This window comes from Dipteris shenzhenensis, chromosome 9 (genome assembly GCF_047967505.1).
Source record: "Dipteris shenzhenensis isolate YYH24624 ecotype China chromosome 9, Dip_SZ_1.0, whole genome shotgun sequence".
Taxonomy (NCBI): Eukaryota; Viridiplantae; Streptophyta; class Polypodiopsida; order Gleicheniales; family Dipteridaceae; genus Dipteris; species Dipteris shenzhenensis.
Genome location: NC_141604.1, coordinates 26,836,523 through 26,980,701, shown reverse-complemented (window position 1 = coordinate 26,980,701; position 144,179 = coordinate 26,836,523). Strand labels below are relative to the sequence as shown.

At 42.6% G+C, this 144,179-nt stretch overlaps 4 protein-coding genes across 7 annotated transcripts; 2 read left to right on the top strand and 2 right to left on the bottom strand.

The window, feature by feature from the left end:
- Positions 1–3,727: 3,727 nt before the first annotated feature.
- On the bottom strand, positions 3,728–5,217 carry LOC147898451 (aspartic proteinase nepenthesin-2-like). The gene has a single exon (XM_087379753.1). It carries the CDS (start codon positions 5,200–5,202, stop codon positions 3,811–3,813), a length of 1,392 nt encoding a protein of 463 aa, XP_087235879.1. The 5' UTR covers positions 5,203–5,217; the 3' UTR covers positions 3,728–3,810.
- A 25,018-nt stretch (positions 5,218–30,235) lies between these two features.
- LOC147898450 (aspartic proteinase nepenthesin-1-like) lies at positions 30,236–30,709 on the top strand. Its single transcript, XM_087379170.1, has one exon. It carries the CDS (start codon positions 30,236–30,238, stop codon positions 30,707–30,709), a length of 474 nt encoding a protein of 157 aa, XP_087235296.1.
- Positions 30,710–67,550: 36,841 nt separating this feature from the next.
- On the bottom strand, positions 67,551–68,945 carry LOC147898449 (aspartic proteinase nepenthesin-1-like). The gene has a single exon (XM_087379838.1). The coding sequence runs from the start codon at positions 68,846–68,848 to the stop codon at positions 67,589–67,591; it is 1,260 nt and encodes a 419-aa protein (XP_087235964.1). The 5' UTR covers positions 68,849–68,945; the 3' UTR covers positions 67,551–67,588.
- A 16,085-nt stretch (positions 68,946–85,030) lies between these two features.
- On the top strand, positions 85,031–142,832 carry LOC147898448 (TATA box-binding protein associated factor RNA polymerase I subunit C). Of its 4 annotated transcripts, XR_015541563.1 has the most exons (15): positions 85,031–85,214; positions 85,299–85,492; positions 85,580–85,683; positions 86,077–86,223; positions 86,312–86,491; positions 99,401–99,505; positions 108,961–109,020; positions 109,158–109,661; positions 128,897–129,002; positions 138,637–139,014; positions 140,840–140,923; positions 141,086–141,260; positions 141,535–142,145; positions 142,357–142,448; positions 142,560–142,698. XR_015541563.1 is itself a non-coding variant. In XM_087379461.1 (14 exons), exons 2-14 carry the CDS (start codon positions 85,408–85,410, stop codon positions 142,688–142,690), a joined length of 2,973 nt encoding a protein of 990 aa, XP_087235587.1. In that variant the 5' UTR covers positions 85,031–85,214; positions 85,299–85,407; the 3' UTR covers positions 142,691–142,832. The 4 variants fall into 4 exon arrangements, 3 of the variants coding, with proteins under 3 accessions (XP_087235587.1, XP_087235589.1, XP_087235590.1); XM_087379461.1 differs by having other exon boundaries at positions 141,535–142,448; positions 142,560–142,832; XM_087379463.1 differs by lacking the exon at positions 85,580–85,683 and having other exon boundaries at positions 141,535–142,448; positions 142,560–142,832.
- Positions 142,833–144,179: the final 1,347 nt, after the last annotated feature.

Here is a 144,179-nt window from a genome sequence, read left to right as displayed (position 1 = left end):
TCCCTCTGCTACTCCTCGCTCCGTAAGCGCTCGCAGTACCACCTGTCGCTCTAGCTCTGCTACTACCACTCCCATGACTCTCCTTTCTCGCTCGAGGACCTATACTATGAAGTCACTAGGGGTGGAGAGATAATAGAAAATAAAAAGGGCTCAGAAGTGTTGGCCACCATGAGGCGGTTGATGAGCCACTACTTTAAGAGTAGCATAGCTACTGACTAGCAGTACCAGGATGACGAAAAGAAGAAGGCAATCATTGAGGGATTGAAAATACAATACCCTAACCCCCCAAATTGGGAGTTCAATGAGGATTACATGCAAGAGGGCATGTTGCTATCTTGAAGCATCATAGGTCGATCTTGCGAACTTCCATCACAAAGGGGAAGACTAAACACAACTGGGCAAACAAAGCTAACTGGAAGTTTTTGAAGAAGGAGTACAAGGATCAACCCCAAAAGCTCGACAGTCAAAGGAGGGCTATGAGGAGACGGTTGGACACCCATAGGTGCTTCACACCTCGGCAATGGCAGATGGTTGGTGTTTGATGCATGGGTGGTAAGTCTACTTCTTCTCATTTAATTATTGTTCTATTTGTTTTATTACAAATTGCATGCACTTTATCTAAATCTCGTAATTTGGGCCCACAGCAAGCTGCAATGGGTTGCCTTCCCACAAACAAAAAGACGAGACATGCATTCGCATAGGAGCAAAGCCATGGTTTATTGAGATGGAGGCGCTAGGAGCGACAGTCAATTGGGTTGAGGTGGCCACTCACTTGGTATAAGTCTACTCCTACTATTGTAATCCCACTTTTGAAATTGTTTTATTCTTTAAGTTCCAATCTAATTTCCAATTAATATGGTTTCACTCTTAGGGTGCAAGCTCGAATGTCCCATCAGTAGAGATGAGCGGTGATACAAGGAGGTAGGTCTCGAGGGATTTGGTTTACACGGCTTCAACAAGGGCCAGGGATCAGACATAGCTCATGAGGGCTAGGGATCAAGCCAATGCAACCACGATGACCACAACACTGATTCAGATGAGCAGTATTAGTAGTAGTTTGTATACACTTCGGCATGTATATACTTTTGTATGTGGGCTCATTTGAGTAATTTTGTATTACCCTTTTCGAAAGGGAAAATTTTATAACAAACAATATTGTATATACTTCGACATGTATATTCTTCTGTCTCTCAGCTCGTTTCAGCAATCATGCATCACCCCTTTCACAAGGGAAATTTTGTAATAAACAAGATTTGAGAGTTTTATCTCGCCTATGTCTTGTAAACATTCTTTTATAATGCAAAAATATATATTAGTGGAACAAAACAGGGCTTGTTGTGGCCTTGTTTAGCTCCAGTAATTTTTATTTTTATTTTGTTAAGGGTCACTATATAGCAATGCTTATCTAGCGACATATCTTTTCCAATGTTAATAGCAACGTAAATAGAGACTTTTGCATCCGTTTATAAAAAACTTTTTAGTGTAAAAAAGGTCGATTATTTCATCAAAAAACAGCCTGTGCCTTATAATGATGGCTACCATTTGGCACATCTCCGTGTAGGCATTCTCGATATCTAAACGTTGGCTGGTTTGTGATAGCATTAATGCATGCAATCATTGATTGTCACTTTCCACCTGCTTGTTCTCCTAAGCATCGTCGATGCTCGCTAACAGCATCTCGCAATGTCATGGCAGGGAATGTAAAATCCCATGTAGCACGTTCGCCCTAGGGCTCTTCTACTCCAGCATGCTCTTCAATGCCCATGTAAAGATCACTTGAAGTCAATCACCAAGACTACACGATAATTTAAGTCACATAAGAACTCGCCCTAAATCTTAGACCAAATGTTGAACTCGAATTGTTTTCAAAAAAAGAAATGCAATAATTGACGAGGAGTATTCTTGATTTTTTTTATGATTACCTAAAATGGGACTACTAATGTTTGTAGCAGGTCAAGTACTACCGGCACAGTGCCTGACACTTATTGCTACTTGTGTACTTGAGAATATGATGCAAAGTCCACCTTGCGGCCCAACACGAACTTTGCATAAAACATGTGGGTAAAGTAAAGGGGCATACACCCGCTATGAAGTTTATGTGCATTGATGAACTCCAAGATGATGGATGCATTCTCCTTAATGGCTAGATTGTGATAGCATGCAATGAGCCATAGTTTGTGGTTAGTGCAACCTCCCTTCCATATAGCCATGACGGCATCATTCGTGATCATGTGCTTGATTTGTGAGTACTTCAAGCCATCAACATTAAATGGACTGACAAGGGCAATTTCTTGGTCGTCTCCTATCTTGGTTGGTTGTGTGGTAGCATTAGCCACATCCATCGAGAATTTCATGGCTTGACAAGCTCATGTGTGTGCATCTTGTGCTTGGTACTCAGCTTGTGTAGATGTTCGATGGTTTGTTCTTGCTAATGATGCCATTGCTATGATAATAAAGACCTAAGCCTAATTGCAAAGATACATACAATGATCAAAATTTCAACGATGGTATGCACAAAATTAAACATTTAGTTTCATTCGCAACATCATTTGAGATTTTATAAAAACCTTCCTCATATATTTATGCTTTGGTGGGGGTATGATGTTGTACCCCTCCTTTGTTAATACATCCTCCTTTACACATTCATGTAAATTATTATTAGTATCCTCGTTTCAAGGGGTTTTTAATAATACTCTTGCTCACACATTTATGCAATAGAATATGACTTTGTATCCTTTTATGAAATATATCTCATGTGATAAGTTATTAAAGACTTCTTAAAGTTATTAACATTGACAACTAGAGATAATGTCCTTTTATGCTCTGAAAATTTTATGAAACACTTTTGCTATAGGTAATCAAGTTTAGCACATTTTTGTGAAGCACATGGTCTTTGCATAACATGATATGAAAAATAGCAACCGAGGATGAGTGATCATAGATATTAATGGACTTTTGAGAGATTTCTTTTGTATTGCGGTGCTACTAAGGCCTAGCCAGGGGTTGAACTCATGCACACTCACACACACCCACTAGCCTTAACCACCAGGCTAGGACACCAGCCTTAACCAATAGGTTAGGACACCTTTGGCAACTTTTGAGAGATTTCTAAAATACAAATAGGAAAACCAATGATGAAAGTAATGCAAGGAAATCATCTTCACCCTTGCTTTTTGGGTTGCATACAAAGGTGAACACGAATAACTTTGATAAAATGGTAGAGTGCCTCATGGGATAATTTCCCATATGACTACTTTCAAGAACTTATGTATTGACAAGAGTTACAAAACTCAAAGGGGTTTTTGTAATACAAGAGTTAGGTGTTTTCTAATAGTTCCTTTAACACACATGAAAGAGATATTTCTACATCTAGATTGGGATTAAAAAGGCACATTGCATCATAAAAGAAGATACTTTGTATGAATCCAACCACTTTGATAGGGATGATCAACTATATGACACTATGTGGCCTACAAAGAAACGATTGTGTAATGTACGATCTAAATTGCATGCCGCATGATTGAGTCTTGTACATGTGAGTTACATCTTGTAAGGTAGAACAAAGCTCAATAAATGCTACAATTTACCTCATTGTACTTCAATAAATGGGACATTGTGCAAAGTGAAAGCTTTATAGAGATGCACTCAATGATGATAAAATGAAAGATTCATTTAATCGATAGGCTTTATAGGAATCCTTAATCTGGACTAGGAATCTCGTGTCTCCCTCCCTTTCTTTTACTAAAGCTAGGCAAATAGTGTGCATAGCGGCCCTGCACTTTATTAGCTCTTGTTCATGACAACAAGAACTTACATTTTGGCACATAGAGTAGGCTTCAGTGAGAGGGAGCTAGCTTTAAGGTCATAGCCAACTGCGAAGTTTTGCTGCAAAATGTTGCCCAGTATGGAGAAACCCTGGTTGCTCCCCATTGCAAGACACAGGAGCCCATCAATTACAATGAAGTAGTTCTCAGGTGGTAGAGTGAGATCAGCATCCTTGAAATGTAACGTGAGTCCAGGGAGGGTATAATTGCCTTTTGGCAATGTGTAACATAAGTCAAACCCTTCGTTGTTAGCGACTGGCTTCATTTTAATCTGATTAGTGAAGGCTTTGAGAATGAGCTGATAGCCAGCATCCTCCAAATAAGTGATGGTCGTCCCTGAATCGACAATCACTCCACCACTGCCATCTAATTGGATATCAAAAGTGCCCTTTGGGATGTTGAGGAGCTTTCCTCCGACGCTAGCATCCTTAAGACTCGTGTAATAAAAACTCTCATATATCCCAGACGCTTTGGTGTTATGGAGTATTTTTGTAGATACAGTTCCATTGCCTGAAACTGTGGCTGCATCTCCCATGACTAGGGAGCCAATTATGGAGGGAGGACTGTCCCATGGAACCAAACAATAGGCAAACTTGTAATCAATGGCACTACCGAGCTGACTGTCGATCGAAACAAGGCCTTGGCCCAAACCCACAATCCCGCTCGAATTAGAGAAACTAGTGTTATCCGGCCCTTGATCTTGGCCACAGCCAAACACGATGTTCGACAATCCCATAGGATTTCCTGCGGTGTCCATAAACGTCAAAGTCTCGGTGGCGAGGACACCGATTGTGTATGAACCGTCACCATAGTTGTATTGATATGCACATATGGACTGATTGTTGCAAGAGGAGCCCCCACCATTGGTAGTAAGAAAGTCACAATATTTGTTATGCTTGCAAGGGAGCTCTTTGAAGGTGGAGGACTTCTGGGAGTTGTAGATGGCTTCAGGTTGCGCGATGCAAGTGTCACAGGGCTGGCATTGCGTCCATATGAGATCACTCCCTGTATCCACGATCATAGTGATCTCCTGCGGGGGGGTTCCTATCTGAAAAGTGGCGTCGAACTCGAATTCCAGGGGATTTAAGGAAGAGTTGTAAGAAGTAGAAGAGTTAGCAGCAACGGCGACTGAATGGGAGGAGGCAAAAACTTGAGAAAGCGCAGCAACGCGGCGTTGGCTACGAGCGAGAGCGCCACGGAGGAAGGCGGCAGGGGAGGGAGCAGTGGCATGGGCGGGGCGGTGGAGGGAGGTGCGAAAACCAAAGGAGGAGGAGGAGTGGGAGGTGATGGTGTGGTGGGAAGGGGAGGGGTGGGAGGAAGAGGGGAGGGGGAGGGAAGAGAGGGCGAGGGAGAAGGCGAGGAGGAGGAGGGGCGTCATAGCTGCCAGTGCAGGCAAGCGAGAAGAGAGGAGGAGAGGTAAGTGAGAAAGAAGGTGGTGAGGAGGAAGACTCAAATAGTTTTTTGGTGGAGTGGCGATCGAGGTTGGCGACGATTTGATGGAGTGGCGATAGAGGTGGGCGACGATTTGATCGACGTTGGAATTGTTGGAGTGGCGATCGAGGTTGGCGACGATTTGATCGACGTTAGAGTTCTTTGGCTTTGACTCCGGTGTCCCATGCACACGACGCTTTTTCATCGTCCCCCTTGGCTTGACGTCCCTGGACGCCGATTCACACGACGCTTTTTCATCGTCCCCCTTGGCTTGACGTCCCTGGACGCCGATTCCAAATTTTCCTTCTCCTTTCTCGAAGTTCGTTACCATCGATGTTGATCTCCCATCCACACTGGCACCAGCCCACTACACCTTCCTCCAAATTATGTTCATGCATTACCTCCCTTACCTACTCCCTCATTCTCCCTCTCATGATCTACACTCCAATCTCAAACTACCACTCAACACTGAAAGTTGATCTACTCCCAGCCCAATCTAGCCTTCAACGCTCTAATCACCGCCTCTCACCCAAGAGATGATGGAATTAAGCTCGTCTTGCATATTGCACAGGTTCTCAAACGACTATATATGACGTGAATGATCAGTTAGTTGTCTTGCTATTGAAGGCCACGGGCGATGCCGTGAAACTTGTCATTGTGCCTCATGACAATCGTCGCATAGCTTATTGCGAGCTCGGGAGTCGGTTGCCTCGACGGAACCGCAACAAGGTCCCTCTCAGGAGGTTTCATGGTTTGATGGCCTGCCGACTCTGCGCAATGCCGGGTACCGATCGCACTCAAGAAACTTAACTCTCAATCATGAAGGGCGGATTTGGAGCTGTTTAGATGTTTTATGTCTTGCCTGATGATGTGCAGGAGTCATCGAGGAGACTCGTTTCATCAATTAATTAATTAGTTACTCCCTCAATTCCCGATTAACCTAAGTGTTTTTGTGTCCGATTAGTTTCCTCACTCTCCGCTCTCACTCTTCCTCCCACCGCTCTCTACTCTCCTACCCTCTCCCTGTCCCTCAGCCGGCCTCCGCTCAGACCTCCCCTCTCCCGTTGAGGGCGGGTACGTCGAATTTTGAAAGTTCTGGAATCGGGGGGCCGTCGAAGCTTCTCGATCACACATTCAACCGCACCTCCCAGCGTGCATTAATCCACGCACCACCTTTGATCGCTCCTCCCAGCTTACTTTATTCAAACACATGCGATTAACATGGGCCAGGGTACCTATTTCACCGAGGAGACTTTGAATGCGTTTGGTGTCAGGCGACAGACCTGGATATGGACAAAGTGATCCGAATTTCTTGCAAACCTTTCAATCAACCTTCAAGGATATAGAAGTTGTTATAGATGCATTGGATCTTGGCAAGAAGTTTTGGCTGTTGGGTTTTTCGATGGGGGTTGCCTTCTGCTGGGCTGCAGCACGCTACATGCCGGAACAGATCGCCGGCATCGCCTTGTGGTCCCTCGTCATTCTAGATAGAAGGTGCGTATTGTGCAAGCTTCGTCTGAAGTGCGTTGAAAAGGTATCTGCAGGGAATCTCCATAAAAAATCGCGCTGTGATGACGGCTAATATTTCGTGGGCAGAGCGGGCCCTGTTGTCGATTGCGGGCTGATCCCGTTCTGATGGTATGCAAGGCGGATGAGCAAGAACAGCATACTCAAGGGTCCGGCAACACTAGAGGAGCAATACTGCAGAGGCGTGGAGTCGGGTCAAGCCGATCTTTGGATCCCGATAGGGGACCAACCCGGGGAGCAAAGGAAAAGCGAAAAATTTTTAGGTGTGAACTTTGCCCTCGTGAGAGAGGAGAGGACGAGGGACAAGGCAAGGATGAGAAGGAGGCTGCTGCTGCAGGCGGAGGTTGGCAAGGAGAGAGGGTCGCCAGGATGATGGCTAATTTTATCACTTGATCCTACGGCCGTTTCTCGACGGCACATCCTGGCTTAATATAGAATTGTTTTGGCGGAGGAGAGGCCGGCCAACATAGCTTTAATTTTTGCGACGACCTACGTTATCTCTCATACAATACACCTTATCACCGTCGTTCTTCATCCTCGCTTCCTTCGCCCACGGCCGCTTCACTAGTGCCATTCTCTCTTTGTTGGCCTGGCGAAGAGGGAAAGAACCTACTCATATCATTTTCTCCTCAAAAGAATTTCATCTATTGCTTGAGGTGTGAAATAGGGTGTTCACGGTGTTGAATTGGAAGCTATGGAGCAAGGTGCTCAGATACTCGATCGTGGTGGCTATGGAGCTATAAGTGAAAGTAACAGATCTAGGAATCGCTCCATCATTCTGGGCAATTCTTGGAAAGGGGTCTTAGGGGAGAGGCCTAGAGGCTAGGCAAATGTTAGTTTAGGCTTGGTAAGCGTCCCCCAGGTGGGAACGATTCCGGTGGGCAAGCATCCAAACCGCTTGGAAGCAACTCGAGTGGGCGAGCACCCAAACAGTATGAGGTGCCTCTACTCGACGAGTATTCTTCCAACAATAGATAGGTGAGCACCCAAACCCCATGATGTGCCTCTGCTCCGCTAGTGTTCTTCCTGTCCGTGGGGAAGAGGGTGGAGATGAGAAGAGTCCCCGAGGAACTCATGGAGGTGTACAATGGCGGGCAGCTGCTGCTTCACCCACTACTATATCCGCAGAGGCACCAGCTTGTCTCGATCGCCCTGCCATGTATGCACATTCACATTTGCGTCTAGCAGTGTGACTAAGTTTTGGGATGAGCTGCTAAGTGGAACTCCACCTCAGTGAATGTCCTTCACCCTCACAAAGGTTAACTGACCAACAAACGCTTAGAAGAATGGACTGGAATTCCTTCCATGAGCTACGAGCTATGAAGAAGCTCTCCGTCCCAGCTTGTTGGAGCGTCGTGTAGCAAAAGGAATGCTTGCCTTCCTTCTCAAGCGACTCAAGACACGTGGCAAAACACACTGTGAAGTCAAATTTCAAAACCCCCAACTCCGACTAGTTATGACTAGAACTGGCTAGCTCAGACTAAACTGGCAGAAAGGCCAAAAAAACTGGCGAGGAGGGAAAGATCCTACTCATATCATTTTCTCCTCAAAAGAATTTCATCTATTGCTTGAGGTGTGAAATAGGGTGTTGTGACATGAAGTTGGGGGTAATAAACTTCACGCACCTCTTCACTTCCTGCTGCTTTCGAACTCAGTGACAAAGATATTTATCATTGAGAATGGGACATTAGAAAGAAGCACCACACCATACTTTCCTCCCTTAGATGAGAATGAAGATGGTAACATCCCAAGTGATGTTGTAATCAAGCATAGGGAGAAGGAAAGGATCAGCAGAGGCCATAATCTTAGCGAGTCGGTCTATGCCAAAGAGAAGAGTGATACGTTGTTGAAAGAAGATCTTGCGGCTCAACATCATATGAACTGATATATATCGAGGAGTTTGAAGGGGCTGATTAGGTCGGATGGGTAGATTCCGAGGAAACATTGCACCTCCTTCATAGACACCTTTACACTTAACTCAAAACACTCTACAAACTGTCATTAGACACAGAGGCCTATAACTTTCAGTAGAGACATGATATCAGAGAATCAAGCACAGAAGGAGATGCGCCTTAATATGGGCTTCGCGTTGATATAAGTTTCATTGAAAACAAACAGACAGTTGAAGAGATATGGACAGTTTACTGGAAGGGGGTAAAAACTGTCATAAAAATAGACTATCAGACACAGAGACTCATAACATTTTGCAGCAGTATCTGATTCAAGATCTAAGCACCTACAGACATGCGCCTTAAAGAGAGCTTAGTGCTGGTATAAATTTCATTAAAATCGGACTATCGAGCAGAAAGTTATGAGCAAAATACTAACAGGGGTTCAAACTGTCATGAAAACTGTCCTCCACCTATGCTAATTTCACCTGAGCAGGATGCTCCCTCAAGACTCCACCTTCATCAACGATCCAACCCTCATAGATTTTGCCTAGAAGAGAGGAAGTATTTTTCATGGTGGCTCGAGAAACAGATGGACCATGTGTGCACAGTGAGCAGCCGAATAGAAAGAACTTTTAAGGCTTTGAAAGAAAGAAAAGGGAAGAGACACTCTAGAGAGAGAGAACCTGAAGTGACCTTCATTACCAATAAAGTGAGAATCCACTCCAACACTACAAACACAAGGGAGAAGAAGAGATTTCATACATACAAGAGGGAGCGGAAGCTCCAAGACTACTCATAGAGAGAGAGAGAGAATAAACTAGAGAGAGATGGACTCAAGAGTCTACATAAGAGAATATCTACAAGAGGGAGAGAAGGCTCATGGAAGAGGCTTGGGGAGACTAGAGCTATAGCAACATGAGGCCTAATGGTGGAAGAGATTGATGAACAAGGGAGAGAAGGGCTCCTTTTATAGAGATTTTGTCACCCTCCTTCACCCATTTACAATTGCTGCCTGTAGATTCTTTTCCCCATCAATTACATAAGCACGTATATCACCATCCATGTCCTTTTTGGCTACTCTTGCCATGTGTCCCATCACAAGATGCTCAAGACTCTTAAAATATTGAGAAAGTCAGGAGTCTCCTCACATGGAGCCCATAGGGACCCTCTCTTTTCCACATGTCCACATCCTCCTTATTCCACATAGGAGTTCTAGAAGGATTTCTCTTGACTTCACACTCCTCCACATGCCTTCCACACGCTTGGCATGTGGCCTCTCTTATATTATTGGAACACATGGACATGAGCCCACCTCTTTATATGACTCACTCTTCTTATTTTCTAAAAACTCCATAATATCCAATACACAAATAACTCTCACCCCATACCAAGGTATTTATAATTCATACCTATGGTATTTACAATGAGCCATTCCACTCATCCTCTCAATCCCATACAATATCATAGAAAAATAGAAATAAGTGAGAGCCGCTAGGCTATCACTTGATACTCAAACTCTTATCAAACATAGAGAAAAACAATACCAATGCCAAATTAAAAATATCAATTTTTGACGTCACATCTTTCCCCCCCTAGCAGATCCTCTCTAGTATAGAGAGGGCCTGCTGGCCCTCAAGGTGGTCGAGCATAGAAGAATTTAAGGCGATACTCTTTGGTGCGTCTGGGTATCACCATGACATCAACATCCTCAAGCTGATAGGTTCCATTCGTGAACTTCTTTTTGACTCGATATGGTCCCTCCCATCGACCGGTAAACTTTTTGTCTAGCCGCTTGTCCAGACAGCTATCAAATCTCATTACCAAATCTCCTTCTGCAATATCTTTCTTCTTGCGTAATTTGGTGTCAAAATGGGCCTTGCGCCTTTTTTGAGAAGATTCCAAGTTTTGTAAGGCCTATAATTTGCATTCATCCAAGGCTTCTAGCTGTACCAAGCATTGAGCATAGGCATCCTCCTGTCCTTCTATTCTTGCAACAGTTGTGCGAAGACTATGTATCTCCAATTCAATGGGTAAAATGGCTTCTATTCCATACACTAGTTGGAATGGTGTAAACCCAATAGCTAGCTTGTGTGTGGTTCTGTAAGCCCATAAAACTTCTGCCAAGTGCCTATCCCAATGCCTTTTCTTGGTGTCAACAAGCTTTTCCATTGAATTGCACAACAATCCATTTGTTTTCTCAACCAAGCCATTACATTAGGGATAGTATGGTGTGGTCATGCTATGATTTATCTTTAGCTTATGCACCACATCTTTAATTAGTTCATTTCTAAAAGAGGTTCCTCCATCAATGAGAATTTCCAAAGGACAACCAAAGTGTGAACAAATTTGATCAAAGAGAAATTTTGCAATTGTGCTTGCCTTGCTATTGACTATGGCCTTGGCCTCTGCTCACCGTGTTGCATAATTTGTGTCCACTAATAAATAATGCTTGCCCTAAGATGAGCGAGGGAGTGGTCCCACAAAATCCAACCCCCACCTCTCAAATGGTCCATATGCTAGAATAGGCTTCAAGGGCCCAGGAATCAACTGTCGCTGTGGAGTTGACCCTCGAGGAAATATGCCTTCTTCCACATATTGCTGAACATCTTGCAGTTCTGGCTATCCAGTGTCTACCAAAGAAACCACCCCCCGGTCTTGGACTATAATGGCTTGAGTAGGTAACTCATCTGCCCTTTGATTTTCTTTTCTGTTTATATGAACAAACTTGCAAAAATCAAATTGACTACATAGTGCCATAGCCTTTTGATTAAGCTCCTTCAAATGAGGACTTCTTGTCTTGTAATTCCCTTGCATTTGCTTTATAATAAGTTGAGAATCTCCTCTTACTTCCAATTCTTTAACTGAAGACAACCCTCCAAACCAAGAATCAAAGCATTATACTCAGCTGCATTGTTAGTTGTGATACCTGGAAGCTCTTGTCCTCTTGCCCATACCTCTTGACCTTCCAAGACTATCCCCCCGGCTCCTTGTTGGCATGAAGGACTAAAAGCCCCATCAAAATACAAAACAAAAGCTGTTGGTGGTGTATCCCTTTCATGTTTAATGTTTTCCTTACATTTCTTCTCTTCTCCTAGATCCTCATGTCCTATGAGCAAATCTGCCATAGTGGACCTAGTGGTATTTTTAGTGACAAAAGAGAAAGAGAACTCTTGAAGCTTTGACAACCATTTTGCAAATCTCCCCCCAGGATTAGGCTTGCGAACTAGATATGCTAATACAAACTGAGAGGTAAGGAAGAAAAATGGTCGAGGTAATAAATAGGAGCAAAACTTTCTGACTGAAAACACCAAAGAGAGAGCTTGCTACTCCATTTCTTCATACCTTGTTTCCACATCTGTAAGCTGTCGGTTGGCATAATAGATGGGTTGCATTCTACTTGCCTCTCCTTTTTGTAGCAATACAGCACCAACTGAATGCAAAAATACACTTGGATTTACATAAAAGTCTTGAGACCAATCAGGGGGCTTCAATATTGGGCCCTTACTCATAGCCTCCTTAAGTTGCTGGAAAGACTCTTGTTGCTCCACACCCCATTGGAAAGAAACTCCTTTTCTTGTCAACAAGTTCATGGGATGCACTATCTTTGTGAAATCATCACAAAAGCTTTGATAGTACTTGCTCTTTCCTAGAATTCTGTGAACACCAGTGACATTCTCAGGACTTGGCAATGCCATGATTGCTTGAACCTTGTCAAGATCCATTTGCAGGCCTTCTTCAAACACAATATGCCCCACCAAGACTACTTTTGTTTGAGCCAAATGACACTTGCTAGGATTTAGACACCCTTTTGCTTCATCAATCCTAGCTAAGGCCATCTTTAACTTCTCCATGTGATCTATGCACCGAGAATAAATGCAAAAATCATCCAAAAACACCCTTATGAACTTTCCTAAGTAAGGCTCCAAGACTTGACTCATGAACCTTTGAAATGTAGCTGGTGCATTGGTCAACCCAAAAGGCATCACTCTGTAAGCAAAAACTCCCCAAGGTGTGACAAATGATGTTTTCTTTTGATCTTCCTCCCGAATACGAATTTCAAAGTACCCAGAATACCCATCACATATAGAATACATCTCATGCCCTACTATTTGGTCTAGTATTTCATCTTGGAATGGCAAAGGAAAATGATCTCTCTTAGTGCATGCATTCAAAGGACGAAAGTCCACACAAACTTGCCACTTATTTCCTTTCTTTGGTGTGACAACTACAGGAGATATCCATTCTGAATCATCAATAGGAAAGATGAATCCCGACTCAAGTAGTTGTGTTACCTCTTTCTTTAGTGCCTCAGCTTGGATCACCCCCAATCACCTTAAGCGTTGCACAATTGGCTTGCTTTCTAGCTTCAACTCAATCTTGTGTTCCACAAGAGACACTAGTCGAACCTGTGAATAGCTTGTTGCAAAGAGACATGGAAAATCATCTAACATATCCAAGTATTGGAGCTTCTCACTACCTGATAGAGAATCACCAAGAAGCTCTTCATTGCATTGGCGTCGTTTAGTGTGCTCCACATCCTCCACATGAAGTGTCTCTACAGGATCTTCTTGCACCACCACCTTGTTCCTTCGTGACTCATCCCGATCAGCACCAAGACAAAGACCAAAGGCCACTCCTTCCACCTCACCCTCTGAGCTGGACTCCTCAGAGCTACACCCTGTCTCTTCTTCTTCATCGGTTAAGTCAGAGCTTGAACTCTCTGATGTTGAAGACTCCTCCTTGACAACTTCATTTTTGAAGCTTCTGATGTTGTAGCGCACCTTCTTATCATTTCCCTGCAAAATCAATTCTCCAGTATCCCACTTTTGAATAGCCTTCACCTTGCATAGCCAAGGCCTTCCCAAAATCAATGGATAGGCACGTACATCTGGCTTGGTAGGGATCACTTGAAAAGTAGTCGGCATAGAAATTCCACATACATCCACTTCTAGATTCTTCACAACTCCAAGGTCTTAACCCAAGTGTTGTCAGCCAATTTGATGCGATAAGGAGAGGTAGTACTAGAGTATTTTAAATCAGCATCTATCATGGTCTTCTCACTCATGACATTAATCGATGCTCCTCCATCAATGTACACATTAGAAATCACTTGACCATCAATGATCACATCAACCATAGGTACATCATCACCAACATCTATATCTACCTTTTGAACAATAGGAATGGAAACTTTTATTCTTTTTCTTCTTTGACACTCTTGTGCTTGCTAGTTTTCCCCATTCCTTCTGTAGTTTTGGACACAAAGCAAGTAATTGACCAAAGGTGATATGAGCTTCCTTTTCTTTAAGGTCGGACAACAAGTCATAGCTTCCAATTCCTTGTCCTAAAGGAAAGTCTGACTGGCTAATTCTCCTTCTAGATGCCTTCTTTTTCTTACTACGGTGTTCCTCTCCCTGATCTTCCTCATCTACTTCTTCCTTACTCTCTTCTTCTTCTTTTGCTCTACCACGCCCCTGTTTAGCCATCATTACCTCTCTTTCCTCATCCCCTGAATAAGCTTCTAACAAGGATACTTGTTTTTCTTCTTTCTTTCTCAATCTAGGACACTCGGGGCGATAGTGACCTTTTTCATTACATTCATAGCAAGTGACCCCACTCTTATATCGAGGCCTATCTTCACTCTTTGGTGCTCTAGGTTGTCGTGCATTAACCAAATGCAATTTCAAATCAGCAAACTCTGCCATCAATTGGGAGATATTATGATCTAACTCAGAGGACTTTGGTACCTAAGGAGTGCCCATTACCTCCACCTTAGAAGTTGAAGTTGTTGAAGACACAAAAGAGGATTCGATCTTTAGAGAAGCTTCTTTCTTGGTCGCAATGCAAAGTTCCTCCACGTATGTTGTTGGATCTTTACTCATTACTTTTGAATGAAGACGAGGCTCCAAAGCCATAACAAATTTGCTCATCTTTAAGTGCTCCATCCCTGAGAGACTTTGAGGGGCCGATGATGTAGATGCCACAGCTCGCAAAGCTGCCCTTTCATACTTTGTCCATAAAGTTTCATATTGGATTGCCAACGCAGAGACCAACTCACCTTCTCCTTGATAGAACCAATCCAACTGCAACATCAAAGCATTTGGCGACTCCACTGCCCCAAATCTCTGCTTCATTGCTACCACCACTTGGTCCCAATCCTCCTTGGTAGAGTCTGACAAGGTCTCATGCCCACTCAAGGCTACACCTTCAAGAAAATCAGGCAAAATCTCCGCCCGATCCTTCATGGACCATCCAAAAAGTTGGCATTTTCGAAAAAAATCTCGAAGATAAGACTCCGGGTCTTCCCCTTGGGTCCCTCGAAACACTGGAATCTTCACCATGATGAAACACAAAAAGGAAACACCAAGATCCAAATAATATCCCAAACAAGATCCAAACAAGGTCCCACAGAGCCTTAGTATACCAAGACCAACTTATTATGCATAACCACTTGTTGAAAACCCTCCACAATGTGATCCTCAACAAAATCTTCAAAAATAAGTGACCAACCAGCACCATGAAAAGATTATGTATACATGCATTCTAGAATCACCCTTCTCACAATAGGAAGTGCACATAAAAGCTTTAAGATATTGTACTCTTCATCATTTGCATAGCAAAAGAAGTTGAAAGCACTAAGAATCACCACTCCACTGTTATAGTTGAAAACTACCCAAAGACTCAACTCTTCTTCACACCAAGCTGCCAGTGCATGGAACAATCCCCAATCTATCATTGTGCCTGCTACCGGTGTTGTCGATTCACCAACATATTCAACAGGGCAAACATAAAGGATATGATCATGGTGACTGTGCGAATAGCTTGAGCATCACCTTCACAATCTTCAAGTTCTCTTAAACGAATTGCAATCTCTTCTAACGGAGTTCTTCTAGGCATCTTCTTTATCTCATCAAAACACATGCCTCTTCTAGGCATAACATGCAATCAAGTACACCCCAAACCATTTAGTAAGGTGAGATGAATACAATACCAAACATACCCAGAGTCTCCACCAAAAGATGTGACATGAAGTTGGGGGTAATAAACTTCACGCACCTCTTTACTTCCTGCTGCTTTTGAACTGACTGACAAAGATATTTATCATTGAGGATGGGACATTAGAAAGAAGCTTTTACATCAAGATACCACACCATACTTTCCTCCCTCAGATGAGAATGAAGATGGTAACATCCCAAGTGATGTTGTAATCAAGCATAGAGAGAAGGAAAGGATCAGCAGAGGCCATAATCCCAGCGAGCCGGTCTGTGCCAAAGAGAAGAGTGATACATTGTTAAAAGAAGATCTTGCGGCTCAACATGACATGAACTGATATATATCGAGGAGTTTGAAGGGGCTGATTAGGTTAGATGGGTAGATTCCGAGGAAACATTGCACCTCCTTCATAGACACCTTTACACAGCTCAAAACACTCTACAAACTGTCATTAGACACAGAGGCATATAACTTTCAGTAGAGACATGATATCAAATATTAAAGCACACAAAGAGATGTTTAATATGGCTTCGCGCTAATATAAGTTTCATTGAAAACAGACAGACGATTGAAGAGATATGGACAGTTTATTGGAAGGGGGTAAAAACTATCATGAAAACAGACTGTCAGACACAGAGACTCATAACATTTTGTAGCAGCATCTCATTCAAGATCTAAGTACCTAGAGACATGCCCTTGAAGAGAGCTTCACGTGATATAAATTTCATTAAAATCGGACTATCGAACAGAAAGTTATGAGCAAAATACTAATAGGGGGTCAAACTGTCATGAAAACTATCCTCCACCTATGCTAATTTCGCCGAAGCAGGATGCTCCCTCAAGACTCCACCTTCATCAATGATCCACCCCTCATAGATTTTGCCTAGAAGAGGGGAAGAAGTTTGCTTGGTGGCTCGAGAAATAGATGGACCATGTGTGCACAGTGAGCAGCCAAATAGAAAGAACTTTTAAGGCTTTGAAAGAAAGAAAAGGGTAGAGACACTCAAGAGATAGAGAACCTAAAGTGACCTTCATTACCAATAGAGTGATAATCCACTCCAACACTACAAACACAAGGGAGAAGAAGAGGTTTCATACATACAAGAGGGAGCGGAAGCTCCAAGACTACTCATAGAGAGAGAGAATAGAGAGAGATGGACTCAAGAATCTACATAAGAGCATATCTACAAGAGGGAGAGAAGGCTCATGGAAGAGGCTTGGGGAGACTAGAGCTACAACAACATGAGGCCTAATGGTGGAAGAGATTGATGAACAAGGGAGAGGAGGGCTCCTTTTATAGAGATTTTGTCACCCTCCTTCATCCATTTACAATTACTGCCTGTAGATTCTTTTCCCCATCAATCACATAAGCAGGTATGTCACCATCCATGTTCTTTTTGGCTACTCTTACCATGTGTCCCATCACAAGATGCTTAAGACTCTTAAAATATTGAGAAAGTCAAGAGTCTCCTCACATGGAGCCCATAGGGACCCTCTCTTTTTCACATGTCCACAACCTCCTTATTCCACATAGGAGTTCTAGAAGGATTCCTCTTGACTTCACACTCCTCCACATGCCTTCCACACGCTTGGCATGTGGCCTCTCTTATATTATTGGAATACATGGACATGAGCCCACCTCTTTATATGACTCACTCTTCCTATTTTCTAAAAACTCCATAATATCCAATACACAAATAACTCTCACCCCATACCAAGGTATTTATAATTCATACCTATGGTATTTACAATGAGCCATTCCACTCATCCTCTCAATCCCATACAATATCATAGAAAAATAGAAATAACTGAGAGCCACTAGGCTATCACTTGATACTCAAACTCTTATCAAACATAGAGAAAAACAATACCAATGCCAAATTAAAAATATCAATTTTTGGCATCACAGTGTTCACAGTGTTGAGTTGGAAGCTATGGAGCAAGGTGCTCAGATACTCGATAGTGGTGGCTATGGAGCTATAAGTGAAAGTAACAGATCTAGGAATCGCTCCATCATTCTGGGCAATTCTTGGAAAGGGGTCCTAGGGGAGAGGCCAAGTAACAAATCTAGGAATCGCTCCATCATTCTAGGCAATTCTTAGAAAGGGGTCCTAGGGGAGAGGCCTAGAGGCTAGGCAAATGTTAGTTTGGTCTTGGTAAGCATCCCCCCAGGTGGGAACGATTCCGGTGGGCAAGCATCCAGACCACTTGGAAGCAGCTCGAGTGGGCGAGCACCCAAATAGTATGAGGTGCCTCTACTCGGCCAGTTTTCTTCCAACAATAGATAGGCGAGCACCCAAATCCCATGATGTGCCTCTGCTCCACTATTGTTCTTCCTGTCCGTGGGGAAGAGGGTGGAGATGAGAAGAGTCCCCGAGGAACTCGTGGAGGTGTACAATGGCAGGTAGTTGCTGCTTCACCCACTACTATATCCGCAGAGGCACCAACTTGTCCCGATCGCCCTACCATGTATGCACCTTCACATTTGCATCTTGCAATGTGACTAAGTTTTGGGATGAGCTGCTAAGTGGAACTCCACCTCACTGAATGTCCTTCACCCTCACAAAGGTTAACTAACCAACAGATGCTCAGAATAATGGACTGGAACTCCTTTCGTGAGCTGCGGGCTATGAAGAAGCTCTTCGTCCCAGCTTGCCGAAGTGCCATGTAGCAAAAGGAATGCTTGCCTTCCTTCTCAAGTGACTCAAGACACACGATGAAACATGCCCATGAAGTCAAATTTCAAAGGCCCCAACTCCAGCTAGTTATGACTAGAACTAGCTAGCTGGGACTAAACTGGCAGAATGGCCAAAAGGAGATAGCGGTCTGTGCCAAAATAGTGCACCAACCACGACGAGGATTGAGAACTCAGAACCTCCTGGTTCAAAAACGAACAACCACTGGGCTAGCCAAAGGGCTCAAGTCTTGGTTAATGCAACCAAGACGAGCCACTTTGTTGTCCCCACCCGAACGTGGGCGTCCTTAAAAGAAACTCTGCACACCGCCGCGCTGGATCGAACTCAGGACCTCTTCCTTCGAACGTGAAGCGCCAACTGCCAGGCTAATCCTTGGTTGATTTAACCAAGAGGTACCACTAGGATATAACATGTACTAGTTGGGGAAACAAAAGGGGGGTCTGCCCCCTCGTCTCATGCCCTATCTCTGCTTCTGAGAATCGAACCCGTGACCTCTGTACAATGACCCACGATACCTCATGGCCCGGCTAACCACCAGGGCCATGGCCTTGCTTGATACCCTTTTTGCTCCATATGTATTTAACCTATAGTATGGGTCTCAAGGCTACGACAGCCTTCCGCCCTCCATGCACACGTCTAAGACGGGATCCTGCTTGTCACAATGCTTCTGTGCGTGGAAGGGAACTCGTAGACGATCGGGTGCTAACAATGAACCACTCAAATGATCGAAGGGATCAACGAAAGCTCTATTGCATATCTTCGTCTGATTCCATTGGTGGATTTTCGTCGGTCGTTGAACTCTACATCGATGCCGTTCTCTTAATCTGGGGCAATGCTGATATCACGGGCTCGGCCCTGTGATCATGAGGGTTGGGTGCTTGAGGCGTAGAGCTTTAAAGCTCCACCACAAATCTTTGCTAGCTTAGGTTGGATGGACTGCAGGTTCCGTTGGGCAAACTTATGTCGACACGCGGTCTCCGACGGATCGTTCTCCTCCGTCCGGTTGAAGTGGGCTCTGTGCCTTTGTAGAGGGGCTTCTCAAAGGGGCCTTTAGACCTCCACCAAGTGCTAGGACGAATTCTTTCGAGTTTAGCACACACAGCTCTCTGCATCGACGAGAAGACCTCCTGAGCCCTCACCTTTACGATCACCGTGCCTCCCATAAGTTTTCGGTCGTGTTGCCAACTGAGAGCTCCTTCTTCAGTCCCAAAGGAAGCCCGCATCATGGCATCCTCTTCCATGTCTGAAAAGAAGTTTTTCAACATTAAAAAGTTTGATGGGACAAACTTTTCTTTGTGGAAAGAATAGATAAGGGATGTGCTTATTCAAAAGAAGCAGATTAAACCCTTGGTAGGGATTGTGAAGCTAAGCCTAGAAATATGTCTAAGGATGATTGGAATGAGTTGGATGCATTAGCAAAATCTACTATTAGACTTCATCTTGCAGAGTCAGTTTATTTCACAGTAGTAAATGAGCAGACTACGGAAGATTTGTGGAAGAAACTGTGTGCCACTTATGAGAAGGAAACTGCCTTTAATAAAGTTTACCTCATGAAGAGGTTGTTTGAGCTACAAATGAAGGAAGGGGTCTCCATTGCTTCTCACTTGAATGAATTCAATATTATTTTCAGCCAACTTCAGGCTCAGAAGATGAATTTTGATGCAGAGACTAGGGCAATATTTCTCTTATGTTCATTGTCATCCTCATGGGATACCTTTTGAAAGCTGTCAGTAACTCTGCACCTAGTGGAGTACTGAAATTTGATGATGTTGTGGGTAGCTTGTTGGCTGAGGAGATTAGATGGAAGTCTATGGATGGCAACAAGTAGGATGCAACCTTAAATGTGCAAAGGAGCAAATCACAGTTCAGGGGGAAGTTCCAAGAAAGAGGGAAGTCTCGTAGCAAATCCAGGGCACAAAACATTGAGTGTTACCACTATGGCAAGAAGGGCCATATGAAAAAGGATTGCTACAAGCTGAAAAGAGAGCAAAAGGATAAGAAAATGAATGCGAATTGGGGTGCAAATTAAAAGGAAGAGAGTCCAAGGGAGAATAAAGGAAAAGTGAAGATCGAGGAGATCAATGCAGTCACACATGATAGTGACAATGACGTTCTCTTCATGCATAGTTTATCTGCAAAGTTGCTTACCACTTTAGATGATGCATATTCCCAAGATTGGATTTTGGATTCTGGTGCTTCATTCCATGTTACTCCCCATAGGGAATGGTTCTCCACTTATGACAGTGGAAAGATAGGTTGTGTGCATCTTGGAAATGAGTATGCATGTGACATAGTGGGAGTAGGTGACATAAAATTTTCTTTTGCAAATGGGTCTGCATTTATTTTGAAACATGTGAGACATGTGCCTAAGTTGACCAAGAGTCTTATTTCAGTGGGTCAGCTAGATGGATCTGGTTTTCACACCACTTTTGGCTTTCAGACTTGGAAAATTCAAAAGGGCTCTATGCTTTTGACTAGGGGTGCCAAGTGTGGGACTTTGTATCCCTTACATGTATCAGGGGTGTTTGATCATGTTGTTGCAATAACCGAGCAGCCAAGCACGTCTTTATGGCATTGCCGGTTGGGCCATATGAGCTAAAATGGGATGAAACTCTTATGCCGTTTGGGTTATGTACCGCATTGGAGTTTCTCTGATTTTGAATTTTGTGAGCACTGTCTCTATGGGAAGCAAACTAAATCAGCCCATAAAAGAAGGGGAAAGAAAGGGTTTGAAAATCTTGATTTGGTGCATTTAGACATATGTGGTCCCATGCCTACACGGTCATTAGGCAGGGCTGAATACTATGTGACATTCATTGATGATGCAACTAGGAAAGTGTGGGCTTATGCTATAGCTCGGAAGAGTGATGTGTTCCAAGTATTTCAAAAATGGCTGGCCTTGGTTGAGAATCAGTCAAGTAAAACGCTTAAATGCCTACGGACTGACAATGGTGGAGAGTATCTCTCTCATGACTTTCAGCATTTCTATGATACACGTGGGATTAAGAGGGAGCTCACATCCCCTCGTACTCCAGAGCAAAATCCAGTTACAGAAAAGATGAACCGTACCATTCAAGAAAGGTTGCAATGCATGCTTTCCAATGCAAGTCTTTCTGGTGGTTTTTGGGCTGAGGCAATGAAGACTGCAATGCATGTGATCAATAGATCACCTAGTAAAAGTTTGGATGGTGGTATTCCTAAAGAGGCATGGAGTGGCAAGAAGCCCTCTTACTCTCACTACTCACCCTGCAATAGGTAACATTGATGCTTCCCCTAGAGCCAAAGGTTTGTATCCATAGGCCAACTCGAAGGGGGAAAACCTAGTGGAAGAATGCTGCCAACTGTTGTAGCAGAATTCTGTTGCAGCTAGATGAACATACCAGCCAGTTTTATCTCCCTGGACATAGTGCTTGAGAAAATCCTCCATGAACTGATTTGTCTTCTCAGTTTTGCCATCAGACTGAGGGTGATATGAGCTACTAAACGTGAGCTTTGTCCCACACATTGCAAACAAAGTGCTCTTGAAAGTGCCAGTGAATCTCCCATCTTTGTCAGACACAATCTCCTTCGGTAGCCCATGGTGTTTGACTACAAACTTAAAGAAGAGCCTTGCTATTGCTTGGGCATCCAAAGTACCCTTATATGGAATGAAGTGTGCATACTTTGTGAGTCTACAAACCACCACAAAGATGCCCATATATCCTTCACTGTTCGGTAGACAGGTTATGAAGTCCATGGAGACACTCTCCCATGGTTTGGATGGGATGTCTAAGGGTTGAAGCAGCCCTGCTGGTTTCATCCTTTCCACCTTGTCTTGCCCACAAATGTTACAAGTCCTCACATAGGCATCTGCATCCCTCTCCATTAGTGGCTACCAAAAGTTTCTTGAGAGGAGCTCAAGAGTCTTTTCCTGTCCTAGATGGCCTGCCCACTGTGGATCATGGTGTTCCTTGATCAATCTCTTTCTCAAGCCTCCCACACATGGAACATATACTCTAACTTGCTTGAAATAGATGACCCCATCACGTACCTCGATGTGTGCCTGCTTTGCTTCAGTCCCAAGTATCTTCTTGGCAAATTCATCCTCCCCATACCTTGTTTTGATCTCTTCCAAAACTATTGACCCATGCAGAATTTGGACTGCAGCCAAGTAGGGGATTCGAGAGAGGGCATCTGCCACTACATTCTCTTTGCTGGGCTTGTACTTGATCTCGAAGTCGAAATTGTCTAGAAAATCCTTCCACCTTGCTTGCTTGGGAGACAACTTGGGTTGTGTCACAAAATAGGATGTAGGAGGGATGATGTAGGAGGGATGTAGTAACATTATCTGTAAAAACAGAGAAGTGGTTGCCCAAGAGATAATGCTTCCAAGTCCTTAAGCAATGCACCACCACGGTCATCTCCTTGTCATTAACGGGTCTCCCTATCAATCAGCTTCCAACTCTCGAAGGCTATAGGATGCCCGTCTTGTAAGAGGACACCTCCTATGGCAAAATCTGAGGCATCTGTCTGCACTTCAAAGGGCTTCTCAAATTTAGGCTAGGACTGGTTGACTGCTCACAGCCTCCTTTAACTTCTAAAAAGCACTCTCATGCTTAGGGCCCCACTTCCATGGTGTATCTTTTCGTGTAAGATTGGTGAGAGGGGCTGTGATTTCACTGTACATGTCAATGAATGTCCTATAGAAAGAGACCAGCCCATTGAATGCCCATACATCATGAACACTCCTTGGGGTAGGCCACTCCACTATGGCTTTCACTGTACTCTCGTCCATCATGAGCTTCCCTTGGCTCACCTCGAAACCTAGAAAATGGACTGTTTCCCTTGCAAAATCACACTTGCTTTCCTTCAAGAACAATCGATTTGTTCTCACCCTGTCAAACACCTCCCTCAAGTGCTTGATGTACTCCTTTAAAGTCTTGGAATAGATGAGGATATCATCTAAATAAACGACTACATACTCATCTAGTAGGTCACAAAAAATACCATTCATGAGTGTTGAAAAGGTTGCCGGGGCATTGGTTAACCCAAAAGTCAACACCTTCCAATCATATGAGCCATACTTGGTCCTCATAGTTGTCATTTCCACATCAGCCTCAGAAATTCTAATTTGATGATACCTGGACCTTAGGTCTATCTTCGTGAAGTATCGAGCATGCAGTAGAGAATCAAATAACTCTCTCATGTTGGGAAGGGGGTATTGATTCTTAACAATAATCTTGTTGAGAGCCCCTCCCTTCTTTTTGACAAAGAGAACGGGGGCTCCGTATGGAGACTTTGAGGGCTGGATAAATCCTACCGAGCAACTCTTGCAACTGAGCTTTTAGCTCCTTGTTCTCATCTTGAGACAAACAGTAGGGTGCTTTGGTTGGAGGATCTAAACCAGGATACACTTCTATCCTATGATCAATCTCCCACTTTGGAGGAAGCTCCCTTGGAAGCTTCTCGGGTAGGATATCTGCATATTCTATCAGCAAGGCCTGAACCTCATGTGGTACATGTCTTTTGGCTGAAACGGAGTCCTCCTCATCCTCCTTGATGACCACTAGGTAGACTTGATTCCCCTTCCTTACTGCTTTCTTTAACTGCATGGCTGAGAGGAGTTGGGGTAAAGGGCATCCCTTTTGCTTGGAAGCTTTCACCATCTCCCAACCTCCTTCTTTGCAGAAAACTAACTGGTCACCATGGCTATTGATGAGTACTTTGTTTGCTCTCAGCCACATTTGCCCAAACACGATCTCAAAGTTTTCCATTTGGACTATTGAAAACTTAGATCTATTGGAACACCCTCCTACTTGCACACTTAACCCCTTTGCCACCTTTGCCACTACTTGGCTTGGGGTGTTCACTATCTTCATGACTTTTCCCTTGCTGATTTCTGCCTTCAGCCCAATCTCCTTTGCCTTCATGGGAGTGATGAAGTTGTGGTTGGCCCCACTATCCACCATAGCCCGTACTAGGTGTCCATTTACTGTTGCAATAATAAACAGTAAATCAAAGGCTACCTTGTCCTCACTCATTGCTACTAGAAGTTGAAGGGGTGTCATGGTTTGAGTGGGCTCTCATTCTCTATTTCTTGGATGGTATGCAGTGATTTTCTCATAGGGCAATTCCCAGCAAAGTGTGCTCCTGTGCAAATGTAGCATCCGCTTCCCTTTGGGGCTAAATGGCTCGATGATGACTTCACCGATCCCACACTGCTCTTGGGCTGAGTAGTGTTCACTTTGCCTTTGCCTTTTTGAGCTGTAGTAAACTTAGGTTTGGCTTGCTCAACTAAAACCTCTGCCATTGGGTGGTACTTTTTCTTATTCTTGGAGCCAACGCACTTGAATTTCTTCTTCTTGAATGGGGGAATCCCTTGTCCACTTGGCTTGGTGGCTTAAGCTTGTCTCTCACCACCATGGTTCTTCTCTTGCCAATCGGTAAGGCGGTCATCCACCTCATAAGCTTCAGCCACCATCTTGACATGCTCCCTCATGAGCTTGTCATGTGCCCAAGGCCTCAGCCTTTTGATGAAGTAGTACAACCTGTCAGCCTCACTCATCTCCTTGATCTGTAGCATAAGGGAGGAGTGAGCCTTGATGAAATCCCTCAGGGTTCCGATCTATTTGAGACTATTCAAGGCATCCCAAGCCTTCCATTCAATGTCAGAGGGCAGAAACTACACCCTCAGCCTTTGTGAGACCTCCTCCCATGTCGAAATGGTGTAGGTGTTGCGGTTGGTCCTCTCATCCTCCTTGTAATTCTCCCACCATAGCTTTGCATCATCCGTCAAGTAGGTTGAGGCATGAAGTACTTGCTCTTGGGCCTCGACTATCTTGGCAAGGGCAAGGTATTGTTGCATGTTGTAGATGAAGTTCTCCAATACCTTTACCTCTCATGCGCCCTTGTAGGGTTCGGGCTCCTTGAGCTTGACCCGATGCCTTCCAGATGGTCCGATCCCATCATCTTTGATTAGCTTGCTCATCACATGAGCGAGCTCGATCTTTGCTTCTAAAAGTTGCTCTTGTAATAGCCGCTAGCTGGTCTGCAACTCACTAAGAGCAAGCTCTATGGCCTCAAGCCTTGCATCATGTTCCCGGAACTTGATTTTGGTCTGACTCCTAGTATTGCTTGGTTCAGCACCATTGACCTCATTTGAGTCACCCATCATAGAGAAGATGATCTCCAATTAGCTAGACTATCTGTTTGAGAAAACACAGACTATAGGAAAAAACTGTCAACTCACTTGTCTCCCCAAAAAAACTGATCAAGCTAAAACCTTGGGTGAATAGACTCTGCTCAATTCTTTCAACTCTAATATCACTGTCACGAGGGTAAAAATTACACCTAAAAATGTTTCACTTTTCCTTTGCTCCCTGAGTTGGTCCCATACCAAGATCCAAAGATCGGCTTGACTGAGTTTTGGGATGAGCTGTTGAGTGGAACTCCACCTCACTGAATGTCCTTCATCTTCACAAAGGTTAACTGACCAACAAACGCTGAGAAGAATGGACTGGAACTCCTTCCATGAGCTACGGGCTATGAAGAAGCTCTCCATCCTCTAAAGCTTGCCGGAGCACTGTGTAGCTAAAGGAATGCCTCCCTTCCTTCTCAAGTGACTCAAGACATGCAGGGAAACACGCCCATGAAGTCAGATTTCAAAACCCCCAACCCCAGCTTGTTATGACTAGAACTGGCTAGCTAAAGTGGTAGAACGACCAAAAGGAGATAGCGGTCTATGCCAAAATGGTGCACCAACTACGACGAGTATTGAACTCAAAACCTCCTCTCTACTGGTTCACCCACAAATGACCAAACACTGGGCTAGCCAAAGGGCTCTAGTCTTGGTTAATGTAACCCAGATGAGCCGCTTTGTTATATTATGTCCCCACTTGAACGCGGGTGTCCTTAAAAGAAACTCTACGTACCGTCGCAACGGATCGAACTCAGGACCTCTTCCTTCGAATGCGAAACACCAACCGCCATTCTAATCCTTGGTTGATGTAACCATGAGGTACCACTAGGATATAACGTGTACTAGTTGGGGAAACAAAAGGGGGGTCTGCCCCCTCGTCGTCTCGTGCCCTGTCTCCACTCCTGAGAATCGAACCCCTGACCTCTGTACAATGACCCGCGATACCTCACGACCCAACTAACCACCGAGGCTGTAGCCTTGCTTGATACGCTTTTTGCTCCATATGCTTTTAACCTATACTATGGGTCTCAAGGCTACGACGGCCTTCTGCCCTCCATCCACACATCCAAGATGGGATCCGGCTTGTTGCAACGCTTCTATGTGTGGAAGGGAACTCGTAGACGATTGGGTGCTAACAATGAACCACTCAAATGATCGAAGGGATCAATGAAAGCTCTACTGCATATTTTCGTCCAGTTTCATTGATGGTTCATCAAGTACATCGATGTTGCACATGCTTTTGCCCCCATCAAGGACAAGGTATTTTCTTCTCATTGAGCATGCATTTGTATGACTTTCCAATAACTCCCGTCTTTATTTCTATAATTCCATTTTGTTGGGGAGTATACCTACAATTCAGTTACCAATTCAGTTACCATTTGATGCTATGGTGTCTATACCTACCATTGAATTACCATTTGATGCTATGGCCCTAGATTCAGATTCTCATCCATTTTTAGATTGGAGGATCTTGTTGTGTTTTCCAAGTTACTTTCCACAAGAGCTTTGATCTATTAAATGCATCTATATATTTTTTTAAACTAGATCCGTCTTTATGGAATAATCATTAATGAATGAAGTGGAATATGAATCATTGTTGAGGGAATTTTTGAGGCATATCCCCAAATATATTAATGGATGATTTGGAGAATTTTGGGACTCTTAGACCACTATGTAAGAAATGATTGTCAATGTTGTCTACCCATGTAGCATGCATGATTCATACATATGTTTTCAAAAATAAACCTATAGAAGGTCTTGTACCACGTTTGACTTCTTGAGAGAAACCAAGATTTTGTCCAAATGTCTTATTCCATACCAACTAATAAGAGCCATTGTAGGCATGACAATGCATCATCAATACTCCTATAGAATGATTGATGCTTTGGAGTGGGATAGTCCTAATTAGTTCAATTCTATGAGGCATACCTCACCAACAAAAAGATATCTTTGGCATTTCTAAGTGGATGCACTTTTGAGAGCTAGTATATCTTTCATGATACAATTGTTGGAACCAGAATCAAACCATCAATGATTGGATGGATTAGGATTTTGGATGGTTTATGCTAAGCAAGAAGGATTTGATGTTGAATGTGATATTTCGAGATGGATGCAAATCTTGCACATAATATGCTAGTTGTTCATTATGATTGCCAATTATAAGGTAGACAATAAGAAATATCTCTTTGTTTCTTCCTCTATTTAGGCTCATAATAACCTTGTGTACCACAATAATTGCATGTGTCAATTGTTCTTTTTGATGCATCATTCTATAGCCACATCTATCATCGATAACTCTTCCTCTTGGATTCCATGTGTTACGAGAATTGGAATTATCCCATTAATTTAATCCTTTAGTATTTAGTTTAGTGAGATCCATCATTTTTGTCGCACAGCTGATGCATGTGTGCTCGCTGTTCCATAGTGATGCATGTGTGCTCCTACCCATCCACATAAAGGACAAGTTAGAACAAGGACATTTCAATGTGGGACTACATGCCTCCATGCTGGCACACAATTGTCATCCATGTCACATAACATGGTTAGCAATAATCCATATAATGGCACATGGTACTCTAAAAATAATCAATGAATGGTAATGAAAACTGGTCAAGGTATGTTCCTTAGCATTTCTCATTTGTTATTTTTCTTAGTATTGTGTATGCAATATCATGTATTTAGCTCAATAACATCTCTCAAACATATATAATCATGACTATCCAAATATAAAAGGGACTGATGTCATTCCTATATCTAAATTATAACATCACAGTTTCATTCAGAGTACAGATCACTAAATAAGCCGATTCTCTCTTCCTAGCATTTGCTAGGAAGAGAGTTTGAAATGACAGATGCATTTCTATTTAGGGCTTGAAGCATACGGATCGTTCTCCTCCATCCAATTGAAGTGGGCTCTGTGCCTTTGTAGAGGGGCCTTTAGACCTCCACCAAGTCCTGGGACCGAACGGTTTCAAGTTTAGTGCACACAACTCTCTACATCGATGAGAAGACCTCTTGAGCCCTCACCTGTATGATCATTGTGCCTCCCACAAGTCTCCGGTCGTGCTGCCAACTGAGAGGCTCCTTCTTCAATCCTAGAGGAAGCCCTGGCTCCAAGGAGAACTTCCAGAAGTCCCTACACAGCTAGAACATGACGAAGGAAAGTGGAGCGCTGATCTAAATCCTCTCTATGTTAACACTCAGAAAGTCCACAAGCCATTGAGAGAGACAGCATGAGGCTTGTATATTAATCCACAAGAAAGAGGCCCTATGGGCAAAATGCCACAGGGTGAATATTACAAGAGAAGCATTGCTCAGATGCAATGAAAACTCTCACACTCTCTTAGGGTCTCTTTTTCCTGGAGCTCTCAGCTCTCAGTCTCTCTTCTCCAGCTGCTCTTCCTTGTCAGGTCTGAGTGGAGTCGATTCCCTTTTTGATTGAGTGAGAAAATGGAGGGAACTAGCCCTCTAGACTTCAAACGATCAGCCGCCTTCATCAAAGCAGCCTTTCCTCCTTTGGTCCTTTTCCCCAATAGCCACTTGTGAGGGCCAATAGACTCAAACTTGCCCGTTTGACTTGAGCCCCCTCAAAAGCCATGGTGGGGATGCATACATACCATGGGCTGCTCCCCTTGGATGGATCACATGGTCATGTCAAAGGGCTACTCCCCCTTGACCCAAATGGAGCACAAGGATTTCTCCTTGCGGTCGATGTCGAAGCCAGTCCTCATAGAGCTGCTCCCCTAGAGGTCTAAGAGCTTTATCCCTTAGTCGATGCCAAGGATGGTGAATGAGGAGGGGTGGACTGAGACCTTCAGTCCCTTGTCAACGGGCCACCCGTTACATCCTCCCTCCCTCTCCCCTCTTCCTCCCACCCCTCCCCTTCCCACCACACCATCACCTCCCACCACCATCCCTTCTCCTCCTCCTTTGGCCACTCCATCGCCCATCCCCCCACTTTCTACTCCTTCTCTAGATTCCGCACCTCCCTCTGTTGCCCCGCCCTTGCCCTCGCCCCTTCCCCTACTGGCTTCCTTCGTGGAGCTCTTGCTCATAGCCAACATCGTCTTGTTGCCCTTCCCCGACTTTTTGATTCCTCCCATCCAACTGCCACCGTCGCTACTAACACTTCCGCTTCCCTCAACACTTCTGTAAGTGCCATGGACTTTGAGTTTGACACCACTTTGAACCCCCCCGCAAGAGATCACTATGATCATGGATATTGGGAGTAAGCTCGTTTGGACACAGTGCCAGCCTTGTCAAACCTGCATCAAGTAGCCTCAACACATCTACAACTCCAAGAAGTCCTCCACCTTCAAAGAGCTTCCCTGCAAGCATAACAAATACTGTAACTTTCTCAACACTAGCGGCGCGGGCTCCTCTTGCACCAATGACTCCAAATACACGCATCAATACAACTACGATGGTGGCTCATACACAACTGGTATCCTCGCCATTGAGACTTTGATGTTCATAGACACCACAAGAAATGCTATGGCTTTGTCGAACATTGTGTTTGGCTATGGAGTAGACCAAGGGCCAAATGACACTAGTCTTGCTAATTCGAGTGAGATTATGAGTCTCGGCCAAGGGCTTGTTTCAATTGACAGTCAGCTCGGTAGCATCATTGATTACAAGTTTGCCTATTGTTTGGTATCATAGGATGATCCTCCCTCCATACTTGGCTCCCTAGTCATGGGAGATGCAACCACGGTTTCAATCAACGAAACTGTATCTACAAAAATACTCCATAATAACTACTCCACTATATATGATACTTTCTATTATATATCTCTTGAGGATGCTAGCATCGGAGGAAAGCTCCTCAAGATCCCAAAAGGCACTTTTGATATCCAATTAGATGGCACTAGTGGAGTGGTCATCGATTCAGGAACAACCATCACTTTTTTGGAGGACACTGGCTATCAGCTCATTCTCAAAGGCTTCAAGGATCAGATCCAAATGAATGCAATCACTAGCAACGAAGGGTTTGATATGTGCTATGCATTGCTAAAAGATAATTACACCCTCCCCGGACTTACATTACATTTCAAGGATGCTGATCTCACTCTGCCCCCTGAGAACTACTTCGCAGTATTTGACGGGCTTCTCTGTCTTGCAATGGGGAGCTCCCAGGGTATCTCCATTCTGGGCAACATTATGCAATAGAACTTCTTGGTTGGCTATGACCTTAAAGCCAGCTCCATGTCGTTGAAGCCTACTCCATGTGCCAAAATATAAGTCGTTCTTGTCATGAGTAAGAGTTGATAAAGTGCACGCTCGCTGTTTACAAAATGCCTAGCTTTAGAAAAGCAAGGGAGGAAGACACGAGATTGCCATCCCATTAGGATATGCAAGTGCTCTAGAAATAGTTCTTTCATTTTATCATCATGAAGGGCATCTATATGAAACGTTCACTTAGCACAATGCCCCATTGTTGTGATATAAATTTCAGTATTTATGGAATTTTTTTCTACAAGATGTAACTCGTATAGTACATTATACAATTGTTTCTTTACATGCATAAGTGCCTTACTGTTTAAAAGTCAAAGCTTAATAGTTGGATGAATACAAAGTATCTTCTACGCTTTTTTTTCAATCACAATTTAGAGCACTTCGAAATATCTCTTTCTTGTGCATTAAAGGTGCTATTAGAAAACACTATAACTCTTATATTACAAAGATCCCATTGAGGATTTTGTAAGTCCTTTTGTTATCAATACATAAGTTTTTGAAACTAAGCACATTGGAAGTAATCACATTGTAAGTCCTTTGTTGTGAGTACATAAGTTATTGAAAGTAATCACATGGAAAATTACCAATAAGGCATTCTACCACTTTATCATACAATATACAAAAGCATATTGCTACATGAATTCATATGGGAGGATGTATTACAAGGAAACCCTTTAAATGAGAATAAAAAGTCATACCCCTTTCCAAAAGAGGAAGACCAAGAAATGGTGAAATGAACTGGATTATCATTTAAGTGTAACTCTAACTTCTCATTGTATCTCTTTTGTCACTCTTGCTATGAGCCTCTACGTCAATTATAGATGGAATATGCTATATATAGTAATATTGCACAAGGGATACACCCATATATATTTAGTGTGTGGGGTTTAACATATTGGATTTTTTTCCTAATAAATTCATAAAAACATATACTGACAAAAGGGGGCTTTTTCATTGTTATTTAAATCCACAAATTTGTTAAATTTAAGCTTTATAGAGGGGAAGAAATGTAACACCCATATGTAAATAGGGATAGCATGATCAAGTGTAACCAATCACAAAACTATTTGCATTGTGCTGGGATTTTATGGGTGGAATTACAAATTGATGGCGGGACCATGATGACATGTACAACAACATTGATAGTTGTTGGTATTGGTATCTAGTTTCACCCTAAAATGGAATAAGTTAGAAAAGTGTAATTTTTGCATGTGAAGATATTTTAATAAATCCAAGAGTATTTATAATTTTGAATTGTTTATTTATCCATGTACTTTCTTGCTACATGGCTCATAATTAAGCATGCCAAAGGCCATTACATTTAATAATACATAGCATCAAACTCGATGGTGTGCCCTTTGGCCTATTTCTGTTTTGAAGCATTTTAGGCTGTTGGAGTTGCAAAAAGGATTCAGCAAGTGAGGCAAAAGAGAGTTTATTCAAGAGAGATAGACCCAATATATAGGCTCCAATTACATCCAGTAGTGACATCACATGTGAGCTCAGTAGAGCATCTAGATCCACAAATCTCTCAATCAGTTCCATGATTCTCTCAATCACACACCACACACCTAGATTCACTCAATCGCACCTACTGACACCTATCTAGGCACACCATGTGTTCACACACTCACAACCTTAGACCTTAGAACTCTAGATCCCATTACATCAATTTTTCCTTCATCCCCCCCCACAAATTGATGACCTCAACCCTAACAATAGCCCATGGGAAACTTCATGGCTTGCCCACCTCTAGTGGTAACACACATGATCCACAATGTGGTACTCACTCTAGTTGCATCAATAGTAGACTCATTTGGGTATCCTCACCCCAAAATGATCTCACTTTGACTTTGGTTTGTTGGTTTACAATTGGGAGATAGACAATGCCTACATGGGAATACCCTTATATCCAACAAGGTAATGTGCATAAGACTAACAATCATTTGAGGGGGACATCCCAAGGTAGAGTACCCTTATTGACCACACACACATAAATATTCCTAATTTGAAGATGGGGGAAATACCCTCCTTTGATGGCATATCTTGTCCTTTTCCTCCTTCTCTTCCAAGCTACCATAATTTGGGTTACCTTCATTAGAGAGGTTCTTGGTGTAGCCTTGGAAAGGCCTTGGCTACACAAGGTGAAGGCTGTTCAAAAGTGGGATACTGGAGAATTGATTTTGCAGGGAAATGATAAGAAGGTGCGCTACAACATCAGAAGCCGCAAAAAGGAAGTTGTCAAGGAGGAGTCTTCAACATCAGAGAGTTCAAGCTCTGACTTAACTGATGAAGAAGAAGAGACAGGGTGTAGCTCCAAGGAGTCCAACTCAGAGGGTGAGGTGGAAGGAGTGGCATTTGGTCTTTGTCTTGGTGTTGATCGGGATGAGTCAGGAAGGAACAAGGTGGTGGTGCAAGAAGATCCTGTAGAGACACTTCATGTGGAGGATGTGGAGCACACTAAATGATGCCAATGCAATGAAGAGCTTCTTGGTGATTCTCTATCAGGTCGTGAGAAGCTCCAGTAGTTGGATATGCTAGATGATTTTCCATGTCTCTTTGCAACAAGCTATTCACAGGTTCGACCAGTCTCTCTTGTGGAGCACAAGATCGAGTTGAAGCCAGAAAGCAAGCCAGTTGTGCAACGCTTAAGGCGATTGGGGGTGATCCAAGCTGAGGCACTAAAGAAAGAGGTAACACAACTACTTGAGGCAGGATTCATCTTTCTTGTTGATGATTCAGAATGGATATCTCCTGTAGTTGTCACACCAAAGAAAGGAAATAAGTGGCGAGTTTGTGTGGACTTTTGTCCTTTGAATGCATGCACTAAGAGGGATCATTTTCCTTTGCCATTCGAAGATGCAATACTAGACCAAGTAGTAGGGCATGAGATGTATTCTGTATGTGATGGGTATTCTGGGTACTTTCAAATTCGTATTCGGGAGGAAGATCAAAAGAAAACATCATTTGTCACACCTTGGGGAGTTTTTGCTTACAGAGTGATGCCTTTTGGGTTGACCAATGCACCAGCTACATTTCAAAGGTTCATGAGTCATGTTCTTGAGCCTTACTTGGGAAAGTTCATAAGGGTATTTTTGGATGATTTTTGCATTTATTCTCGGTGCATAGATCACATGGAGAAGTTAAAGATGGCCTTAGCTAGGATTGATGAAGCAAAAGGGTGTCTAAATCCTAGCAAGTGTCATTTGGCTCAAACAAAAGTAGTCTTGTTGGGGCATATTGTGTCTGAAGAAGGCTTGCAAATGGATCTTGACAAGGTTCAAGCAATCATGGCATTGCCAAGTCCTGAGAGTGTCACTGGTGTTCGCAGAATTCTAGGAAAGAGCAAGTATTATCAACGCTTTTGTCATGATTTCATAGAGATAGTGCATCCCATGAACTTGTTGACAAGAAAAGGAGTTTCTTTCCAATGGGGTGTGGAGCAACAAGAGTCTTTCTAGCAACTTAAGGAGGCCATGAGTAAGGGCCTAATATTAAAGCCCCCTAATTGGTCTCAAGACTTTTATGTAAATCCAAGTGTATCTTTGCATTCAGTTGGTGCCGTATTGCTACAAAAAGGAGAGGCAGGTAAAATGCAACCCATCTATTATGCCAGCCGACAGCTTATAGATATGGAAATAAGGTATGAAGAAATGAAGAAGCAAGCTCTCTCCTTGGTGTTTTCCGTCAGAAAGTTTCGCTCCTATTTATTACCTCGACCATTTTTCTTCCTTAACTCTCAGTCTTTATTAGCATATCTATTCCACAAGCCTTATCCTGGGGGGAGATTTGCAAAATGGTTGTCAGAGCTTCAAGAGTTCTTTTTCTCTTTTGTCACTAAAAATACCACTAGGTCCACTATGGCAGATTTGCTCATAGGACGGGAGGATCTAGGAGAAGAAAAGAAATGTAAGGAGAACATTAAAGATGAAAGCGATACACCACCAACAGCTTTTGTTTTGTATTTTGATGGGGCTTTTAATCCTTCATGCGAACAAGGAGCCGGGGGGATAGTCTTGATGAATCCTGAAGGTCAAGAAGTATGGGCAAGAGAACAAGAGCTTCCAGGTATCAAAATTAACAATGCAGCTGAGTATAATGCTTTGATTCTTTGTTTGGAGGGTTGTCTTCAAAGTCAAGTTAAAGAATTGGAAGTAAAAGGATATTCTCAGCTTATTATAAAGCAAATGCAAGGGCATTACAAGACAAGAAGTCCTCATTTGAAGGAGCTTAATGAAAAGGCTATGGCACAATGTAGTCGCTTTGATTTTTGCAAATTTGTTCATATAAACAGAAAAGAAAATCAAAGGGCAGATGAGTTAGCTAAAGCCATTGTAGTGCCAGACCGGGGGGTGGTTTCTTGGGTAGACACTGGATGGCCAAAACTACAAGATGTTCAGCAATATGTGGAAGAAGGCATGTTTCCTCGAGGGTTAACTCCACAACAGAAGCAGAGATTGGTTACTTTTGGCCATGCCTCCATAAGGATGTATATGAATGTCACGAATGGAACCTATCAGCTTGAGGATGTTAATGGCATGGTGACACCCGGACACACCAATGAGTATCGCCTTAAATTCTTCTATGCTCGACCACCTTAAGAGCCAGCAGACTCTCTCTGTACTAGAGAGGATCTGCTGGGGGGGGAAAGATGTGATGCCAAAAATTGATATTTTTAATTTGGCATTGGTATTGTTTTTCTCTATGTTTGATAAGAGTTTGAGTATCAAGTGATAGCCTAGCGGCTCTCACTTATTTCTATTTTCTATGATATTGTATGGGATGGAGAGGATGAGTGGAATGGCTCATTGTAAATACCATAGGTATGAATTATAAATACCTTGGTATGGGGTGAGAGTTATTCGTGTATGGGATATTATGAGTTTTTAGAAAATACGAAGGGTGAGTCATATAAAGAGGTGGGCTCATGTCCATGTGTTCCAATAATATAAGAGAGGCCACATGCTAAGAGTGTGGAAGGCATGTGGAGGAGTGTGAAGTCAAGAGGAATCCTTCTAGAACTCCTATGTGGAATAAGGAGGATGTGGACATGTGGAAAAGAGAGGGTCCCTATGGGCTCCATGTGAGGAGACTCTTGACTTTCTCAATATTTTAAGAGTCTTGAGCATCTTGTGACGGGACACATGGCAAGAGTAGCCAAAAAGGACATGGATGGTGACATATGTGCTTATGGGATTGATGGGGAAAGGAATCTACAGGCAGCAATTGTAAATGGGTGAAAGAGGGTAACAAAATCTCTATAAAAGGAGCCCTCCTCTCCCTTGTTCATCAATCTCTTCCACCATTAGGCCTCATGTTACTATAGCTCTAGTCTCCCCAAGCCTCTTCCATGAGCCTTCTCTCCCTCTTGTAGATATTCTCTTATGTAGACCCTTGAGTCCATCTCTCTCTAGTTTATTCTCTCTCTATGAGTAGTCTTAGAGTTTTCGCTCCCTCTTGTATGTATGAAACCTCTTCTTCTCCCTTGTGTTTGTAGTGTTGGAGTGGATTCTCACTCTATTTGTAACGAAGGTCACTTCAGGTTCTCTCTCTCTTGAGTGTCTCTTCCCTTTTCTTTCTTTCAAAGCCTTAAAAGTTATTTCTATTCAGCTACTCACTGTGCACACATGGTCCATCTATTTCCCAAGCCACCATGCAAGCTTCTTACCCTCTTCTAGGCGAAATCCATGAGGGGTGGATCTTTGATGAAGGTGGAATCTTGAGGGAGCATCCTGCTCAGGCGAAATTAGCCTGGGTGGAGGGTAGTTTGATAGTTTGACCCCCTGTTAGTGTTTTGCTCATAACTTTCTGCTCGATAGTCCGATTGTAATAAAATTTATATCACCATGAAGCTTTTTCAAGGCACATGTTTATATGTGATCAGATCTTGAATTAGATCCAGCTACAAAAAGTTATGAGTCTCTGTGTCTGACAGTCTACTTTTATGACAGTTTTTACCCCCATCTAGTAAATTGTCCATAACTTTTTGGCCGCTTCTCTGTTTCTTACGAGACATATATCAGCGTGAAGCCTTCTTTAAGCGCATATCTCTAGATGCTTAGATCTTGAATCAGATACTGCTACAAAAAGTTATGAGTCTCTGTGTCTAACAGTCTGTTTTCATTACAGTTTTTACCCCCTTCCAATAAACTGCCCATATCTCTTCAACCGTCTGTCTGTTTTCAATGAAACTTATATCAGCACGAAACCCATCTCAAGAGCATCTCTTTGTGTACTTGAATCTCTTATGTCATGTGTACTTAAAGTTATAGGCCTCTGTGTCTTATGACAGTTTGTAGAGTGTTTTGAGCTAAGTGTAAAGGTGTCTATGAAGGAGGTGCAATGTTTCCTCGGAATCTACCCATCCGACCCAATCAGCCCCTTCAAACTCCTCGATGTATATCAGTTCATGTCATGTTGAGCTGTAAGATCTTCTTTCAACATCGTATCGCTCTTCTCTTTGGTGCAGACCGACTCGCTGAGATTATGGCCTCTGCTGATCCTTTCCTTCTCCCTATGCTTGATTACAACATCACTTGGGATGTTACCATCTTCATTCTCATCTGAGGGAGGAAAGTATGGTGTGGTATCTTGGCATTAAAGCTTCTTTCTAATGTCCCATTCTCAATGATAAATATCTTTGGCTGTCAGTTCGAAAGAAGCAGGAAGTGAAGTGGTGCGTGAAGTTTATTACCCCCAACTTCATGTCACATCTTTCGGTGGAGATGCCGGGTATGTTTGGTATTGGATTCATCCCACCTTACTAAATGGTCTCGGGTGTACTTGATTGCATGTTATGCCTAGAAGAGGCATGTGTTTTGATGAGATAAAGAAGATGCCTGGAAGAACTCTGTTAGAAGAGATTGCAACCCATTTAAGAGAACTTGAAGATTGTGAAGGTGATGCTCAAGCTATTCGCACCTTCACCATGATCATATCTTTTATGTTTGCCTGTTGAATATGTTGGTGAATCGGCAAGCCGGCAGCAGGCACAATGATAGATTGGGGATTGTTCCATGCACTGGCAGCTTGGTGTGAAGAAGAGTTGAGTCTTTGAGTAGTTTTTGACTATAATAGTGGAGTGGTGATTCTTAATGCTTTCAACTTCTTTTGCTATGCAAATGATGAAGAGTATAATGTCTTGAAGCTTTTATGTGCACTCCCTATTGTGAGAAGGGTGATTCTAGAATGCATGTATACACAATGTTTTCATGGTGCTGGTTGGTCACTTATTTTTGAAGATTTTGTTGAGGATCACATTGTGGAGGGTTTTCAACAAGTGGTTATGCATAATAAGTTGGACTTGGTATACTAAGGCTCTGTGGGATCTTGTTCGGATCTTGTTTGGGATATTATTTGGATCTTGGTGTCTCCTTTTTGTGTTTCATCATGGTGAAGATTCCAGTGTTTCGAGGGACCCAAGGGGAAGACCTGGAGTCTTATCTTCGGGATTTTGTTCGAGGATGCCGGCTTTTTGGATGGTCCATGAAGGATTGGGCAGAGATTTTGCCTGATTTTCTTGAAGTGTAGCCTTGAGTTGGCATGAGACCTTGCTGGACTCTACCAAGGAGGATTGGGACCAAGTGGTGGCAACAATGAAGCAGAGATTTGGGGCAGTGGAGTCGCCGAATGCTTTGATGTTGCAGTTGGACCGGTTCTGTCAAGGAGAGGGTGAGTTGGTCTCTGTGTTGGCAATCCAATATGAAACTTTATGGACAAAGTATGAAAGGGCAGCTTTGCGAGCTATGGCATCTGCATCATCGGCCCCTCAAAGTCTCTCAAGGATGGAGCACTTAAAGATGAGCAAATTTGTTATGGCTTTGGAGCCTTGTCTTCGCTCAAAAGTAATGAGTAAAGATCCAACAACATACGTGGAGGCGCTTCGCATTGCGACCAAGAAAGAAGCTTCTCTAAAGATCGAATCCTCTTTTGTGTCTTCAACAACTTCAACTTCTAAGGTGGAGGTAATGGGCACTCCTCAGGTACCAAAGTCCTCTGAGTTAGATCATAATATCTCCCAATTGATGGCAGAGTTTGCTGATTTGAAATTGCATTTGGTTAATGCACGACAACCTAGAGCACTAAAGAGTGAAGATAGGCCTCGAGATAGGAATGGGGTCACTTGCTATGAATGTAATGAAAAAGGTCACTATCGCCCCGAGTGTCCTAGATTGAGAAAGAAAGAAGAAAAACAAGTATCATTGTTAGAAGCTTCTTCAGGGGATGAGGAAAAAGAAGTAATGATGGCTAAACAGGGGCGTGGTAAAGCAAAAGAAGAAGAAGAAAGCAAGGAAGAAGTAGATGAGGAACATCAGGAAGAGGAACACCGTAGTAAGAAAAAGAAGGCATCTAGAAGGACAATTAGCCAGTCAGACTTTCCTATAGGACAAGGAATTGGAAGCTATGACTTGTTGTCCGACCTTAAAGAAAAGGAAGCTCATATCACCTTTGGTCAATTACTTGCTTTGTCTCCAAAACTACGAAAGGAATGGGGAAAACTAGCAAGCACAAGAGTGTCAAAGAAGAAAAAGAAGAAAAGTGCTATTCCTGTTGTTCAAAAGGTAGATATAGATGTTGGTGATGATGTACCTGTGGTTGATGTGATCATTGATGGTCAAGTGATTTCTAAAGTGTACATTGATGGAGATTAATGTCATGAGTGAGAAGACCATGACAGATGCTGATTTAAAATACTCTAGTACTACCTCTCCTTATTGCATCAAATTGGCTGACAACACTAGGGTTAAGACCTTGGGAGTTGTGAATAATCTAGAAGTGGATGTATGTGGAATTTCTGTGCCGACTACTTTTCAGGTGATCCCTACCAAGCCAGATGCACGTGCCTATCCATTGATTTTGGGAAGGCCTTGGCTACGCAAGGTGAAGGCTGTTCAAAAGTGGGATACTGGAGAATTGATTTTGCAGGGAAATGATAAGAAGGTGCGCTACAACATCAAAAGCCGCAAAAAGGAAGTTGTCAAGGAGGAGTCTTCAACGTCAGAGAGTTCAAGCTCTGACTTAACCGATGAAGAAGAAGAGATAGGGTTCTGATCAGGAGTCGCCGAATGCTTTAATGTTGCAGTTGGACCGGTTCTGTCAAGGAGAGGGTGAGTTGGTCTCTGTGTTGGCAATCCAATATGAAACTTTATGGACAAAGTATGAAAGGGCAGCTTTGCGAGCTGTGGCATCTGCATCATCGGCCCCTCAAAGTCTCTCAGGGATGGAGCACTTAAAGATGAGCAAATTTGTTATGGCTTTGCAGCCTCGTCTTCGCGCAAAAGTAATGAGTAAAGATCCAACAACATACGTGGAGGCGCTTCGCATTGCAACCAAGAAAGAAGCTTCTCTAAAGATCGAATCCTCTTTTGTTTCTTCAACAACTTCAACTTCTAAGGTCATCATACACTTGCTTGATACAACATAGGTCAGTGGTTGCCTAAACCATCCTAGTGGTTGACTGAGCTTTGGGATAGTTTACTTGTTTCATTTCTTGATATAACACAAGTCAATGGTTGCCTAAACCATCCCGATGGTTGCCTAAACCATCCCGATGGTTGTTTATGATTGAGCTTTGGGAAAGTTTACTAGGCTGGCCTGGACTGAATGTGATTGTCCTAAACCATCCCGGTGGTTGGAATATCATGCAACCGTGTGGTTGGTTCAGCTCAAACACCAGAACTAGGCTGGCTGGACTTGATGTGATTGTCCTAAACTAGCTCGGTGGTTGGAACATCATGCAATCGTGGTTGAGCCAGCTCAAACTCCAGTTATGTGATTGTCTTGAACCAGTGTGATTGAACAAAAAGTAACAACAATATATTTTGCAACAGAACAACAATATATTATTATTTTACTAAACCAAACCGATAATTGGAACATCATGCAACTGTGGCTAGTTTAGCTCAAACACCAATGTGGTTGAACAAACATTCGTTGTTGACCAGCTCAAAGGTTGAGATTATTGTGTTTCTTAGAACTTAATTTAGTTAGGTTTAATTTGCACATACTGTATTTTATTTTTGCACAGATAGTATTTTGTTTTGTTTTCCTCATATTGCAAAAAGGGGGCCTGAATGTTGGGTCAACAAATGGATTGTATCTTAATTTTATAGATCAAAATCCTAACATTTGAATTGTGTAGAGGAGCTTTGAGCATTGGAAAGCCCTGATACATCAGGAAACTCAAAGACAAGAATCTTTATTGTTGCCAATTTGCCGAACAGACATAGGCTTTGACTTGTGCAAGCAAGCTGTGAAGGACTTGAGATCTAGTCATATTAGAGCATTGCTCCATGGAGATCGATGCCCATGTCTTCTCGATGAGTGTGCAGTTTGTAGGCCACCTAGATCCTCATGATGTGTTGCAAGAAAGGCCAACTACATCCTCACCATATGTCCCAAAAGACCACCGCGCTTGTTTTTGTAAATCCCAAACGATAGATTAATCCCACGCCTGTTTTTAGTATATGTCAAACAACCATCGTGCTTGTTTTTAATTATCTAATGGGACATCATGGTATGCAATTGCATTTTCCTTAGTTGCACACAAGGAAAATAGCTCCCATAAACAGGTTGGTTCTTCGTAACTATTGTTAGATTTCAACCATCGGGCTGGTGAAATATTAGAAAATCCATTTGTCTATGGCGTTCCCTTTAGGCTGGTTCTCTTTAACTATTGTCAAATTTCAACCACCAAGCTGTGACCACAAATCCTAAATGAATGAATTCCATGCCATTGATCTTGTAATAATAGAAGCAAACCACCGTGCTGGTGGCAATTAATATTCTAGTGTGCAACCAACCACTGCACTGGTGCGAACACTTATCCTGGCCACTTATCCTGCACTACCGCCTTGCTATCCTAAAATGGATCTATGTTCCTCCTCCAATCGATCAATCTCATTCACGACAATCTTGGGTTGTCAAGGGACCCCTTGCAAAATGGCTTCATCAAGCTCAGGACAAGTAGCAAGAAAAATGTCATTGCCTCGGTGGCTTTCAATCTCTGTTCCTCCACTATTCTTTCACTTGAGACCTGTCGCATTTTTAAACTAGTTCGCTCTCCTACTATCCAAGCTGTAATCGTTTACATATTCTAATATCTCAAATCAAGCCATCTTGACATGCTCAATGATGTAATCGAGTGAGATCTTTGCCATCTTTGAAGACCCGTGTACCGATAGATTCCCCACACATTACATTGATGAATATGACAAGTTAGTTGTATGATAGTTAAGGCTAGAGGAGGTATGCACTAGCTAGAGGAGGTAGGCACTGGCAACGAAATGCACTTTTGTTGGTTTAGGATTAACTGCAACCCCCATAAAATATAACCTTTAGTAAATCCCAACAACCACCGTGCTTGTTTCAATAAATCCCAATCAATAAGTCCCAAACAAGGGAAAATGTAAATCCCAAACAGTATACTAATCCCAAACAACCACCAAGCTTGTTTTAGTGATAATGACTGTGCATGAGGGACCATCTAATTCATAGGTTCAAATTAGCATTCAGTCAAAATCAGACTATAATAACAATGTTTGTGCATGAGGGACCATCTAATTCATAGGCTCAGATTAGCATTGTGCAAAAATTAGACTGTAATAACAATGACTTTGCATGGAGGGCCATCTAGTTCACAAGCTTAGATTAGCATTCAGTTGGTTTATTAGGTTGTAATAACAATAGTTTAGAATGAGAAATATTGTTATTACAGCCTGATGAACTGACTAAATGCTAATCAAATTTCCAATTTTGATCTTGCCTTTCTTCAGTTGACTATAATAACAATGACTTTGCATGAGGGGCCATTTAGTTTACAGGCCCAAATTAGCATTGATTCCGAATCAGATTGTAATAACAATGACTTTTCATGAGGGACCATCTAATTTGCACACTCGAATTAGCATTAAGCTAGAGATAGACTGTAAGAACATATCAGACTGTTAGAATTTTCCAATGATCGAGAAACCATCTAATCGCATGTCATGGCTAGAGATGATGTATATGATCACCTAAACTAGGTTAGGCTACCAGCAAAGCTAGGTGTATGTGCCACCGCTCCTCCCCCCTTATCCCATTGAATTATTATGATCTTGGCTCCGATGACCAAGAAATTATCCCATGGCAACCATCTAATTTCTCGTAATGGCTAGATGATGATATACATGACTACCTAGGCTAGGCTACTAGTAAGCTAGGTGCATGTGCCATCGCTCCTCCCTCCTCATTCCATTGAATTATCATGATCTTGGCTTCGATGACCAAGAAAGTCTAGCATGGCAACTATCGAATATCGCACGTTGGATGGACAAAAGCAGTAGAACCTAATTCGTCTTCACAGCCACCCTCATCCACGTTTAAAAACAACTGAACAACACCATCAGAAGGCAAAAGGCATTCATTAAAACTCCTTATCTCTACACATTCAATTCATACACTGGCCACATTTCCTCCAAAAGCCTAACAACCTCAAAAAGACCCAGTGGACTACGCAGACAAACACAAGCCCTTACTAACTGAGCTCAAGCTCACAAAGCATTCAAATTCATAAAGCATCCAATCCCACAACTCACCGGACAACCACGCACAAAGTGACCATGGTCAGAAATCTTATTATATCTTTCCCAAAGATCATCAACAAGCACTAAAATAATGCAGCCCATATTTTTTAGGTGATCATCCATAACTGCAGTTTCCCTTCCACTCACACACCATGCCTTAGTAGAGGTGCCACCCCTACCATCTATAGCTTATTTCCTGCTGCATTTCCATCACCTGATATTAGTCTTCATGTCATCATCATAACCTCCTGCTCATGGAAATCACCACTAATCTATAGCCCAAGATAATCTTCAGCTCATACAAGAAGCTCTCCTAGCCTCTTGCTATTAGGTCCTCTTCTCTGTCGCCCAAGCTTACATAGTGTAGCCATGTAACTTCTCCTCTACAGCATAGTGCTCTCGGTTCTACTGCCCAAACTCCCATAGCATAAGTAATGCCCACCCTCTTCACGAAACTCATCGCCTTTCTCTTTCATGGGATGATCACAAGTATTACCACTCTTCTCTTGCTCACAAGGCTCATGAAGTGCATGGTCTCTCCGCCCAACTCCTCCCAGCATGCAATCGTGTACTCTGCTAAAATTTCCTCTCTCCAAAACTCCTCGGCCTCTGCTCCTTCTCCAGTCTCACGTCTCGGCCACTCTTGGTTGCTGTTCACTTGCTCACAAGCTCCTATCAATGAGGGGCTCCCTGTCCCCGAGCTCACGTATCCTCTGGCTTGCCATGAACTGCATAGCGTGCTTTTGCTCACGGAGCTCCCCTCCTCTGTATCACTATAGCTTCTCCCTCCTTCTAGATCTCATGAAGCTCCCCGGTGTCCTCTCTCTCCCTGTAATCTCGCCCCTTGGCCATCCAAAAGCTCCCCATCTCGTCTTCATGTAGCCACCTTTGCATGGATACTTTTTTTATATGTGCCACGTCATCTTTTGCCTTTTCACCACTCTCCCACTCTCCACCAAACTTTATACCATGGCTATCAGTGCCTATATTCCAACCTTAGGCATACCAATGCACATAACCTCCTAACCAGCATTTAATGCTCAGTTCCCCATAGACTATCACACAACCATGAAGCCAATCCTAACACACTAGAAGCAAGGCATTCTCAACAAAAAAAACTCATGCTTTCATGCACATATGGCATAGGATAACCATGAAGAACACATGTCATTCCTCAGCAAAACACCATCACACTCTGATACCATGCTCTGAATTGCCTGTTGCAACCACACTGCTTTCCATCATCTCCCAAAAGTCCTTGTAGAAGTATACCATCTCAAGACAATATATCATTAGTGTGGAGTCCGTCACAAGGGTGTCCACAGCCCAAAGCCACCACTAACTAGCTATGTACATAGCTATGCACCTACCCATTAGCATGCAACAAGTGAGAAACTTTTTTACATTTTTATCCACACAACGTCATGGCTAGACAATGATGTAGATGTCTACCTATGCTAGGCTGGGCTACCAGCAAAATCCAATGGGTGGATTGTGTGCTCTTAATAGCGATAGGCACCCAAAGTTGCATGAACTACCATAAGAAACAAAGGGGAAAAGAGTGGGAGGGCGGAAAGTCTAGCTATATAAATACCTTAAGGATAGAGAAATAATTCACCACACCCAGGAAAATTTCTCTCCTACCCCCTTCCATGCTCTCTCCAAGCCCCCTTCTACCCCTATGATGAATCTTTTGCTACAACCTCGATGCCCCTTCATAATGCTACCCAATTCATGGGATCCATTATTTTCCTTGGCTCTCCATCTTACAACACTCCACCAGCCATAGCCATGACCAAGGGAGTTGCAGGATGGGGAGCCAAGAGAAATGGATCGTCATTGTTCTGTCAAGCACTGGCAGAGAACTCAACTTGGTGATGAGACTCTCATAATTGAACACAACCTTCGGCACTGAGGAAGGAGAACTCAACTTGGTGATAAGCTATAACACACTGAGAGCATGTGTCAATGTGCTGGAGCTCACCACCAGATTGAGTTCCTTGTCCACTTTTGAATGTTGTGCTCAATTGAGCTAACTGCCAAGTTGAGTTCTCTCTACCAGTGCCTTGAAAGAAGTTGTTATGACAAAGGCAATTCCTTAAAAGACTTGAAAGAAAACCTCATGACCAACCATGTTGTAGGATGGGGAGCCAAGGGTCATCATTATTGCATTAAGCACTAGGAGAGAACTCAACTTGTGATGAGCCTCTCGTAATTGAGCACAACCTTCGGCACTGATGAAGGAGAAATCAACTTGGTGATCAACTCTAACACATTGAGATCATGTATGAGTGTGCTGGAACTCACCACCATATTGACTTCCTTGTCTGATGTCGAATGTTGTGCTCGATTGAGCTCACCCCCAAGTTGAGTTCCCTCTTCCAGTGCCTTGAAGAAGTTGCTATGAAAAAGTTTATTTAATTATGAGGTGCTCATATTGTCCCCTACATACAAGGAGTTTCAGGTCAAAATCATAAGAAAGTCCTACCTACGATAGCACTACAAGGTGCTTGTATTGTCCCCTACATGCCAAGTCAAAAGTGTAAAAAAGTGCTAACAAGGGCAAAAAGTGACACCCAATCCTGCCACAGTGGTGGTGTTGACAAGTGCTAGAAGTGTTTAAAGAAGTGACAAAAAGAAAAAGTGCTAGCATCTTTATATGTAATCTGTTTGGTAAATGTTTGCTTCGGATGTAATTTATTTTGTTTCAATCTACACACGGGCCTTGCTCTGACAATTAAGAGCCGATGTTTAGTGCATGCAGTGCACTAATCATTGGTATGTACAGTGGGATTAAAAAGCTCAGTACATACCGACCTTTGACAGACTTCTCAATGGTCGGTATATATCGACTCATAAGGTCAGTATATACCAACCATTGACAGAAGTGTAATGGTCGATATATCTTGACCTCCGACAGAAGTGTAAAGGTCGATATATACCTACTCTGAGATGCTTTCCTATACCAACCTTTAACAAAGAGTGTTTTTCCCTATACCGACCTTTAACCGGCAGTGTTTCCCAATGACCAAAAAAAATTCTTTTCATACATGTTTGATCCTTTGAAAGAATAGAAATAGAAGAGCATGTACATCGAGTTTGAAGCTCATATACTCATGTCCAAGTTTGAAATGAAAAAAATCAATCAAGAGCATTTACATCAGTGGATTCATCCTGTGCACCAAACAAGTCTATCTCCAAATCTATACCGAGTTGATCTCCTATCATCATCATACTCTGGCATCGTATGTTCACCTAAGACTTGATCTTGTAATTCCCCTTCTTCAATAAAGTCGGGTGATTCTTGATCATCATCTTCTTCCTCAATATCGTAATCTCCATCTTCCTCCCATATGATATCATTATGTGAATCTTCTTCTTGGCTCATATTGTGATCTTCATCTTCTTCGCTAGATCCATCTGGTTCAATTGGATCCGACATTGGTAGTGGCATCTCCATATCCACATCTCTATCTTCAAAAATTTGTTTACTTCGTGGTGCAACTTGAATCATGTAGCACCATCTTGGATTAGAACGATCTGGATGAAAAACCACCTATATTGAAGATGGTGTCAAATGCCATCAATTATATCAATTTATGCTTAAGTAGATATGAACATGTACCAATTGATATTTAAAAACAAAAGCATTCAATTAATTAAATCATTAGTATGCACTTGCTTACAACGCTCGGGAAGAACAAAAGTATCACTTTCATCAAAATATCGGTAAAACTTTTGGTGTAGACGCTAAATCTTCTAACCATTATAGCTCCCACCACTCTACCATTTCTACCTTTCTTCACCTTGTCCTTTGCTCAACTGGTCCTTAATCCTTTTTCTTGGTGTTTGCTACCTACCCTTCTTTGTTTAGTCCTTGCAATTTTTTTTGCTTGTGCTAGGCCTTAGTTGTATCCTCAACATGTCTATTTGGGGGTTCAACAAATGATCTAGGATCCATGAAGAAGTATACCTATTTACCAAACAGGGATGTTTTTATCATAGCTGTACTTATATATTAATATAAAAGTTTTGGGTAAAGTTTACTGAGCTAGCTTTTAACTTTCATAATTTTGATAGAATATATTACAAAATTTATAGATTCTTTTGAATTTTGAATGTAAATCTTGGTGAAACTTTAAATTTTCTCTCATAAAGGTTTCAAATCTTGGCAAATGTTTTAAACCTTTATTTTCATTAAGGCTACTTTCAACACCAATATAAAGTTTCACCTCTTAATGAAACACTTAGGAAAAAATCATCCATGTTACCAAATGGCTTAAACGCTACAAGGTATAGGTCGTTTTCCAACACAAATACCAACCTTTTTTACACAAGTTTTTTTTTAAAGGGCAAAAGAGTCGATAATTACGTTGTTATTAGCGTCAAAAAATGTGTGTCGATATGTAAGCATCGGTATATACTGACACTAGTAAAGGTCGGTATATACCGACACTAGTAAAGGGTCAGTATATATCGACCTTTAATAGAACACACACAAAAATTTTGTGGTGCAAAATAAGGCTTGTTGTGGCTCCATTTTTCTCTACTAATGTTTCTTTTTTGCATTACAAAAGAATGTTTACAAGCAAATAAGTGAGATAAAACCCTCAAACCTTGTTTGTTACAAAATTTCCCTTTCAAAAAGGGTGATACAAAATGGCTCAAACGAGTCAACAGACAAACACATATACATGCCGAAGTATATATGACCTTGTTTGTTATAAAATTTCCCTTTCAAGAAGGGTGATACAAAATTGCTCAAACGAGCTGACAGACAAAAGCATGTACATGCCGAAGTATATACAAACTACTACTAATACTACTGCTGCTCATCCAACTTGTCAGAGTCGTCATCACCATCATCATCATCATCCTCACCCTCGTGACCTCTGCCTGTGATCCCTAGCCCTCATTGACATCTAAGCCAAATCCCTTGAGAACGGTCTCCTCATCATAACCACTCCCCTCCACTGATGGGACATTCGAGCTTGCACCCTAAGAGTGAAACCATTTTCATTTGAAATTATATTAGAACTTATAGAATAAAACAATTTAAAAAGTGAGATTACAATTTGGAGTAGAGTTATACCGAGCAAGCAGCCACCACAACCTAATCGATTGCCACTCCTTGTGCCTTCATCTCAATAAACCACTTCTTCGCTCCTATATGGAATGCGTGTTTCCTCTCTTCGTCTATGGGATAGCGACCAATCGCAGATTGTTGTGGACACAAATTATGAGAGCTAGATAAAGTGCATGCAATATGTAATAAAACAAATAGAACAATAAATTAAATGAGAAGTAGACTGACCACCCATGCCTCGAACATGGCCCGTCCACCATTTTCGAGGTGCGAAACACTTGCAGTGTCGAGCCATCTCCTCGTAGCCCTCCTCTGATTGTCAACTTTGTGGGTGTGTCCCTCAACTCCTTCTTCAAAAAATTCTAGTCACCTTTATCTGCCCAATTGGGTTAATGCAGAAGATGTTCCAGGAAAACCCAATGTTGCATAACCTCCAGGAGGAAGGAGACCTATACGGATTCAAGGACATGTTGTCCATGGAGGAAGAAGCTTTGCAAGAGCCTTGTGATAGTGCTGGGTTGGCTACCTTCCTATTGACAAAGGTGAAAATGCCGATTGCTTCGTGAAAATGCTGATCGCTTCTCTGCTAAGAGAAAATCCCATCCTATGGCATGATCTATCTAATTGGATGAATAGACCGTTCTCACCTCCAACCCCTACCAACCCTAAGACCAACCAATCGATGCTAAAAAAGGAGCAGAGCCTACCTAAGGTTCCCATCAACAAGCTAGGCCAGTACTTCGATGGTGATGACACGAACGCCTCTATCCCCATAGTCTATCAAAACCAAAAGGTTGAAGCCATCTTGGATGGGGGAGCAGGAGTGAATGTCTTCACAAAGGAATGCTGGGTGAAATGGGGAAGACCCACACTTGACCAGACCCATCTGGTAGTAAAGTTAGCCAATGGGGGCTTCTATCTCTATCAAATTATCCTCTCTCATGTGTTTCTTCCATTCTCATTGTTCTCTCTTTTTTTGGGCCTCATATTGCCTAATGAGGTCATGTGATTGAAGGTCATTCCCCCATAGAGCAAGATTGCTTGAATTTTCTTCTGTTCCAAATCGTGCAATATAATGACAATGAGATTGTTTTGCTAGAGGACTCTTGATTTTTGAGTGGAAAGGATTTTTTCCCATGCCACTTCTTTCTTATGCCTTGTTATGATTAAGATTGGTTGTGATTCCACACTTTGTGTAGCCACACTGTGATTTCCCACACTAATTATCCCTAGGGGTACATCAGGTTTCACTTCATTGGTTGGGTGAGGCTTTGTTCTAAGCGGGCAGTCCATGCATGCATGCCCAACTCTACATTTTTTGCACACAGGTTGAAATGTAATGGGGTTACCCTTGTCCATGGCATTCCACTATGTGATGGTTTTCCCCACAACGGAAACACTTAATAGGTGTTCGATATGTGGTTGGCCTTACTTAATAAGCATACACTAGAATGAGTCCTTTAGCACCATCCATGTAGTACATAGGGTATTATGTTTCATACTCATAGTGAGATTCCAGCTCTTCAAGTTGGAGTTGTTGCAGTGGAACTACTCGAGCAAGATTGGGAGCTCAAGGATATTGTGAAGGATTGGGATTCCTCAATAGTTGAGGCACTTGTGTCCTCACCAAGATGTGGCACTTGTGCATTAGGTGCTAGTGTTCGCTACCTATATACTGGGATTGGCAGCTCTTGGTACTATTGGGGTTGGCATATTGAAGAAATAGGTATTTACATCATGGCCTAGAACATTGCAAATGGATGATGGTTGAGCCACTTCTGGTGGAATGAGCCTATTCCTCAGGATTGGGCACTCATTGTCCATGTGGTTGGCCATACAATGTGAGCACCAGACATTCTCTCTTTGTGGGTACTATGGTGGCTAAGAGACATGTAACTTTTGCTCTATGGACTACATCTTTTCATCCCTTACTCTTAGGGACATGGCTTCCACTCTGTCCCCGGTGGTGCGATCTTTGGTGGAAGTGTTTCCCTTCTTCGAAGATTTTTTCATAGCGATGACTTGATTTATAGTCATCACTATTGCTATCACAATTGGTCATGCCATCCTCAATGTCAATTGTAGCTTCATGAGCATTGTTGAAATGCACATAGCTGCTCACTATTTTCATGTCCTTGTAAATGTATTTTTTCAGTCCAGAGATGAACCACACTATGAGGTACTTGTCATTCAGACGGGGAACATACTTTGCTATTAATCTTTTCATTCTTCCTAAGTATGTTCTGACCTTTTCTTTCTTGCGCATTTTTATATTTTCTAGTGTGGGGGTTAAAGGTCACTGTGCCTTAACCCCAATTATGTACAATACTCAAACACACACATATATATATGGATATATATATATATATATATATATATATATATGGATGACGTAGAAGATTAGGGTGTTTTACACCCACCAAAACTTGTGTGGCTCTCTTTTGGCTCTCTCTCTCTCTCACCCTCTTCCATTCTACTTCTATTGAGAGTACTCTCAACTCAGAGCCCAAGTGGTCTATCTGATGCTTGTGGGCAGCAGTCTAGCTAATTGTGTGCCTGAAGCCTAAAGTCTGCTACTGTAGCTCTATGGGAGGATGGATCATGCCTATTGGTGCTTGTTTGAGTTGCCCAAGTGGTATTGGAACCTTATAGAATCCTGTAAGTGGTTTTTGGAAGTCTCTAAGCAGTTTTTTACAAGCTTGCAGGTGGCTTTGGAGAAAACAAATGTTTTTTGATGATTCCCTTGTTCCTTTCAATGATTGAGAGTCCGAAGTGACTTGTAGAGGCAACCATTGCTTGCTTTTGGTGGCCATTGCACTTTGGGAGTTTGAAAACCCCTTCATTCTTGAATTTGGGATCATTTCATTGGATTTTTTACTCATTATCTATGCTTCAGCGTTTTTTTGCCAATGTGTTGGAACTTAACTTTGAAGCAACCATTCGTAGATCTGTCAAATCCGATCAAGGATGATTTTTTTGCGTTAGTTTCATTAATAAGCGAAAGTTTTATATGGCTTGTGAAAGTTTGTATGTTTTTATAAAAATACAAGCTTAGTATATTCGCTAGAATTTGAAACTAAAATTAAAAAAAGAGCTAGGTTTAGCCTTTAAAATTATAAAATTATAAATAAAGTCCATGAAAATTCGCCAAAGTTTTATATAATAAATAAATATATTTGGAAACTTTCACCTACATATTATACATACAATTTAAAAACTTGGCTAGATCTATAGAATTAAGCACCAAAAGAAGACTTGTGCAATCAAGTACAATCTAGTGTTAACATTTAATGCTTGCTAGAATGATAATAATGTGGAGGTTTTATCTATTTGAACATGAAGCCGTTTGATATTGCATAAAATGTAAATGCAATGTACTATTGTTGCCAATATATCTGAGACAGTACAAATTGAATTCAATACTCAATCAATACCTTAACTAGACCAATGCATGGCCTTATATCCAATGTACATTTGGCTAACTTAAGCCTATGGTAGGCCCATCACCAGCACTATGTCTACCCCTCATCAAGTCATATAGTAGGGATATATTTCTCCATGCTTCTATCTTCAACAAGGACATGGAAGGACACTACATACATAGGTAAATATAAGCAACAAGTAGATTCTTAGCAAGAAGAATCAAATGATTAAAATGACACAAAATTAAAGAATGAAATTTTCTATAATGACCTGGTAGAAGGTGTCTTGTTAGATATTTTGAGTATTTCTTTAGTCGCAGTTTATGATTCCGAAAAGTAGGTAAAAATTCAACTAAATTAATGAATAGAGCTAGAGTAGTGAATATGCAGTAAGTCATGTATTTAGTTGTGTGTGTGTGTGTGTGTGAAAATCTAACTTTAATTTCATCATCTACTTCTAAACATTTATATATTTAGAAATTTATCACAATGCAAAGAACTTGCCAGTCAATAGAGGCTTTAAATATAAATCTACCCTTCAAGCATTCTCATATATTTAGTACACTTAAGCCATCTATCCAGTCTCACAATCTTGTATAATGGAAGATTCTACAGATTTATGACAAGAAATAAGAAGAAATGAACTAAACTAAAATGCCACATGCAAATACTTAAATATATGTATCAATGCATAGGGGGACATACTCTCCTTCTATTTTCACACAAACACACACACACACACACACATCATTGGTCTTGGCATTGAAGTCCCATATGAGCAAGACCTCTCCTAGCTACATGCACGTCTAGATGTCCCCGTGGAGTGCTAAGGAAGGTAAGATATGTCCCTAGAGATTTTCCTAATATAATTCAATGTCTATGGGGATACATAACATGTTGTTATCCCCTCTCTCTCCCAACTCGCTTTAGGGATGCACATTGATGAATGAGTAAAGGGTGACAGTGGAAGAAAGGAAGAATTAAGAAACCTCATCTTTTTCCATGTCTATATTAGCCCACCCACGTTCCCAACCCAATCCCATACCCACATTAGCCATCCAGCCCCGCGTGGGCATCATTTTGTCCTATTAAGATGCGTGCTCTTGCTTTTTATTAGCCTTTCTATCTTGATCTCTATATCTGTAATCTTCATGGAAATGCCACCCTTTTGAACCCTTTAGATCATCAGTCATTGCTTAATCAGACGACAATGTCCCCAACATGATGGGCGAGGAAGCCTTTGCTAATGTGCTAATGCACGTCTTTTTTGTTCAATAGCTTTTGTAGTAGGTTAATTGACAATATTGATGCACAATGGGCAAAGGATATTGCGTAATCTCTTACAATATTGGCCAACAATTGGCCAACAATGCATGTTGTTTTTGTTCCTAGGTTTGTAGTAGGTTTGAGTCACAAAATTGATGTACAATTTGCAAAGGGTATTAACTTTGTCTTTAAACATTCCTCTATCTAATGTATGCCAAGTGGCCATGTGCAAGCACTTGAGTTTAGGGGCCAACTCATGTTTGAGCTTTCTCCTTTGTCTCTGGCTTAGCTTGCAGCTTGCATACGTGTGTGTGTGTGTGTGTGTGTGTGTGTGTGTGTGTGTGTGTGTGTGTGTGTGTGTGTGTGTGTGTGTGTGTGTGTGTGTGTGTGTGTGTGTGTGTGTGTGTGTGTGTGTGTGTGTGTGTGTGTGTCCCTGATTGATTGTCTTAAATTAGACAAAGGTACTATTATTTGTCCCTAGCTCAACACTTAATCATACCATTCGGTTGCATGTGTTGTTCACCAATGTTAGAAGGGTAATAGGATTCAACACTTGGTCATTTATTCAGCTTGTGGTGTTGTTTTCTTAGGTACATATTTTGTGAAATAACTAGTCTTCGATACTTGGTCGTTCATTTGGCTTTCGGTGTCGCACCTTTCGTTTGGCTTTCGGTGTCATTGGAAATTGGTTTGGCATGCTTTATGTAGTGTAGTATTATGATTTCAAACATAAAAGAAGGGCTTGGATCAAGAAGTGGTGTCTGGTTCCTGTGCTCACAAGGTAGGGGGCTAAAAGGCACCATGACCTAGGACCAAGTTTCTTATATCTATTTGACAAGCTGAAGAAATGTATGCTTATTTATTTTTTAAAAGATCGGTGCATTGTATAGAGTAAGTTAAAATTGGTTTGGCATGCTTTATGTAGTGTAGTATTATGATTTCAAACATGAAATAAGGGCTTGGTTCAGGAAGTGGTGTATGGTTCCTGTGCTCACAAGGCAGGGGGCTAAGAGACACCACGACCTAGGACCAAGTTTCTTAGATCTAGTTGACAAGCTGAAGAAATGTATGCTTATTTATTTTTTAAAAGTTTCTATTGTGATGTGCTCTTTCTTTGTTAATGTATTTATTGGTGCATTGTATAGAGTAAGTTGAAATGGGTTTGGCATGCTTTATATAGTGTAGTGTTATGATTTCAAACATGAAAGAAGGGCTTGGTTCAGGAAGTGGTGTCTGGTTCCTACACTCACAAGGTAGGGGGCTAAGAGGCACCATGACCTAGGACCAAGTTTCTTAGATCTAGTTGACAAGCTGAAGAAATGTATGCTTATCTATTTTTTTAAAGTTTCTGTTGTGAATATGCATATGCATCATTGTCTATGATGTGCTCTTTCTTTTTTAATGTATTTATTTGTGCATTGTATAGAGTAAGTTGAAATTGGTTTGGCATGCTTTATGTAGTGTAGTATTATGATTTCAAACATGAAAGAAGGGCTTTGTTTAAGAAGTGGTGTCTGGTTCCTGCACTCACAAGGCAGGGGGCTAAGAGGCACCACGACCTAGGACCAAGTTCCTTAGTTCTAGCTGACAACCTGAAGAAATATATGCTTATTTATTTCTTTAAAGTTTATGTTATGAATATGCGTATGCATAATTGTTTGGTATGCATGATGTGATGTGATCCTTCTTTTTTTAATAAGTTGATACCAATTTCATGTATGTTGGGCTATGATAAAGTTGTTCCATTTCCTAGATTTAGAACTATTTTTTAATGCTCTTTTGTTTTGATCCTTCATATGGTTTAGGGATGGAAGGATCTAAGTGTAAGGCTATTGATTTTGAGTTATCTAAAGGACAATGGAAGTATGTCAATTAGGTCCTTCGAGATGAGCTTCTTGCAGAGATAAATAACATGAGTACAAAGGAGATGGAGATGAGCATAGAAAGCACTTCTAGATTGCATACTCTAAAGAGCAAAGTTGTTTTGAATACAAGGCATCAAGTAGAACTGGATCCTAACAGGAAACACCTTGTAGGGATCACAAAATGGGACACTGATGTTATGCTATGGGTAGAGAGCAACATTGGCCTTGGCTCAGTTTAATGAAGCAGAGGTTATAAGGTCGAATGTGAAAACCATACTAGCTATAAGTTGGGAGAAAAAGTCAGCAATTGCTTTTGGAAGGGCGGAGGAAGTAGCAAAAGGAGAAGAAAGTGCAAGGATTTTGAATGGAAAAATGCGAGAAGTGCAAGGTAGTGATTCTTAAAAGCTACAGATCAGGGCAAGTCATATAAGCAATGTGTTCTTCATGATGTACATAACTGAAAATGAGATCCAAGTTGGTGAAAAGATAGGTTCTGCACATATGTATTTGTCTACAAAGTACAACTCATAGGTGCTCCAGGATTATTACAGCATATATGTTATGCTGGAAAGCAATAAAAGGGTGACATAGGGGATCGTACATGAGAGGCAAGGAAGGAGGAACAAATGCAAATTTGGCATCCTGTGCTTGTTCATGTTATTGCAGCAACTCTAAAAGAGCCCTTGTGGACTATCACACCATATTTTAACGGTGGTAGCTTGATGCACTTCATGAAAACTTTACCATATGATCAAGGTAGGTTTAGGCGCTATGGTCACATAGTCCTAAAAAGAGGCAAAGAAATGAAGGCAAGGGCACAAGGAACATTGGAAGATGTTTGCACAAGGGAGCAAATAGAGCAAATTAACTACTTTAGTTCAAATGTGCACCACATTATACATGCACTCATTGCTGGATTAGCAATGTTACATAAGGGTCAATGGATTCATATAGACTTATGTCCTGGTAACATTCTGTTAGATTTCATAGCAAATGGTGCATGTAGAGTTGGCATAATTGATTGGGGGATGGCACTAGTTTCTTCAGAGACTAGAAAAGCTTTTAAGGATATGAAGAAGACATCTCTAGAGACTGACCAACAATTTACACAAAGGAAGCATAAGAAAGAGCAAGAGCATCATGAAAGAAGTGGTTTGCACCTGAGCTTCAATGTTTTTCTAGGAGAGGTGTGTATAGCCCTCAGTCAGACATATATGCATTAGGATGGATAATTACATAGATTATACAGTTTTGGGAAGATGCAGTTGGGTATTTTGAACAGTCTCGCCACATGCCTGATAGTGCACTATTAAAGTGTATTAAAAAACATGCCTTTGAAAAGATGATGACTGAGAATTCTATAGAGAGAATAGCACTTATGGATATCTATAGTATCCTATCAACATTTGGATGTAATGCAAGTCTAGCAATGTGGCCCCTTGATGAGATGAATGTTGCTTTGAAGCTAGCAACATAGAAAATATACTCAGTCTACCTTTGAATGTTGCTTTGGATGTAATGCAAGTCTAGCAATGCGGCCCCTTTATGAGATGAATGTTGCTTTGTAGCTAGCAATATCTTGTTGTTGTATTCATGTGGTGGACTTGTATTCATTTTGTATTCATATAATAGATTTGTATGAAAATAAATTAAAGTATTTCTTCTCTTGGAAGATGTGTTATACTTGATTTGCAACACACTTGAAGTGCACATAATTTTATGAGGATAAGAATTATTATGCTATTTTTTCAGCATGTGTTTAGAGAAAAGAAATTATGTTCTATTTTATGCTCAACTAATAAAGACATAATTTTTTAAACAGGTACTTATCATGGGAAGAAAGAAGTTCAAGCTCTGGAGAAAAATACAAAAATGACATCTGTCTTATTACCTTCTACATCATTGGGCACTAATATAAACATGTTTACAACATCAAGTACACCAGAGAATTTACTCTCAAGTTCATCATCCATGAATCATGAAGCAATTTATGGGACTCCTGAACATGCTTTGGGCACAATGCATCATGCTAGAAATCAATGTTCTAGATCACTACTTAACGATGATAGTTTTAACAAGGATTTGAGTTTTCAAGTCTTGGAAGCAAGGAAGACAGGATCACAAAACTGTAATCAAGGGAATGCAATTGGAATTCAAAATTCATAAGCTAGCACTTCATTGACAAATAATGAGGTAGTGGATTTAACTGGATTGGAAAGTGGAAAAATGTCAGAAGCAGTATCATCAATGTCAACACCAACTGAAGAAGCCATTGAGAATGCATCACAAAATTGCAACTCTTCAAGTAAGTAGAAGAGAAAGAGAGCTTGGGATATTCGTAGGAATTTTCAAGAAGATTGGGTAGCCAAATATCCTTGGTTAGACGTAGAACAAGTGGACACTGGGGATGCACTAAAGTGGGCCATTTGTAAAATATGCACATGGGCAAGGAAAAAGGAGGCACATTTACAATTGAAGATTGATACGATTGAGAAGCATTGTGGGAAGTTTTACAAGACTATAGAAGGTACAAGTAATGAAAAGAAAGTGATCAAAGAATGGGACAAGGAAAATAACCACCACTTAAAAAATGACATTGAGTACAATAAGTTCTTGCTTGCACAAGAGTCTAGCAAAAATAAAAGTGAAGGATCATTGAAAAAGCATTGGGAATGTATCAATGATCAGGTTGATAGAGAAAAGATAGTGCAATTCTCAACTATCATGCAAATATTGAAGCAAGGCCACTCACTGATAGACTTCTCGAGTTACCAATCATATCTTCAATTTTTGGATGTTCCTAATTTGGCAAGCATGCATTGGTCAAGGAGTAGTGCAATAGATATGGCTAACCATATGAACCAAGTCATAATTGATGATTTAAAGGAGACTTTAAAACTTGCAAACTTTTTTTCTATGTCATTGGATGAGTACACAACTGTGGATACTACATCGTGGTTGGGAATGCATTTGTACATGGTAGAAAACAATAAGAGAAAACCATATTTTTTACATGTACACAAACTTAATTCAGAATCCAATGCTAATAACTTAGTGCAAGTTTTAATCCAAGCTTTAAAAGAGTATGGAGGCATGACAGATTTTGAGATGGTCAAGAAACTTGTTTGTTTTGCATGTGATGGTGCTTCAGTCTTGCAAGGTTGTCGGAATGGTGTCTCTATAAAAATAGAAACAAAATATGCTCCTTACTATATTGGGATACATTGTATGGCTCATCGCACAAATCTAGCTTACAAAGTTGTGTCCACATTTCCATCAATACAACGAATCGAGACGTTGGTTAAAAAAAGCTACTCTTACTTTTGCAAGAGTCCAAAAAGATACAATCAATTTAGAGTTATTGCAGAAGCAGTGGGTACAAAAGGGAGGAAGATTTTGAAGAATGTGGATACTAGATCGATATCTTTGGTTTAGCCAGTGAAAAGATTATGGGATGAATACAAGACTTTGGTCTATTTAATGCACATGGAGGCAGAAGAAGAGGTTGAAAAGGCAGATATTTTGTATCATAAACTGACCAACATAGATTCGATATTGGAATTGTGTGGAATTATTCCACTTTTAGACAAAATGAATATGTTAAGAAAAATGTCGCAATCGAAGGATATTTATATCAGTGAATATGTCAAGGCAATAAAACTCACTAATTTGAGTATAACAATAGCATACGATAAGAAGTCAAGCTCCGGTTTTCAAGATGAGAAATTATACAAAGATTGGAAAAGTTTAATAGACCTAGATGGGGATTCCTCACTTTTAACATGTGACCAGGAAGGATATGTTTGCCTTCGTGCAAACAATCAGGTTTTCAGGATGATGAGAGAAAACAAATGACACAAAAGACTACAATCCATTAAAAAAGAGGCTTTTTTAAAGAAAGTACAAACACTGAAAAATACCCTTAGTGAAGTTGCAAGTGCAGTGGTAGATGAGATCAGAAGTAGGTTTCCACGAAATGACCTAATAGAAGCATTTACCATCATATTTCCACATTTTTGGGTCAATAGATCTTATGAAAGTATCAAAGCAGGTCTAAAGAATCATTTGGATGCTCTCAAAAAACACTTTGGATGGGACATTAACATGGACAACATAAAGTACAATGGTTTGTTGGATTTTGGAAAGCTTTATTCACAGTCTTCCCTTTTTGGAGAAGTCATGCACCAGCAAAGTAATTTAATGGAAAATGTTCAAATGCAAGATTCGATGGTTTGGCTTTGGAACGAGCTCTCTCACAGTACATTCCTACAAGATAACATTTCTGAGTACTTCAAGCTTGCAAATTTATGTCAAACCTTTATTCTTGGCTCAGTTGAGGATGAAAGGTGTTTTAGTACTCTCGGTTACTTGAAGTATAAGCTTCGTAATAAGCTAGATGATAACTTAGATCTTAGCTTGAGATTATACTCTTGTTCTTATGATGTTAGTAGCTTTCTGTACGATAGAGCATTAGCACTCTAGAAGTCAGGCTGTAAAAGAAAAGGCTATAATTAGCTTTTTTGGACTATTTAAACTAGACTTTGAGAATTTTCTTCCCCCATTGGATTTGAAGGATATTCATTATCCTTAAACAATTTTATGTTTTGCATACTCTATAGTATCCTAAATGCTAGCTATTTTATGTATTTTGAAATTATGTAAAATGGAAAAGACAAAGTCTTCAATATAACTAGTTTTTAGTATATTTGTGAAAATTGAAAGTTTTTTAAATGCCCTAGAATATTTAGCCAAGCTTTGGAACAAAAATTATAACAAAAGATATAATTCGCTAATTCTTTGAAACTTTTAAAAATAATTTATGAAAAATTTTGCCAGTATATTATAATACGATATTTCTATACCTTCGATAAAAACATCTTTGGATCCGATGGACTCGGGAGGTCCTAAAACTTATGTGTTACTCATCATTCACACTCTCGTGGTATTTACAAACAAATCAATTTTCTAAAACGTTTTTCAATCCGTGTGTTGAACCCGGTGATTGAGACCACAGTTTCTGGAAACCGTCTATTCCATTGCATTCCAAAGTCCTAAAAACCCCTATCTGTCAACTCTTGCATGTTTCCTATGGAGACTTGGAGAAGTTTCGTCTCTCTCAGACGTTGAATCGTCTGTTTCTCTATCAAAAATCCATTCAAAGGTTAAAACCTTTGACTTTTTGAAACGTGGAATTTTTTATTGAACCTCAGGCTTCTAAGTTTCATTTACAAGTTGATTGCAAGCTTTGACTTGGGTTTACTTCACATCTAGAGTGATTTTTTGAAGTCTTCTTTGAGTCGCGAAAAGCGTCGATCATGTCATTGATGTCGTGTATGCAAAAATTATAGTGGTTTTGAGACATCTCAGGTTTTACTTTTAGTAGTAGCGGTCATTGCCTTGAGGCCATGATTTTGAGCATACCTTATGCAAATCACTCTGGTTTCAGTTTGAGCTGTGTGTACTCATTTGTAGTGTACATTGGGTTGCAGTGGATGCTTTTGCAAGCCATTTGGATGCATTGCGATCCTTGTTGGATGTGATAGTCCCAGAATGCCTTGTGAGATGCTTTATTGATGGAAGTTTCGCACATAGATGCTATTTTATGTTGAGGGACAGCTTTGACCATTGTAGTTGATGCACTGATAGTGCCATGCTCTCTTGGATGAGACATTATTAGTAAAGCGATAACAAACTAGGGGATACATGCATTACCTGTCTACCCGAATTCAACTTCATTGTTCTAACAATTGGTTCGTTTGGATGGTGGCAGGTAAGTGGACCCTGACCTCGGTGCTTGGACTACCTGACGGATTCGACATTTTTGTACTAATTCTAGTCAGCAAACTCAATATATGCGAGCTCGCCTATTTTCTTTTTTATAAAAATTTTGGATTGCAATATTGTCTCAAGGTACTTCAATCTAGTTTTATTTATTTATATTTTCCAACCAGTGCTTTTTTATCCAAATGATTGAATTAATTGTATGGTTCATTTATTGATGGGATTGTTAAATCTAAACACACACACACACATACAGACACAAGCCAAGATCAAAATTGAAAAGACATACCAGGATATTACTAACTTCAAAATGGTATGTAGAAAAGACATGGAGAGAACAATGCAAATACAAAATATCTTATTGAGTGTGTGTCATGGGGTGTGATGAATCACAGAATGCTACCATGAATACTAGGTATATGATTGCATATGCATCAAATGGTTACAAAACAATAAAAAAATTCATTTATCAAAATAGGCATACGTGCATGTGTGTGTGTGTGTGTGTGCACGCATGTGTGCATGCGTGTCTATGAATTCCCTATTGAGATACCACTTCAACCATTTCTTTCATCAGTAGTCTATTAATATTTGCACATAGAATAGTAAATGTAACCATGTATCCTAAGAATCATCGGCCTTACAAATATCATATACCAAGATCCCCCTACCTTAGTAAGGTCAATCTTAAGGACACCCAAATATTCATCAAACTTCTAATTATTCTTTCCAAGTTTACAATCTCCAAGAAACCTTTCCAAAATAATATTCTAATCAAAGGTGGATCGCCCAAGGCAACATAGCCATATCTATCTTTTATCCATAAAATAAACAACAAATATAATATTCGCTACTTACGGCAAATTTTAACCCCAATAAGTTGAAGTTATCCCATTTGGAAGCACCAATATTCTTATCATCCCCATTATACAGGTGCGAAATTACATACTGTCTTAGTGTTTTCATCTTAAGTGTTCACAAAAGCTGTCCAGTCCCATTTTGTGTCCTCCCTATATTAAAGGTTCACTTGGCACCCATCACCAACAAGATGAATGTTAGTTGGGCTTCAATACCAACTTATGGTTTTTATCCCTCTCATAAATACATAGAAAACAATAGATGACACTTAAAGGAATCAACTTTTACATAAGAGTGAATTGAATATAGTTTAAAAGCAATACTTCATGAGGTGGCTAGGGAGCAACAGTTAACTTAGGGAGATGAAGATGGCTAAAACACAACCAGAAGACATGATACTTATGATGAAAATTTACCCAAGACGGGGAGGTTATGCCACTTAGAGCTATACGATCTGAATGCCACAACAAACACTAAGAGATGAGAGAACCATAAATGAACTGGCTAGAGAAGCTCCATTAGAAAGAGAACGACCACTGCCTGCTTAAAGATCAAACGTGAATGCAATAGACAGATCACCTGCACCATTCAGAGCTGAAGGGCACATAAAAAACACTAGGGAAGCAAATTCCTCACGAGGCCAACTTCCTAGTCCAACTTTCAAAGGGGTAAAAGATCTCCTAAGACAAGCATAGAGACCTCAAACCAAGGCTTCACTGCAGCCTCGCACCAGAAGCAATCAGGGGGCTTGGCATTTTACGAGTAAGTTTTTGTGACTTTTGCGAGTTTTTATTGAATTCTTTCTATAGCTCATGGCATGCCATTAAAGATCGTATGGTGTAGAACTCTTACAACCACCTTGATCTAGCTTGCTTAGATAGCCAAGAATGCTATCAAAGTAACCTTTGCTAGTAATATCGTCCTGAGCCTTGCTACAAATTGATGAATCTCTCGTGTTCATCACCATCCTCATGGGATACCTTTAGTACAACTGTCATAGTAACTTTGCACCTGGTGGAGTATTGAATTTCGATGATATTATGGGTAGATTGTTGGCTGAGGAGATTAGATGGAAGGCTATGGATGGCAACAAGATGTAGCCTTAAATGTGCAAAGGGATAGATCACAATTCAGGGGGAAGTCCCAAGAAGAGGAAAGTCTCGTAGCAAATCCAGCGTATGGAACATTGAGTGTTACCATTGTGGCAAGAAGGGCCACATGAAAAAGGACTACTAGAAGCTGAAAAGAGACAAAAGGAGAAGAAAAATAATGCAAATTGAGGTGCAAATAATAAGGAAGAGAGTCCATGGGAGGACAAAGGAAAAGTGAAGATCAAGGAGATCAAATGCAATTATTGATGATAGTGACAATGGCATTCTCTTCATGTCTAGTCTACCTGTAGAGTTGCTTAACACTTTAGATAATGCATATTCCTAGGATTGGATTTTGGATTCTAGTGCTCATTCCATGCTACTCCCCATAGGGAATGGTTCTCCACTTATGACAGTGGAAAGACAGGTTGTGTGCATCTTGGAAATAACTATGCATGTGACATAGTGGGAGCACATAAAATAAAGTTTTCTTTTGCAAATGGGTCTACATTTGTTTTGAAAAATGTGAGACATGTGCCTAACCTTACCAAGAGTCTCATTTTAGCGGGTCATCTAGATGATGCTAGTTATCAGACCACCTTTGGTTTTGGGAGTTTGAAAATTCAGTGGGACTCTATGGTTTTGGCAAGGGGTGCCAAGTGTGGGACTCTGTATCCCCTACATGTATCACGGATGTTTGATCATGTTGTTACAATAACCAAGCAACCAAGTACTTCTTTGTGGCATTGTTAGTTGGTCCATATGAGCCAAAATGGAATGAAACTCTTATGCCATTTGGGTTATGTACCGCATTTGAGTTTTTTTTACTTTGAATTTTGTGAGCATTGTCTCTATGAGAAGTAGAATAAATCAGCCCATAAAAGAAGGGGAAAGAAAGAGCTTGAAAAAATTAATTTGGTGCATTCATATCCATGCCTACACAGTCATTCGGTGGGGCTGAATACTATGTGATTCATTGATGATGCAACTAGGAAAGTTTGGGCTTATGCTATGGCGCAGAAGAGTAATGTGTTCTAGGTATTTCAAAAATGGCTAGCTTTGGTTGTTGAAAATCGGTCAGGTAGAACGCTTAAATGCCTACGGAGACTAACAATGGTGTAGAGCATCTCTCTCATGACTTTCAACATTCTGTGATACACATGGGATCAAGAGGGAGCTCACATCCCTTAGTACTCCAAAGTTAAATCCCAGTTGCATAAAAGATGAACCACACCATTCAAGAAAGGTGTCACAATCTTGCAATCCATTTCATCTATAATTTGAGTTTTCAAGCATTGGTAAATGTGCCATGAGAGCCTCACAATGTTGTGGGCCACTTCATCTATAATTTGGTTTTTCAAGCATTGGTCCTCCTCAAAATGAGCTTCATTTTGCTCACAAAGTATCGCATCTACTCTTTCGTAGGATCTCATGCTCCCACCCATGCATCTAAGAGAATTGCTTGTGTAGCGACATCTGTTCAAGGCCTCACACATTTGTTGTTGTAGGAAGAGAAGTTAATAGGCAATCCTTCACAAAGTGCCAATATAACATCTTTGCAAAGTATAATGAGACATTCCATGGTGAGGCTCTTTGCTATACACATCAATGTAATCGACACACACTCGAGCTCAGACCTTTAGATTCCTATAATCGATTATATTATATCTTCCATGATGCATAATAGGTTGAGAATCCAATGTTGAGCACCTTCACCTTATCTAGCTACCCTTACCTTCCTATTCATCCCCCTCTTCTTGTGTTGATAGATGAAGAAATATGAGTTCAAACCAGGTTCAATTTGGGTCCCAAATGGTCCAATTATGGAGGGTTAATTTCATGCCGAAATTGGGCCTTTGGGGGGTCTTGACCTTAATTTTGGTTGAATGTGCTTTAAATCTAAATATACTAAACCTAACTTAGTTTGTCTAACTAGTCAATCTAACTATCTGGTTAACCTAACTATCTAGTTAGTTTAACTAACTTGTTATCTCAACTAACCAAACCTAATCTTGAAGGGGTTGTTGCCATGAAAGCGTGCCACCTTGAGGCGTAGTTGGTTTCTCGCAGAGCCATCGACATACTCTTGTGCAGTCGAGACTCGGTTCTCTAGCTACGAGTGGTCCACATAGTCCCGTGCAGTCTCCAGCTACAAGTGGCCAGCATACTATCTCGACATGACACGGTAGCAGGCGTAGTAGCAGGGAGAGTGATGGGGCATGCATGGCACAGTGCTTTGGGAGGGGTGGTGGTGGAGACAATGATGATTCAGATGATTTGGACGTGCCTCCGAGTGATGGTACAATCTTCTATGACATCACTCAGACAGCAGGCATCTTGATGGATGCACGGGGGAAGGACATCATGGCCTTCATGCACTCTATAATTGCTAACAATTACAGAGATTGCTTTATCTACTACAAAGACTAGCCAAAGAGGTTGGCTGATGAGACCCTTGCTACTGTTCGCTCTAGGTATCCTAACCCCCCCAATCGTCAGTTCATAGATAAATGGATTGTTATGATACTTGGCAATAAAAGATCTTCACTTAAGAGGCAGGCACTAGCGAAGCTTGCCAGGCTCGAGGGAGGTCAATCACCAAGGGTCTTGTCCCACACCACTCATAAGCATGAGTGAAAGAAAGCAATGAAGTTAGCAAGGGAGGACCCCAGTCTGTAGCACATGGAGGCATGAAGGATCCAGATGGAGCAATATGGAAGCATGCATTTTGGAGCAAGGGGTGTTGAATCATGGGAGGCCTAATTTGTAAGTATCGATCTCAAATTATATTGCTTATGTAGTTTATTAGGAGGTTGTTTCTTTGTACTAACCCCTCCGTAAATTGTGTCATCTTGCAGCTTGAGATCATGGGCAGATACCCTACTCCTGTCAAGACAGCCTACCATCGCCACCATCACAGAGGAGATACATGGAAGCACTTCTATCATGACGGGTTGATTACTGAGGAGCAGTATATCTGGGCTACTGGAGCGGCCCCTGAGGTATTTAAAAGTAATTAAATAATGTCAATATTATAAGTAAAGATTTGATTTTTCATACATTGATATATGTTGTCCCTTGTTTACAGGTCCCTGCATAAGAAGACGAGGAAGAAGACGAGGAAGGAGGCGGAGAAGGGAGCACAAAAGGGAGCGCAGAAGGGAGCATGAAAGGAAGCGAGGACATGGAGAACATAGATTAGTCGTAGAAGTAGTGCTAGCTACTTTTTTTTGTACTTAAAGCCACTGACTTGGCTTCTGCCTCTTGTATATACACTCGTCTTATTTTTTGTACTTGAAGCCATATGACGTGGCTTAGCTTCGTGCTATATATACATACAAGCACTTTTTAAGATTTTAATTTTATTGCATTTTGGAGTTGTAATGTTTTATTTAGAATTGTAATTAAAATGCGATTAGCTGTAAGAATTAAATTACACAATGTAGAAATGGGATTCCTGTAATTATATAGCATACACAACATACACAGCATTCTGTAAATTTTAAAAAAAATATTATGTGGCATGTCTATCAGTGCATCTATAAACGCATCTATATACGCATTTGTCTATTCGAGAAGCGTCTATTTGCGCATCTATAAGACCGTTTATAAATACGTCTATACACGCGTTTAACGATGCGTCTATCTGTTTTTTAAATTTTTTAGTAGAGCGTCTATTTAGGCGTCTAGATGTGCATCTATACGTGCGTCTGTCTGTTATATAGACGCACTGTTAGATACGGGTCTCTAGACACACAAATAGACACGCAAATAAATGCGCTCGTAAGTTTTTTTTAAAGTTCAGTAAATGCATCTGTGTGCGCGTCTGTGGGCACTTTGTTTTGTTGTGGTGGATAAAATGTTATAAATTTAATCCTAGGACATAAAATATTCTATTATATAATTAATTATACTAGAATTTTATAATATTCTATGGTATAATTAATTATACTATAATTTTAAAATATTCTATGGTATAATCAATTATACCATAAAATATTTTTATTATTTTATGGTATAATTGATTCTACCATAGTATATTTTTTTGATATAATTTGCATGCTGGCATATGGAAGAAAAGAAAACATTAATGAGGTGAGCTCCCATTTCAATAGGCACCTAATAGGCATGATGGGTGATGGAAAAGGGAAAATAAAAAGACAACCCAACAAAAGTGTAAGCTCTCTATAAGCTATGCCAAGGAGAACATAGAGGAAGGCCAACTCAACAAAAAAGAGAAGATGCAAGCTATATGCTAAGGTAGAAAAGGGGAAATGGAAAAAACACCCAACAAAAAAGAGGTGTAAGGTATGCCAAGAGGTTGCCATGCCACGATCCCTAGACTAAGATTTTACATTGATACTCATTTCGGGTACAAGCACATAGAAATGTGTAGTTACTGGCTACATATAGAGCTACAACTTATAATTTGTTTGTTATTTCCCTCTTTGTCACATTGGCTACATATAGAGCTACAACTTATAATTTGTTTGTTATTTCCCTCTTTGTCACATAGATCTTGTTGGGTCTCCATTCGACATCTTCTTGGGACTCCATTGGACATTAATCATCTCTCTCTCTCTCTCTCATATACATGCACATGTAAGAACCAATTACGCTAGGTGATAAATGTTTTTTTTCTATTGGGCATATTGGGAGGGGAGAAGAGAATATAAGGAATTACTTGGGAAGATTACAAAGATGAAGTGAGAAGAGCATATACGTTCAAATGTGTGCGAGCGAGAGCGAGAGAGAGAGAGAGAAGACACACACATTTGACGTAACGCTAATACCATTTAAAATCGTGTGCTATATCATAGAATTAAAATCAACGTGTCTGCAAGCTATATCTTGCATCTTCATCTCCGTGATGTAGAACTATCATATGCCTTCTGGAAGCAGTCCATTGCAAGTTGTCTGGGCGAAGGAGACTTTGCTACTCCCTTGATCAAACAGGAAGTGATAATTCTGCTGCTGTATATTACCCAGAATAGATACGCCGGTTGAGCTTCCCATCGCGAGGCAATAGAGGCCACCCAAGCTAACGAAAAGATTCTCCGACGGCAGTTCCATATCTGCACCATCGAAGTGTAAGGTCAGAGAGGGCACTTCCCCTGCTGTGTAGTAGCAGAGGTCCAGCCCAAAGATAGATCCGCTCACTTTGGGGAGCTTCACCGCCGAGTCGATGGCCTTCAGCACGATTTGGTAGCCGGAGTTTTCCAGATATGTGATGGTAGTGCCGGAATCGATGATCAGGCCACCACTTCCATCGGATTGGAGAGCAAAAGTGTCGGATGGAATATCGAGTCGGGTGCCATCCAAGCTAATTCCCTGCAGGTCGAGGTAATAGAAGGAAGGGAGTTGGCTATTAGTAATCAGAGGCGTCACCTGCACATGCTCGGAACCCTCCTCCATGGTGGCCGCTTCTCCCAAGAACAAGGGGCTTGCATCAGAGGACATGAATGCCCCTAGGCAGTAGGAAAATTTATTGGTAGAGATCTGCGATGTAAGAGAAAGTGGACCTTGACCCAAGCCCAACACTCCATCTGAATTGGCGAAACTTTCGCCCTCGTTATCTTGGCCGCATCCAAATGCGAAATCCTGGATTTTAGTATCATGGCCTGCTTGATCCTTGAGCGTGAGCGTATCATACCCCAATTCCCCGCTTGTGGCTGAATTGTCTCCATACAGATATGAATATCGACAAGTGCTATCACAGCTCATCTGTGGAAGAGCCTCGCAGAGCTTATCGTTGCAGCTGGCCGCTCTGTAAGTAGTAGACATAGATGGATCGAAGAGTGCATCCGGTTGGCTGAAGCAAGCTTCACAGGGCTTGCACTGCTGCCACACAAGGTCGCTGCCGGTATCCATAATGAGAGTGACCTTCGCTGCAGGCGTTCCCAAGTAGAAACCCGTAAGGAAGGCCCCGTCTCCTGCTACGACGCGGGCTTCAAATCCACTTCGGGACGCCTTCACGCCGTCCTTTCTCTTGCTATCTCTACGGAAGTGACTCAGACGGCGTCTGCTTCTTTCGAGTGCCGATTCCATGCTTTGAGCGAACGTAGAGTTGGTGGAGCTGATGAAGTCCCTGTGTTTGAGACCGAGGACGAACCCCTTCGACTCCGACACGCTCCTTTGCATCAAGCTAAGCCCATGATGCAAAAGTCGATGATGAGCGGCATGGCACGAGTAGGAGCAGAGGGACAGGGAAGCCCACAAGGCGATCAAGATGGTTGAGCTCAGCGTCCTTCCAAGGGAGGCGCAGGTTGCCATGATGAAGGTCGAAGGGCTGGAAACTTTGAGCTTTACGTACGCGAACGAGATGGAGACTGGATGGGGATTAACTCCGAAAGCACGGGGCCCTTCCTGCTGTGCTGCAAAGAAGCTGAGGATGGGAAGCAAGCGAGAGTAATGGCGACTGCAGAGAGAACTGACCAGCTAGGTAAGTAAGCTCAATGAAAAGCTTGAGCAAACGGACGACGACCAAACTTAGCTGATACATTCGAAAGAGAAAAAGCAAGAGCTCGTGCGTAATATAAGAGAGCTCACAAGGACAACAACAAGGAGGTGCGCTCCTTGATGAATTCTGTGAAGGACGATCTATATTTAAGTGTGATGATCATGCAGATGGGGTTGTCAATCTGAAGCAAAACGCGTGTGGGCGGTTATGAGCAGCAGCAGTTTCTGCATGCAGCTGCGCCTTTCGCTTTTTATCGCCTTAACTGCAGCATCAATTCCCTTGTGAGTCAAGCTGGTCCCCGTGCACACAACTTCCACTCTAAGGTGAAAAAGCAATCTTTCGCCTCTTCAAACCACTTGTCACAATTGTAATTTTTGAGCCCTCATCAAACCACTTGTCACAATTGTAGACCTTGATTTTGAAAACCTGTTATCAAGATCCAACGCTAGAGGGAAGTTCTCATTCTTTGAGCTGTCATGAAATCAAGTGTCACAATTGTAAATGTTGAATTGAAAAGCTTAAGAGCGAGGCCACATGGAAAGCAGATGATTTTGGACGTTTGGCTGTGTGGATTCTGGCCACATCAAGAGATTGTCGTCTACCAAAAACAGAGCAAAAGAGCAGTGGTGGATGGAGGTGGAAAGTCCACACAAAGCCTACAAGTTGGAGAATAGCAGCATGGAGGTTGAACAGAGGTCGGTAAAACCCTCGCTGTGAGACCTCCAAAGCTCCATTCTCTGGAGATAGAACGTACCATCAGTGCACCCTGCAGCACCCGTTCCTCCCACACGCATCTGTTTGTTGCTGATCCATGTGGTTAGGAGCTCAGATTTTCCTGAAATCTGAAAACAGAGGTGTAACAACGACGAATGGAGCTTTGGAGGTTTCAGAGGGTGGCATGTGGCGGCACTCTAAGATCCACCGGTTCTGATCAAAGAGATTGATTTCTCCCAGTCATGGTGGTGCCCAAGAAAATTGGGAAGCTCTGAGTATGCATTGACTATAGGAAGCTCAATGCCACATGATTCTACCATTTTAGATTCCTTTCATCAAGAGCGTTCTAGACTAGGTTCCCACTAGGTCAGAAGTCATGAGATGTACTTATTCATAAAAGGGTATAGTGGGTATAATCAAATATTTTGGGTACCTATAGACCAATAGAAAATCATGATTTTCACTGAGTGGGGTGCATATTCTTGCAAGGTTATGCCATTAGATCTACATAATCCACCATCAACATTCCAAAGATTCATGGTTGAGACTTTTGGGAGTATCTAATTGAGTTCATTGCATCTCTTTGGATGATTTTTGCATTTACTCGGCAACCTTCAATTGCCTAGCTTGCCTTGGGTAGGCCTCAAGAAAGTCTTTACCAAGTGTAGGAAACATGAATTTTTTGCTTGAATCCGGCCAAGTGTGCCTTTTGTGTTGGGGTTGATATACTATTTAGCGATATCATTTCCAAGGGATCATGACCGAGCTAAGTAAGATGCACACATGCAATCAAGCAAATTCTAGAACCCAAGAACCTAACACAACCATGATCATTCACTCAACTTCTTCGCTTCTACATGAGATTGGTGGAGGACTTTTGCCTAAATTACAGCACCTCTTTATGAGCTCGCTAAGTAAGGCACCAAGGTACATTGAGATAAGGAATGATCAACGACTTCAAGACACTAAAAGAATGAGCAATTATGACACTCATTTTATGGGACAACCCAAATTGGGTGTAATCCTTCATGTTCGTGTTGATGCATTGGCAATTGATCGATATCATTTTGGCACAATCAGATGGTAGACTCGATTGCTCAGTTCATTATGCTAGCCATCTCACCACCCAACCCCCCCCCCTCCCCCCACAAAAAAAAAGCAACTATAGTACTATTGAGTGAGAAGCTCTTGAATGGTTTATGGTATCCACAAATTTTGACACTATTTGCCTTTTTAAGGTGTTTACCAACATTATTGTATTTAATTAACAAAGCAATCATCCCCAGGATGGCTAGTCTATTGGATGTTATTGTCATAGGAATTCAATCTCAAGATTATCCACAAACTACAAAAATCTTATGTCGGTGTAAACTACCTTTTGCATCTACCTACACTAGAACAAACACAAGGAGTCACTATCAAGCTTCCAAATACTCAACTATTTATAGTTAACATCTCCAAAACCAAGGATGATGAGGTGCGCTAGTACCTATCGTAGCTCACATTTCTTGAGAATATTCTATGAGACAAGTGGAAATAAATTGCCTTAAGATCTTTGAGGTATAACTTAATCAGTATAGCCAACTTTATTGCCAAGGAGCAGATGGAGTCCTACATAGATTGGTTCTTCCTCATGAACAAGCTAGTGTACTCAATGAAGCACATATAAGATGCACTAGAGGTCACTTTAGTGAAAAACTCATAGCTCAAAAAGTACTCCAAGTAGATTTTGGTGGAGCACCTTGTTTTGATATGCTTGTATTGTTCCTTGGAGTGTGAGATGCTATCGATGGGCCGCTTATTACTATAGCATCATATGCCCCTCCACCTGAGTCATCCTTGGGAAGCATTCCAATGATGGGGCTTCGATTTCATAGGTCCATTCACAAACTTGGCTCAGTACACATATAACAAGTATATCCTCATTGCCATGGATTATACCATTAAGTGGAAAATATATCAAGGCATTGTGGGATAAATTGGCTCAAAGCATGGCTAGGTTCACCTATGAGCATATCATTTGCAAGTAGGTTGCTCTATCAAGTTTGTAGAATTGCATCGTCCTCTATCATATGAACAAAAAGTTTCTAGGTAACAAAAAAATGATTCAAATTGTCTCCACCCCAAAAAACTGATTCACCAACTCTAGAAGAGTTTTTTTGGAGAGAGTTGTGGTTGATGGGGACACACATGTTGTGGTTTATGTCGAGACCCAAGACCACTATGTGAACAAAATGCATATGCTTGCAAGCTATGAACTTCCCTTTCTCAAACCTCTGGACAAAGTCCGCACATGTGCATTGTGGAGTATCACTTATAGTCACATTGTAAGTACTACCAAAAGGAGTTGTTGCATAGCTTTTAGTTTGAAAGACAACCAGGTCTTGTTCTATTTAATGATTTCTTCCCGCATGACCACTACTTTCAAGTTGATTGCCTTCTTGATCTTGTCATTTGTTGCAATAGAAATCATTCTTCTTTGTCTTCTTATTCCCCTTATTGCAACCTCATGTGTGTTGGGAGCACTATCTGACACAACATTATTGGCTTGCACATGGTTGGTTTGCAACATGTACCCTCCTTTGTTCAATGCATCCACTTCATCTTGGCTCATGTTAGTTCCATTGTCAATTGGCCATTGTTGTAGTGGCACTATGGGTGGATTCATAATGTTCTTGTTTAGATGCCACATATGAGTCACATCATCAGGGCAAAACCACATGAATTGCATTGCCCGCTTTCCAAGGAATCTTGGGCCACAATGTGGCAACAAAAAGTTATTTAACATCATCAAAATAGTTAATTTTCAAATGAAACAAAAGGCACTCAATTTGCATACCTCAGGTCATACACGGGTGCTGCCATTATAGACCAAACACGCACCCTTCGCACATGATCAAAGCACACCCACGAATGTTGCAAATTCCCTTCTTTTTGCATCCTCCTCACCAAATCAACACCCGCTAGTGGTAGACATTTTAAAAATGCGACATCTCTCATTGGTAGTATCCATCAGTTGCCCAATAAACAGGGAAGCATGGAAGTATTCATATTGACACTTTGCTTTTAGCTTCATCAAAGGGCAATGCAAAAGTGGGCCCATTGGGTTTCCATATATGCGATGTCACTAGAGGATCATTAGTGATATGCATATAGAAGAATGGTTTCCACATGAAGTCCAATTACCCCAACCACCCTTAATCAATGTAACAACCACCACACGAGGGGAGCTTGGTGAGTATTATGATGCCCTTGCACGTGCAGTCTAGCAACCTTTTATGCCATGTGAAAGAGAACATCATGCCACTATGGGTTACCAAATGCAAGCTGAGAAAATTATAAGAGAAGAACAAAATTATATGAAAACATGCATATCCCTTGAAGAGGACTATAAGCAATAGTAAGGCAAAATTACAAAGGCCATGGAGGAGTGAGCGGCCACCTTCCATAAAGGTCAAGCAAATGAAACAATAGAGCAAGAACTATGGGACGCATGGACACTATGGGAAGAGCTCAAACAAATGAAACAATAGAGCAAGAACTAGAAGACCCAAGCAAAGGAAGCCCAAGGCCACAACAATCAGGTAGACAGGGAAAGTATCAAGATGAGGACCCCAATCAACATGCTTAAGGCATGATTCAAACCAGTCATGGACAAAGCTCCATCTTAAAGGTAAAGCTTACAAAAGTATAGGCTAGTTTAATAACTAAGGGGAGCACCATCTTTGGCGACAAAGGCAATCTCAAGTTAAAACCCAACCAAGGAGCCAAAGAATCCAAAAAACAAAAGGACTAAGAGTCCAAGCATGAAGGAGGCATAGGTACATTAGGAGTGTTAGCCTCAACAATGCGAAGACCTTCCACAAAGGCAATCCAAACCAAGAAGACACCAAGTATTAAACTAAATGAACGTGGTGTGCAAGACCAACAAAGTGAATGAAGGTGGGAGCCAAAGAATCCAAAAAACAAAAGGACTAAGAGTCCAAGAGTGAAGGAGGCATAGGTACATTAGGAGTGTTAGCCTCAACAATGCGAAGACCTTCCACAAAGGCAATCCCAACCAAGAAGACACCAAGTATTAAACTAAATGAAGGTGGTGTGCAAGACCAACAAAGTGAATGAAGGTGGTATGCAAGACCAACAAAGTGAACAACCAACAAAGTGAACAACCAACAAAGTGAACAGGAAGCCAAAAAAAAAAGCTACTCAAGAAGACAAGCTACAAATGGAGCAGTATCAAATCAAGGAGCTCCATCTACTAGTAAGAAGAAGCACAAGTATCCCCCAAGAAGAAAGCCATCGAACTGGATCCAAAGTTCCAACCGCTCTACTGATGCCCACCACACCAAGGACTTGCCAAGAGACACTGCTTGCTATGCATCAACCAAGAAAGAGTGAATTTCAAATAAGGAAGCTCATCTCTGTAGACTATCAAACTATGGGTGTGATGGGTGTTCACCTACAAACCAAAAAATGCACTTCTTACTTGAGTTAGAGGATGTATATTCCCCCAAACTAATTTTGTGCTTGGCAAGCACACCAATTGATGATGTGTATGCTATGGGTGTACTTTAGGGCACACAAACCTAGGCAAATATGTACATTGCACTTTTAGCTTCAAAAGATATGCAGATATGTTGTTGTACTTTTAGCTTCAAAAAGATCGGTAGATGTGTATGTTGTACTTTTAGCTTTGAGGATCTTCAAACAATCTTTACCTTCAATACTGCCATGTACTTTGCTCCTTCATTCTCCACAATTGGTATCAAAGCTCATGGTCTTTGACTATTTTTAATTCATTTTTTAATTCAAATTAAATCATCCTCCCTTTGGAAGAGAATTAGATGCTTTGAATCTTGCTATTTTGGTGGCTTATAGGCATGATTTGGAAAAGATTCAAATGCTTTGAGTCTTCTTGATCATTTTGGTCATTTTAGAAGAGGTTCAGATTCTCTTAATCTTGTTTGTAATTTTGGTGGCAAAGAGACACAATTTTGGATTAGATTTGGTCACCCCCTATCGCATCATCATATTTAGCTAAAAATCATTGAATTGAAGTACCCACATTGTGCTCCTACATTTTGTAGATGTCTTGCTACTATTGGCCCACATCTTTCTAAAAATCTCTGCCATATTTCTACTCATTTAGTGCTCTACATTGTTGGCTATTTTTTCGGTTTACACTATGGCATATGGAGAGAGTTTTGATCTATTCTTAAAGCTATTATTGATCCAGTTTTTAGCTCTTGTAAGAGGATCAATCAAGGAAAACCATAGTAGACTGATGGCCAAAGATCATGCCTTTGATGTAGGCTATAAGGGCAAAGGAAAACCCGATGTAGGTATTAGAAGAAAGTTAGATGGCACCAATACTTTTAACAAGGATGCTGAGAAAAGGGAAACCCAATCTAGGTATTAGAAGAAAGTTAGATGGCACCAATACTTTTAACAACAATAAAAGGCAAGTATACAATAGAAAATTGGAGACAATAAACAATTTTGCTATACCAGAACTACTAGCACAAGTGATTGCTATTATTGTTTGCACATGCGCTTTCATGAGAGCATTTAGATAGTGATCTAGATAGATGTTGGATAGAGGTTGGATAGAGGACTATAAGTACTAAAGATTGGGACAATGGGGGTGATTGTTATATATTTTCTACCATGCAAGTTGGTTAGGGATGGCTGCTGACTATAGATCCTTTAGATGATGGCTAATGCCCCCCAAATCCCCCCTCAATGCTAGTATCAAGATCTATCCCATTCAACTAAATGGTCAAGTCCACATAGGCCATCCCACTCAACTAAATGGTCAAGTCCACTCTATCCGACTCTCCTACCGACATTGACCAAAACCACTCCCTTGGGTCCCATTGCAAATCATGAAGAGGTCGACCCTCCCAGAGCCAAAGTTGTCACACTGCTCCCTCTGGTCCCGAGAATACTATATCCAGGTCAATGTGCCAGGCCTTGCCTAGATGGCCTACCACTCCAATCCCCACAAATCACCCACACTTCTGCCACCGTTGCTCTTTGACTACGCTTGTAACTAGCCACTTGGTCCCACCCTACAGAAGCAACAGTGGAAAGAGAGGAGAGTGTCCTTGTAGAAGCAAACTCTAAAGGGTACCCCATTCCTTGAGAATTGCCCATCCCATCAATGTGGAGTCCACGGCAAATGCATGCCCTCCCACCAAGAGGCCAGTATCGCTACCTTGATCTCTGTGATCCTGGTGCCTACCCTCTTGGATAAGAGAGCACTTGTATCTTGGCTATCTCAGCACGAGGAAGCCGTCTCTAGGCTGGTAGTGGCTCTCCAACACACTTATTCGGGCCAGCCCATCATGTAGGGAGGAGTTTGAGCATAAGCGTTCGACACGACTTGGACTGATATGATGTCGAAGCTTGCGAATCAGGATGTCAATATTGCATCAAGCTCTAGTGAAAGAGCTTTCACTGCACACTCTCTAGCATAGGGTGATCTGCTGCTCTACTAAAATATCAATCCCAACCTGGAGCCAAGGTATCTTGCAGTCTTCCTACACAGGATCCACTAAAAGCCAATAGCCAAACCCCAATCCCAAACTTCCTGGACCTCCTCTGCACCTGTGAACAAACCAATTGATTTGGTCAAGTTGATTCGATCCTTCAAAGCCTCATAGTAGATGGCTAGAGCTCCCCTAACTGCCTCTCGGATTGCTATGGCCCTCAACAAACAAGGATGTGTTGTCAACAAACTCTGAGTCTAGCAGCTCCTCCTCCTGTCTGATGGGAAGCCACATCCCTGTAAGCCCAGCTAACCGAGAGCAAAGGAAGTAGCGTAAAGCGTTTGCTACAAAGAGGAAGATAAAGGGGGCAAGGGGATAGCCCTAGCAAACATGCGTGAAAGAGAAAAGGTTGCATCTATATGTCCGCCAATGATCACTTGACTAGAGCTCCCCGCATATGGAGTCGACACTCCTCTAATCCATATGTCCATGAAGCCTAGTAGCCTCCGCATCGTGCCCTTTAGAGAGGACGACTCAACACTATCATAGGCCTTCTCAAAATCCAAGAGAAGACTTGCGAGAGGCTGTGAATCCTCCCTAACCCAATCCACCGCCTCCCAAAAAGTGAAAGTGTTGTCCAAGATGATCTTCTCTTGCACGAAACCTATATGTGTGCCATTAATGATGTCTAAAAGGTGTGGCCACAACCAGACCTTGGCAAGATCTTGTATGCAGTATCCAAAAGCATGATTGTTCTCCATTGATGAATGTCCAATCTATCTCCCCTTTTTGGGATCAGGCATATCTAGCCTCGCCTCAAGGATAGTGGGAGTGAACCAAAGTCAAATATCTCCTGAGAGGTAAGACAAAAGGGCCTATTAATGAGATCCCAAAAGCTTAAGAAGAAAATTGGAGTCAGGGCATCTTGCCCCGCGCACTTATGAGGAAGGGGGGCCTTGAGGGCCTCCCTAAGCTCCTGGTCCATGAACGGAGTCTCTAGGGACCTACTCGAACTTGGTGTGACCATTGTAGGAATGTGGTCTACATCACATGCTATAAGTGCCTCAGGGGATACCATCTCTCCCTGAAACAATTGTCAATTGAAAGATGTGGTCATCTTAAGGATCTCTTAATGGTATGAGTGCATCTGTCCCTAGGCATCCTGCAACCTCTGCAACTGCATCCCTATTGAACATGGCCCAGTAGTCTAAAAAGATGTTTGGTTATCCTATCCCAATAATGCACCCATCTAGGGCCCAAGACGAGTGAATAGGAGTCTAGAATCTTAAGGTACTTCCAAGGCCCCAACCTCTAGAACTCCCTTGGAAGAGGGCGCCCAGGCTGGAGCATGTGGAGTTGAGGATTAGGGAATGAGCCCCAGTTCCCCCTAAGTCCCGTCTAGAAGTTGAGGGGTCAGAAGGGGGGGGGGAGTTGCTTGATGAAGCGGAGCCATGTTCTGGGAAACCACTCCGCTAGGCTCCTAAGAGGATGAAGAAGCCCCCCCTTGCGGGGTCCCAACCTTGCCTGTGGGCTGAGGATCGAGCACGGCGGTCTGAGAAGGAGCTCGAGATGCTAAGGAAGTGGGGAGGGGAGTGTCAGGTCTAAGGGGGGGGACGGGGATTGCCGGGACTAAGGGGGGAGGGGAGGGTAATATGGCACCACAACCTTGGTGGTGGATTTGCTTGTGCAATGATCCTGGCTCTTAGGACCAGGCACTCATTTGCTGTATGATTGGCCATACAGTGTGGAGACTAAACATTTTCTCGCCGTGGATATGTTTGAGTTGGCAGCTGAGACAAGTGAAGTTTTTGTTCCATGGCCTGCATCATGTCTTCTTTCAGCTTCATGGTCATGGCCTCTAGGCGATCTTCATTTGATGTTTTGGCAGTGGACTTTGATTTGCCCTTTTTTGAGCGCTTATCTCGTGCACTAGATCTACCGTCATCATTGCTAGTGTCTGAGTCGGTCATGCCATCCTCGATGTCAATGGCTGCCGCATGAGCAGCACTAAACGTTTCATAGTTGCTTTTTTTTTTTTTATCCTTTTGGATTTTCTTTCTTAGTCTTGCAATGAACCATGCCGTGAGGTACTTTGCATCTGGGCATGGGTCACATTTGGCGATTAATCTTTTCATCTTACCCAAGTACATGTGTACAGCTTCTTGTTGGCCTTGTTCGATCTTGCTTAGTTGGAGAGCGGGATCATCTTGTAGCCTCTCCGTTTGAAAGCGTCGTTTAAATTCTGTTTGAAGTAGGTCCCATGTGGCACACTCTTCCACTAGAAGGTCTAGGTACCATTCAGACGCTTCATCAGTTAAGGCCATGGGAAACCAAGCCACCTTGGTTTCATGGGATTGACCTCCACCTGCTCGGCATGCAGCATCAAAATGCTGGTATGTGCGTACATCTTCTCGCCGGCCTTGCTTGGTTGGAGAGCGGGATCATCTTGTAGCCTCTCCATTTGAAAGCATCGTTTAAATTCTGTTTGAAGTAGGTCCCATGTGGCACGCTCTTCCATTAGAAGGTCTAGGTACCATTCAGACACTTCATCAGTTAAGGCCATGGAAAACCAAGCCACCTTGGTTTCATGGGATTGATCTCCACCTGCTCAGCATGTGGCATCAAAATGCTGGAGGAATCGGGCTGGATCTCCCCTACCATTATATTTGGGAAGTTCCAGTTTTCCCAAGGGGTGTCTGCCTTGAGTGTTATTATTTCTTCAATTAAAGAAATTGTCAACCTCTGCATCGAGGTCGATATCCCCATCATTATCGTGACGACGGCGTCCAGCCATGTTGTGGCGTGGAGAAGTTAAAGGGAGTGATTGAATCTCGTGGGGGATTCGGGGTAGAGGATTGTCAGGGGTGGTGGTTGTAGTGAAATTGTATGCAGATTTGGCGAGCGTCGGAGTCGGAGGTATTGGCCGGAATGTAGCTGCATGCAGTTTGGGCGAGATTTGCAAAGGGTGTCTCTGCTGCAAGTGCGGGTGTTGATGTAGTTTTGTTGGGAGGGTTAAAGTGGTGTTAGTTTGTGTAGGGACTGTGGTGTTAATAATGTGCCTAAGATTGTCTTACGTGTGTAGGCAAATGTGCTGGTGCGAACGGATTGTCAATCAGAGGTCGCGGCGTAAAGATACGAGCGAATTTGTGCGAAACGAGGCCCGCACGGTTCCACGAATGAGCGAGTGCTAGGGATGCCGAAATGGTGTGCAATGGGCTGGAAAAATACCTCGTAGTGTGGTGTTTTCGTGTGTGAAATCTTGGTTCAAACGGGGTCCAGTTTGGGTTCCAAACGGATGAGTTACGAGGGGTTAAAGTAGGGGTAAATTTGGCTTTTTGGGGGTGGTCTTAAGGGTGGTGTGAATGGACTTTAAGTCCAACTGAGGGGTTTGAACCAAGTTAATTCCAGTTAGATTAACTAACCTATATCCTCCTCAGTTACTGGAACTGGGAGGTTAATCTAACTGGTTTCACTAACTACAGTTAGTTACTAACTGAAGGTTAGTTAAACTAACCTAACTGTTAATAACTAACCTAGGGTAAACCTAACTAGGTTAGACTAACCTACCTAGGTTAAACTAACCTAGGGTAGAATCAGGGTTAGGTTAGGGCTTTTTTTTAATAAGAAAAAAAAATCGGGGGGGGGGGGGGATTCTTCGTACGGCAGCGGCCGGGGGGTTCAAACAGAAGGGCGGGGAGGGAGGTGGAGGGTGGAGGGGCAGGTGAGGGGTACTGGCGGGTGAGGGGTGGGTGAGGGGCAGGTGAGGGGTTGGCATGAGGTGGGCGGGCGAGGGGCGGGGCGGAGGGGGGTGGGGTGGAGGGGGACGTTGCGGAGCACGACGAGCAGGAGGGAGTTATGGAGGGGCATGGGGCGGGCGTCACCTTAGGCTGGCGCTGCGTGGTCGACGGGTGCCACTACGGGCGCTAGCCCTTAGCAAGCAAGGGCTCTAAGCCCTTGCTATTAGAATAGTTTTTAGTTAGTTTATGGTTTAGTTAGATAGATGTGGAGCAACTGGCGAGGGGGGGGTAGAGAGAGAGAGAGAGAGAGAGAGAGAGGGGGGGAAGAGAGACACAGAGAGAGAGAGAGAGAGAGAGAGAGGGGGGGGGAAGAGAGAGAGAGAGGGGAAAGAGAGAGAGAGAGAGAGAGAGAGAGAGAGAGAGAGAGAGAGAAGGGAAAGAGAGAGGAGAAAGAGAGAGGGGGAAAGAGAGAGAGAGAGAGAGATAAAGAGAGAGAGAGAGAGAGAGAGAGAGAGAGAGAGGGTGGTGGTGGAGGGGGGGGGGGTGGAGAGGGAGGGGGGTGGGGGGGAAATGGAGGGAGGGAGGGGGTGGGGTGGGGGGAGGGGGGGGGGATGGAGGGAGGGGGGGGGGGGGGGGGAATGGAGGGAGGGAGGGGGGAAAAGGGGTGGTGGAGATGGAGGGGGAGATGGAGGAGGGGGGGTTGGTGGAGGAGATGGAGGGGGGTGGAGGGGAAGATGAAGAAAGGGGGTGGTGGTGGAGGGGGGTGGAGGAGATGGAAGGAGGAGTGGGGGGGGGAATGGAGGGAGGGAGGGGGAAAAGGGGTGGTGAAGATGGAGGGGAGGGTGGAGGTGGAGATGGAGGAGGGAGAGGGGAAAAAAGAAAAAAGAAAAAACTTGATGGACGGAAAACTTTGACGGAAAACTAAAAACTTTGACGAAAATCCAAAGGGAGGAAGAGATGGTCACCTGAACGCTCTCCCAGTCTTTCTCGATGTAACGGGAGTGTTGAGGACCAATGGACGGTGGGTGGATGGCTAGGTTATCGCTGCAAGATGGGCTCAAAGTAACTCACCATGTGAGGATGGGAGTAGGGTGGTGGTCAATGGAGAGGGAGGAGTGTCTTGCGTAGGGCTCGAATGGGGAAGAGGATGGAGGCAAGATGTGAAAGAAAAAGTATGAAAGGGATGGGTGCTCTTTTATAGGGGAGGAGGGGGAGCTGTGGATTTAGTCAAACACATGTGCACCTTTGAATTTGTCCAAGTTTGACTAGGGAGGTGGTTTTAATTTTTCTTTTGGATTATGGCATTTAGCACCTTTAATCATCTATTGCCCATAACTTTTGGTGGTTGTGTCGGATTGTGCTTCCGTAAAAAGAAGAAATGTTCAGAATTTCAAGCTCTACACTTTGACAACATCACCTGGTCTAATTTATTCCTTAAGGTGTTGTTTTTCCAGAAAACATGCATATTTTTAAACCGATAACGAAGAGTTTCAACTAGGAATTATTTTATTTATTTTTTGCTTGAGTTGGAAAAATTTTAGCTCTCCTAGCTCTTGAGTGATATGTTCATGAAAGTTCAAAGTAGTTTGTTTTTTACACATACCTACATATGTTTATCTGTTACTTGAGATGCTAGTCTCCCTGGCAATGACGCCAAATGTTGGCTCTTTCCCACGACTTCCGTGGGAAGAGCAGGGTATTCTCAGTATGCAGGGTTCCGAGGCTTTTTGTCACCTATAGATATATCGGGGTTGTCGTTTGTAGTATATGTGCAGATTAGGACCTCGAGTCGTTTTCCTGTGAGAGACGTAGGCTTAAGTGCGGTAAGCAAACATAGTGCATGCATGTGTAAAAGGAACATGTATCATCATGGTTGAGGTAATGAAGGCTTTCGTCTTCATTGGGGTTTGCAAGGTTTAGGAGTTTTAAGGGTTACGAGGAGGTTCCATGGTTTAGAAGAGGTTCCAGGGTTAGAAGGAGTTCCAAGGTTTAGAAGGAGGTTCCAGAGTTTAGAAGAGGTTCCAAGGTTTAGAGTAGAGTACATGGTGGAGAACTCGTCTCCCTTGTAGATCATGGAGATTAAGGGTTGAGGAACTAAGGGTTTAGGGGGAGCATAGGAGTCGGAGAGGAAGAAGGTGTAAGAGCATGGGGGAAAGAAGAGAGAGGAGGGAGGAGGAGGAGGAAGAGGAGGAGGAGGGAGGAGGAGAAGGGAGGAGGAGAGAGGAGGAGGAGGAGGAGGAGGGAGAGGGAGGAGGAGGAGGAGGGAGGAGGAAGAGGGAGGAGGAGAAGGGAAGAGGAGGAGGGAGGAGGAGAGGGAGAGGATGGGTTGCAAGGTTGGAGGAGAGGGGAGGAGGAGTTGCAAGGTTAGGACATTCTTTTGGACGTGGAGTGCAAGGAAGAATAGACACTTGAGACAACTGCTTGGAATACCAAAGTAGAACTCAACACAATGCCCCAAAGAGTGTGGGCTTCATTCCATTATGGGGTATTTATACAAGTTGGAGAGCTTCTCTCTCTGCATGTTGTAAGACATTCTCTCTCTACATATAGAACTTGCATATAGAAGTTGCATGTAGGAGTTGCATGTAGAACTCGTATGTAGAACTCGCATGTAGGAGTTGCACGTAGAAGTTGCATGTAGAATTCGCATTATATAAAACTCGCATGTAGGAGTTGCATGAAGGAGTTGCATGTAGAACTCGCATGTAGGAGTTGCATGTAGGAGTCGCATGTAGAACTCGCATGTAGGAGTCGCATGTAGAACTCGTATGTAGGAGTTGCATGTAGAACTCGCATGTAGAACTTGCATGTTAAACATGCAAGTTGGATTTCTAAGAGGGATTATTTCTAGCCTTACGCAAGTACAAGCGGAGCTTTGCCGCTACTCTACACACACATTTTGTTCTACCTAAGTCCATGTTGGCACAGAGACAATAGCAGGAAGGAGAGGAGGCTATAGCAATGAGGAGGAGGAGCTTTCGGAGCAGGGAGCAGCACACTTCTATGCCTTTTTAAGCTTGCAAACCTTTTTCTCTAAATTCAGCACCTCAAAACCTTGTGGTTGAGACACATATACCTCCTCCTTAAGCTTTCCATTCAAGAATGTTGATTTCACATCCATCTAAAGACTATCCACTTCTTATGAGCAGCCAAGGATAGTACTACACAAATAGTAGTCATCCTTGTTGTGGTGCAAACGTTTCCTCAAAATCAAAGCCTTAGAAATGTGGATATTAGCATTGGTATTTGCATTGATAAAAAAATGTGGATACTAGTATTGGTATTTGCGTTGACAAAAAAATGTCAATGACTGAAGCTTTTCCAAGTTTAAAGTATCGATGAACTTTAATCCCAGTCTCTGTGGGTGTCCCATCAAGCAAACCAATGTGCAAACAAAAATGTTAATTCTCTAGTTGACCGAGGTCAGCCCTCTTTGACCATAATTAAGGGGGTCAAAATGCCCTATTTTTATGGAGCTACAAAAGAACTTTACCAATGTCAAGTGACCATGGGAGTTAGAAGGCCCAGAGGACTCGACCCATGGCCTAAGTTTAGATAGTGGCTAGAGTTTTAACATTTGGCATTTTCCAAGAGCAGAGAAAGTCAATCTCTCCTTGTAATCTAACTTTTATTCACGTTTTTGTAATCATCTAGGAGCTACAAGAAGCTTGTACTCTATAGCTCTTTTATCTATGAAATAAAATCCTACGGGGGGTCCAGCAGTCCCGAGTCCTCATGTTGTGTGTGTGTGTGCATGCGCGCGCTCGTGCATGTGTGTGTGTGTGAGTGTGTGTGTGTGTGTGTGTGTGTGAGAATCCAAGCAACATAACAAACTTCCCACATAGAGATGATGAGCTGGACGTGAAATAAAATCAAACCAAAGAGATGGTCATCCACCTTGAACAAGACCAAGCAAAACGAGTCTCCCTCGCAGGGCAAGATATAGAGAAAGGGATCTAATTCTCAAAATGCCCAACTATTGTTTATATCTTCATGTGTCTTGGAACCTCTTCAATTGATGGAATGTCTTTAACCAAACATGCCTTTTTAGCTTTCAACTAGACATCAAAAGTTTGCAACAACAAAACTTCAAAATGTGCACATCCTTGCTACAATACTCACATTTTAGCTGCTTCTTGTTACCTTGTTTCTTTGTTTCTTGTTACAATACTTACATTTTAGCTACTCAATGTTCCCTTGTTTCTTCATTTTCTTGCCACTACTCACATTTTAGTTGCTCCCTTGTTTCTTTGTTTCTATGTCAATTGCTTCTTCCCTTTGTTCACAACATAGGCAAGCTCTTCATCTAATGGTGGTCCTTCAATGATGCGTTCTTCACTGAGCAACATCGAGATTACATTGTTGAAATCTATATCACTAGAGCTAACCCACAATATGGTTACCATTTCACTATACCTCGGTGGTAGACTTGGAAAAAGAATTGCTTTAGCATTGTCATCTCTTTCCACCTCGTAGGTTTGACCTCGGGCTTTTGAGGTGTAAAGGCCAACATCTATACTATATATAATTGATTTTCGCTCTCTAGAACTTGATGCTCTTTCTGTATACGCGTCACCTTCACAAAGCTCCCAAAAATGAGGTTAAAAAAAAATGAAGAAACAATGAAAGAACTAGTGTGAAAGGCTTGCCATGTGGCACCTCGCCTTGCCCAATACACTCCCACCCCTCATCCACCGCTCCCGCTTATTTTGAATTCTGGAGAAGCTTCTGAGAAATTTTGGAGAAGGTACAATAGTGACACAAGAATAGGTCCGCTGCTTCTAGGAGCTAGGTACAATCATGTTATGCTGGAACAACGACGCACGGGTCCCTAGGGCACTCTATAACTAAAACATGAAGGATTTTAAGGATTTTTGAATTTGCAAAAGTAAATAGGGATCGAACTCCACCCACTCCACAACCAACAAGGCTGCTCACTAAGAGTGGGAAAAATGTTGGTCGGGATGAGAGTATATATACGTCGAGAGATGCTTAGGGAGAGCTTGTTCACTCGGAGGTCCTGGCGCCAAATTTCGAACCGGTGTGAAATCCTCGAGCCCCTGCTTTTCGCCCGGAGAAAAACCGGTCGGACAGGCAAGAAGGAGGTGAGTTTGCAAGAGATGTTCAGCGAGAGCTTGTTCGCGCGGGGGCCCTGGCGCCGAATTTCGAACCGGGTTCCTGCATGGCAGGTTTTGTTGTGAAATCGAGGTTGCCCTTGCGCTCGCCGCGCCGGGAGAAAAACCGGCCGGAGCAGGTCAGTTTGCAAACCACCCGTCTCGAGTGAAGAGGCTCTGAGAGATGGTGGAGGATGTATCAGCTCCTTGGTGCGTGGGTTCTGTTTTCCCGGCCCCTCAACTCCTCACCGGACCCGAAGCTCTACCCTGTGAGTTCTACACTCTTTGTTTCCATCTTCCCTGCCTGGATTTCCTGCCCTTGCTTAATGCATTTTCTCCTCTTTTCGTGTCTGTAGTCGGCCCTCTTGTGTTCAATCGATGCAGTCATCCTCGTTGCGTTCTTAACACTGGGTGTCCTTTGACTTATTCATTTTCTGAGCGCTCTGAGAAGCCCATCTTGGTAAGCTCCCACTGATCCTTCCTCTGCTACCTTTGCTTCCTTTCTTTGGAAGTGGTTGATTGGTTTTTCTATCGTATGTGTATGTAGCAGAAGCAGTTATAGGTTTTCCTAGCTACAGGCTCAAAGTGGATAGGAAGGTGACGGGCCTATGGAAATGCATTTATAGTTTTCAGCCTTTAAAAGTGTGCCTGCGGGTCATTTATTCAAGAGCTCTCTTTACGCTGCTTTTGGAAGAGGCTTGCTTGTCTCTTTGTGCAACTGTGGCTTCTTAGCGCATGCCACATGTATTCTATTGTTTGTGATACTTTGTTATCATAGAGTATCTGTCATTTATATTGTACTTGCTCTGTAAGTTGCAAGACATATGACTCTAACAAATGTTGGCTGTTGCAGCAAGTGAAGGACTTTTTGAACAACTACAAGGAAGGATTTTTCCCTCAAGAAACACTCGTTCAGCATCTACAAGAAGATATATCCTTGAACTCGTCAGTGGCTGCATGCTCTAATTATTTGGTTGGGAATCGCCTTGAGGGAATAGAGGTAAATCTGTTTTCACACTAGCATTGGCAATTACAGTAATGCTTGTGGTGATGGAGACGTGACGATCAGTACTTGTACTGCTTGTCAGAGCAAAGATGGCCAATTACAGTTGTTTTTTCCTGCTGGGAAAAACATTGATAGAATTGGAAGCTGCATTTTCTTTTCAAACTCAGATGGCCTGGTCACATTAGGGGGGAGTGTTCGTGATCAAAACCAAGATCTTGTACCGTTCTCAGTTTCTCCCTCGGTGTGTCAGCCCATACTTCAGGTTAATTTAATAATTTCGCTCTGTTACAACTTTCTTTGCATAGCGCAATATTGTGATGAAGAATGTATGTTTAAAGGAAACGCTCCAATTTGTAGGTTTGTTAATGGGTTTTATTTTAGAGGGTGAAGATTGTCTTTCAGAAGCTAAGGATTTCTTACGTGGACATATGTTCTAATTAACTATCTTCATTTTCTCTATTGGGTGAAAGGAAACTTTCAGCATAAACTTAGGTTAGTTGTTCAATATCAGGATATTGTTATAAATAACGTCATGAAATAACTCCACACTTGTTATTGTTTGGACTTTCTTGCCTCATCGTTGTGCAAGTTTGCAAATATCTTAGAAACTCATTCGCGTGATTGTCTCATTGTGCCTCAATAAGTGCTACAAAGTCAGGCCATGTGTTTTCTTGAGCGGTGGAAAAGCTTACTCAGAACGATATATTGATGTGATAACGTGGACCTATGCAGCTATCTTGTTACCCTTTGACACATACATAAGATACAAATAAAGTTCCAATTCATTTTGCAGCAGAACATATCCTTATAACTCTTACAAAGGATGCCATGTAAATATACTCACACATCTCAGCTCTTAGCATTTCTGTATCTAGATATTGCAGGCTGATAGTTACATTACTCAATACACCATATTGGTTTTAGTAGCAACAAAATGCCTCATGTTGTGCCGTTGAAATTCATCAATTCTGTTGTCTCTCTTGCAATTGTACATGTAAGTGTCCCTTTTCTCCATTTGTTTTATTGTAAGTTGCTACAATTTACAAACCACATGGATAAAGCTAATTCAGTTTTTGAGTTGAGCTTTTATACTTTGGGAGCTGCATACAATTGAAACATGGCTCAAGAAAATAGGGATCTTTAAGAGATTCCGGAATCTTTCAAAACCCTAGCTGGCAGCTTATGCTTGGCTACTGATGAGTACGTAAGCATAGCTTTGCTTACTAGGTTTTTTTGTTTCTTTTTCTCTTTGACTCTTAGTTTTGTTTGATGTCTCTTATAAACTCCCTTCTTTCCTTGGCTCTTTTTCTTTCCTTCGTTCTTTCGCTTGTTTAATTAAAAAATTTAATTTGTGAGATGGATATATTCTAGTCTTATGAAGGTATATATATATATCTTTAAGTTGTTTTTCGTTTTTTTCTCAAAACATGCATTATGATATTCTAAAGTTTTCGTGCATTCTCTCTCTCTCTCTCTCTCATCACACGTCTCATCACACGCCTACAGACACTGGGATTTGATCAGATCATCTGGGCAATCATGGCACTGTATGAGAGAGTCTCACGCTGAGTTCGGACATGCACAAGTTGGACATATGAGATCCTGAGTACCATAGGGGTCAAACAGGGTTGTCCCTTATCACCGACCCTGTTTGGCCTCTACATCGATGAGCTTGAGACTTTCATGGGGGCGTTTGGAGGAACCGGTTGCTCACTTGCCGGGATCATCATCAAGATTCTTCTTTATGCAGATGACATGGCACTCTTGTCGTCCACACTCGAGGGGCTCCAGTGACACCTGGATGCACTGCAGGCTTTTTGTTTATCCCATGATTTGGACCAAGGTCATGATCTTTAACACCTCTCGAGCAAACATGCAACGGAAGCAAGTTACTTTTTCTTTCGGTGGGCCACCAATTGAGATTGTATCCTCAGACACTTACTTAGGGCTCATCTTCTCCGGCCTGATCTTCACGATGAGACCGGCGATGTAGGCCAGATTGAGGGGATACGCCTCACTGGCTCGGCTAGAGAGACAATGCTTTCACTCCCACGTTCAGGACCCTCGGACCAAGGCTCCTCTTCGACTCCTTGGTCCGACCAGTCGGTATGTATGGCAGCCCTTGTTGGGGGTCTGCCATGTTAGAGAGAGAGTAGACACGGGTGGAGCGAGCTCTCACGGATGATCCGGGGGAAACCGTCTGTACCACATCACATCATTCAGGCCGAGTTTGGTGCTTCTCCACTCTAGCTAGATGCAACCTTTTAGACCATCACATATCTACACCGGTTTAGATCATATGGGGACTGCACATCAAGGAGACAGAGGTTGCCATGGTTGGCTCTCGATTCCTCCATGAGGTTGGCAGCAGAGGAAGACGAGCGATGCTGGTATGCACGGACTGACAGATGTTTTGTGAGACTAGGGTTCCACATCGATAGGATACCTCCTTTTCAGTACAGTTTAGATGTCCCTCCGGTACTCCCACCCACCATCCCGATTGAGCCACACACCAACCAGGTCATTGGAGAGGATCTTTTGCAGCTACACACCTTTAGACGTGGTTGGAGCTGAGAAAGCTTCTAGTAAAGGTGAGTTTCTACAGAGATTACTGTCTTCGTATTTCGGTGGAGGGATTCATCACACCATCGGGGTGCACTGAGCTTCATATGCCTTACTACGGATCTCCATCGGACAGTTTCGGGTATCATCACACCGCCTCCGCATAGAGAGCAGCAGAGCAGAGGGGATTCGTAGGGAGCATCGTTTATGCATATTGTGCGACTGTCAGGAGGTTGAGTCGGAGGAGCATTTTATTTTCAGGTGCCTAGTGTACTACGAGATTCGAGGTCGCTACCATTGTCTCTTCAGAGACGGCTCTGGGCTCCTTTCTAGATTCCTCGCCTACCCAGATCAGAGATGCCTCGCGGCCTTCATTCACGAGGGGGTCCGACACAAAGAGTACTTAGGCGACGAGGCTTGGCCACATCATCAGACACCTCTCAGAGCAGGATCACAGAGTTCTTCCCATCGAGTGACATTGATTGTCTAGTCTCTAGCCGCAAACGTGATAGAGATCTCGACCCGACTATCGCAGCACGACACATGAGACATCGAGGAGAGACACATGTCTCTTTGGGGGACCTCCCGTCATTATTTAGACCCGATATACGTTCCATGGGAGTCACGGTGGCTTTGGTCTTGTGTCGAGTCTCGTCCAAGAGATCAAGATGCACGGCACACCTTCACGGGTGCCATCGTCCCATCACCGGCTATGCACCAGCCAAGGTGACATGACATATGGAGGATTTCGCTCCACTGCAGTCCTTTTCTTTTCTTTTCATTGTTACATCCAGATGTATTTGATTATGTATGATCAGACTTAGCGTTCAGCACGGGTGACGATGCTCGTTTCAATAGCTCCATCCTTATTGTGATTTGTATCAGTTTTCTTTCAGTCTCATAGACCCATCGGTCTTCGAAGACTCTAATAAAATTTCTTTCTTTCTTTCTCTCTCTCTCTTATGTGTGTGGGGGGGGGGATGCTTAGTTTGAAGACATGCACAATAATTTTATCTTTTTGCTTGTTCTCTCTCTTTGCTTTGCATGCACATATGTGTTTGGTGGTTGTCAAAAGAGGACTTTGTTGTCATTAAAAAAAGTATCACAAATATATCTGTTGTCTTAGTTGCGCAATGAAAAAGTTCTGTTGGCTACTAATTTTGGTGTGTAGGAACTTATCACTGAGATGCATATTGCTGTGTGGATGTCTCATTTAGGGTAAAGAAGAGAAACCACATACATGCATGTCTTGATGGTGTAAGTACATTTATCTTTGTGGCAAAAGGCTTGGTTTGTGTTGGTAGGGTACATGTGAGCATGGGCCCAATAACCCATGACGTGTTTAGTTTTGTAAATCCTATCAACTTGAAAAGGAATATTCATTTCTCTTATGTTGCAACGTTGTAGATAGCTTCACTAAAGCATTACCACAATCCAAGTTTGAAGCTTTTCACACGATTTTATTTGTGTCTTGATACTGCTACCCTTGTGTTTTCGAGGTTGCTATATACTTATTGGACAAACATGTGCAACCATGATATCCATTCTAGGTACATTTGAGACGTTTCTAGAGTACTTCAGCCATACCATGGACGGGGTTTGTAGCATATATCTACCTTGGAGGTCAGTTAGTAGTGTTAAGTACTATAGTAATATTTCATGCCTTTAGATAGGACATCTGGTATACGAAGTCAGCTTATGATAGTTAGTTCTATCTTAAGCCTTTCTTACTCTAGGGCTTGCACTATGGCAGTCCTTTGTTGTTGTATTGTTGATATTGTATGGCAATGTACATATATATGTTTTTCTTCACTTCCCAACAGCAGTTTCATCATGGTTGCCTAACTCTGCATGTAAGGTTTCATCATGGTTGCCTAACTCTGCATGTAAGGACTCAGCGTATGATAGTTAGCTCTATTCTAGGACTATTCTATACTACGGCTTACACTAGGGCTGTCCTGTGTTTTTGTATTGTTGATATTGTACATCAATATACACATGTGTTTTTCTTCTGCTTCTGCTTCCCGCTTCCACTTCCCAACATTAGTTTCATCATGGTTGCCTAACTCAAGGAGTCTGTCTTTGTCTGTAGTGATTGAATCTAGCCATGGAGAGTACCTAATTGATTTGCTTGAATTAAAGTGCCACGCGAAAGGCTACTTGATGTGATCTATGCATGGATAAGGTAGGGATCTGTACTCTGGCTGCTGCCTATTGAGTATAGGCCTTGACTAGTTCAAGATGTGTGTCGGTGTCCTACTCATGTGTGGATGTTAACTTGTCCAAGATGAAGCTCCATGGGTAGGGAGCGATAGGAACATAGATACATAGCCCATTCTTCTCTCTAGGCCTCCATTTAGTAACTTTATGTGAGTGCATCTCGTAGTTTGGGAGCCAAGGTCTCTTGCAGAAAATTTGATAGCACAAGGTGGATATGAAAGCGTGTGTTAACCCTGAAATATTGTGTGTGAGGTGGTTCAATGGTTTGACCAGGTTTGTGAGTTCGTGGTTAATTTATGTGCTGCAGGGGTGGAGAAAGAAAAAAAGAAATAAAGAAAGAAAGAAAGTTTGTTTATTAAAGTCTTCGGAAGATTGATGGGTCTATGAGATAGTGAAAAACTTGATACAATGAGTTGTGGTAGTGGAGCTACTAAACGAGCATCCACACCAATGCAGAATGCAAAAAACGCAAAATAGCAGTACTAAGTCCTAAGTACAACATAGTCATGTCGATAGTCGACTATATATCAATCTCAGCATCATCGTTATCATCAACATCATCATAATCATCATCAACAGCAGGACATCCGGATGGATGAGGTAGTGGAGGCATGAGGTCAGCAATAGAGTGATGTCGGCCCCTCAAGGGTGCAATCTTGGTACGTCTCTTGGTCGTAGCTCTGCGTCTAACCAGGGCCATTGTGACCCCTGTCAATCGGGCTTCGACTCTAAACAAGGAGGGGATGTCCCCAAGTATGATTTGTGTGTCAACTCTCTGTCTGAGCTGTTGGGTCACAAGCTTCGAGTCACAGTCATGTCAAGGTCTCGTCTCGTGGGGGTCTATGTGATCTGGTTGAAAGAACTCCGTGATAGAGCTCTGAGAGGTATCAGTCGAGGAAGAAGTCTGCTCCTTTCTCCGTGCTCGGAGTATCCTCTCGTGGTGTCTAAGCATCTCATGAATGAAACCAGCCAAACACCGCTGGTCTGGGTAGGAGAGGACACTGGCCAAAACCCCATAACTATCTTTGAAGAGGTAGTGGAAATGCCCTCGGATTTCATAGTAAAGAGGACACCTGAAGATGAAATGCTCCTTTGTCTCAACCTCTTGCATGTCACACTCTCCCAGGGTAACCGCTCTGCTCTGCGGCTCTCGATACGAAGTCTGTGTGAAGAGACCCAAAACTGCCCAAGAGAGATCCTCAGTGAGTGGGGTAGGTGAATTTGTGTGTATCCTGGTGGATCAATGAAACCCTCCGCTGTGATATGTAAGAAGTGATCTCTGTAGAAGCCCAGCTTCATTGGAAGATCACTCGGGCCCAACCAAGTCCGGAATGTGTGTAGTTGTTAGATCCTCACGGATAACCTGGTTGACCTCGTGTGATAGGAGGGGAGAGAACGGAGCATCCATGCTATATTGGAATGGAGGTAGTTTGTCCATGTGGAGCCCTAGCCCCTCAAACCATCTCTCTGTGCGTGCATACCAGCACCTCTGGTCTCCCCTTGAAGTGATTGAGAGGTGCCTTGTGTTCCTAAATCCTACTTCGCATCTGCTTCTTCATGGCAGTTTGAATGCCATGGGTATTGGATGGATATAATATGGATGATCCGCCTTGCAAGACCATGCCCTTAATGATTGCATGCGTTGTCTTTAATGATTTAATCTTGGGTATGAATACGGTTATTAAGGTATGATATGTATGCATCTAGGAGATCCATCTCGACCCAGTGCAGCTAAGGGACAAAAGGAGGTGGGAGGCTGCATGAGCAGGGTAGCAATCTGGCAGATGCTGTTATGAGTGAGATGATGCAAGGAGCCATGATGGTGAGTGGAAAGTATGGGGAAATGCCATTGGAGCAGATGTGAAATGTGAAACAAAATAAAAAAACACACAAAGACAGCAAGCCTGTATAGAGAAAACAAACATTCATTTTAAACATATTGGTTGAAGGAAAAGATAGCATGCACAGCTCACAGTCTGAGGATTGAAGCTACTAGTTGCAGGTTGGGCAGGAGAGCAGATGATTGGAAGATAGCAGGTCCTCTTCTGCTCCCCTCTTGCTGGCAACTTTCCTGTAGTATGCCAAGCTTTAGAGGCTGGACAGGAGCTGAACGCAGGTAGAGGGGTGGCAGGGAAGACACCATGCTGGAACTTGTGCAAAAGGGGAAGGCATGAAAAGAGGGACCTGGGATGAGCTGGAGCAGCAGGGAGAAGGCGGCTCAATGGGCCTTCGATCAGCTGGAGTGGTGGGCAGGATGCTCGGAGGCAGGCAGCAATCAGGGCTGCCAGGAGCTGCTGGAGGGTCATGCTGTTTGGAAGGGCATGTCAGGGAAGGAGCAGTGTGAGGAAAGGAGAGGAGAGGTGGCCACCTTTTTCTATAAAAAACTTGTTTGCTTCTGGAGAGTTAAAGGAAGTGTAGGGTGGAAGCACATGCTTTGTTTTGCTTATGAATCTGTAGGATTGGATATATCTTACTGATTCTTAATTTGTAAGCGTCAGTATGGTCTATTCTATAATCACATGGATATAACCACCCAAGTCCGCCTTTTGTAGGTTAAGAACCTGAACCTTGAGCTCTTAGTTTTGAATTGGAAACCGCATGTCGAATTATGTGCCTTGACACACAGGCAAAGTGTACAACACACATGTGCACACATGCGTGTATACACACGTGTGACACGTGTGCACACACACACATACACGTACATGGGCATGCACATGCACATGCACATGCACATTCTTCACAGATTTACAAGATAAGATCTAATTTTGAAAAGGCACATACGCGTTCCCAAATGAGTTAATTTTACCAGCATTTCACATCAAATTTCTATTATATGCTCATAGGTACAATCAAGTGCCTTTGAGACTTTCCTTTTTGTAGACAAATGTGGATACAGTATGCACCCCAATACCTTCATCCTTTTTGCAGCCTAAGTTACCAGTGTAGGCCATCCTCTGGTGGTTCTAGTGATGCCCTATAGGCCATTGTATGTGCCTTGTAGGCATAAATAAAGACACTTATAGTGTTAGTGTCTTTTAGGTCACATAGGACACTTAGTCCTATGTGACACCTAGGACACTTAGACACTTAGTCCTAGGTGTAGGTTCTTCTACCTTGTACTCTTTAGTTTTGCATAATCTAAGTTTGACGGGACGGGTGTTCTTCTGCGACCCTTTGCTACTTGCACTCTCTCTTTGCCTATCGATCCTATAGTGGTATCAGAGCCACGTTTAGATTCGTCTCCTGCACCTGCTTCTCTCATCCGTACTGCTCTATGTACTTGTGCCGTACAACCATCTGGTTTCGTACCTGCTCAACATCGTACTTGAGATCTTGAGCATCGTACCTATTGTTTACGCGCTATTGTACAATAGTACTTGTGCCATCGTACATTCGTACCTTCACTCGTACATGAATGTACCTGCATTGTTGTACGCACGTAATTGCGTACGGAAGGTGCTGCAACTGGTTAGTACACTTGTCGTGCAAGGTTGTACCTGCGTCGTACAGTGGTCCGAACTATACATGTCGTACAGTTGTACGCTGTTCACCGTAATTGTCCCGTATCATATACGTACTTGTTTCGTACTTGCTTTGTACTACGCTTCGTACCATTGATTTGGTGTGCAATCTCTTTTTGATTGCAGTACATTGGGTCAAGTTGCAGGACATTGAGTCACATTTTGCAGGACATTGAGTCATTTTGTAGGACATTGAATCACTTTTGTAGGACATTGAGTCACTTTTGGATACATTGGTTCACATTTGCAAAAATTTCAGCAAAATTTGGGGCTTTTCTGCATTTGCCCTTTTTTGGCCTATTTGCCCTCAATAAATTTGGGGCTTTTGCCAGATTTGCTATTTTTTGCAGTGAACATTGCCTATCACAGTCACATTTGGGTTAGATTTGCATTTGCCCTTTGATTTGGGTCAGAAATTTGCAGATATTTGCCCTCTTTTTGGACAGTCAGCTTTTTGCATTGATAGCCTTGAGGCTTTTGGGTTTTCAGGTCTTTTTCAAGGTATCACATTTGCTATGGTTGGGAATAATCAAGATTTATTTGGAGTTCTTCGTGAAGATGATAAGTTGGATGGCACCAACTATCCGATGTGGTCTTATCTCATGAAACATATTCTTGTTGCAAAGCATTTGTGGAATATTGTTTCTGGGGCTGATCTGAGGCTAGTCTATGCTACAGTGGTTGCCTCTACTGCTGGTCCTAAGAGAATCATTATTCCACACATCCGGTCTTGCAGGACAGCAAAGGATGCTTGGGATAAATTGGCTTCTCTCTATCAGATTCTCAATGAAGCTCGTGTTGCATATTTGAGAAGGCAATTACAGGAAGTCAGTATGAATGAAGGTGAGTCAATGGATTCATACTTGACAAAGGTCAAGGACCTCATGAACTAGCTTGCCAACATTGATGAGGTGGTGCCAAATTCACAGCTTGTCAGTATCACATCGAATGGACTGCCAGATACATATCAAGGGTTTGCTACAACCCTTCGATTAGTGGCCATGGGTAATCCATACCACTATTCTTTTGATCAGCTAGTTACTTTGCTTTTGCAGGAAGAGCAAAGTAGAGCTAATAGACAAGCCATTGTTCCTGATCATGCATTTGCTTCACAGCAAACAGGAAGAGGCAAGGCTTCCAAGCCTATGGGCAAGCCAAAATATGTGCATAGCAGCTGCAATTTCTCCCATGCATCTAAAAATACAGCAGATAAGGCAAAGAAGAAAAGATGCAACTATTGTTGCAAGCCTGGACATGACATTTTAGAATGCAGGAAGCGCATTGCTTTAGAGAAAGAGAAAGTAGGATTGACAGTTAATGCCTCTCATGCTATTGAATCCCATGAGCCAGAAGATGCTTCACATGCACATGCTCTACAGGATGATTGGGCATGGGCTGTCCATTGCTCATTTGATCCCTCCAAAGCTGATGCATTCTTTATTGCTAATGATGCTCAGTCTTGGTACTTTGATAGTGGTGCTTCCAAGCATGTCACATCTTGCAGACAGTTGTTTCATTCTTTAGCTGATGCACCTCGAGGGGGGACTGTTACATGTGCTAATAATGCTTCATATGTTGTAAAAGGAGTTGGAGATGTGCAGCTCACATCCATTTCAAGCCATCTTGTCACTCTGACAAATGTTCTTTTTGTGCCTGACATTGAAGTCAACTTGATTTCAATTTCAGCAATTGCTACTTCAGGTTTCAGAGTAATTTTTCATGGCTATAGATGTCTAGTTTATGATCTTCGTGATGACAATGCCATAGTTTTCACTGGCCCTTTGCAAAAAGGGCTTTATCACCTTGATCATCATTCAGCTGCACTTTCTATTGAAGCATTGGCTATTTCAGATTCACAGCTTGTTGAAAGTCATCTTTGGCATGAGAGAATGGGCCATCTCAATTATAGAGCTCTTGCAAAGCTACATTCACAGCAGATGGCAAATGATGTACCTCAGACTCACATAGTTTCCAAACATGTGTGTGAGGGTTGTCTTTTGGGTAAGATGCATCGATTTCCTTTTCAAAAGAATTGTTCAAAACTCTCACAAAGGAAATTGCAGCTAGTACACAGACATCAATGCCATTGGGGATATAAGTATTTCATGACTCTCATTGATGATTTCACAAGATATTGCTGGGTATATCCTTTAAAGGCCAAATCTGAAGTTTTTTTATGTTTTCAGAGATGGCTGAATATGGTTGAGAATGAATCAGGATGCAAGCTTGTCACCCTCAACACAGATAGGGGGGGAGAGTATATGTCAAAGGAATTTGATGCATTTTTGTCTTCACGGGGCATTATTCACTCATGCACTACTCCTTACACTCCTCAGCAGAATCCTGCTTCTGAAAGGAAAAACAGGTCCACAATGGAGATGGCCAGATGCATGCTGAAGGCCAAGTCTTTGCCCAATAAAATTTGTCTTGATGCAGTAATGTGTGCCAACTATGTGCTGAATAGATCACCTACACGGGCATTGAAGACTGTTACACCTTATGAAGCATGGAAAGGCAGGAAGCCTTCACACATGAGAGTTTTTGGGTCTCTTGCATATGTTCATGTACCATCTCAGCTGAGACATAAGCTTGATGACAAGGCAATCAAATGCATATTTATTGGTTACAGCCATGAGAGCAGAGGGTATCGGTTATATCAACCAAATACTGGGAAGATTATTGTCAGTAGAGATGTAATCTTTGCTGAACATTCAGCTTCTCCTCTTGTGGACTGCAAAGCAAAGCCAGATGTTGACATGTTTGATGCCTTTGAATCTTGGTTACCTCTGCCATCATCAGAAGAGGATTTTGACCAGCAACATGAGCCTCTTGCAGGCCCTCCACTAAGCAATAATCAGCCACAACCTCATGCTGATTTGTAGGTTTCTCTTCCGGCAAAAAATGATCCCACCACTCATGATGCAGTCATTGAAGAAAGAGCTGTCAATAGACAGCAAAGGCAAGTTCCCAGATGGCTTCTTGATACATTGAGGGACAGCAAACAAGATCAGCCTTTTGCTGCCCGGACTTATATGTGGATGATATGCTCATCACGGGCCCAGATACTCAGCAAATTGCAGCTTTCAAGGCTGATTTGCAGCAGATTTTTGACATGTCAGACATGGGACGGCTCCATTATTATTTGGGCATTCAGTTTGCTCATGTTGAGGGGGGGTATCATGATGTTTCAGTCCAAGTATATTGGACAGCTCCTTGATCGTTTTCAGTTTGAGGATTGCAAGCCAATCTCTACTCCAGTGGACCCTGGCTTCAAATTCTCAGCTCATCACCATGTGATATCACTCTTTATCAGCAGGCTGTTGGATGCCTTATTTATTTATGTCACACCAGACCTGACTTGCAGTATGCAGTATCTTAGCTCAGTAGATTCATGCACATGCCCAGTTCACAGCATTGGCAGGCAGTGAAGAGAGTCTTCAGATATCTTAGAGGCACTCAGGATTTAGTCCTCTTCTATGGTGATCAGGGTTCACTTACCATGCATGCTTACACGAATAGTGACTGGGCATGATGTTTTGACACCAGAGTGTCACATACTGGCAATTGTTTTTTGCTTGGCAATTCATGTATCTCTTGGCTCAGCAAGAAGCAACCAACAGCTGTCACGTCTAGCTGTGAGGCTGAGTGCAGGGCAGCTTTCACCGCTACAGTAGAGTGTGTTTGGCTTCGACAGTTACTTACAGATCTTGGTAGTCGCCAGACATCCTCCACTATTGTCTACACTGACAGCCAGAGTGCTTGGCCGTTGCGCGTAACCTAGTGTTTCATGCGCGTACCAAGCATATTGAAGTTCACTATCATTATGTTTGAGAGCGGTTGTGAGCAGGAGACATAGAGTTGTCCTATCTCCTCACAGAGGACAACATAGCAGATATGTTTACAAAGGCACTTCCTCGTCCCAAGTTTGAAGTCCCTTGGTTCCCTTTGTTACATGATCTGACATCCCTTGTACATTCATAGGTGGCTATATCCTTTTAAATGAACATCTGCCACCATGACTAGATAATACCAGGTATTTTGAGATGTTTTCAGAGTACTTGAGCCCATCCCATGGAGGGGGGTTTGTAGGCCATCCTCGGGTGGTTCTAGTGATGCCCTATAGGCCATGGTATGTGCCTTGTAGGCATAAATAAAGACACTTATAGTGTTATTGTCTTTTAGGTCACATAGGACACTTAGTCCTATGTGACACCTAGGACACTTAGTCCTGGTGTAGGTTCTTCTACCTTGTACTCTCTAGTTTTGCATAATCTAAGTTTGACGTGACGGGTGTTCTTCTGCGACCCTTTGCTACCTGCACTCTCTCTTTGCCTATGGGTCCTACAACCAGCATTTTATATCAACGTTCTATTATATGCTCATAGGTACAATCAAGTGCCTTTGAGACTTTCCTTTTTGTGGACAAATGTGGATACAGTATGCACCCCAATACGTGCATCCTTTTTGTAGGCAAAGTTGTCATGGTCACACGTGAAGAATAGATAAGAGAGTATAGATGAAATTCATGTTGTTTCTAAAGAACATTAGGATGTTAGCGTTTCCGGAAACTGGAAGACCTAAGAGCAAGCAGACAAATTTCTGAGAAGTAATTTTAGGCGGAAGAGACTGAAGCAATTGTTCACCTCTTGCTTAGTGTTTTGTTTTGCAGTTGTTGTATTTGGGGTTAGGTGATGCAACAATGAATCGATCTTGTAAGTTGTAACGGCAAAGGGTACAAAGCTGCTTTTGAATTGGAATTATGGGGGAGAAATGACTGATTTTAGCTTATTGTTAGTGTTGATTGTAATCCTGTGAATGATCTTGACGACTAAATTGAAAACAATGATTGATTGCATTGAGAGCAGATTGCTGCTGTCAAGGAGTCATCTTGTGGAAATATTGGTACTGTGGGGTCTTCACTTGCGGTGCGAACATCATATCAACTTCATTGGCTGACAAGTCAGTTGGAGGTGTGCCTTCTCCCATCCATGAATTGTTATGTGAACTCCTTTTTGTTAAATAACCCAAGATAGCGTCACCACCTTTAAAGTCAACACAATTATCTCATGGATGCTCTTGCTCTCACATTCAATGCCGTAAATTAATTCATGGACCCAGAGCACTGGATCTGTTGTAGCAGTCTAGATACAAAAATGCTCTCATGTGTATTTTCAGCCTTTCTCATGTGTTGTTCCTCTTGTCGCTGTAAGATCTTATGTTTGTGATCTTAAATAAAGAAAAGGCATGCTATTGATTGCAATATGTAGAGAATTGAGATCTCTTGTGTATAACATGTTCGTGTACATATATGTTACTATGTGCTACTCATACATATGATTTACACAGCATAGTTACAACATCCAAATGTTTAACAAATCCAAACTTTTTGAGTTTTAAAATGTTTGCAAACCAAACCTGGCTGCTTCCAAATGTAATGCAATTGGAGGCCCCCCTCCAAGAGTCAACCTTCAAGCTCAAACTTTATTATGTGCCTTATGCAATATGCGTAATGCATCCATTGGCATCATGCATCATTGTGCAAGTATCGGCATTGTAAAACCTGAGGTTTAGTCAAGATCCCATCCTATTTGGATGGAGAAACATGCCCATTTGTACATAAACAATGAAGATATATATACGTATACACATGCATTTGCACGTGCACAATGTATGGATTTGTATATGCATGTGATACACGTTATGTGAGGGGCCAATGCACGGAACTCAAGAAATTACAATTTTCATACAATTTGGGAAATAAAGAAGATAAGAAGTTTCCAAAACAGGACTTTTTACAAGAGAAAGATGTCTTGATTAGAAAGCACAGTTCAATTCAAGAATAGCAAAGTACCACCTTGCTCCTTGTGCTTTTCCTCTGTAATCTTGTGTGATTACAAACCCGCATGGCATAGAATCTCAATCTCGTTGAAAGTAGGAACTCGATCTTGGTCGTAGTCTCAATCGTGGTCTCAGCCACAATCTCGATCTCGATCTTAATATTATTCTTGTGCGGAAATCCTTGAGCGAGATCAATTACAAGTTGCTTCACCGATTCAACTCATTTTATTTGTTTTTTTTAGTCTCATAGATCCCTTGTTCTTTCGAAGACTTTAATAAATTTTGTTGGTGCTTGTGGTTGAAAGCTCTTGCACACATGTGAAAGTGGAGGGACTAGGGTTGAGAGCACGTTTAGGAGGGGGCAAGTTAGAGCGGGAAGGTTGTCTCAAGGTAGGCGCCCGATGTAGTTCACTGCACGCACACGAGGGCTCGTTGTGAGGATTGTTTGAGAGATGATAACTTTCACGTGCGAACTTGGATTGAAGCGCTTCTTGAACCGTTGTTGTGACGGGCTCAGGAACTGGTGAACAAGGCCGGGTGGCACTAAGGAAAAATGGCGAGATAGTCCATGAAGAACTAGTGCAGAGCTGCGAGCGGAGCAGGGAATTTAATGAACAGGTGGGCATCGTTGGTCCAGATGATCATGTGCAAACCGATGAACAGGTGGGTGAGGCAAGCCCAAAAGAGGATGTTCAAAGTAGTGTTGAGACCGTGGGTCGAGACATGCAACATCGAGTTATGAAGATGGGAAGGATGAGGATGCTTCGAAGCGTGTCTTGAAGTGGAATGGTTTGGCCTGAAGAAGACGTGAACGTGGACTTAGCTACGTAGAGATCTGACAATGTTATTGCCATGAAGACATAGTTGCACGAAACGCCCGTTTCGTGGGCAGAAACGGAAACGACGAAATGGAAACGGCGTTTCGTACACCTTGCTTTTTTCCCAAACCCTAAAAACGGGATTTCGGTCGCCTCTCTTCATCTTTCGCCGCCTCTCGCCCGTTCCACTCCTCTTGTGCATCCTTGCTCCTCTCTCCAGCTTCTTCAAGCTCTCTCCATCCCTCGGATCTCCATCCTTTGCTCTTGTACCTTCATCCTCTTCATCCTTTGCTCCATCTTCTCCATCCTGCAAGCTGCAGCCTGCAGCTTGGCAGCTTGCTCTCCTGACTCCATCCCTCCATCCTTCTTCTCTCCATCCTCTCTTTAATCTTACCTTCTACCTCTCCATCCTCCTCCTCTCCATCCTCCTTAACTTCTACCTCTCCATCCTCGCCATCCTCTTTTACCTCTATCTCTCCATCCTCCTTCTACGGTCTACCTCCCATCCTTTCTCACTTGTGACCTGTCACCTCTCCATCCTCCTCCTCACCTCTCCATCCTCCTCAATGCCGAGAGATGCTTATTGGGTCCATCTCTCATTGTCTCCCTCGTGGATAGTTATAAAGGAGGCGGTGGCTCCAAGAAGTGGAGATGCAACTATTGCGGCATAAGCAAAACGGGGTCTGTCACACGGGTGAAAGACCATCTAGCAGGTGTTCCCAGCAAGGATGTAGGACCTTGTGAGTTCGTGCCTACTCCAGTGAAAGGTGGCCTAACAGAATGGAAGCGTGTGCGTATGGCAGCCTTGGCTGCAAAAAGTGGAGGACAAGGGCTGCAAGATGAAGAAGAGGCTGCTGACACTGAGCCATTGGATGATGCCAGCACATTGGGTTCTGCAAAGAGAAGTAGAGGGGCATCAACTACATCGAGCGCGGGTCCTAGTGCCACAAGAACACCCTTGCCACATGGATCAATTAGTGTGGATGCTAGTGCGAGGAAAAGAGGATCACTGCAAAGGTCTAGCATTCAAGCACGCTTGCAAAAGCAAGCAGTGAAGGAGGCCACTAGTGAGCTCACAAAGCTCTTCATACAGTGTGCAATACCCTTTCATGTGGCGAAGACTACACGATGGAGGAAGGCCATGAGAGCCGTAAGCCGCATTGGGTATGAATGGGAAGGGCCTACATATGAGGCCTTGCGGACAAGAGAGCTAAGAAGAGAGAGGGAATGTGTGGAAGACCAAATGAAGCCCTTGAAAGAGACTTGGAAAAAATATGGATGCACACTCTTATGCGATGGATGGTCAGATGCACGCAAGAGGAATGTGTACAATATTTTAGTGTCTTCTTGCAAGGGAACCATGTTCTTGAGAGCCATAGACGCTTCCACTGCAGTTACAATGATTACAGGGCTGTATATTTGGGAGCATTTACGGGCAGCCATTATGGAGATAGGTGTTGAGTATGTAGTGCAGGTGGTGACAGATAATGGCAGCAATTGTGTGTCAATGGGTGCCATGTTAGAAGATGAGTTCCCTAAGATTGTGTGGGCACCCTATGCCTCACATTGCCTTGATCTTTTGATCGAGGACCTAGGGAAGATACCTTGGATTGATGCCATCTTCTCCACAGCCCGCAGTATCGTGAAGTTTGTCACGAAGAGACCCAAAGTCCTCAGCATCTATCGGGCTTACAGTGACCTTGAGCTATTGAAACCTCCAGCCACAAGGTTTGCTTACATGTTCATAGTGGTGGAGAGGCTTGTGCGAGTGCGCCAGGGCTTGTTGCGCACGGTTGTGTCTCGGGAGTGGGGAGATTAGGATGATAGAGGCCAAGCAAAGTCTATCAAATTTTTTCGCATGATCATGGATGAGTCTTGGTGGAATCAAGCGGAGGCATTAATCAAATCGATTAATCCTATCTACACGGTGCTTCGCATCACAGACACGGAGGGAAGCACATTAGGGCTCTTGTACGAGTTTATGGACAAGATTGGAGAGGCCCTCAACAGAAACACTTCCCTATTGCCTGATAAGTAAGACTTTTTACTTTTGTAATATGTATAGTTATTGCAGTTACTAAATGGCAATTTGTTATCATGATGCCTTGAATTTTCAGATATATATTATGTATGTACTATTATCTATAGTCTATGAATTTTGCATGCATAATGCATTCTAATTTCTTGTGGCATGAGTTAGGGTTGAGTCCATCCGTGCTATATGGAATAAGCGGTGGAATTGGTTCCACCGCCCAATCCATGCGGTGGCACATGTATTGCATCCGCTCTGGCGCAGTCAAGAGCAATATGAGAATGACGAGTTGGAGGAGGGGATGCAACAGTATGTACAAAATTGGACGGGTGGTGACTTGAAGATGCAATGAAGAATGGAGGATGTTCGCAATCACAGCCTCTCCTTTGGTCGACCTACGGCTAGGCTCCGAGAGACACAGTTGCAACCTGTCTCCTGGTGGGAGAAATATGGCAATTGTACTCCTACTTTGGTAAGAGTCTAAGAGACAAGTTCCAACGCCACTAGTTGGAGCTTAGTCGTTAAGTAATTTGAAGTTTTATCTACTACAAATATGTTTAAAGTTATCAAGTTCCTGATACTTATCTCGGCTTAATTGGCTTATGGTAGAAACGCCTTGCTATACGTGTTCTCTCACAGGACTGCAGTTCCGGTCCTTGTGAGAGGAACTACAGCACTTGGGCCCTCTTTCACACAAAGAAGAGGAACAGATTGAGCACGGCTCAATTGGAGCAGTTGGTGTTTTGTCATTGCAACCTCCGTCTCCTTGAGTTCACCGCTAGCTGCCCCGAATCTCGCCAAGTGAATGTAGACAAGGTGGACGTGGAGAAGATGAAGGCCATACCAGATATCCCACGGGAGGAGCTGGACATATACACCATGTTGTATGAGGAGCTGTCAGCACCAGCACACCACACACGATCATACACTCAACCATCTGGAGATGGTGCTAGTACTTCAGTTGCACCCGATGGTCCTGATCCTGATGTTGATGATTCTTCTTCAGACAGTGACACAGATGCCTCAAGCTTATCTGAGGATGCAGAGGATGACGATGACGAGGAGTCCATGGATGATGCAGATGATCTGTAGTCCTGCTGCTTTTTTTTATATCATCCATGGGTGCTTTTATTTTGAGTCTTGCATGACTCATGAGTCATGAGTCATGATCATGAAATTTGTGGATCATGAATCATGATCATCTATGGAGTTTGGACATTGAATACTTTCAAGTTTCAAGTTTCAACTTGTGTGCTAAGTTTAAACTTTAAAGTACTTCAAACTTCTAAATTTCAGATTCTTGTAATGCCAAACTTGTTAGTCATGACTCATGATACATGTTGATTTCAGATTATTGAAGCATCATTCAAGAATTTAGATATCATAGAGGCATGAATCATGAATGATGCATTGATGCTTGAAGGCTGAAGCTTCAGCCTTCAAGTATAGATAATTGTAATTTGTATTATGTATGATTTGCACTCTATTGATAATTATATTATGTATAAAAAATAAATTTTTATACATAAATTGTATCATATTGCCGTTTCTTCCGTTTCCTTTTCGGCGGGGCTCGGAAACTCCGTTTCTTCCGTTTCGGTTGGTAACTATGCATGAAGAGAAGGTGTCCGCTTGGGTCATGAACAAGGAACCCTGGGCGCAGAGGTCCAGGATGAAGAGATAGCAATGCGCAACGGGCTATGTGGCTGGAGGTCCATGGCGCGAAGGACGAGCCGTGGGAGACTCGAGGATATGGGATGAATCGGGAAGAGATAGCTCAAGAGGAAGAACAGGTAAGAATCGTGACTTGGAGTGGTGGGCTATGAAGGACTTGGTTGCGAGCATGGTCAAGAAACAAGGTGACATGTAGCTTGAAGGTGGATTCAGAGATGAACACGGAAAGCAAACCAAGGAATGGAAGGGCCGTGAGCATGTGTCACCGAAGATGCTATGAGAGTTCAAGAGTTGGATCTAGAGCCACGGTCCATGAACGTGAAGAAGTCAATGTCGGAGATGAGCTGGTCCAAGAAGACGCAAAGACAATGGTGACAAGCCGATGGTGCAAGGGATAGTAAAGGGTTAGAACGCAAAAATGTTAGCAACTACTTGTGCCAAGGTTGAGTCCATGCAGAATGGGCCAAGTATCGAATGGATCGGACACGAACACCGAGTAGGGATCAGTGCTCGAAATGTCCCTAGTATGAACCTCGATACTAAAGCCGATTGTGGAGGGAAGATGGAGCTTCAAAGTTGTAATCTTGCTTGGGGCCACGGACAATTTCATATCAAAAGACGTAGCCCTCAGGCTGGGAATTAAAGACAGAAGAGCTGGGTAGAGCCTTAGATGTAGATCAGATGGTTCTTGGTGATCCTGTCCTAGTGACCCTGCTGATTGGAAAGTTCATAATGCATGCACAGGGCTAAGTAGATCAAGAAGACTGTTATATTCACCTCTTAAGCACTGTGATGTAGTTCTCGGGATGCCTTGGTTTCATCACAAGGGAGTGAAGTTGCATCTTCCAGAGGGAGTGTTGGATTTGTACATAAGGGTAAAGTGCAACGGATCGTTGCTAAGAACAAAGGGGAGACTATCCCTATTGTATCAGATATTTTTGTTGGCAAAGCAATAAAGTCTCTTGTTTCCGCATACTTTTTGTTAAAGAAAAAGATTTAGAGATGTATGTTGAGTTGAATGCTTTTGATAAAGAAAAAATTCAGTTTCTTGAGAGCTTCAAAAATTGTTTCTCGAATGCCTTGCCGGGGAAGCTCCTGAGAGACCAGAAGATCATCAGTAGAACTTATACCAAGGGGTGAGCCATTTAATAGCCCACCCTATCGAATAAGTGCAACATAGAGAGAGAAGATTATGACTCAGGTCCAAGACTTGTTGTCTAAAGGGCTGGTTCAGTCCAACTCCTCACTCTGGTTCAGAAGGAGGATGGTTCATTCCGCATGTGTAGATTATCGCACACTCAATAATATGACCATCAAGAGTAGGTTTCCTATACCACACATAGATGAGTTGAGCTGTTCTTGTAACTCTCATATGCATAATTCCAAGTGCAGTTTTGGCGTGAACTCTCCTTGCCCCTTTGCTTCCTTGAGCACGTGCACTCACTGAAAAGACAAATGGTGGGCTAGGATGGAGAGCATAGAGGACCGGTGCAAGATGTGTGTTTTGAGAGCTGGATGCGTGGAGTGGGGACGAAATTTGGCGAGTATAGGGGATGTCGCGTTGAGGACTTGCCCAGTGAACTACGAATTTGTGAACTTTCCAAGGAAGGTCGGGTACTGTGTGCAGAGCCCGTGAGGCTGCATGCCAACACTTAGAAGGCAGCAATTCAAGGAGGTTCTATCCAAGGCGCGTTGCATAGCAGCCAGAGTCGTTGGGACTGGGAGACGTGCTCAAAAGACACCAAATTTTGCACGTTGGAAGTCGCCTAGGAGTGAAGGTAGAACTTGAGGGATCTATGAAGCACGATCTAGGTAGAGACATGTTGTGGAAGGTAAATGGTAGTCTAGACTAGGACATGCCAAGGTGTGGGCTAGCAAGACTAGTCCAAGGCAACAAGATCCACTAAGCTAGAAACGTGAAGGCGACCCGCAAGCCAATGCTTCCAACCCACCACCAACATCATGTTTCAAGTTGACGCTACGCGACGTGGACGTTGACGTTGAATGCACAATGTCATATCATTGAGAGGCCTTGTGAAACTGAAACGTGGCCTTCATGATCTAATTTGCGACCAAAACTAGCGCACCCGATCGAAAAAAGGATGCAAGGCCTTGAAACCTTCATGAACAATAAATACACTACACTCAGCTCACACACTAGGGCCCAGAACCCCAAATCGGCTCGACTCCCCGAAGCTTTTGTTTATTGACTAATGATTTTGTTGAGTCCAAAAATAAGGACTCAGCTCTGCGTACAAAAATGTAAGTCCAGCCATTTCACAACGTTGGTAGGAGTTTTAGTGCCCAAAATAGCAGCTCCCCTTCACCACATCTAGAACCATCAACACATCACAAGATGGCTCTATGTAGAACTCTCCAAGCCCCTTGGTCATACGCGGGCGTAGACTTCTTTTAGGAAATAGCTGTATTGTGCTCTCAGTCCTAGCCCACCGTTTGTCTTTTCAGTGTTTGTACGTTCTCAAGGAAGAAAGGGGCAAGGAGAATTCACATCAAAATGGCACTTGGATTTACATAAGAGAATTACAAGGACGGCTCAGCTTAAGGCCCTAGTTGCCATTTGCGTTCACTTCACAATCTAATACAACACCATGTATGAGAGGCCTCTATCTTGTCACACACGTTTGTGTGTAACAAGATGTCTCACCTCGGCATAATCTAGTTGTAAGCCTCTCGTTATGAGAAGGCAAATTTTGCAATTGAGGTTAGTAGCTTAGAGGGTGTGTGGCCACTCATTCAAGCGTTCCTAAATCAAGGATAAGCTTTTGGGTGCGTTTGTGGCTGCCCTATCAGGTCAACCTTGTTTGGCGTTAGGTTTTTTGGGTTAAACCACTCAAGCTTGAGAGACGGAGCTCAAGCTCTCAAGGTGAAGTGAGTATATGGGAGTTCTTGCTCTCGAGTTGGTTCCGGCTGCTCATCTTGTATGACCTTTCATAACAAAGTTCCAGTTCTCCTTTATATTCGGTGTCCCATTGGTGCATGTGATTGAAAGCTCTTGCAAATACGTGAAAGTGGGAGGATTGTATTGTTATGATATTGTTACTTGGGTTGACTCTCTGCTGAGCTTGAAATGTGAGGCCCAAAAGCAAACACATTTACAATGCAAAACAACAATAGTGTTGATCTCATATATGAGGGAGAGATAGAAAGAAACAAAGGAAGAAGAAAGATATATTAAGTCTTCAAGAGGTCTCATGGGCCTATGAGACAAAGTACAATCAAAAGACAAGCCATGTAGGCTGAGGGAGAGAGAGAAAGAAAGAAAGATGTATTATGTCTTCAGGAGGCCTCACGGGCCCACGAGACAAAGGTCAATTAAAAGAGTAACTCATACAAGCCACTGTGGACTAAGGCAAAGGGCTCGCTAGGGCCCTTGCTGAATGCTAAGAAGCTCAAACACTCAAAAATCAAAACTAGCACCAAAATACAAAGTCAGATGTCGTGATGTCTCTCCAGGTGGGATGCGAGAATATCTCATGTCTCTATTTGTCAAGTCGTCGCTCGCTGTGGTGGGAGGCATGGTCTTTGTGATCTCTATATCCAGTGAGCCATATGAAGAGTGACACCTCGGACCTGATCGTCCCCTTCTCTCTCTATCATTGTTCTTTCATTTGTCTTACAAAATAGCTAGTTTGTAAGATTGGATATATTCCACTCTTGTGAAGGTCTATAAAGTAGAGGAGTTGAAGAGAATAAGAGATAGGCAGGGGCAGAAGCAATCCAACAAGTTCCAGTGACTTGTTCAAGCAATAGGTGTTAGTACCATCCAACGAGTGAATTTTGAAATAACAGACATAGACATGCCCACATCAGAGATGTTGAGATCAAATGATATGGATGTACTAGAGTCTAGCAGAACTGTTAGGCTTTGATTAAAATCAATAGAATCCGTTGTTTTCAAACGTCCATTTGGACCACTCTTGTAATATAATGCTTCTGTACAGTTTCTTTGAAGACATGTTTTAACTCCAGTAATGAAACTGACTGATATTTGATCTTTTGCATTCCCTGAATCTTATAGACCTTTGAATCTTCTGCTTGTCAGAATGACTTTATCTCATTTGGTTCAAAAGGAGTTGCAACTTTTGAACATTGCACGTCCCATGTAAGCTTTCTAGTATCCGTCCTCTATTATGTGTAGGCTATCTATCTATTCCTTCGGGAGTTTTGCATGACAGATAAGCAAGAGATGCGGTCTCTAACTGTGATGTTTAATGTATGATTTACCCTTCCGCATTCAAGGCTACGTGGAGCCCACATGTTCCAGGGGAAGCTGCCGTAATTCTTGAAAATGGTGATGTACAAATTTTTGACTTGAAGAGTGAACAATTTAAAAGGGTTTCAAGGTTTTTGGGAAGTGAGTGTTGCATAGGTGACACAACCTCAAGCTATAGTGACCGTTTGTTCAAAAGCAAACACAAGAAAAGAAGAGTGAATCTTGAGAATGCTTCATTTGAAGAGACATGGTGGAGATGTGAGTATGCTTGGCATCCACAAACTCTTCTGGTTGCTGGATGCAAGGACATTTGTTTGGTTGATTTGCGACACAAGCTTGGTAGCAGGCGGTCTCAAGCTAACATTGGTTCGGCCGGAGGGTTAGCATCCTTCTGCAATCAAATACAAAGAAAAGATCGCTTTACAGCTCTCACTAGAGCTGACTATGATGGCATGTATCAGTTTGCTGCAGCTTCGACACAGCATTTGCTGCTCTTTGACATCCGCCAGCCTCACATTCCACTGCTTCAGGTTTGAATACATAATTTTCTTTTTTAAAGTGATGAGATGAAGAGTGTTTTACAATGCTTGTGTCTACCTAAAAGAAAATTTGATATTTCATTAGTTTAGAAGCCTCACGTGTGTAGATAAACTTACGAATTCACATGAAGGGCTTTATTATTCTTTTCTTGTGGTTCTTTTTTTATTTTTCTAATGTTGCTAGCTTAGCAGGCTGTGGTGTATGGCCTGCTTCTTTGTGCTGCTATTGTCTGGTGGCCTCAGGTCATTCTGCTGCCATGTCCTTTTCACCTTTTTATGCAATTTCTGCAGTCACTCTTGTAAAAAATGATCCTGAAACAATCACATAGGAGATTATTGAGTAGCAAGAGGAGACAACCTGGATGAGTGAAACACCACTGTAAGTAAGAAACACATGGAGAGAGTTGGGTTCCAGGTTTCACTAGGTGTCGATGTGGTCTCTTTCCTTGCAGAGGAACAAATATAGGCCTTTTAGGAAAGGAGGCATTGCCTCAAAGTAGAGTTAAGTAACAACAAGATGTAACTGTCTTGGGAGTAAAACAAAAGTCTTTGGATGCTTTGATAAACTTGGTTGGTTTTTGTCGAAATTTGTCAGTTTCATTGAATTGCTTTTGACTAACTAAGTGTTTTGAGTCTATTCAATTACAAAGATTCTAGATGTTTTGGCATAACTTCTAAGGGCTTGGTTATATGTGTACTCATGAGTTATTAAGGCACATGTGCTGTCCATAAGTTTTTATGCAATTGAGAACAGCTTATACAAACTTGGACGGGTAATCCCAATATACTTGAGCAATGAGCATAATGATGCTAGCTACACCATGACATAGCCAAAAGACCCTAAACACTGGTTACACAAGTCCTGCTCCTAGTCACCAAAATACCTACTGTTTGACAACCAAATATGATGATTGAGGTTACTCAATTCGTAAAGGCATCATATGCACCATCAATCCCTCTCTGCTTGGATACTAAGGATGTATCTGCAAAGAAAGGACTTCTCCTTTGGTAGTGTCTTGGTGAAGATATGTACTTTGTAGGACAATAGATCATTTGAACCTGTCTGTCCTCCACTTTGTCTCTAGTGAAGTATACTTGATGTCAGTGTGCTTGGTTCTAGCATGATCCATAGGATTCTTGGCCAAAGCAATGCAAGATTGATGGTCACATTTAATGGGAAATGCAGGTTGCTTCGTTATGCGATATCACCAAGCGTCTTTGAAGTTAGAGTGCTTCACACACTGCTTTGGTAGCATCCATATCTTCGGCCTTTGTGGATGAAAGAACAATAATGTTGTGCTTTTTGCTCATCCATGATATCCGTTCCTGATTTGAAAAACTGCATCCACAGTGGACTTTCTAGCCCAATCACTATCACAAAACCTTGAAGGGTATTGGAATTTGGATCTATCATTAAAAAAAATATGCATAGTACTCCTATATATGATGTGCTTCCTGCTGGAAAGGTCACCTCCCCATTTGTAAGCCCCCATATGAGGAGAGCATGGCAGAGGGAGACCTAGGGCATGTGCCCAAAAGAAAAGATAAGGGAGGGGGCTGCCACAAGGGCAGCATCTTACAGCGAAATGACAGCCAAAAGGGGCTGTCACATTGGCAGCACATGAGCTGCCATGTGGGCAGCACAGCAGCCTGGCAGAGACACTTCAAGGACTGTCTGTACAGGCTGGAACAGGCCCCTAACAGAGGCGCACAGGAGGGTGGACTGAGGCGGCATGTGGCACAGCAAAAGCGCACATGTGTGGGCAGGACAGGGTGCCAGAAAGGGGCACAGCAGAGGCACGTGTACCAGCAGGAGGGTCGGCCATCCTGGTTGGGCTGGTTGGAGCTAGCCAACCAAGCCTTATATAGGCAGACAGAAGGGGCTGGGACCCTGCCTTGGAAGGAGGGCTAAGGCCCTTGGAGTGTGGGCCAAAGGCCTTGGAAAAGAGGGCCCTAAAAGGGGCTGCCTACATCATACAGACCAGGGTCGGCCCAAACAGACCTTATAAGTCATCCAGACTGGTCGGTTTTTGCAGCAAGGGCTTGGGCCTATAAAAGGAGAGGCTTTGGGCCTCATTTCATATCCTTTGGAGCAGCAAACCTACAGCAGACAGGAGCAGCAGTTAGGGCTTTCTTGTGCCTACTCCCAGGAGGTGAAGGAGACCTATAGAGAGCTGACTGAGCTAGTAAGTGCTGCCTACCTAGGCCCCGCCTACCTAGGCTGATCTACAGGCAGTAAGGTAGAGAGAACCACTCTGGACAAAGAGTCTACATACGCTTGAGGTGGAGCACGCAGGCTCAGAGATCTAGAAGTGCTTGACTTCTAGTAGGATATTTTGGTATTGTATCCCGTCCTACTTTGTGGATGGACGGCAATATAAAGTGTTGCTTCTATATTTGTCTGTGAGCATTGTCTATTTATTGGCTTGCACATCTATACACATTAAGTTAAGAAGTCTGTGATTCCGCATCCCACACCACACTCTGTGAGCTGCTTGGCAATTCTATCAGTGTTCTGCTGTGCGTACCCTCTGTTGGGTAATTTCTAACATGGTATCAGAGCCCAAGTAGGAGGCTCATAGGTGTGGGAGCTTGAAGTCAGGGACCTTGCTGAAGGATGACCCTGATTTAGAAGCTCTTGGGAATCGACTTCTACGACTGGAGGATAGTACCCTTGCGAGAAGGAGGGTGACTCAGGTTCAGTCAGGTGCATTCAGAGTTTTGGTCTACTGAAGATTGAGTTCGGTTAACTTTGCTGTGTGGTTTAGCAGCAGAGATGTCGACCTCTACAGCCTCTTCATCCCTTGCTCTCCCTTCCTCCTTCTCCAGTTTTCTTTCTTTCACCATCCCTAACTTTGGAGAGTCTAGGAAACTGGACGGGACAAACTGGCCGAATCTGGAAGGTGAAAATCCGGAGTCATTTAGTGGTTCGGAAGCTGTGGAAATTGACAACCAGAGTGGAGGCAAGCCGAAGGACATGGTGGACAGACAGGGGAAGATACTCATGGCAGTAGACAGAGAGGAGCTCGAAGCTTGGGAAGTGAGACGCCCATGCCCTAGCATTGATCATAGGGAGTACGGTGGACTTTGTGCTTCCTCACATCCAGATGGTTGAGACGTCAGTAGAGGCGAGGGTCACGTTGAAGGATTTATACGAGATAGACAACACATCCGGGATCTTACTTCTTCAGCATCAGCTCTACAATCTTGATATGGATGAGGGAGATTCAGTACATTGCCACTTGACGAAGGTCAAGGTGGTGAGGGATCAACTGGCATCAATTGGTCAGAAGGTGGACTCATGCCATTTGGCTTTGATGGTAATGCGGAGGCTACCTCGGAGTTTCAAGAGCTTTGTTACGACAGTACAACTATGACAGCAGGACATAGGACCAAACCTCTGACTTTTGATGAGTTGGGTCCATTACCGCTACAGGAAGAAGCTCTATAACAACGACAAAGACGACAAGGCATTGCTGGCGAAGGACTACGTTGACAAAGGAAAGGGCAAGCCTAACGGTGGCAAGTCCAAGAAAGACAACTTTGATGACGAGGACACTTCCAAGAGGAAGCAGAAGAAGTGCTTCTATTGTGACACGCCAGGACATTTTGCGAAGGATTGCAGAAAGAAGAAGGCGGATTAGAAAAACAAAAGGAAGGAGTTCGATTGAGATTCAGAGGGTGATACAAAGGCCAAAGCAAATGTGGTAATCGAAGAGTTGTTCCTAGTTACATCTGCGTGTGTTACCGAGGTCAGATATGTTGACCTAGAAACCATAGTGAGAATGCCTGACATTGAGATGTGGTCGACGAGGAGGAGTCAGATGCCTTTGTGAAGGTGACGGACAGCATGGAGTGCTTGGTATCTTTCAGGCGCGTGGTGGTTGACATTGACACGAGGGTGGATTCCATGGAGTGCCCTGGGGTCTCATGGTCAGATGGATGTGGTACTTCAAAAGGGGACAATACAGGATTACACAGGCTATTGGTGGGTGCCTCGATGAGGTGCATAGTTTGCTTTCAGAGCAAGCACCCATGCAGTACGGCAGATTGGTATGTACTTGATGTTCTACATTTGAGTCTTTATAGCATGTTGTGGAGAGACTCTGCTCTTCATTTGTCTCAGATTGGAAGGAATTGGCCTTCTTCCAAAGCAGAAGGCAAAGTATGGGCGCTTCTTCAAATCTCGGACACAGATTGCTGGAAGCTGATGGACAAGGAGTACTGAAGCCAGAAGAGTACTTGCTTGAGAACTTGGTGAGAGTTCATGGTCCAGGTTATCTGGAGATATTCATTTGTTGCAGACCTTGCCAAAGGAAGGACGGGTTGAAACAAACCCTCATAGCATGGTGCCTGGAAGATGCCAGGTTGTTCACTCATGATGAGGGGGACAATTGGAAGATCGTGACAGCTGGATTGCTCGAGTTCGAAGGCGGGAACGTGATCGAAGGAGGTGGTGCCAAGAGGTGCTACCAAAGATGGAAGTGTGTACCAGGATGGTGTGCGGAAGCAGAACCAGACCTGGTGGAGCAGGAGCCACTAGATGAAAAGCCAGGAAACGATTTCGACATCGAAATGTTCCAGAGGACTTCTTCCAGGGCGTTATTGGAGCATCGTCATCGACATGTTGGCATTGGGCTGAGATGTGTCGGTAAGAGGGGGTGTTAGAAAGGTCACCTTCCCATTTGTAAGCCCCCATGAGGAGAGCATGGGGGAGGGATACCTAGGGCATGCGCCCAAAAGAAAAGGTAAGGGAGGGGGTTGCCACATGGGCAGCACCTCACAGGAAAGGACAGCCAAAAGGGGCTGCCACATGGGCAGCACAGCAGCCTGGCAGAGGCGCTTCAAGGACTCTCTGTACGGGCTGGAACAGGCCCCTAACAGAGGGACACAGGAGGGTGGACTGAGGCGGCATGTGACGCAGCAAAGGTGCACACGTGTGGCCAGACAGGGTGCTAGAAAGGGGCACAGCAGAGGCAGGTGTACCAGCAGGAGGGTCGGCCATCCTGGTTGGGCTGGCTGGGCTGGTTGGAGCCGGCCAACCAAGCCTTATATAGGCAGACAGAAGGGGCTGGGACCCTGCCTTGGAAGGAGGGCTAAAGCCCTTGGAGTGTGGGCCAAAGGCCCTGGAAAAGAGGGCGCTAAAAGGGGCTGCCTACATCATATATTCCTACAGACAGGGTCGGCCCAAACATACCCTGAAAGTCGTCCAGACTGGTTGGTTTTTGCAGCAAGGCCTTGGGCCTATAAAAGGAGAGGCTTTGGGCCTCATTTCATATCCTTTGGAGCAGCAAACATACAGCAGACAGGAGCAGCAGTTAGGGCTTTCTTGTGCCTACTCCCAGGAGGTGAAAGAGACCTACAGAGAGCTGCAGACCGAGCTAGTAAGTGCTGCCTACCTTGGCTGATCTACAGGCAGTAAGGTAGAGAGAACCACTCTGGACAGAGAGTCTACATACGCTTGAGGTGGAGCACGCAGGCTCAGAGATCTAGAAGTGCTTGACATCTAGTAGGAGAATCTTTTGGTATTGTATCCTGTCCTACTTTGTGGACGGACAGAAATATAAAGTGTTGCTTCTATATTTGTCTCTGAGCATTGTCTATTTACTTGCTTGCACATCTATGCACTTAAGTTAAGAAGTCTGTGATTCCACATCCCACACCACACTATGTGAGCTCCTGGGCAATTCTATCAGTCCCTGCTTTCTGAAAGCTATTTCTAGCTTTAGTGCTTTTTAAAAGCTATTTTGTGCTTTTGTTCTTCCTAAAAGCTACTTTTATACAAAAACCAAGCTTTCTAGCTTTTTCTGCTGCTTTTAGGGCTTTTCTTGCTTCTTTGAAATGTAATACCAATGTTAAACTTGCTCATAGGTATTATGGACCTTACAAGGTTTTGAGGAAAGTTGGGGAAGTGGCTATGAGTTGGAGCTCCCACCATCCTCTAGAATACACAAAGTATTCCATGTATCACTGCTTAATAAGTATTTGGGGCCTAAGGAGCAAGTTATGGAAGAGCTACCTCCTATGGATGAAGAGGGCCAAATTGAGTATATACTTGAGAAGATCCTTGAATTTAGAGATCCTGTGTTGAGGAACAAGTCCTACACGGAATATCTTATCAAATGGAGAGGTCTACCTGATGAGGAGTCTTCTTGGCAGCCATCTACAATTGTGGAGCAGTACCCTCAATTGCTTAGCTGAATTCTATGGCCAAAATTGAGTCTTTATGAGCAGATTTGATTTTCTCTTGCTATATAGCATATATGGACATGCTGCAGCCAGCATTCACTATCCTTTCTCAGATCAGCATGTCTCTCACTGGATTATATGATCAGATCTGTTATATTGGACAGCATAGCTCTTCCACCCGATTGCTTGATTTCTTGGGAATATTATATGATCCATTTATAGATCAGCATGCCTACAGGGAGGTATTTGATTGAGAAACTTCATTGTTCAGCTGATATGACCAGAATTGAGCTGTTCAGGTTTACAAGGAGCATTGTATGTCTAGGTTACAGCCTTTCAAATTTGAGGACAAATTTCTATTTGAGGAGGGAGGATTGTAACAGAGGGTTACTTTTTACTTAGGCTAAAAGTTAGTAGAAAGGCCTTTATTGGCTTGTAAGTGTTTTCTTCCTTTTTTGGGGATACCATAAGTTGCCACGTGGCATCCTAGGAGGTAATCTCATAAGCAATACTGCTTTGTACTACCTTGGGCCATACCTATATAAGGGCTCTAGTTGTACTTGGCGATTCATTCATGACTTGTACTTCATTACTGAAATAGAATAAACAGCAAGAGTTCAATACTCAGCTGAATTCTAAAAAGGATTGACTTCCTTCTGTCCTTGTGCAGCCCCTCACAAGTCTCTGTTGAAGATCCAGCCCATGATCTTCCTCTCTTACCCTTTTTCCTAAACATAAGGTACTACACTACTTAACTCTCCTGCAAATTCTACAAAACTTAGTAGTGTTTACTGTTAGTTAGGAGCAGTCTTGTTACATTAGTAATACCCAATCTCCTTCCTGGAGGTTCATCTCCCTCTAGCGCTTATCTGCTGCCTTCTCTTGCTTGTGTTGAGATCTTTCAATTGCTGTCCGAACTCGAGAGAAAGCTGTTTCTAAGTCTCGAACATACTGGTCAGCTGCAAATATCTCATCCTATGTTTTGAGAATAGGTGGCAAAATCACCTTTCCATAAATAACTTCGAATGGAGCTTTTCCAGTGGAAGTATGAACAGTGTTATTGTATGCAAATTCCACAAGAGGAAGATACTTTTCCCATTTGATCTTTTGCTCGGAAGCATAACACTTGAGAAGATCCAATACCGTGGAATTGGCACTCTCACTTTGTCCATCAGACTGAGGATGAAAAGAAGATGAAAAGTCCAACTTTGTCCCCATATTATCAAATAATGCTCTCCAGAATAAACTAGTCATCCTGGGGTCTCAATCACTAACAATCGACTTAGGTATCCCATGGTTCTTGAAGATCTGTGCCAAAAACACTCTGGCCATGTGGTCTATCTTAATGGCTTTTCTTATTGGAATGAAATGGGCCTGCTTGTTGAACCTATCAATGATAGTCCATATTCCATCATTTTTGCCGTTTCTGGATCTAGGAAGATCAAAGATGAAAGCCATAGCAATACTTTCCCATGGTCCCTGTGGTATGGGCAGCGGCATGAGAAGTCCTGGGGTCTTGTGCCTGTCATACTTTACCTTTTGGCACGTAAGACATTCTGTTACAAACTTATGAATGTCTTTCTGCATCCCTGGCCAAAAGAAATATATCTCAATGGCCTGAGTAGTAGACAAAATGCCTCGATGCCATGCATAAGGAGGAGCATGACATTCTTCCAAAACCTTGGCTCACGTATCTTGAGTCATACAAAGGTGATCATCTTTCATGAGAAACCCGTCTTTCAATGTATATTGACTAGATGGTACTCCTTGTTGAATATTTCTCATGATCTCTCCGAAGTTTGGATCTTGTAAGTAGAGCTCTTTCATGGTCTCTAAGTCCTGATGATATGCTATGGTGACACTATTCGCTTTAGGCCTTCTGGATAAAGCATCTGCAACTCTGTTTTGAGCTCCTGGTGTATAAGGAATCTGAAAATGAAACATGGACAGGAAATTTGCCCACTTCATCTGCTTTTCGGAAATTTTGCTCTGAGTCAGGAAATACTTGAGACTTTGGTGGTCAGTCTTGATCGTAAAAGCAGCTCCAAGTAGTTAGAGCATGAATAACTGCTAACATCTCTTTCTCACAAACATCGAGAAACATCTCTGCACCATGCAGCCTCCAGCTTTCATAAGCAATGACTCGGCCTTCTTGATGAAGAGCAGCCCCACACATTCTCCACATGCATCGCTGTCCACATCAAACGGTTTCTGTAAATCTGGAATGATGAGAATGGGCTCCGTTGTTAACTTTTCTTTGAGAGCATCGAAAGCTATCCTTTGTCTTCTCCCCACCTGAAGACTACGTTTTTCTTGGTCAAATCATGTAAGGGGGTTGCTATGTCAGCAAAGTGTTTGATGAAGCGTCTGTAATAAGAGCAAAGTCCAAGAAAACTGCGTACTTCATGTACCGAGGTGAGCTTTGGCCATTCTTGTATAGCTCTTATTTCAGCTGGATTTATTTGAATCCCTTCCTAAGAAATAAGGTGTCCAAGATAATGAATGTCGTCAAGAAAGAATTCACTCTTTTTGGCATTTATAAAAAGCCTATGATTTCTAAGTTCTTGAAACACTGTAGAGCCAAGTGCTCTTTGTGCTCTTCTTCTGTCTTAGAAACGACCAAAATGTCATCAAAGAAAGTACCTATAAAGTGCCCGTGGGATCTGAAAATTCTGTCCATCATTCGATTGAAAGTAGCCAGTGCATTGATAAGTCCAAAAGGCATCACTAGAAACTCATAAAGTCCAAAAGTAGTCCGAAAAGTTGTCTTGTGGACATCTTGGGGCTGAATCCTTATCCGCTTTTTAAATCAATGCGGCTAAAAATAGAGGCTCCTTTCAATCTGTCCAAAATATCGTCTATGCGAGGGATTGGAAATTGGTTCTTGAGTGTCATTTTATTAAGAGCTATATAATCCACACACATGCGATAAGAGCCATCCTTCTTTTGAACTAAGAGCACTGGAGAACAGAACGGGGAAGAACTGGGCATGATAATTCCCTTTGAGAGCAAATCTTGTACTTGTGCCATAATTTCTTCGGTCTGGGCTGCGTTGTGCCATTTTGCATCTCTAATTCCTCGTCAAGTATTCCACCAAATGATAGATCTCCTCTCGATAGAAAGGCTTTCCTAGGTTCCTTGCTACTACTACCAATTCTTACCTTACTGGAAATCAAATTCGATTGATCTTCATCTGTCTTTGGAGGGTCCTTCTCCAATTCTCACTGATAGTCAGAGAGCCATTGCAGCGGCAAAGAATCCAGTGTTTCATGCTCGCACGAAGCACATTGAGGTTCACTATCACTACGTTAGAGAGAAGTTGCATGAAGGAGAGATCAGTATGATCTTTGTGTCCACACATGACAACGTTGCAGATATTTTCACCAAAGCACTACCACGTGAAAAGTTTGAGGCATTTCGCAGTGCCCTGAACTTATATTCGTTTGGTGATTGATCAGCCTTGTACATGACATTGGCACTGTGGGGGGGTGTTAGAATTATAGATATAATTCAGCAGTGACCAATGTAATATAATAAGCTAGTTAGGGGCACTTTTCTCTCTTTAAGAGGTTTTTCCCCCTAACCGGAGTTAGTTCACTAAGTATGGTTAGTGACTACTAAGGTTTTGTCACTAGGACAAAATCTTATCTCTCACTCATTGTGTTGTACTCTTTACACTCTTCTATTGCAACTCAGCTTTCAGCTTCCAAGCTTCCAGCTCTCACTCTCTCTTGCTCTCTCTCACTCACCATTCTCTCATAAGAAATAGTATTGGTGCTTTGTACAATGGAAGAAACACGACATTTTCTTGTTTACCACACAAGCAAGAGCTCTTAGGCATCTTATGTAGTAGAAATTCCAATAGCTTTGGAATGAAACTCCTAGAGAGGTGATTACCATGTCTTGTCTAGGATCCTATGTGGATCCACTTTATAAGGTTTTTTATCAATCAATCAAGAAAACATTTCTTTTCTAAGCTATGCACCATAGTCTGCGTGAAAGAAGCCATCATGAGGTTTTTGAATGGCAAGGCCAAGGATTAAAAGGGTCTTCAAGGAGGACTCTTGACTCATGGATGGAGAATCCTTGATCTTGGCTACATTGAGAGAGAATATACCTCATAAATAGTATTGGTGCTTTGTACAATACATTGAGAGAATACATTGAGAGAGAATATACATCAGAAATAGTATTGGTGCTTTGTACAATGAGAGAGAATATACAAATAAGGATACATTGAGAGAGAATATACCTCAGAAATAGTATTGGTGCTTTGTACAATGGAAGAAACACGACATTTTCTTGTTTACCACACAAGCAAGAGCTCTTAGGCATCTTATGTAGTAGAAATTCCAATAGCTTTGGAATGAAACTCCTAGAGAGGTGATTACCATGTCCTGTCTGTTGGGGTAAAGGCACATTGCCAACCCTTCTTTAAAAGATAGGACACCTATGACTGTCCTAAGACAGTCATAGGGCAAACCTAATCCTAATAAAACATAAGTGAGTTTGAGGTGTGGCTCACTCTCACTTCACACCCGCACTAGAGTGTCACTCTCTCTCACTCTCACTCTCTTGCTCCCTTCCACTTCTCTTCCCCTCTCAACTGGTATCAGAGCCTCCTCTCCCAAGCCTCCTCTTCCTTGCCTACCCCTTTCCGTACGGACGTACGGCCAGATCCGTACGACCGTACGTCGTCCGTACAACTGTACGGACGGACTACGACAAACAGTGCGCAGGCGGCGGCGAACAGGGCGACAGCGCGGGCGCGGGTCAGATCGAGGTCACGGGCGTGGTCACGGTGGTGGTCGCTGGTTGCGGGTCTCCTTGCACAGGAGCTGCTAGCTGCAGCTCGAGGCGCCGCATCCAGCTAGCAGCCAGCAGCTGCATAGCAGCTGCTACTAGCTGCTAACCCTCTCGAGGCATTGTGAGGGCGCAGGGCAGCAGATCAGGGCGTCGTCGGGTTGCGATACTGCATCAGGCAGCTCCATAGCTGCGTGGCGCAGCTATTCCACGGCAGCCGTACGGACTGCCGTACAGCCGTACGGACTGCCGTACAGCCGTACGGACTGCCGTACGTACAGCCGTACGGACTGCCGTACGTACAGCCGTACGGACTGCCGTACAGCCGTACGGACGACAGTCCTTCATCCACCTGCAGGTACAGTAAGGTTGGCGTCGACAGCAGGGTACAGAAGTACAGCAGGACTTGTTTGTTTTGCTGCAAAGACTCAACTCGATTTTTTTTTTTGGGGGAAGCGTGTTGCTGCGAGGACAGAAGTACAGCAGCTGTATATTGTGCATTTGTTGAGGTACAACAGGTACTCTCGTGTCACTCACGCTTGAGGTGACTTGTGCCACAGTGGTGGTGTTTGCGCAGTTACTTGTTTTTCAGGAAGGTCAGATGCTTGTTTTGCAGAAGCTTCTATGCATTTACTGAGTGCAATTCTCAGTTTTGGGTGACCTTATCAAAGGGCTTTTGCTTGGATGTGTTTGCAGTATATGCCTTGAGGCAGTGTGTAGCCAGGGAGCACACATTTGCTTTGTTTCCGCAGTGCATTTGGTGACATTTGTTGCAGGTCACATTCTTTGTACGCACTTTGAAAATCTTAGTTGAGCCACGCTTGGTCAGGGCGCATCGAGTTTACTCGGTCCCTAACTGCCCATCGTTGACAGTGCTCAAAAGATTTTCTTCTTGGTGTTTGTATTTTGTGATTTGTATTGTTACCGAGTACACAGGGGCAGTCTATGCATTGCACATTGTCAGGTACAAGTGTCAGAGAGATTTCATATTGCATGCTACCTCAGTGTTGAGGTGTTCTCCACTTGATTCAGGTGTCAGATCAAGGGGCTTTTGCCCAGACTTTGTTTGATAGCACTTGGGTTACCGACAGAGATCTTCAGATGCATTTTCTCCCCTTGGTATAAGGGTGATTGCTTGGGACTTATCCCATTTACTGTTCCAGGTTTTGTGACAGGCTGAAGGATCATTTACTGTTTTTGTTTGGGGTGTTTGTCAAGTGGTTTCTGCAATTTAACTCAGTGCAAGACCTCATCTGAGGTGGGAGAAGTGATCAGTACAGTCAGTACAGCAGTGTTTACAGCAGTGTTGGTGGTTTTGTCAGATGATTGTGCACTGTTAAGCACTTGTTGAGTAGCAGCAGTCTGAAATTACTGTTTTTTATGCCTCCTTGAGCTCAGAACAGTTTGTCAGAAGGTACAGTATTTGCAGGGTCATTTACTGTTTTGCTGCAGATTTTACTGACAGTAAAAACAGCACCATTGAGAGTGCTTCTGGCTCTTGAATAGAGCAGGTTTTTCTGAGAAATCAGAACTTTTATTCAGTCTTTTTACTTCCAGGGTGTCAGGTACTTTCCTCATCTGATATGGCATCAAGGGGAAGTGATGCTTCAATTGTGAACATAAAGAAACTGGAAGGAGCACACAACTATCCATTATGGGCAGAACAGTGCTTGAATGTACTTCTGTTAAAGAAGATTGCTAAGCCCATAAGGGTGAAGGGTGTCAAGCCATCCGATATGTCAGCTGATGATTGGGAAGAGCTTGATTTGTCCGCGAGGGCAGCTATCATGCTCACTATTTCAGACACTCTTGTGTTCAATGTACAGGCTGAAAAGACCTCTTATGGTCTATGGCAAAGACTAGAAGAATTGTATGCCCAAAAGAGCTCAGCCAGTAAGGTTTATTGGCTGAAGAAGCTGGTTGATCTTCGCATGAAGGAAGGTACAGCTATGACCTCACACTTGAGTGAGTTCAATGCTATCTTTACACAGCTGATTGCACAGGGGTTGAACCTTGATGAGGAGTTCAAGGCTACTTTCTTGCTGTGTACCCTCCCCGAGAGTTGGGACACATTCAGGACCACCCTGTCAAACTCGAATGCCACTCTTATTTATGCTGATGTAGAGAGCTCTCTCCTTATGGAGGAGATGAGCAGGAAGAATAATGCGGGCAGCAAGTCTTCAAATGCTTTGCAGGTACAGGACAGAGGCAGGACTCAGCAGAAGGGGAGATCTGCTAGTAAGTCCAAATCCCGCAGTCAGTCCCGTGGCAAAAAGAACATTGAATGCTTTTATTGTGGCAAGAAGGGACATGTGAAGTCGAAGTGCTTCAAGTTCATACGGGATCAGAAAGCCAAGAAGGCTGAAACAAAGGATGCAGGAAATGCAAGCAAAGGCAAAGGCAAAGGCAAGGCTAAGGCAGATGACTTGGATGCAGTGAATGTTGCAGCAGAGGACAGTGACAGTGACATACATGATGTTTTATGTTCTTCTGCTGTAATAGCACATGCTTTGGTTATTGATGGCCATGACATGCACACCTGGCTCTTGGATTCAGGTGCCTCTTTTCATGTTACTCCTCATAGGGAGTGGTTTACTTCCTACACAAGTACTCATGGAGTTGTTCATCTTGGGAACAACTATGCATGTCAGATTGCAGGGATTGGCAGTATACAGATAGTATTTCCTGATGGACAGTCATTTATGCTTGATGGTGTTCGCCATGTGCCGCAAATCAAGAAAAATCTGATTAGCACTGGCTTATTGGATGACAGTGGTTACCACACCATATTTGGGGATTCCAAATGGGTGATTACTGATGGCCAGACTGTAGTGGCTGAGGGTTTTAAGAGTGATACCTTGTACCCTCTTTATGTTTCCAGTGTGGGTAATCATGTTGTTGCCATAACCGAGCTGCCAAAGGTTTCATTGTGGCATAGCCGGTTGGGACACATGTCTGTGAAAGGAATGCAAGAACTGTCACGTTTGGGTTATCTGCCGCCTCTCTCTTTTTCAGATTTGCCTACTTGTGATCATTGTATATTTGGCAAGCACTCTGTCACTCCTCATAAGAGGAGAACTCCCCAGAATAGAGCACCACTTGATCTAGTGCACACTGATTTGTGTGAGATGCCACAGCTATCACTAGGGGGTGCAAAATATTTTATTACTTTCATTGATGATGCCACACGTAAGGTGTGGGTCTATTTCTTGAAGCATAAGGGAGATGCCTTAGATGCTTTTAAGAAGTTTGTCGCTCAGGTTGAGAATCGGACAGGTCGTAGGCTGAAATGCCTCAGATCCGATAATGGGGGTGAGTATGTATCACATGCTTTTGTGCAGTTTTGCCAAGCTAAGGGCATCAAACAGGAACTCACAGCCCCTCATAATGCATCTCAAAATGGTGCAAGTGAGCGGATGAATCGAACTGTTCAGGAGAAGGTTCGATGTATGTTGTCTTATGCTGCATTACCCCATGGCTTTTGGGCAGAAGCCGTGCAAACAGCAGTTCACATTATTAACAGGTCGCCAAACAAGGCTTTGGAGTTGAAAGTGCCAGAGGAGGTGTGGTCTGGCAAGCCACCCTCATATAAGCACTTACGTGTATTTGGCTGCGAGTGCTTTGCTCATGTACGCAAAGAACTACGCACCAAACTGGATCCAAAGTCTATCAGATGCATCTTTATGGGTTATGGTGACGAAGGTGAAATGGGGTACAGGTTATGGGATCCCGTTAAACGGAAGATTATACGCAGCAATGATGTCATCTTTAAAGAAGATAGTGTACACAAGGAACCCGTGCAACCTGTGGAATACAGGAGGGTTATTTATGATGATGTTGGACAGCAAAATATGCCCATTTATATGCAGCAGCAGGCTGCTGCAGATCACCCTGTTCAAGAGGGTATGCAGGCTGAAAATCAGCCAGATAATTTTGCCAATGATGCACCACTGGATGTGCCAACAGATGGGGCTGTAGAACAGCCAGATATGGTGGTACAGCCACCCGTCATGCATGAAGAACAGGCTGAACAGCAGCCTAATCCGGAACATTTTGTGAGGAGGAGCACCCGTGCACAACGGCCTCCTGCCAGGTTTGTTCCAGGAGCCAATAATGTGGCTGATTTTATCATGCTGACTGATTGAGGAGAAGGGCATTGACTTTGATGAGATTTTTTCCCCTGTAGTCAAAATGACTACTTTGAGAGCAGTGTTAGCTCTTGTTGCTCATGATGACATGGATTTATGTCAGATGGATGTGAAAACAGCTTTTCTTCATGGAGATCTCCATGATGAGATCTATATGAGTCAGCCAGAGGGATATGCTGTTAAAGGGAAAGAGCAGCTTGTGTGTAAGCTCAAAAGGAGCTTGTATGGACTCAAGCAGGCGCCAAGAGAATGGTACAAGAAGTTTGATGCCTTCATGCAGTCCCAAGGGTATCATCGGTGTGAGACCGATCATTGCTTGTACACCAAACGGGCAAAGGATGGCAGTTTGATGCTACTCATTCTATATGTGGATGACATGCTTATTGCCAGTAAATCTCAGCATGAGATTAGTGCTTTGAAGAAACAACTGCATAAGTCTTTTGACATGAAAGACTTGGGTGATGCAAATCATATTCTTGGCATGCGTATTACTCGTGACAAGTCTAAGGGACTTTTGTTTCTGTCACAGAAAGAGTATATTGACAAAGTACTGCAGAGGTTTAAAATGGAGGGGGGGAAGTCCATTAGTACCCCGTTGCCTCCACATTTAAAACTCAGCAGCAAGGACAGCCCCAGATCAGATGATGATAAGGCTGAAATGGCCAAGGTTCCGTATGCATCTGCAGTTGGATCTTTGATGTATGCCATGGTTGCCACTTGTCCGGATATTGCTTTTGCGGTGGGAGTCATCAGCAGGTATATGGCAAATCCAGGCAAGCGGCATTGGGAAGCAGTGAAAGGTGTCTTGAGGTATCTCAAGGGTACCAAAGACTTGTGCATATGCTATGGTAGGCAGGATGCATTGGTGCATGGTTTTACAGATTCAGACTATGCAGGGAATGCGGATAACCGGAAGTCTACTACCGGTTATATTTTCACATTTGCAGGAGGTGCTATATCATGGGTGTCTCGGTTGCAGAAATGCGTTGCACTGTCAACCACAGAAGCTGAATATGTTGCAGCCACTGAGGCTTGCAAGGAAGCAATATGGCTTACTCGGCTGGTGGGAGATTTGGGCATTACAGGAGATATGCCAGTTTTGCATTGTGATAGTCAGAGTGCTATCATGTTGGCAAAGAATCTGGTCTTTCATCAGAAGACCAAGCACATAGAAGTGAAATATCATTTCATCAGGGAGGTATTGGAAGACAAGCGACTTGAGCTTGTGAAAGTGCATACTGATGATAATCCTGCAGATTTACTCACTAAGAGCTTGCCTACAGAGCGGTTTGCACATTGCCGCCACATCATGGGATTAGGATGAGACCATTCTTATTTTATGGTCTTGTATACAGTAACTGTATATTGCTGTAATTTTTATTCTTTTCTCCCCTTTAGGCACATTGGCCTTTAGGTGGGAGGTTGTTGGGGTAAAGGCACATTGCCAACCCTTCTTTAAAAGATAGGACACCTATGACTGTCCTAAGACAGTCATAGGGCAAACCTAATCCTAATAAAACATAAGTGAGTTTGAGGTGTGGCTCACTCTCACTTCACAGCCGCACTAGAGTGTCACTCTCTCTCACTCTCACTCTCTTGCTCCCTTCCACTTCTCTTCCCCTCTCACTGTCTAGGATCCTATGTGGATCCACTTTATAAGGTTTTTGATCAATCAATCAAGAAAACATTTCTTTTCTAAGCTATGCACCATAGTCTGCGTGAAAGAAGCCATCATGAGGTTTTTGAATGGCAAGGCCAAGGATTAAAAGGGTCTTAAAGTAGGACTCTTGACTCATGGATGGAGAATCCTTGATCTTGGCTAAGCTCTTCAATGAAGCCTTTGCAAAGTCTTTCCACCTCCTAGATCACAAGCAACATCTTTGTGGAATTTTGAAAGGGCATTGATTTGAGCTCACCACGTGCACAACTTCGATCTTCAGTACTAGCTTTAGGTAGGTGCATAGGATGTTATATTCGTAGTCATGGCTTTGTGCAAGAGAGTAAGAGACAAATTTTGCTCCATATATGGATTATCGAAGGTAGTGAGCAACGCTATTTGAGATGAAATAGGAGTGCACCTTAACTCCTATCCTCAGCGGATTGACATTGGTATTGACCTTGATACCTAGTTGCTTTACGTGGATGACATGTTGTTTACCTCATACATAGTGGAGGGACTACAGATGCAATTGATAACTTTGTAGGCCGTTGTAAGAATCAGGATATGGAAGTTAATTTGGGTAAAACCAAGGGAAGGATCTTTAGTATTAGTGACGTGCAACTTCCTTTGAGGCTATCACTCGGGTATGGGAATTGGTCGGGATAGTCCAATTCTATGTACACTTGGAATGCATTCTCACAGGTCTTAAGTTTTATCATGACACCATTACGACATGCATGCTTGACTAGAGGGCATCTATCATTGTCGAGATTGGAGAGACATTGGAACCTAGGAATTTTGATTTCTCATAAGGTGTTGGTGGAGTTGCCTCCATTTTGGAATGTGGAGTTTTGAAACATGCTTGGAAATGTTTTCAAACGTTTTGAAAATTTTCATTTCAAGGCGATATACACATGAAAAACTACATACCTAATATGCACACAAAAAAATACTCATGCCTAGGTCCTAATTGCATGGTTTCATCTACTAATGGCACCTAGTCACTCAGGAATATGTTGAAAAACATTATAATTTTTTATGGCCTTAGGAGAGCTTGGTTTCTAGCATTGAAGTTTGCATAAATGACAAAATGGAATGCAATATTAATATGATTCTGCATGATACTATGATATTAGTCTAGGTACACTTACCATTAGAAAGTTGTGTACTCACTTCCGTTGCCAATGTTCTCATCAATAGCAATAGGAGCCCCTTCAACCCTACCTCCTAGAGCTAGCTCTGCCTTGCTATGGGATCTTGTGCGTGGTCCATGCTGATGTAGCTTATCGTACAATTGGGAAATTCATCCTATGGATGTCAGGTATAATTGAAGCCTCGTCTATATCCACATCATGAGGATTGACCTACAACTAAAGATTTTGGAGGTGAAATTTCAAATCTAGAACTCATAATTGAAAATTTTTTACTGATGAATCATGATATATGTAATATAATATATTACAAGTCTCAGCACCAAGCAACTAATCATACATGGATTGGCTTGTCCAAGCCTTTGAACTTTCAATGCACATAAGTAACTATTTGCAAACACTAGCCTCTCCAATTGACGTGTGGAACGGCAAATCTCTTCTTGGTGTGGAACAATGCCTATGTACTCTGGTTTCTCTCACAAGCTACAACAATCCCATCTTGTGAGATGACCCTCATAGAAATATCCCTCAAATTTGGAGTTGATGCTTCATATGTCTCCCACAGAGACACAAGGCAGATTTGTATCGCTTGAACCCTTGTAGTGGCCCTTCTAAAAGTCAAGCTAGAGTTATGGAACACCGGTAACTCATTCTCTTGTTGCTTGACAAGGTCAATGTTCCCTCTAGAAAAAAGGTCAATATAATAATTGAGACTAGAATTCAACTCCTTATCTATGAATTGCTCCTTAGATCTCCACAACAGATGTAGCAGAGTTGCCATTGTATGTATTGGCTTATGAAACCAATTCCACCGTGCCTCCCAAATCTCTCTATTTTGAATCATTTGGATAAGAAGTTAGAACTTGGTGCTGACACAGACTATCACAACAAGAAAATAAAAGCTAACGTTGAGAAAAAGACATGTCACATTTCCTGCACGCTTACAATTTAGCTCATAGGGGTAGTGTCTCGTTGTTGTTGATGCATTTCCCAATCCTATCCATGTACTCATACAGTTGAAGCAGAACCCTGAAATTTTGAAATTTCAAATAGTTGAAATGTCTTTAAGGATAGCACTTTGAGTGCTGTTAAAGTTTTCATTTTGTTGTTTGAAGAATGGGATTTTACGATGCATCCAAGTTTCCATGAGCCATCTTCCTCTTTAAATCTTATTTGTTAAAATGACTTTTGGGCAATAAACACCACGATTGGATTTCAATTCTTGTACCATAGGCTGTTTGAATTATGATGCTTCAACTTAATGTGTTGTTTCAGTGGGAACATGGAATGCAGCATGAACCACCGGGGCTTCTTCGAATGTGTCCTATGTTAGACTTGTGTCCACAAGCTGCGAGCACGATAAATAACCCTTCAGCACCAGGTCTATTGTTCAGAAACTAAAAGCAATTGTTGGTATTTTTAATTTTGAAATGCTGTTTTTTGAAGCCAGCTAATTTTGAGTTCTCAAATCTCTTCATAACTAATAGATGTGTGCCATTTTGTTCCGTCTTACTAGCACATGGTATCCCTTTCTCTCTTTTTCACAAAAAAGAACCTTCTCATTTATGCTTCGAAAAGCAATACAAGACGAGCTATATGTGAGGGTGCTGGCAAAAGAGAGAGATTGAATGTTTCGCAGCCTACTTCTCCTGGTTGCATCTCACTACCCAAGGTAACATGAAGCAAGTGCGCATAATACAACCAGTGTATCCCCTTGATCCGTGTGTGTAAGATACATGTAGGCCAAGCCTTGTAGCACCGAGCACAACACTCATAAGACTTTCTTGGAGCCCTCATTACCCAGCTCCCAAATCGAGTGCATGGTATAAAGGATGTCCAGCTAGCCGTTGACTAGGGTGGTTGTAGGGTGAGTGTGCTGTCCTCCAATCACGAGGGTGCACCTCACCACCCAAATATGCCAGGCTATGATGTTAGCACACAATAGTCCGAGGAGCACTAGTATCTGTCTTTTGAAGGCAACAGTGTGGACCCTTTTGATTGTATGACTTGTAAGAATGGTAGAGACATTAGCTTCTTGTACGATAGTTCAATTGTAGTGCACTTTCTCATTCTTGTCGTGGTCTTAATAGAAAATGTTGATGAGGTGTTTCTTGCATTCAATAGAGGGGACAAGAAAGGGAGGGGGGATTGAGAGGGAGTCAGACTGGATGGGGGAGGGAAGGGGGGGAGAGAGAGAGAGAGTTTATTAAAGTCTTCGGAAGACCGATGGGTCTATGAGACTGATAGAAAACTAATACAACACGCAAAAAGGGTGGAGCTACTAAACTAGCATCATCACCCATGCTGGATACCAAGTGCTAAGTAGTACATAGTCATATCATCAGTAATGGCATCATCAACATCATCCTCATCCTCATCCTCAAGTCCTTCACCATCAAGGATGACTAGCTCTGGTCCATGCAATGCGGCCCCCTAGGGGTATATGTGTGTCAAGAAGGTACTGATATGTAGCCATTAATGAAGTGCTGGCGACTATCTATGGGTGCTGCTCGTCTTGGTCTCTTGGCAATGACTCTGCTTTTGACTAGGGCTATTGTAATCCGTGTGGGTCGTGCCCCAGGCCTAAATAAGGATGGGAGGTCGCTCAGTGTGATCTGCATGTTTGTCTGTTGTCGAGTGCGGCGTGCCTCAGGCTCTGGGTCTGTGCTGCGTCTGCTATCAATGGTTGTGAGGCTCGTGTGATCTGACTGGAAGAACTTGGTGATCCTACTCTGAGAAGGATCCGGCCTTGTGCTTGAGGACTATCTTTGCGTTGATAAGGAAAAAAAAGAAAGACAACCAGGAATTATGTACTTCACCACGTCAGATAGCTGAGACTTCATAGGGATCAGCTGCAATGTGGGCTTGTACATGATGAGCTTATGAACCAGATTCCAGAGTATGTGTCTTTGTAATAGGCACCGAGACAAACCCCCATAAAAACTGACTGAACATAGATCACACAAACTCAGAGAGAACCAAAAGACTACCCAGCCCGAAACAAACTGAACTTAGAATTGAACTTCCCCCCAAAACTCAGAAAACAGTCAGCCTCAGAAATACTATGAACCCACAGCCCACATGAAGGCTATCTTCGTGACTCTTCAAGATATCAACCCACAAGCTAATCTTATCATATCTTTCCCAAGATCATCATCGAGCACTAGCAATGATGCAGCCCTCCATCTCTAGAGATTCTATCAGTTGAGGCCTCTGCAGCAACACCCGGCACCCGCTTGTGGCCAAAGGCCTCACTATTTCCAGCTTTGAAGCAACTGAGTGCTCACACCACAACTAGCCAACCTGTGCGCACATTGTAGCATCCTCTTACTCGCACACAACCTCCGTCCAAGGACTTCCAGCTAGCAGAAATGAAGCCATAGCCATATAGCTCCTTCCAAAGCAAACTGCCCGCATAGTCATCCTCCTCAAATCCAGTAGCTCCCAATAAGAGCCATAGCCAGTGCTCTCCACGCTAGTCTGCTACAGCTCGTCGCTCATCTCCACCTTCACGACTTCTCTCATGCTCATAGAGCTCATGGAGCTCACGCCTCTTCAAGGTCCTTCAGCCTGTGTAGTAGCGACACCTTCCCCATGAAACCAAGAAGCGCACGGTGCATACTTTTTGTCGCTCACAAGCCTCTGCATCGCTCTGAACCTCCAGCTAGCAGAAGCACCTCAAGCAACTGCCATAGAGTTTGTTATGAACCTCTAGCCAAAGTCAATTGTGCCATAAAGTTCGTCAACATGAAGCACCTGGAGCCCATCTACTCGAAGTTCCTACAGTCAAAATCCCACACCCGTCACGTACACAATCACCATCGCAGCTTCCTTGGCTCACAAAGCTCTCTTCGTCACACACGATGGCCTTCATGCACAGGTTTGAGCTTCTTGCTCACACACAACCTTCCATCACAACAACTGCGAGCCTCTCCAACCTCTTTAATCGTTCCACCTTTATTTTCTCAGAGCCCCTACCTACGTAGATTCTTCCAGCATAAAACTGAAGTTGCTCCCAGCCGCCATCTCCACGCAGCCTGGAAGCTCGCGCTCACAGCCTGGAAGCTCCCCTTCATCCATCATGTAGCCACCTTTGCATGAGTGGGATGCCTTCCCAATTAGTCCAGCCACCTCAGCCTCATCTGCCACCTCATTAGTGACATTTTACCACTCTCAAGACATTTCCCCCAAATCACATTAAATGCACATTTTGGACCTTTAGTCACACAATTCCCACACACATTAGCATGCACATTAAAGCTTGCATGCAACCCCGTACACACACATGAAAAGCCTTTTGACATGGACACCATAACATATCAAATTCTTGTAACATGCAAGTGCACATTGGCTTAGGAAAATATATAAAAAACCCTTCATGACTTGACTTTACATGACCCCAAAAACATTTCACTTGACCACACAGTGGACACCCTTGCTCTGGAAGTTTGGTACAACCACATTGCATTTCATCATTTCCCATGAAGTCCCTACAAAACATACTTTATTGTCTCAAAAACCTATACATCAGTCCATCATGCTTGTGAAAGAGAAATCCACAAAGGCCAAAAGCCCACACCCACCCCAGATGTGTACAACTATGTGCCTACCCACAACTATTTACAGTGCTCAAAAACTTGATATAGATTTTGTCCTATCATTTTACCCATCCCCAAGTCTGCAGACATTCATGTCTTGCAGATAGAGGTATATAAGATTTGCATTTCTTCAGAGATATCCTCATCCATGAGGTCTTTCGGCTTGTCTGGTTTCATCACAGTAGGTCCACAGCTGCCTATACTCATGATCCTATGAAAGTATTTCTTTAGTCCGAAGCCATTGACTCTATTCTTATGCTGCTGACCATCCAAATCCTCAAGTTGATATGATCCATTTTTGAATTTCTTCGTCACACAAAAAGGTCCATCCCATTTGGTCACAAATTTCTTCTTGAAGGTAGAATCTAGACTACTGTTGGATCTCAAAACTAGATCACCCTCCCCGATTTTCTTATCCCTGAACTTCTGTTTGCTCCCTTTTGATTCTCCTCTCGAATTAAAGCATAATGTTCCACCGCCTTTTGTCTGTCCAGTTGTGCTTCTTGCAAATCCAATAACCGGTTCTGGAAAGTAGAATTTGAATCCTCGTTTATCTTTATTAACATCTGTAATGCAGGAATTTCTACTTCCAAGGGTAATAGAGCTTCTTTCCCGAAAACAAGATGAAATGGTGAAAACTGGGTGCCTTCTTTTACTGCAACTCTGTAAGCCCATAAAGCCCAGTGCAAAGCAAGATCCCACTCCTTCTCATAGGTTCTCATGATCTTTCCCATGATATTAGTACACACACCATTAAATTTTTCATTCATCCCATTACATTGAGGGTAATAGGGACTTGCATATTTGTGTTTAATCTTTAGCTTACCACATAATAAATCCATTAGTTCACTCCTGAAACCTGGACCTCTATTAGAAAGCAACTCCAATTTCTCGAAAATATTATAAGCAAGCATGATATTTTTGTAAGATCCTCTTACTCATTTGCTGACATTGTAGGCATGACCTGCACCAATGTTTTATGTCTCTCTGGAGGGATGGCCACACATATTCTTCTGTAAGTATTTTCCTCAGCATGATTTTGAAAGCAAAATGTCCTCCACATTCTCCCTCATGATTAGCTTGTAGAATATGAAAAACTTCCTCATGCCAGGGAATTCTTCTGAGCACCAGATCAGCCCCTTTCATGTAAAGAACATCATCTATCAGACAACAATAAGTACAGCTTTTAATAAATCTGTATTTTCTTTGTTTCGGAACTTCTTCAAGCACTTTACCAGTTAACAGGAAGCTTTCCTCACAAGCTAATGTCTCCCTTCCTTTGTATAAGGGCTCTTGCACTCCTACTGCATCAACATAAGCTGTTGTAATTTCCTGCGCAGCATCATGTGCATTTACATTCTTACCTCTTTCAATATGATGGAGTGTCCAGGCATCCAATTGATTTAACAATTTCTTCACCGTGCCTATCCATCTCTTCAAATGAACATGCTTAACCTTCCAGACACCTAAAATTTGCTTCACAACCACCAGAGCATCTCCCTTAATCACGAGTCTCTTAATCCCCATATTAATGCATACTTTCAAACCTTCGAAAAGGGCTGCATATTCAGCTTCATTATTACTACTGGCTTCAAGCTGAATTCCCATTTTCCGAATCTCCTTTCCTCCAGGATCATAAATGACAATTTCTCCTGTACTTCTATTTAAACTTTTTTTGTAAGATCCATCAAAGTGTAAAACAAATGCATCCTCTTGTACTTTTTCTTCATTCATGTTAGTGTTCTTCTCCACATCTTCAACTAAAATAGGTCCTTCCTTATAGGTGAGGAGATTAGCCAAGGAAGCTCTGGTAGAGTTCTCAACCAAGAAGGTAAAAGAGTACTCCTGTAACTCTACTATCCATTTAATCATGCTCTGGAGATGTTTGCACTATTCGACATATGAGGCAGTAGTGAACATGAGGTGAGAACCACAAAAGGTCTGGACTATAGATAAGACCGAAATCTCCTACAGGCATACAAGAGGCTAGCCAGGACCAATTCAGCGGCTGAATTCTTCCTTTCTACTTCACTCTTCACCCTACTGGCATAGTAGATTGGCCTCATATATGTGAAACCCTCTCCCTGTTGCAAAAGAATAGCACCAATAGCATCTGGTTTCACAGATGGATTCACATAAAAAGTCCTGGAATAATCTGGTGGCTTTACACTTGAAATATGAGTCAAGGATTCCTTAACTGCCTCAATCACCTCTTCACTCTCTATCGTCCATTTCAGAGGCTCAGATTTTACCACTTGTTGAAGAGGATACAAAATCTGAGATAACATATGAATAAATCTCGACAGATACTTCACCTTCTGGAGAAACGTATGCAACTGCTTGGTATTCTCAAGAGAGGACATCATAACTAAAGCTTTTACTTTACCTGGATCTGGCTCGATCCCATTCTCTGATACAATATGTCCCAATATTTTAATGCTAGTCCGAGCTAACTGAGTCTTCTTAGGATTTAATTGACCACCACTATTATCAATCTCATAGAATAACTGATCCAGCTTTCCACAGTGCTCCCTTCTTCCACTGTAGACAGAGATGTCATCAATAAACACTTTACAAAATTTAGCCAGGAAGGGTGATAAAATCAAATCTGAATTCTCCTGAAGTGCGAGGAGCCGTTGGTAACTCCAAAAGGCATTTTCTTGTAACAAAAACAGCCCCAGGGGGTAATGAAGGTAGTCTTGATTTGATCTTCCTGGACTATGGCTATTTGGAAGTACCTTGAATATTTCTCACACAAGCTGTACATTTCATGACCCGCCACTTTATCAAGAATATCATCCAGAAAAGGCAGAGGATAGTCGTTTCTCTTCGTCACTACATTCAAAGGTGTGTAATCAACACATGTGCATTTGTCTACACCTTTTAGCACTATGACCACAGGACTTATCCAATCAGAGTAGTGAACTACAGGATAAATTATTCATGCCTTGAGAAGCTTATCTACCTCTTCCTTCAGCACATCTCTCTGTTCTAGGCTTAATCTCCTTATTTTTTGAAAATTAGGTTTGGCACCTTCGTTCAGCTCAATCCTCAGAGGCTTTCCTTTAAATCCCTTGATCTCCTCATAAGAGGTGATAAACAAATTGGGGTATTTCTGCAACATCTTCAAATATCTTTCTTTTTCCTCAACATTGAGATCAGAATTCAATGATTGCTCAATCAACACTTGGGTTGATTCTTGAGAACATGGGCTGCATTAAATCCTCGATAACCTCAAACCTATCCACCTCTTCCTCACCGAACTCTGTTGTTCCCACAAAATCCACCTGTGAATCCTCATCTACCAAATCCACCAATGCTATTGTTCCTTCATCACTTTCTGAAGTCACCGAACTCTCATCCTCATTGCTGGTTTCACTTCTCTCTTCCTCTTCACTTGCTGAATCTGAAACTTCAGCCTTGCTTACCATATCGACATTCAATTTCTTCCCATGCGTATGTACAGAAAATATTTCTTTTTGTCAATTCTGAATTGCACCTACCTTCCTCAACCACAGCCTTCCAAGAATCAAAGGATAGGCTCCCAACCCCACGGGCATCACATGACAATCCACTCGACATGAAATACTGAATGCCTCAACCTCCAGACCAGGTACTATCCCTGAAGTCTTCACCTTGGAGTGGTTTGCCATTCTGATGTGATAACTAGAGGAGCGGGATATCTTCACTCCTAATCTTTCCACACAAGCCTGGGTAATCACACGAATCTGTGCACCTCCATCTATATAGGCCTCTCCAAAACCCTTTCCTTTATGGCAAGCTTCTGCAGCGGATAAAAGATCTGGCAACTCTGAGACAGACATCAGCTTAGTTGTACCTTTATGAGAGTTTCTCTTTGCTGGATTTACAGCCTGCCTCCATTCTTTTTTAAGCTTTGGGCATAGACCAATCATTTGGGCAAATATAATGCCCGGTTTCCTCACTAAAAGATCTTCCACCAAATCATAATCTCCCTGCTCCTTTCCCATGGAATAATCTGTAGTTATGTACTTCCTTGTGGGCTTTCCGCTCTTCTTCTTTTGGTAGGTCATCATCTCCTCAGACTGCTTCCCCTTCTTTTCACTCGGACCAACCTCCTCTTCTCTATCTCTCTTCTCTAATGGCATGACATCTTTAACTTCCTCCAACTCCAACAAGCCAAATGTAACTGCCTTACCTTTCCCTTTTTCTTCTGCAGTGGCTTTACAAATTCCAGAGGTACTAGGCTGACTTGCATCTTTTACTTCTACACTATGATCATTCACCCTATTATTTAACCCTGTTGGCAATGGATAAACATCACCTCCAACACGAGGAGGCTTATCACAGTGTGTGCTGTAATGTCCCCACCCTCCACAATTAAAGCACTGGACACAAGGTGCAAATGACCCTTGACCTCGTCGTGCTTGCCACGGGCTTGAATTATTTGAAGAAGGCATGCTGCCTCTACCATAACCACCCAATGATCTACCTCTTTCCCTACCGTTCATCAAGTTCAAACTCAAACTCTTCATAAGCTCCGACATTTCATGAATTTCTTCTTTTATATTCTCCTCCTTCCTGACTTCTGGCTTCTGTATTTCTGGCTTCACATGAGAGATAATTTCAGGCACATGCTGAACCATTGGCATCTCTTGCATCATTTGTGACAATCTTATCTGCTTCCTCTCCTTCTCTTTTGCTACCTTGAGAGCATCCTCATAAGTGACCAGCTCTTTACATTCAATCTTTATCCTAATCTCCAAGAGGTATAATCCAAGAAAAATAATGAAAAAAGTACACACAATCTTAGATATGAAGTCTTTTATCTATGGTGTATCGGCCTTAGGCATGTTTAGAATGATTGAACATGAGCTGAAAACAAAAAGCGGGGAGCTGAATAGCCTGTTTTTCTTTTAGTTTCAAATGAGAGTTTAATTGAGTATGCTTGTGCTTTCTAAGTTAGGAATGTATTTTTGCATCTTTGCAAGAAGTGGTACATTAGTGTAAGGGGTTCATTTATTTATTAATAATTCATTCATTCTGTAAATTATTTCTTTCGTTCTTGCTTGAGAAAGAGAGAGAGAGAGAGAGATTTTATCCTTGTTTTTTGGTCAATTTTGTTTCTTGATTTGCTTGTTTATTTTTGCTTATTCACCTTCTTCCTTTCTTCTTTATTTCTTGTTTTCTCTCTCTTTTGTTTATTTGATGTATTTTAATAAGCACTAGGTTTGCCCAAGAGACTCTGCGGGTCTTTAGAAACCCAGTATAGCTGCTTATGCATGGGCACTGATGACGACATAAGTGTTGCTTTGCTTGCTAAGTATGTCTTCCTTTTGTTTTTCAAAACTTTTGTTTCCTCTTTTTTATCATTTTAGTTTTCTCTTTTGTTTTCTGTGTAGATATTTGGACTTTAGAACATCAAAATTTATAAATTTGTACGATTGGATATATTCTAGTCGTACAAAGGTATATTGGATGGCACATGGAATAATGGGGCTAGCGTCTTGCTTGGAAGACAGAGATTCTAGTCGTGGCTTGGCTATCATTGATCCAGAGAACAGAGCAGAGCAATGTTGAACAAGCTTATAGCTAGGTACATGGGCCCAAGCTCCTAGTCTTGGAAGCTCCTACTATGGCAAGGGCTTCTAAAGAACAGGTCTCGCACAAGGGGACAGTGGCAGCAGTCTTTTCTGATTGGTCAAGTGTCCTGTGGATTGCTGATTTGTATTTTCTTTTTCCAATTGTTTTAAATATACGGTTCTTTTCTCTAGGAAAAAAAGCAGCAAAGCAATTTGCAAGGTGATACTGTTTTTATCTCAGCAGAAATGTGATTTAATGTTACACCTAGAAGCATGTCAAAACTTGTTTTGCTTATAAAAACTGTCCGATGTCAAAGAGCAATTCTACCTTTGCTGCATCAAAGTTTTGCATCTATATTTGTTTTTATCCAGAAGAATGGAATACTTGTTAAAATTATTCCTAGGATGGAAGGCATTTGAATAAAAATTTAAAGCTAGGCAGGGTTCCGAATGCCTAACTCTGATATAGATGCCTTCTCCTGTTCTATTTTGGGACAGTTTGTTTGTTATCTGGGAAATCCAAAGAGGGGCTGTGGAAGATTACCCTTTGGTTTTAAGGTTTCTGGTACTGTGTTCTTTTTCCTCTTTCACGCTTGGTTGGTGGGTGTAGGACTAAGACGCCGAATTTCAGTAAGTTTTCAAGTTTATTTTTGTTCTGCAATTGATGATTCTCTGTTCCTGTACATGATTTTGCCCTTCTACAAGTACCTCTTTATCATAGGGAAGTGAAGCAGATAACCCTGTAGGAATGCACGTCAAAACTATATAGCTCTTCAAAGTTCTTGTTTTCCTTTTGCAATCAATGGTTCTTTTTTTATATTGGTAAGAATTCTTTCTTCTGTGTGTTTTCAAACAGGTAGGATTATTCTGGCTTGCACGTGTAAATCTGGTGACTTACATGCCTTTTGCTATGGTCCGCAGCCACTAGCCTACTCCAGAACTGCAGAAGTTGAAAATAAGAGGCACTATGGTTATTCCTGTTTCAATGATACCTGGTATTCATGGGGGCTTCCTTATAAACTGAGCATGGACGGGGATTCTACAGACAAACTTGACCCGGTAAGCTTAAACATTGTGAGGCCTGATTTAGATACGTCAGGCTTCACAATGCTGCAGCTGACTGGGTCAGGCTTGATAATGTCCGCAAAGTACAAGGCTTCTATGATGCCTGACACCACAATGCATGAATTAGAAGCTATGACTATGCCATTGGCTTTTATTGCATCAAGTGATGGTAAGTCTTCTGCTCCATTAAAAGTGCACCTTTCCGAATAGAAGCGACACTTTGGGAAACCCAGGACTCTCTCTCTCTTGTGAGGCAAAAAATGATATTTATGGATCATGCTTTGTATGTTTTATTGATTATGCTTTGTGCGATGATGTTACAAGAGCAAAATCATCTAATCACTTGTATCCATCTCTGCAAGAGAAGGTGAGTGCAACTCAAATTACAAGAACTAATGAAGATGCACTGCCAGCGAAAATCTGCATCATAACCAAGTTCCATCAATGTTGCAGTAATTGTTTGGGGCAAGCTCCAACTGAACAGGGTATAGGGAAACTATTGTGTCCATAAAATTGAAGGGTTGGTTTGTTCATTGTCCATAGCATATCTATTTCTTGCAATCCAAATCTGCCATATAGCTTGGGCTCTTAGAAGTGGTGCCCAGTCCTTTCTTAGCATGTTATGGGAATCTCCTAGCAAACATACCACCCAGCTGTACCTTATGCCCATGGCATGATGGCAGCCTGCACAGCCTTATCCATTTCTCTGGCAGGAGGAAAAACCATGAAGATGTGGAATTGTCACGCACGTGCACACCTATCACCCCCCCCACACAAGCATGCGCGCGTGCTTGCACACTTTCAAAAAAAAAAAGGTGGCACACACACACACACATATAGAGAGAGAGAGATGACATGATATGCTGTTGTCAAAAATGGCATCACTGTTTACAACCTGCAGCTGTATGCAGAGTTGACAGATGGCCTAATTCTAAGGCTTTGGTTTTGGCACCCCTTTAGCTAGGGGGTGTGTGTCGTGTATGTTATTCCAAAACCTTTTTGATCTAGGAGCCAACTTGAAGGGCTGGTTGCTACTATGCTTGCAGAATCTGGGTTGTTAAATTCAATCTCCTTGGTTCACTTGCATACTCTTTATTCCTTTATTTCCATCCACTTGTTTTTCAACTCAAAATCATGGGGGCTTATATCTTTAGCGTATTTTAAAGACCCAGTTCTTTTGATTATCTCAACCCCCCATAAATTGGGATGCATGGAGTGCTCTCATATAGAAAGCCAGCCTTGATTTCTGCATTACGAAGTGTCTAATCTCATGTTTTTGTCTGCAAACTCTGTAGATTAGCTCCCCAACATTTCATGTATTCCACTTACGCTTTGTAGACGTACTTTCATTTAGTCATCTCTGTTACCACTTTTTGTCCATATTTGTGACTGTAGAAAGATGATGACGATGTAACCTTGACTGGGCATTGAATACACATATGACCCTCGATGTGCGGACTGGTTGTCTCATGTGCATGTGTGTGAAGGGGTGTGAATTCTTGAATAGAAAACACAGATAACAGCTGGCAAGGGTAGTACTTAATTGTAAAATTGTGTTCCCCTGTATACAGATGGTTTGTACTGGAGGTGGACAAATAAAAGGTCTGCAATGTCTACATAAAGTAATTGTCATAGTTCATGTTTGCTGCCAAGTGAAATCATCATGAATTTGTGCAACATTTTATATACATTCTTCTTGGTCCCTGCGGTCTGTGTGTAGTCTCAGATGGAAAAGAGCCCTCTTTCAAACCTAGAGTGGGATATGACTTTTACAGCTTGCCTTCTTGAATAATCTTATTGATTATGCAAAGACAATTTTTATGTCCTTGTTTTGAGATGAGTTTCCTGAGCTTGCGCATCCTACCATTTGTGTTATGGTCCATTTAAACCACGGGGAACTTTGATTTATCCTTCTGTCTTCTGTTAGTCTATCGTCATTGAGGGTGAATGCATAGTGATTTAAAGTGAGATTTTCTTTGGGTTCTGGCTTACAGGAAACCGCCAAAAGTCTCGACTCACTAGCATACGCCCGACAAAGTGGTATTGTCAGATGGAGCTCATGCCAGCTTTTCTCAGCTGTATCCAGATTTTAGCTCCGCTTGTTTTTCATTATATTTGGGGTATGGATTTCATCCTTGCTGACAAGACACAATTAGTCCATTTATCAATATGTAGGGTGACTCTGAATTCAGAATCTTAACAAGACCATCAAATTTCGATACCCTTAATTTTGGAGTTAGATATTCAAGATGGCTCCATTTGGCCTGCGCATATCGAACATGAGGTCTTGTTAAACACTGAAAGATTCCCTGATATGCCTGTCAATTCTCAACAAGATCTCTTTGAGACTGCAGCTGATAAAATAAAGGACATATGCTCGCAGTTGATCAAGGTAACAAAGAATCCTTTGAGCATGTATCCTTCCATGTAGCACTTTATCTGTTCTGACCTGGATATCATAATTTTGCGCTTTGAAATGCTTTGGTAGCTTGGGCAGGTGGTCATTGTCTTGTGATGTTTTGCTAGGTCCATCTTATTGTGTTAATGTTGCAAAGTCTTATTTCAGTAAAGACCAAGTAGCGTTTGATGTCTGTCCCAGTATTTCTGCCTAGGTAGTCTGACAAATACTTGAAGAGGGAAGGACGTGCGTGTGCTTGTGCTGTACGTGTGTTTCCTTAACAACTGCAAGATATGAGATTTCTCTCAAGGTTCTTTGGAGAACCCTCCCCTGTGATCTTATACAAAGGGCAGTAGAGAGAAGGAAGGTTGTTATTGAAAAGAATATGAAGCGTTGGAAAAGCTGGACAGGTCTGGATTTACCTGAAATTTTACCTGCCAATGATCTTTGCTCACTTGTTATTGATGCCATGGATCTGCTCTGTATTACCAAGGGGAGCGAGGATGTGACCAATGAGCTTGACACTGTGAAATCAACCCTGATAGGTCCAGCTGTGCCTCTTCCTGTGTTACTTGAGATTCAACAGTTTTCAATTCAGAACACATTCTTTCGCAAATCTGAACTGGAATCTTGTCACCAAAGTGAGGATGTGTCTTTGTCAAAGTCACATGAAAAGTATGTGGGATCTAATAACCATGTAAAAGGCACAAAAGTTGACCTAAATGGTCATAAGATACTTTCTAGCAGGTGCAGGTGGATGACACAGTTTTTGGAGAATTTTCGAGCTCAAAATTTGGCTCCACAGAAGGTTGAATCAGTTATCTCTTTGACTGACTCTCTGGACCTGTGGTCAGATAATTTGCAGAGCCAGCACAATGGCAACAGTCACTTTCTTTTCCATAGTATGTGTAAAACATTCTTGCCCACCTATACTCCTGTCATGCCAACATCTGGAGACTCAATGCAGGGAAAAGAGGAGGATGCTTTTCAAAGAGATGATGCTGAAAGGCACTTTACTGGATCAGATTCCCTTCCTTACTGTACAGGGGTGACTTTGAACAGAGAAGATAATTCTTTTGATAACGCTGAATTTCAATATTTCATTGGCAGCAGCAATTGTAAAGTTGAGGACGGCATAGCTGGGGTGTCCCTTTCTAAGCTGGATATTGATCTCTGTCCATTTACCCTTGCATTTAAAGATTTTGGTATGAATGATACCTTATCCAAGTTCATCTTATGGTTCCTGTTTTTGGACAGAATTGTAGCCATCCATGCTTCCTAATCTTTTTTATGATGTTTGAAATGTGTGAACACAGATAACAGTTTGGAGTCTGAGGAGTCAGTCATGTTGACTAATTTGAAGGACCAATATCAGCAATGGCAAGAACATTTTCAACCATACATAACTTACTGTAACTCCCATGTGTATAAGCAAGCTTCACTGTAAAAGCTAGGAGTGTAAAGAATTACGGACATGATTATATGTCCACAGAATGCATTTTGTATATAAGCAAGCTTCACTGTAAAAGCTGTGAGGAGTGTGAAGAATTACAGACATAGTTATGTGTCCACGGGATGGATTTTGTATATAATGAGAAACTGGCTTTCTGAAAGCTTTCTTGATAGCTTCATTTTTTATTTATTGGTGCACTGCCTCCCTGCAATTGTTCCAGTTATGAATGCACTGATACTGTTATTCATGTTTAGGCATTAGGGCTCCGAGTTCAAATCTTCAGATACCCTCCAGCAGCAAAATGCTCTTAAGAGGATCGAGATACCTCTCATTCAGACCTTTCGAAGTTTAAAAAAGAAGCTAACAAAAAGAACAAGATGTCATTTTTGACAGTAACCTGAGGCTAATTGCACTAGCCTCATAACAAGGAAGTCTCCATCATTGCAATGTTGTTCCATCTCAAGAGTTAGTGAAATCTACATTCTACGGGTTAACATTGACATGGGCGTATGGGTTATAAAGTCGAACTGTAAGAAAAGCTTTGAATGCAAATAGTCTCCAAGTAGAGTAAGCTTGCCAGTCTCTCGCTGCGTGGGAACTGAGCGCTCTCACTAGTCCCATATAGTAAGAACCCAAACTTGTACTAGTAATCAATTTGTTATAGGCATTATAGTGTTCAAGATTCCCAAAGTTGAGCATGTTCGACAATTAGAGAGAGAGAGAGGACAAGGAGGAGTGAGAGTAACAGCGGGGAGGAGAGAGAGGGGGGCTGGGGGGGGGGGAGAGAGAGCGAGAGACAGAGAGGGAGAGAGAGAGAAAGAAAGAAAGAAATTCTTTGAGTCTTCAGAAGACCGATGGGTCTATGAGACTGAAAGAAAACTTGATACAAATCACAGTAAGGGTGGAGCTACTAAAAAAGGCATCATCACCCGATGGGTCTATGAGACTAAAAGAAAACTTAATACAAATCACACTAAGGGTGGAGCTACTGGAAAAAGCATCATCACCCGATGGGTGGAACTACTGAAACGAGCATCATCACCCGTGTTGAATCCTAAGTTTGATCATTCATAATCAAATACATCTGGATGTAACAATGAAAAGAAAAGGACTGGAGCGGGTTGGAATCCTTTGAATGTCATGTCCCCCTGGTTGGTGCATAGTCAGTGATGAAGCGTTGGTACTCGTCAAGGGGTGCCGTGCGTCTCAGTCTCTTGGACGAGGCTCGACGTAAGACCAGAGCCACCTTGACTCCCATGGGACGTATCTCGGGTCTAAACAATGATGGGAAGTTCCCTAGAGTGATTTGTGTCCCCTTGATGTCTCGTGTGTCGTACTGTGATCGTCAGGTCGGGGTCTCTATGATGTGGCTAAGCCCCGTCGCTTGAGTAAGTATTCTCTATGTCAGACTTTATTGTAAATGAAGGCCGTGAGGCATCTCTGATCTGGGTAGGCGAGGAATTTGAAAAGCAACCCGCAGTCG

Bases quoted from the DNA above. Each gene is read 5' to 3' on its own strand.
- LOC147898451 (XM_087379753.1), bottom strand. From the start codon at position 5,202: ATGACGCCCCTCCTCCTCCTCGCCTTCTCCCTCGCCCTCTCTTCCCTC.
- LOC147898450 (XM_087379170.1), top strand. From the start codon at position 30,236: ATGGGAGATGCAACCACGGTTTCAATCAACGAAACTGTATCTACAAAA.
- LOC147898448 (XM_087379461.1), top strand. From the start codon at position 85,408: ATGGTGGAGGATGTATCAGCTCCTTGGTGCGTGGGTTCTGTTTTCCCG. The intron at 86,224-86,311 runs GTAAATCTGTTT...ACTGCTTGTCAG, and splicing joins ATCGCCTTGAGGGAATAGAG to AGCAAAGATGGCCAATTACA. The intron at 142,449-142,559 runs GTATGAATGATA...GTGTGAACACAG, and splicing joins CCTTGCATTTAAAGATTTTG to ATAACAGTTTGGAGTCTGAG.
- LOC147898449 (XM_087379838.1), bottom strand. From the start codon at position 68,848: ATGCAAAGGAGCGTGTCGGAGTCGAAGGGGTTCGTCCTCGGTCTCAAA.